Raw genomic sequence first — 141,066 nt, 5'->3', positions numbered from 1 at the left:
CAGGGTCTATCCATTAGAAGAGCTAACAATTATAAATGTCTATGTGCTGAATATGGGAGCCCCCATATATAAAACAATTAATCACAAATGTAAACAACCTTATTGACAAGAATGTGGTAATTGCAGGGGACTTTAATACTCCACTTACAACAATGGATAGATCATCTATCTAGACACACGGTCAATAAAGAAACAAGGGCCCTGAATGATACATTGGATCAGATGGACTTGACAAGATATATTTAGAACTCTGCATCCCAAAGCAACAGAATATACTTTCTTCTCGAGTGCATATGGAACGTTCTCCAAGATAGATCACATACTGGGTCACGAAACAGCCCTTCATACATATAAAAGAATTGAGATCATACCATGCACACTTTCAGATCACAATGCTATGAAGCTTGAAATCAACCACGGGAAAAAGTCTGGAAAACCTCCAAAAGCATGGAGGTTAAAGAACACCCAACTAAAGAATGAATGGGTCAACCAGGCAATTAGAGAAGAAATTAAGAAATATATGGAAACAAATGAAAATGAAAATACAACAATCCAACACTTTGGGATGCAGCAAAGGCAGTCCTGAGAGGAAAATACATTGCAATCCAGGCCTATCTCAAGAAACAAGAAAAATCCCAAATGCAAAATCTAACAACACACCTAAAGGAAATAGAAGCAGAACAGCAAAGACACACTAAACCCAGCAGAAGAAGAGAAATAATAAAGATCAGAGCAGAAATAATATAGAATCTAAAAAAACTATAGAGCAGATCAATGAAACCAAGAGTTGGTTTTTTGAAAAAATAAACAAAATTGATAAACCTCTAGCCAGGCTTCTCAAAAAGAAAATGGAGATGACCCAAACAGATAAAATAATGAATAAAAATAGAATTATTACAACCAATCCCTCAGAAATACAAGCAATTACCAGGGAATACTATGAAAAATTGTATGCCAACAAACTGGACAGCCTGGAAGAAATGGACAAATTCCTAAACACCCACACATTTCCAAAACTCAAACAGGAAGAAAGACAAAACTTGAACAGACCCATAACCAGTGAAGAAATTGAATCAGTTATCAAAAATCTTCCAACAAATAAGAGTCCAGGACCAGATGGCTTCCCAGGGGAATTCTACCAGACGTTTAAAGCAGAGATAATACCCATCCTTCTCAAGCTGTTCCAAAAAATAGAAAGGGAAGGAAAACTTCCAGACTCATTCTATGAAGCCAGTATTACTTTGATTCCTAAACCAGACAGAAACCCAGTAAAAAAAGAGAACTACAGGCCAATATCCCTGATGAATATGGATGCAAAAATTCTCAATAAGATACTAGCAAATCGAATTCAACAGCTTATAAAAAGAATTCTTCACCATGATCAAGTGGGATTCATCCCTGGGATGCAGGGCTCGTTCAACATTCACAAATCAATCAACGTGATACATCACATTAATAAAAGAAAAGATAAGAACCATATGATCCTGTCAATCGATGCACAAAAAACATTTGACAAAATTCAGCATCCTTTCTTAATAAAACCCTCAAGAAAGTTGGGATAGAAGGAACATACTTAAACATCATAAAAGCCATATATCATCCTCAATGGGGAAAAACTGAGAGCTTTCCCCCTGAGATCAGGAACGTGACAGCGATGTCCACTCTCACCGCTATTGCTTAACATAGTGTCAGAAGTGCTAGCATCAGCAATCAGACAACAAAAGGAAGTCAAAGGCATCAAAATTGGCAAAGATGAAGTCAAGCTTTCACTTTTTGCAGACGACATGATATTATACATGGGAAACCTGACAGACTTCACCAAAAGTCTGCTAGAACTGATACACGAATTCAGCAAAGTTGCAGGATACAAAATCAATGTACAGAAATCAGTTGCATTCTTATACACTAATAAGGAAGCAACAGAAAGACAAATCAAGAAACTGATCCCATTCACAATTGCACCAAGAAACATAAAATACCGAGGAATAAACCTAACCAAAGATGTAAAAGATCTGTATGCTGAAAACTATAGAACACTTACGAAGGAAATTGAAGAAGATATAAAGAAATGGAAGGACATTCCCTGCTCATGGATTGGAAGAATAAATATTGTCAAAATTTCAATACTACCCAAAGCTATCTACACATTCAATGCAATCCCAATCAAAATTGCACCAGCATTCTTCTCAAAGCTAGAACAAGCAATCCTAAAATTCATATGGAACCACAAAAGGCCCCGAATAGCCAAAGTAATTTTGAAGAAGAAGACCAAAGCAGGAGGCATCACAATCCCAGACTTTAGCCTCTACTACAAAGCTGTCATCATCAAGACAGCATGGTATTGGCACAAAAACACATAGACCAATGAAATAGAATAGCGACTCCAGAATTGGACACACAAAAGTATGGCCAACCAATCTTTGACAAAGCAGGAAAGAATATCCAATGGAAAAAAGACAGTCTCTTTAACAAATGGTGCTGGGAGAACTGGACAGCAACATGCAGAAGACTGAAACTAGACCACTTTCTCACACCAGTCACAAAAATAAACTCAAAATGGGTAAAGGACCTGAATGTGAGACAGGAAACCAACAAAACCCTAGAGGATAAAACAGGAAAAGACCTCTCTGATCTCAGCCACAGCAATTTCTTACTTGACACATCCCCAAAGGCAAGGGAATTAAAAGCAAAAATGAACTATTAGGACCTCATGAAGATAAAAAGCTTCTGCACTCAAAGGAAACAATCAACAAAACTAAAAGGCAACCGATGGAATGGGAAAAGATATTTGCAAATGACATATCGGACAAAGGGCTAGTATCCAAAATCTATAAAGAGCTCACCAAACTCCACACCCGAAAAACAAAGAATCCAGTGAAGAAATGGACAGAAAACATGATTACACACTTCTCTAAAGAAGACATCCAGATGGCCAACAGGCACATGAAAAGATGCTCAACGTCACTCCTCATCAGGGAAATACAAATCAAAACCCCACTCAGATACCACCTCATGCCAGTCAGAGTGGCTAAAATGAACAAATCAAGAGACTATAAATGCTGGCGAGGATGTGGAGAAACAGGAACCCTCTTGCACTGTTGGTGGGAATGCAAATTGGTGCAGCTGCTCTGGAAAACAGTGTGGAGGTTCTTCAAAAAATTAAAAATAGATCTACCCTATGACCCACTAATAGCACTGCTAGGAATTTACCCAAGGGATACAAGGGTGCTGATGCATAGGGGCACTTGTACCCCAATGTTTACAGCAGCACTCTCAACAATAGCCAAATTATGGGAAGAGCCTAAATGTCCATCAACTGATGAACGGATAAAGAAATTGTGTTTTATATACACAATGGAATTGTGGCACACTACGTGGCAATGAGAAAGAATGAAATATGGCCTTTTGTAGTAATGCAGATCTTAATGGAAACTATGACGGCATTAAGGTTATGGTTACTCACTGCGAAGTGAATTCATTTATATCACGTTTGACCACTGGCAAAATTGGGTTATTAAAGGGAGAAATAATAGAAATGATGAGTAGGTCAAGCACACCAATCCTCAGGGGTCTCACTCCATGGCTCTCAGCTTCACAAACCTCATGTCTGTGGCAGATTCTCTCATGGAACCCTTATCGTGGTCTCTCTGGACCTTCTCTCCTCAGCCATATGTTTACAACTTGTTCTTAAAACTGTCAACAATTGCGGTTCATTTGAAGCTTTTGAACTGAAGTCCATAGGGCATATTTAACTTCTTCAGGGAATTGATCCCCATGTGCCTGTTCTGAAAAGAGCAGATAAAACCTGCATCATTCTGCCTAACACAGAAACTGCAAAGAAGCCCACATCCTGCCTTATAAGAACTTCAAAATCATCTCTCTTAGAAAAGAAATATTAAGGAATTTTCCATCTATCAAAGTTCACTCTTCTATTTCTATCATTGCTTTGGTGGGGTTATTTATTTTTCTTTTTTATTTTACATGTAAAGGACTGTGTCTCTCAGGAACTATGATTTGATTATTGTTTGGATTCATAGAATGGAAGGTAATATGCTTCCTAAGTTAAGCCCCACAGACTTGGGTACTTTCATTAGGAGAAGAGTAGAATGTTTATATGTGGAATCTAAGAAACAAAACCAACAAAACAAAACAGAAACAGAATCACAGATACAGAGAACAACCTGTAGGTTACCAGAGTGGGGAGTGGTTGAGAGAGAGAGGTACAATAGGTGAAGGGGATTAAGAGGTACAAACTTCCAGTTATAAAACAAATAAGTCACAGAGATATAATATACAGCACAGGTGATAATCAATAATGTAATAACATTCATGGTGGCAGATAGTAACTAGACCTATGATAGTGATCATTTCAAAATGCATAAAAATATCAAATCACTATGTTCTACCTGACACTAATGTAAGATTGCATGTCAATTATAATTCAATTTCTTCATGTAAATAAATAAATATCCACCTATGGCCAGTGACTCTTGCAACAAAAAGAGCGAGAGAAGGGGAGAATGTTGACGGGAAGCCAACAGACAGCATGTTAAAATTTATACTACTCAAGACTCACATGTCACATCTCACCCTTAACTTACATCTTAGAAACAGCAAGGTAAACATCCCACTACAGTCACTCAGATTGTCAAGGGTGTGAGCACTGTATGTTTTTAAAGTCACTGACTTTATTATTCTATAAATGTATATCATAAAGTCAATCAGTCATGAAAATTGCGATGAAAATGCAGAGGTTGCCAGAGGCCAGAGGTTAGTACAAACAGGGAAGGGGGGGGGTGCTGTCGGGGAATCCAGGTCAATGTTTAGTATCACCTAGTGCCTCCAACAGCATATAGAATAATGAGGAGATTGACAAAAATGATTGTGAGGATATGATTTTTTCTAACCCATATGAATGTGAAATAGAGGGGCATTTTATACTTCTTTGCCTCTGAATCAGAAAAATCTAAAAATGAGGGGTGCCTGGGTAGCTCAGTCAGTTAAGTGTCCAACTATTGATCTCAGCTCAGGCCTTGATCTCAGGGTGGTGAGTTCAAGCTCCATTGAGCTTGAAGCCCACGCTGGGCGTGGAGCCTACTTTTAAAAAAAATAGAAAAAGAAAAATCTAAAAGTGCACGGAAGGTACCACCGCCTAAGTTTCCCTCCTTGGGGATTACCAATTTATCAATAAAGGACTCTTCTTGTCAGAAACATGAATGTCCTTCTTCCTGGTTTCTATGCCAAGAACAAAGAACAGGAGGGGCACCTGGGTGGCTCAGTCAGTTGAGCATCCAACTTCAGCTCAGGTCATGATCTTGCAGTCCGAGAGTTCAAGCCCTGCGTCTCTGTGCTGACAGCTCAGAGCCTGGAGCCTGTTTCAGATTCTGTGTCTCCCTCTCTCTTTGACCCTCCCCCATTCATGCTCTGTCTCTCTCTGTCTCAAAAATAAAAAAACGTTTAAAAAAAATTTTTTAAAGAATAGAGAACAGGAAAGTTTGAGGCATGATAAATTGTCATTCTTAGTTTGCCCCTGAGGAATCGTTAAGACTTTGGGCAAAATGTGCCACACTGAGATGCTGCCTGTGGTATCTCGAGATGTCTATTCTCAGAGATATATCCCAAATCTACCTACAAGACTTTGAGCATGGCAGAGAAACAAATAAGAAAATGCTAATTAATATGACTTATTGACACCAGAGCCTCTTCATGTACCAAAAGTACTCACAGTAAAATACAAGATAGTACTGAACCAAAGGTCTTAAGTCTTAAAGGTCTATTACAAAATTATGTTTCAAAAGAAATAGGGGTGCAGAATAAATCACATATTCATCAAAACCTTCCACCATATCCATGTGGAGAATTTCCTATTGGTTGCTGAAACAAGGAAGTCAGAGATTTTGACAGTAATGGAGATGAGGATCAAATTGTACAAGGAGGGGAAAGGGAAGCACAGAAAACAGAATGATAGAAATAGTTTTACCAAGAGCATATAGAGAAAAGTAACTTAAATGTGGAGATTTCATAAACATTTTGAGATTAAAAGACGGGTTGAAAATGTTATTCTTTTGGGGGGAAAAAGGTAATTATTCTGTAATAGATTCTGTTAAGTATCCAGGAATATATCAACTTGGGGAATTTAAAAGACTTTAGGATTGAGGGCATTCACATAGAAGATATGAGGCTTCCATGGAGCCAAGGCCACTGCAATGTGATACCGGTTTGGGGTCAATTGAACAGTCAGTAATATATGACTTGAATCATTACAATCAGCTTTGTCTCTCCTACCATGAGAAACCTCACTTTTCATCACTCACCTTTTTCCTTCAGATCTCCAAAGGGTCAACAATGAAAAATAGGACATTTAGTGAGTTCATCCTGTTGGGCTTCACAAGTCAACCTGAGGTCCAAGTTGTGATATTCATCTTTCTGCTCCTCACTTATGTGATAAGTGTCCTAGGAAATCTGACCATCATCATTCTCACTCAGGTACACCCTCACCTCCAGACCCCCATGTATTTCTTCCTCCGGAATTTCTCCTTCTTAGAAATTTCCTTCACATCCATTTTTATTCCCAGATTTCTGACCAGCGTGACAACAGGAAATAAAGTCATCAGTTTTGCTGGATGCTTCATTCAATATTTTTTTGCTATATTCCTTGGGGCAACAGAGTTTTACCTCTTGGCTTCTATGTCCTATGACCGCTATGTTGCCATCTGCAAACCCCTGCATTACCTGACCATCATGAGCAACAGAGTCTGCATACAACTTGTGTTCTGCTCCTGGCTGGGGGGATTGCTAGCTATCTTACCCCCAATCACCTTGATGAGCCAGGTGGATTTCTGTGCCTCCAATGTTCTGAATCACTATTACTGTGACTATGGGCCCCTTCTGGAGCTTGCCTGCTCAGACACAAGCCTCCTAGAACAGATGGTCATCTTTGTGGCGGTTGTGACTCTGGTGGTTACTCTGGTGCTGGTGACATTTTCTTATACATACATTATCAAGACCATTTTGAGGATCCCTTCTGCCCAGCAAAGGACAAAGGCTTTTTCCACTTGTTCTTCCCACATGATTGTCATCTCCCTCTCTTATGGCAGCTGCATGTTTATGTACATCAATCCATCAGCAAAAGAAGAAGGCGCTTTCAACAAAGGAATAGCTGTGCTCATTACCTCAGTTACTCCCTTATTAAACCCCTTCATTTACACTCTAAGAAATCAGCAAGTGAAGCAAGCATTCAAGGACACCATCAAGAAGATTATGAAGCTTTAAAATTCAGAATACATTTCAATGAAAAATATATTTCACTTAGTAAATATGTATTGAGTGTCTACTATGTTTCAATTGCTGCACTGGCCCTTGAGGATAAAAATATGAAAGGCATATGTCCTAACTTCAAGGAATCCACAGTATGATAGAAAGGTGTATAAACTTTAAATTTACATAATAAGTTTACAAGAAACTAAAATAACATAGTAAGTGCTACTAGAGAAAGATAAAAGAGAATCCATAAAAAGAACAAAGAACAATTGGAGAGAATTAACTATTTTCCAGAAATGACTTGAAAGTCAAAAGGCAAAACATATTGTCTATTTAGAAGAGTGGAAAGATAAGAATTCAGAGTAAGAAAGAGAGGCCATGATGAAGGTATTATTTAATTACAAACTAGGGAGTTAGTTGACATTGGTGGGTCAAGAGAAGTTTTAAGAAAGGAAATTATATTATCAGCATTATTTTGAAGGGAATCTAGCATTGGTATTGTTCTTCATCATGGAGCCCTGGGGACTGTGCTTCTGTCAAAGTGTCAATAATTTTGATTCTCTTCCCTTATGCATTCATCTTTCAACTGTAGCCATACTTTCATCCTTCCATAAAGGAAAATAAAACGAATATTTTGTTCATTTGGTCCACTTTTCCCCAAATGAGGTGAAAAATCTCAAGATTTTGTCAACTTACACATCCACTTTCTAGAACTTATGGTTAGAAGAGGCTTCTAAAGCCAAGGTTAAAAGCCTCCCACTTCTATGCACGATCTATTGTTGCTTTTCATAGCGCTGACATCTTTTCAAGTTAATGGCTGACATCTCCCACCCTCTCTCTTTGGTAGTTTCTGGTCATTTTTTTTTTCTATTATAATTTTATTTTCATCTTTTTGTTTACTTTTGTTAGATATTAGAAAAGAGACTGGGGAGCCTGGGTGACTCAGTCGGTTAAGCATCCAACTTTGGCTCAGGTCATGATCTCACAGTTTGTGGGTTTAAGCCCCCACGTTGGGCTCTGTGACAGCTCAGAGCCTGGAACCTGCTTCAGATTCTATGTGTGTGTGTCTCTCTCTGCCCCTCCCCAGCTCACACTCTGTCTGTCTGTCTGTCTCTCTCTCTCAAATAAACAAACATTTTAAAAAACAATTAAAAAAAAGAAGGGGCGCCTGGGTGGTTCAGTTGGTTAAGCGTCCGACTTCAGCTCAGGTCTCATGGTCCGTGAGTTCGAGCCCCACGTCAGGTTCTGTGCTGACAGCTCAGAGCCTGGAGCCTGTTTCAGATTCTGTGACTCCCTCTTTCTCTCTCCTCCCCCACTCATGCTCTGTCTCTCTCTTCTCAAAAATAAATAAACGCTAAAAAAAATTTTTTTTTAAAGAAAAAGAAAAGACACCTTCTGTGATATGACTCCATTCTTTTAACTTTTCCCCAAGTTTTTGCTTTTGTTCATATCATAAGCCAGGGATGTCTGTCATGAACTGAAAATGAGTATAAAGTAGCAATATGGTTTTATATTTAGAATGTTCCAAATTATGAGTGTTAGCAACAAAATGGGATTAGACTACCCTACCAAGGACTCTACACATGGATTTAAGGTAACAACAACTTGAATATGAATTGTTTATGGTAGGGCCTCAATTTCCAAGGAACTAAAAACATTTTTGAAAATCTGAGTACTTGTAAATATTTTAGTAATATCCTAATGCACTGTAGAATGCTGGTTACTGTTTGAAGCACAAGCAAAACAGCATCTTATGTGTTCACATGCTTTATATGTGATAATATGTGATAATATTCTTGAGTGGAATGATGCTTCTTGGGAATTTAAGAAACAAGCTGTATTGGACCCATTATGAGAGAAAATTTCCAGAACCACAGAAAATATTGAAGAGTGCATCATATTTTGAATAAAAGGTCTTTTATGTAAAGCCATTGCTATTTTGAATATCTGGATTTCTTTGGTGGCTAAGCCAGAGATTAGTGATGCCTTTTAATTTATTACAAATTGTTGGGAAGCATCATCAAAAAGACATGACCACTGATTGACTCGTGAGCTGGACCCATACTTGGAGTCTCCTCCCTCCCTCCCTTATCTTTGGAATGTGGGCTCCACTTGCCTTTCCCAAGAGGCTGCTCCAACAACACAACCTTGAGATAATGACATGGTGTGGAGAACACCTGCATGTTATATGTGACAGAACCCAATTAAAGCTTCTTTCTAAACTTTTAAGATGTAATGGGCAGCTGTAAGGATCCAACAGTCTTGCTGCTGCCCAAGACAAGTCTCATACGCAAGTTCCCTTTGCTCATTAAAACTGCCACCTGCCAACCTGGAATGGCCTGCTTCTTTCTTCAGTCTCTCCCTGCCTTCTGAGTACAGGGGCCAGCTTCAGATTTCACCCAGGAATCTCCCAAGAGGGTTACAAACCAACACAAATTCACTGAGCTATCAACTCATATAGAAATGTTATCAAATAGCCACATTTTAATTGTTAAGTTCCTGAAAATCCACATTTCTACCAAAATCCGTGGTAAATTGGAAGACAATGCCATATAGTGGTCAAAAATATAGGCTTTGGTTCAAATCCCAAATTCTCAATGTTGTACAAGAGTTTCCTTGGGATGGTTACTTGACCTAAGGCTTACTTTTCTTAAACTCTAAAATGTGGATAATAATCATATCCAATGTATATGACAGTTTTGAGCATTAAATGAGATAATAGGCATAAAACATTTAAAAGCCAATACTTAAGGTTTTAATAAGTGATACCCATTATAACAATACGATAATGGTGAATGATACTTTCTCAAGAAAGTGGGGCTTAACTAGTAAAAATAGACATTAAATTGGTAGGTTTAATATAACTGGGACTTTATAAATGTTGGCCATTCTAGCTGTAATCCCTCTGCAGCAAGGCCAGTTTATTTACATTTCTCTTATGTCCAGTTGCATCCTAGGATAGCCGCCAGATCAATGAGGGTCTTATCCACACTTCAGATAAAGCCAAGCAGAACATCTGGCAACAGATTATTAGGACCTGGCTGCATCAACTCGATGTGCCCTGGATATCTCTAACCATACAAAATAAGGAAAGAGGGTACTTGGTCTAAGTCAAAGTCTAAGAATACTAAGCAGGGTTTCACTTGGCTTTCATAATATCAGCATTTAGAAATTAATTTGGGAAGAAACATATTACCTTCTAAATGAGCTTGTCAAAAAAAAAAAAAAAAGACGAGTCATGCTCTTCTAAAACTGTTCATTAAGCTGGCTTTATGCTAGCACATACTTGGAATGTAATCCAAGCTATAGATAAACAGAGGAATGCATTTATCGATTCTGCAGCTGAAACTTTGGAATGTTCAATTTCTAAATGTATAAGTTAGTGGGCATTATCCCTCCTGTCACCACTGGACACAAGAATCGAAAGAAACGGTTTTAGCTACTGGTATTCTCAGGATAACATTAGAGCAGAGTTAGAGCAAGGAAATAATAAAAACACATGAGAGCTGACCTGCCACATTTCAGCATTGGTTCCTCTATCCTCTATTCCTTTGTCCCTAGAGGTTATGGACTACAGATTATAGATCTCAATAGGTAGTATTCTCCCAAAGCTGCCCCTTGCAAAGAATTTAAAATAAAATTCAAAAGAAAAAAAAAGAGTATTTTTTAAGATGGCAAGTTAGGTAAGAACAGTTCTATAATACTTGGGCCATCTGGCCTAAGGATCTTCTTTGTCATTTCTCTAAATTTATCCAGAAGGTCACAAATCAGGGCTTAAGCTTCTATTCCTATACATTACTAGACAGTAGAGCTAAGTCTATACTTATGTAATGAAGCCAAAATCACCACCCATGTTAGAAATATATCCACTAGGGGAGAGGGGCAAGATTACACACCATACAACATACAATGCAAAGAAGAATTACTGGAATAGAAACAGTGGAGAATTTGAAATAAGTATAATTTCCTCAAAAATATAAGAATGATGCTGGCACAATGAAGGACAAAATATTATTTTTTAAAAAAACAGGTGAAAATACTGCTGAAAAACATAACAAATGAAAAAACAAATAAACCAAAAACCATAAAATACCTAGGGATAAATCTAACCAAAGAGATGAAAAATCTATACACTGATTTTGGGATGAGCACTGGGTGTTGTATGGACACCAATTTGACAATAAATTTCATATATTGAAAAAAAAAAGAAAAGAAAAATCTATACACTGAAAACTATAGAAAGCTTATGAAAGAAATTAAAAAAGACACAAAAAATGGAAAAATATTCCATGCTCCTGAAAAGGAAGAACAAATATTGTTAATATGTCGATACTACCCAAAGCAATCTACATATTCAATGCAATCCCTATCAAAATAACACCAGCATTCTTCACAGAGCTAAAACAAAAAATCCTAAAATTTGTATGGAACCAGAAAAGATCCTGAATACTCAAAGAAATCTTGAAAAGAAAACCAAAGCAGGAGGCATCACAATCCCAGATTTCAAGCTGTATTACAAAGCTGTAATCATCAAGACAGTATAGTACTGGCACAAAAACAGACACTCAGATCAATGGGAAAGAATAGAGAACACATAAATGGACCCACAAACATATGGCCAACTAATCTTTGAAAAAGCAGTAAAGAATATCCAATGGAATAAAGACAGTCTCTTCAGCAAGTGGTGCTGGGAAAACTGGACAGAGACATGCAGAAGAATGAACCTGGACCACTTTCTTACACCATACACAAAAATAAGCTCAAAATGGATAAAAGACCTAAACATAAGACAGGAAGCCATCAAAATCTTAGAGGAGAAAGCAGGCAAAAACTTCTTTGACCTCAGCCACAGCAACTTCTTACTCAACATGTCTCCGGAGGCAAGGGAAACAAAAGAAAAATGAACTATTGGGACCTCATCAAAATAAAAACTTCTGCAAAGCCAAGGAAACAATCAGCAAAACTAAAAGGCAACCAACAGAATGGGAGAAGATATTTGCAAACAACATATCAGATAAAGGGTTAGTATCCAAAATCTATAAAGAACTTATCAAACTCAATGCCCAAAAAACAAATTAATCCAGTGAAGAAATAGGCAAAAGACATGAATAGACACTTCACCAAAGAAGACATCCAGATGACCAACCGACACATGAAAAAATGCTCAACATCATTCATCATCAGGGAAAAATACAAATCAAAACCACAATGAGATACCACCTCACACCTGTCAGAATGGCTAACATTAACAACTCAGGCAACAACAAATGTTGGCGAGGATGTGGAGAAAGAGGATCTCTTTTGCACTGCTGGTGGGAATGCAAACTGGTGCAGCCAGTCTGGAAAACAGTATGGAGGTTCCTCAAAAAAGTAAAAATAGAACTACCCTACAACCCTGCAACTGCACTACTAGGTATTTATCCAAGGGATACAAGTATGTTGTTTTGAAGCGGCACATGTACCCCAATGTTTATAGCAGTGCTATTGACAATAGCCAAAGTATGGAAAGGGCCCAAATGTCCATCGATGAATGAATGGATAAATGTGTGGTATATATATACAATGGAGTATTACTCGGCAATCAAAATGAATGACATCTTGCCATTTGCAACTACGTGGATATAACTAGAGGGTACTATGCTAAGCGAAATTAGTCAGAGAAAAACAAATATCATATGACTTCACTCAATTGAGGACTTTAAGACACAGAACAGATAAACACAAGGGAAGGAAGCAAAAATAATATAAAAACGGGGAGGGAGACAAAACATAAGAGACTCTTAAATATGGAGAACAGAGGGTTACTGGAGGTGCTGTGGGATGGCGGATGGGCTAAATGGGTAAGGGGCATTAAGGAATCTACTCCTGAAATCATTGTTGCACTATATACTAACTAATTTGGATGTAAATTTTAAAAATAAAATTTAAATTAAAAAAAAAAGAAATAACAAATAAAACAATGAGGCTGGGGCACCAGGGTGGCTCAGTCAGTTAAGCATCCAACGTTTGATTTTGGCTCAAGTCATGATCTCATGTGGGATTGAACCCTGCACTGCTGTCAGCACACAGCCTGCTTGAAGTTCTCTCTCCCAATCTCTGCCTCTACCCCAATCAGACTCTCTCTCAAAATAAATAAACATTTTTTAATGAAGCTTATATTTGGAGAGATAAAATCAAAATAAAAATAGTGACCTAGATCAGATCTAATAAGGTCTCCCATTAGGCAACAAAAAACAATAAAGACATTAGATAGATAACAGAAAACAGTGAAGATATTAGAAAGATAGGTGGTTAGATATACAGGCACCAAAAGACAAGTGCAGCTGCCCAGATAAATCTATATAATAAGAGTTACCGGTAAAGAGAAGGGGTGGGAAGAAAAGGAAATAATAATGTATTTCCTATAATACAAAAGGATGGATATTTCTAAGTATGATGAAATGGGATCAATAAGGAAAATCTATACCTTAAGAAATCAGACATTTAAATGTGATGGTAAAATAAAAGAATACCTCAAACTGTTTGCCACACTAAGAACAAATTTGAAAACACTTTTAAAAGAAATACTCAGAAACAACAAAAAAGAAACAAAAAAGAAAGAAAGAAAGAGAGAAAGGCTGACTCAGGATTTTCAAGATGATGGAAGAGTAAGAGGACCCTAGGCTCCTAGACAACTACATAACTATCAAATCATCCTAAATCCCCCAGAAATCCACTTGAAGACTGACAGAACAAACTCCACAACTGAAGGGAAAGAAGAGGCCACGTCAAAGAAGATAGGAGGTCCAGAGACATGGTTTAGGGGAGAAATGGATTGTGGGTGCTATGGAGGAGAGGGAGCCATGGTCGCGGAGAAGGGTGAGACAGAGAGAGAGGAGCACACAGAGGAAAACAAGAACTTTTCCCCAAAGTCACTGGCTTAGAAAACGAGGGGTTGAATTGCGAGTTCTTGCAACCACAGGACTCAAACACTGGAGTTTTAAAGGTCTGTGGGCTTGCCTGGGATAGAGCCAGGAAGGCACTACCCTACTCCTGGAGAGAAGGCAGGCAAAAAACCTGGGAGCAGACAGCATAGAAATAGTGATCTGACAAATGCCTGGGGCATACAGCCGGGGTGGGGGGGGGTGGGTAGGGAGCATTATTCACTCTTCTTGGAGCATGTCCCTGAGAGGTAGGTTTATGGAGATGCCTCTCTAAGGACAAAGGATTGGCTGGCACCATTTCCCTCCCCCACCCTTTAGCATAAACACAGAGTCACCTGAGGGAAGCAGCTCAGCCTGGACACTGGCTACCTAACTTGCTTACACCAAGCTCCACCGCCTGTACTCTGGTGGGACTGCCCTTCTCACTCAATCTTGCCTCAGCCCTAGTACAGAGAGTTCTCTCCCAAAAGACCAGCACATATCCCTGCACATGCCATGTTTCACAACCAGAGAGTTCTGCAGGGCCTCAGTTCTGGTACAGTTGGTGTCAGTTCTCATTACACAAGAAGAGCAGAATACACCTAGTTAGAACTCACCACCTTCAGGCCAGGGACCAAACACTGCCCATAGCAGGCATGGAGAGCCTCTGTAGATAACCAGCCTGAAGGATAGAGCAGCCAAACACAACAGCAGAGTGATGCACCACACACTGGAGATACTCCCTAAAGCACCAGACCCTGAGCACTACATTAACTCTTCTTCATAAAGCCATTACTTTCAGGAGCAGGAGACCTAACTGGCTTTTCTCACATACAAAAGAAGGCAGAGTCTTAGACAAAATTCCAAGATGGAGGAAATTATCCCAGGTCAAAGAACAAGATAAGGCCATGGCCAGAAGGTTGATGGAGAACTTAAAGCAATTATCATAAGGATACTCACCAAGCTTGAGAAAAGAATAGAAGACATCAGTGACATAAAAGAGGTAAAAAAAGAATCAGAGAAGAAGAATGCAATCTATGAGATTGGAAATAGGCTTGATGCAATGAACAACAGACTGGAAGAAGGAGAGGAATGAACTAGTGACCTAGAAGACAAAATAATGGAATACAAGGAAGCTGAATCAAAGACAGAAAGAAGAATTATGCAACACAAGAATAGAATTAGGGAACTCACTGACTCCATCAAACGTAATAACATTAGTATTATAGTCCCAGAAGAAAGGAGAGAAAAGGGGACAGAAAATTTATTTGAAGAAATAACAGCAGAAAACTTCCCTAAACTGGGGGAGGAAGCAGACATCCAGATCCAGGAGGCACAGAGAACTTCCATCAAAATCAACAAAGTAGGCCAACATCAAGAAATACTGTAATTACATTTGCAAAATATAGTGATAAAGAAAAAAATCTTAAAAGCAGCAAGACAAAAGAAGTCATTAACTTATCAGGGAAAATCCGTAAGGCTAGCTGGAGATTTCTCAACAGAAACTTGGCAAGCCAGAAGGGAGTGGCATGATATATTCAAAGTGCTGAATGAGAAAAATCTGCAGCCAAGAATATGCAATCAAGCAAGGCTATCATTCAGAATAGAAGGAGAGATAAAGAGTTTCCCAGACAAACAAAAACTAAAGGACTTCATGACCACTAAACCAGCCCTGCAATAGTAAAGGGTACTTTTTGAGTGCAAAGGAGAGACCAAAAGCAACAAAGACAAGAAAGGATCAGAGAAAATCTCCAGAAACAATGGAAAAAGAAGTAATAAAATAGCAATAAATACATACTTTGTATTTATTACTTTGAATGCAATGGACTGAATGCTCCAATCAAAAGAGAGTGGGTGTCAGGGCACCTAGGTGGGTAAGTCAGTTGAGCATCCAATTCTTTATTTCAGCTCAGGTCATGATCTCATGGTCTGTAAGACTGAGTCCTGCATCAGGCTCTGGGATGACAGCATAGAGCCTGCTTGGGACTCTCTCTCTCTGCCTCTCTCTCTGCCCTTCCCCCACCTCTCTCAAAATAAATAAATAAATAAATTTTAAATGAATAAAACATGCTACTAAACTATAAATGGATCAACCAGGAAATCAAAGAGGAAATAAAAAGAATACATGGAAACATATGAAAATGAAAACACAATAGTCCAAACCTTTGGGATCCAGCAAAAGTGATCCTAAGAGGGAAGTATATAACAATACAGTCCTACCTCAAGAAGCAAGAAAAATCTCAAATACACAACCTAACCTTACACCTAAAGGAGGCAGAAAATGAACAAATTAAGCCTTAAGCCAGCAGAAAGATGGAAATATTCAAAATTAGAGCAGAAATAAATTATATAGAAACTAAAGAACAATAGAACAGATCAATGAAACCAGGACCTGGTTCTTTGAAAAAAATAATAAAACTGACAAAACTCTAGCCAGACTCATCTAAAAGAATAGAGAAAGGACCCAAATAAATAAAATCACAAATGAGACAGGAGAAATCACAACCAACAACACAGAAATACAAACAATTATAAGACAATATTATGAAAAACTGTATGTTAACAAATTGAACAACCTGGAAAAAATGGACAAATTCCTAGAACCATATAAAAAAAGCTGAAAAGGGAAGAAACAGAAAATTTGAACAGACCAATAACCAGGAAAGAAATTGAATCAGTAATCAAAAAAAACCTGACAAACAAAAGTCCAAGGCCAGATGGTTTCACTGGTGAATTCTACCAAACATTTAAAGAAAAGTTAATACCTATTCTTCTCAAACTATTCCAAAAAATGCAAGAGGAAGGAAAAGTTTCAAAATCATTCTATGAGGCCAGCATTACCCTGATTCCAAAACCTGATAAAGACACCACAAGAAAGGAAAACTACAGGACAATATCTCTGATAAACACAGATGCAAAAAATCCTCAACAAAATACTAGCAAACCGAATGCAACAATACATTAAAAATATCATTCAGGGCGCCTGAGGGGCTCGATCAGTTGAATGTCTGACTCTTGTTTTCAGTTCAGGTCATGATCTCATGATTTGTGAGATCAAGCCCCACATCTGGCTCTGTGCTGACACAGCAGAGCCTACTTGGGATTCTCTCTCCCCCTCTCTCTATTCCTCTCCCATGCTCACACATGTGTGCACTATTTCTCTTTCTTTCCCTCTCTCTCTCTCTCCCTCTCTCAAAATAAATAAATAAACATGAAAATATTTTTAAATAATTTTTTTTAAAAAAATCATTCACTACAATCAAGTGGGATTTATTCCTGGGTTGCACATGTGGTTCAATACTTGTCAATCAGGGATTCCTGGGTGGCTCAGTCAGTTAAGCGTCTGACTTCAGCTCAGGTCATGATCTTACAGCTCATGAGTTCAAGTCCTGCATCAGGCTCTGTGCTGACAGCTCAAAAGCCTGGAGCCTGCTTCGGATTCTGTCTCTCCCTCTCTCTCTGCCCTTCCCCTACTCGCTCTCTGTCTCTCTCTCCTTCAAAAATAAATAAACATTAAAAAAAAATTTTAGGGGTGCCTGGGTGGCTCAGTCGGTTAAGCGTCCGACTCCGGCCTAGGTCATGATCTCACAGTCCGTGAGTTCAAGCCCCACGTCGGGGTCTGTGCTGACAGCTCGGAGCCTGGAGCCTGTTTCGGATTCTGTGTCTCCCTCTCTCTCTGCCCCTCCCCCTTCATGCTCTGTCTCTCTCTGTCTCAAAAATAAATAAACATTAAAAAATTTTTTTAATTTTTTTTAAAAACATTTGTGTGGCACAAAAACAGACACATAGACCAATGGAATAGGATAGAAACCCCAGAACTAGACCCACAAACGTATGGCCAACTAATCTTTGACAAAGCAGGAAAGAACATCCAATGGAAAAAAGTCTCTTTAACAAATGGTGCTGGGAGAACTGGACAGCAACATGCAGAAGATTGAAACTAGACCACTTTCTTACACCAGTCACAAAAATAAACTCAAAATGGATAAAGGACCCGAATGTGAGACAGGAAACCATAAAAACCCTAGAGGAGAAAGCAAGAAAAGACCTCTCTGACCTCAGCCGTAGCAATTTCTTACTTGACACATCCCCAAAGGCAAGGGAATTAAAAGCAAAAATGAACTACTGGGTCTTTATGAAGATAAAAAGCTTCTGCACAGCAAAGGAAACAATCAACAAAACTAAAAGGCAACCAATGGAATGGGAAAAGATATTTGCAAATGACATATCGGACAAAGGGCTAGTATCCAAAATCTATAAAGAGCTCACCAAACTCCACACCCGAAAAACAAATAACCCAGTGAAGAAATGGGCAGAAAACATGAATACACACTTCTCTAAAGAAGACATCCGGATGGCCAACAGGCACATGAAAAGATGCTCAACGTCGCTCCTCATTAGGGAAATACAAATCAAAACCACACTCAGATATCACCTCACGCCAGTCAGAGTGGCCAAAATGAACAAATCAGGAGACTAAAGATGCTGGCGAGGATGTGGAGAAACGGGAACCCTCTTGCACTGTTGGTGGGAATGCAAATTGGTGCAGCCACTCTGGAAAACAGTGTGGAGGTTCCTCGAAAAATTAAAAATAGACCTACCCTATGACCCAGCAATAGCACTGCTAGGAATTTACCCAACAGATACAGTACTGATGCATAAGGGGCACTTGTACCCCAATGTTTATAGCAGCACTCTCAACAATAGCCAAATTATGGAAAGAGCCTAAATGCTCATCAACTGATGAATGGATAAAGAAATTGTGGTTTATATACACAATGGAGTATTACGTGGCAATGAGAAAGAATGAAATATGGCCCTTTGTAGCAACGTGGATGGAACTGAAGAATGTGATGCTAAGTGAAATAAGCCATACAGAGAAAGACAGATACCATATGTTTTCACTCTTATGTGGATGCTGAGAAACTTAACAGAAACCCATGGGAGAGGGGAAGGAAAAAAAAAAAAAAAAAAGAGGTTAGAGTGGGAGAGAGCCAAAGCATAAGAGACTCTTAAAAACTGAGAACAAACTGAGTGTTGATGGCGGGTGGGAGGGAGGGGAGGGTGGGTGATGGGTATTGAGGAGGGCACCTTTTGGGATGAGCACTGGGTGTTGAATGGAAACCAATTTGACAATAAACTTCACATATTGAAAAAAAATAAAAAGATAAACAAAATACTTTTCACATGCTAAAAAAATAAAAATAAATTAAAAAAATAAAAAATAAAAACATTTGTAAATCTATCAATGTGATACATCACATTAGTATAAGAAAGGTTGAGAACCATATGATCCTCTCAATAGATGCAGAAAAAGCATTTGACAAAGTACAACATCCATGCATGATTAAAAAAACCCTCAACAAAGTAGGATTTAGAGGAAACATACCTCAACATAATAAAGACCTTATAGGAAAAACACACAGTCAACATCATCCTAAATGTGGAAAAACTGAGAGCTTTTCTCCTAAGATCAGGAACAAGACAAGAATGTCCACTCTCAACGCTTGTATCCAACATAGTACTGGAAGCCACAGCCATAGCAATAAGACAACAAAAACTAATAAAGGCATCCAAATCAGCAAAGAAGAAGTATTGACAGATAACATGATACTATCTATAGAAAACCCTAAAGAATCCACCAAAAAACTGCTGGAACTCATAAATGAATTGGGTAAAGTCATAAGATACAAAATCAACATACAGAAATCTGTTGCACTTTTATACACCAATAATAAAGTGGCAGAACAAGAAATCAAGGTATCAATCCCACTTACAATTGCAACAAAAATAAGATACCTAGGAATAAACCTAATGAAAGGGTTAAAGACCTGTACTCTGAAAACTATAAAACGTGGATGAAAGATTGAAGATGACACAAAGAAATGGAAAGACATTCCATGCTCATGGATTGGAAGAACAAATATTGTTAAAATGTCTATACTACCCAAAGCAATCTATACATTTAATGCAATCCCTATAAAAATACCAAAAGTATTTTTCTCAGAGGTATAACAAACAATCCTAAAATTTGTATGGAACCACAAAAGACCCCAAAGAGCCAAACCACACTTAGAAAAACAGAGATGGAGGCATAACAATTCTGGACTTCAAGTTATATTACAAACCTATCATAATTGGGGTACCTGGATGGTTCAGTCAGTTAAGTGTCTGACTCTTGATTTCAGCTCAGGTCATGATCTCACAGTTCATGGGTTTGGGACCCACGTTGGGCTCTGTGCTGACAGTGTGGAGCCTGCTTGGGATTCTCTGTCTCCTGATCTCTCTCTCTGACCCTCCCACACCCACATGCACAATCTTTCTCAAAAATAAATAAACTTTAAAAATAAAAAGAATGAAACAAAGCTGTCATAATCAAAACAGTATGGCACTGGCACAAAATAGGAACAATAGATCAATACAACAGAATAGAAAACCCAGAAATAAACCCACAACTCTATGGTCAATTAATCTTTGACAAAGCAGGAAAGAATATCCAATGGGGGAAAATGTCTCTTCAACAAATGGTATTGGGAAAACTGGACAGCAACAGGCAAAAAAATTAAAATGGACCACTTTCTTACACCATACACAAAAATAATTTCAAAATGGATTAAAGACCTAAATGTGAAGCCTGAAACCATAAAAATTCTAGAAGAAAACACAGCAGTAATTTCTTTGACATAGGCCATAACAACTTCTTTCTAGAAATGTGTGTAATTTTTTTAGGAACTGTACTTCAATAAGGCTTTTTTAAACTTCAAATTAAATGAAAAGTTTAAATTTCATGGAAGGATTAAATAATTTTAAAATGAAATAAACATAATCCATCAATACAATTTACTATATCAACAAAAAAATGTTTAAAATATATGATTATCTCAGTATATGCAGAAAATGCATAATTAAAATTCAACATACATTCATGATTTTTTTAACTCCTAGAAAATTAGAAAGAGAAGTAAATTTTTCAACTTAATATAAGGCCTCCATGAAAAACAACAGCTAACATTAATCTTAATGGGAAAAACTGAATGTCTTTCACCTAAGATTGGGAACAAGGCAATGTCCACTGTCACCACTCATATTCAACACTGTTATAGAAGTCCACTTATAAAAGTGGAATAAGACATGAAAAAATATTGGAAAGAAAGAAATAAAACTGTCTTATTTGTAGACTGCATGATCAACACAAAATTCCAAAGATTCTACAAAGGTTACTGGAACTAATAAGTGAATTTAGCAAGATCACAAAGTGCAAGTAAACATATAAAAATCAACTATATTCCTATATATTAACAATGAGCAATTACTGGAGTTTACAAGAAATAGTACCAGAAACAAGACAGCTGTGTAAGTTCTCTGGAGATCTGCATACGGTTCCCTTGAGTCATCACTGAGTACTAATCAGCAAATGTGTATAATAAAACTACCCAAGGTTTGATCTAGGCTTCTCTGGCTTCTTTCTGTATGAACCAAGAAGACATCTAGCTAACCCCCAAAACAAAGATCCCTGAAGCCATCTCCCTAAGGCAAAGACAACAGGTCTTTTTTTGTAGCTACAGAGACTTATTAATGAATTCCCATGCCTTCCTTGAGGGCACTTCCATTAGTTCCCTAGAAGCTAGACACAGCTTCAGGGTGAGCAGGCAAAAAGGAAACTGGACTTTCAGATGGAATCATGAAGGGTATAGAAAAGGTGAACAGAAACCTGTTCACAATATTCTAAAATATGAGAAATATAGGGAAGCTTCTCAAAGCTTGAAAACAACGAAATTAAGACAAATCAAAAGACATCTAATATATAGACACATATTCATGATCTTAACAGCTAGAAATTGTTGGTAAAAACTGAAAAACTAAACCCAAAATCTATAAAGAACTTACCAAACTCAACACCCAAAACACAAGAAATGGGCAGAGGACATGAATAGACACTTTTCCAAAGAAGACATCCAGATGGCCAACAGACAAATGAAAAGCTACTCAACATGACTCATCATCAGGGAAATACAAATCAAAACCACACTGAGACACCACTTTACACCAGTCAGAGTGGCTAAAATTAACAATTCAGGAAACAACAGATGCTGGTGAGGATGTGGAGAAACAGGAACCCTCCTGCACTGTTGGTGAAAATGCAAATTGGTGCAGCCACTCTGGAAAACAGTATGAAGCTTTCTCAAAAAATTAAAAATAAAATTATCCTACAACTGAGCAACTGCACTTCTAGGAATTTATTCAAAGGACACAAGAGTGCTGATTCATAGGAGCACTTGTACCCCAATGTTTATAGCAGCACTTTCAACGACAGCCAAATTATGGAAAGAGACCAAATGTCCATCAACTGATGAATGGATAAAGAAGATGCGGTTTTACATACAATGGAATACTACTTGGCAATGAGAAAGAATGAAATCCTGCCATTTGCAACAACGTGGATGGCACTGGAGTATATTATGCTAAGTGAAATAAGTCAGTCAGAGAAAGACAGATATCATATGTTTTCACTCATAGGTGGAACTTGAGAAACTTAACAGAAGACCATGGGAGAAGGGAAGGGAAAAAAATAGTTTCAAATAGAGAGGGAGGCAAACCATAAAAGACTCTTAAATACAGAGAACAAACTGAGGGTTGATGGGGGGTGGGAGGCAAGGGAAGGGGGAAATGGGTGATGGGCATGGAGGAGGGCACTTGTTGGGATGAGCACTGGGTATTGTATGTAAGCAATGAATCATGGGAATCTACCCTCAAAACCACATATATACATTGTATGTTATGTATGTATATATACATTGTATGTTAGCTAACTTGACAATAACTTATATTTAAAAATAATAATAAAATAAATCCTCACAAATAAAAATTCAGTAAAAAAAAAAACTGAAAAACTAAGATTTCAGGAGAGGGAAAAGAATTGTCCAAGGTCTCAGTGTTAATAACAGAACTAGACTAGAATCAAAGTCTTCTGATGTCTGATACAGAGGCATACCATGTCCACATCATGAAAAAGTACCCTTATTTAATGCCATGTCTGAGCATAATATTTGAGCAATACAATTTAAAATAAAATGAATATTGTGATCAGGCTGGACATATATGGCTATGCTTCAGGGCTAGCCAAAATTATAAGGATGACAAAGTTGTCTGATACCTTTTGACCTACTTATCAGTTCTCAAAAGTATTTATGAACAGAGAAAACAGACTCTTAACTATAGAGAACAGAGGGTTATGGGGGTGGGGGTGGAGGGAGATGGTGAAATAGCCGATGGGAATTAAAAGTATACTTATAGGGGCGCCTGGGTGGCTCAGTCGGTTAAGCGTCCGACTTCAGCTCAGGTCACGATCTCGCAGTCTGTGAGTTTGAGCCCCGCGTCAGGCTCTGGGCTGATGGCTCAGAGCCTGGAGCCTGCTTCCAATTCTGTGTCTCCCTCTCTCTCTGCCCCTCCCCCGTTCGTGCTCTGTCTCTCTCTGTCCCAAAAATAAATAAACGTTAAAAAAAAAAAATTAAAAAAAAAAAAGTACACTTATAATGATAAGCATGGAAAACTGTACAGGACTGTTGAATCACTATATTGAACACCTGAAATGAATATAACACTGTATGTTAACTATACTGGAATTAAAATTTTAAGCTAAATTAAAAAAAACTACTAACAGTTATTACCAACTACATTACCAACAACTGATAGGGACACATATTCATTAGGAAGCAAGCTCTTAGGTAAGTATTTTGTCATCTTCTCGGGGGATTTTTGACAAATTGTCCTGCTTACAATTTGTGGCCAGAACAACTATATCCTGAGTAAATTAGTGAATTCTGATTACAAATTCCCCTGACTACCACTTGGTTTTTTCCCAGCACTGATCCCCTGAGTCTGCAATAGAAGAGTCTATAAAGCAAATGTCTCTTTTCATTGAATGGAACCTGTTCAGAGCCTCTCACATGACCTAAAACTTCAGAACCTTAGATTCCAGAAGGAACCATGGACCATAGCACAAGGGGGAAGCTTCCAACCCCACCTCAGACTTTCCCTGACCCTTCTGCTGCATGATTTGGATGTTGACTAAGTAACAGAATTTTGTCTTTGGATAGCTATTTTTTAGGATTGTTGCTGCCGTAAGGGAAGAAAAGGCTAGATAAAAAAGAAGAATGGGTCAAGAAAAGATTTCTATGGAAATGTAATCCTGTGACTATTTGTACAGAGTTGCCTCCACATTTCGCTGCAAGTCTGAGCTCTTTTCATGAAACCACAGAGGACTTGCCAGACTGTACACTCCCTGCTCCCTCGTTGGGGCATCCTCAGAGGCCTGACAAGCTTGTGTTGTCCCTGGGCTGGTGAGTTCCTGAGGCCACTTCTCAGATAACCAGTCACTGTGCAGAAAAGGAGGGAGCCACAGAGCATAGTTTCCCTTGTCAGAGCCCCGAAATGACCCAAGACCAAGTTTTCTGAATTACTAGGCAAATTGGCTACTGCTCCTGTGAGCTTTCTTGTGCTCATTCTCAGAAAACAACAGGTTAAGAAACTTAAAAATTAAAAAAATTAAAAAAATAAAGCTAGAGGATAGTCCTCTCCAAAGAGATCCCTGTACTCCCATGTTCATTACAACATTATTCACAGTATTCAAGGTATGGAAACAACCTAGTTGGCCATCAATGGATGAATGGATAAAGAAAATGTAATATATATAATGGACTATTATTCGGCCTCAAAAAAGAAGGCAGTCCTGCCACTTGCAATGACATAGATGAACGTGGAGGCCATTATACTATGTGAAATGAGCCAGACAAAGACAAATACTGTATGGTATCTTTTATATGTAGGATCTAAATAAAAAGTCAAACTGAAGGAAACAGAGTAGAATAGTGGTTACCATGGGCTGGGTGGGGGTAAATAGGGAGAGGTTGGTAGAAGTGTACAAGCTTTCAGTTATAAGATGAATAAGGTCTGAAGACCTAATGTATAACATAATGACTGTCCGTGTCCCTTCTGCTAGCAGCTCTTGGTCTTTTGGCCATCCTGGTGGTTCCTCGAGGGGCCGGCTGCCTCGCTCCTGGCCTTGCGAATCCGGCCCAGGCCCCGGGGGGGGCGGGGGGGGGGGGGGCATCCTCTGGTACAGGAGGCTCCCAGAACCGGGCTGCACTTGCCAAAGCGCCGGCTCTGGCCCAGCTCCCTGCGTGGGAACTGGAAGGGGCCTCTGGGAGCAGACGAGCCCAGGCGCCGTAGGCTTAGCAGACGTGGCCGTGTACTTCTCGCTGTAGGAGTGGGGGTGTCTGCGGCCTGCTCAGAGGGCCTGTAGCTGGACGTGGTGCCGGAGACCTACAGTCATCTGGGCGCGCTCGGTGAAGTCCCGCCTACTCGCCTGGGCCACCTCCCAGCCCACCCCGCCCACACTCGGGCTGGCACCCGCAGTGAGAGGCCCCAGGTCAGGAAGTCGGGACAGCAGGGGGCGGCCTCCGCGTGGCGTTTGCGTTCTCCCAGGGTTCCGAGGCACTAAGCCAGCCCTCATCTGGGTGGAGGAAGGGGCCGACCTGTGGGGCCCTGATGCCCGGGGTCCGGAGGTGGAAGAGTGTCTGCCAGAAACAGACTCAGATTCCAGAAAAGGACGGGAAAGGACAAAGAGAAAGGACTGAGGCACCGGAGAAGATCCTTTCTGTGGAAGCTCAGCCTCCTGGGCTGAAGGCTCTGAAACAACCTTCTGCTGGGATCCCTTAGAGCTTGGAGCGACCATCCAAGGCAACCCGCCGAGCTCACCCCCCACTCTGTGCCCACCCCGTCCCCAGAGCTGGCCAGCGTCACGGTTGCTACATGAGCGGAAGGAGTTTTGCCTGGCGCTCGGCCCTGGTGGCGCACCTGTGCACCCACACGGGCGAGAAGCCTTTCTGTAGCCCTGACTGTGGCAAGGGTTTTGGCCCGGCCTCCTCTCCGAGCAAGCACCGGGCCAGCTATGGCGAGAGCCGTCCTACCGCTGCCTGGACCATGGCCGGGCTTCCCCTGGCGCTCAGCCCTCACCACTCACCTCCGGGTCCATGCAGACCAGAAGCCCTGCCGCCATGATGACTGTGGCCGCTGCTTTAGCCGGAGCTCTGCCAGCTCCAAGCACCAGCGGGTCCACGGCAGCGAGACTCCCTTCCAGTGCGAGGACTGTGGCCGCGCCACTGCCCATGCGTCAGACCTTCGGCGTCACGTGCGCACGCACACCGGAGAGGAGCCCTACCCATGCCCAGACTGCGGGCGCTGCTTCTTCAGAGCTCAGAAATGGCAGCGCATCGGTGGACCCACAGCGGACCACCCCTACCTCTGTCCTCAACGTGGCAGGCGCTTTGGCCAGAAGTCAGCCGTGGCCAAGCACCAGTGGGTACATAGGCCTGGTGCCGGGAGACACAGAGGCCAGGGTGCCAGTGGGTTGCCTGTGCCCCTGGCCCCTGGCCACGGGGACCTGGACCCACCTGTGGGCTTCCAACAACACCCAGAAATATACCAGGAGTGTGGGTGATGGTCTCAAAGGTTGCAAGCCCAAGGGTGGAGATCTAGACGTTGCCTGAGGCCCAGGCTGGGCTCAGGGGCCTGAACCTCTGTGGCGGCTCCAGGGAAGTCACAGAACTCTGGGCAAGAGGTGGACCTGGGGGATGAGGACCATCTTACCTTGGGCCTTCACACGCTGGATCTGCTGACACCTTGCTCCCAACTGTCCCAGACTCTAGAATCCCCCTTTGCCGAGTTAAGACGTGAGGTAAGCACCTTCACAAGACAACCCCTGTTTGGACGGAAAAGCTGTTTCTCAGCTTAGACAAGAGGACTGAAGTAGAAAAGAACTTTGTTTTATCCATTGTCCTTTTAGTGCAGGAATTGAAAACTGGTGGCCATGTACTGAATCTGGCTTGCAGCAACCTTTTAAACATTATTTTGGGCCCAACCAGCATTTTAAAATGTTACAAATTACTGGTTAAGATTTAAAAAGATATTTCTTTCACACGTAGGTTTCTGGCCTCTTCAAAGGTTTGGCAACTTGACCTGAGCTGAGGGACAGCTGTTCGGCATGCCCACCACTCCATATCCGCTCCTGTCCAATGTCAGCTGGCACTTGTCATTGTCTGTCCATGTCTCTGGTAAAGCAGGCCCTCTCTATCTGGCATTTTCCCCTCATTTACGTGACCTTCTGGCTCCTATATTCATTTGGGTTTGCACACTGGTGTACACCATTCATGTTTTCCTGAATCAGGGATTCAGGTAGACAGCATATATGTGAAAGGGTGGCAGGAGAGAAGTAAAAGCAGACTTTATTTTAAAAAAAAAAAAAAAAGACCATAGACTATAGTGGATAATACTGTATTGTGTAATTGAAATTTCTTAAGAGAATAGAACTTAAATGTTCTCACCAAAAACAAAACAAAACAAAAAAATGCTTAATATGTGAGGTGATGGATGTGCTAATTAACTGTGGGGTCCTTTCACGATGTATACATATATCAAATCATCATAATGTATACTTTAAATATCTTACAATTTTATTTATAAATTATACCTCGGTATATCTGGGGGTGGGGGGAGGGAAGGGAGTCTGAGTAAAAATAAGACACCCCCTCTCTTCCAGTAATTTACAATCCAGATGCAAATGTCAGACAACTTTTAATAAGGGTTCAATGTAAGCAAACAGCAAGGTAAGTGAAAAATGCTTCTTATTCCAAAATACATGCTACATATGCAAACAATGCTTTAAGAAGTAGAAAATTTTGTTGTGAAACCGAGAGTTGATGGAAGGTAGTGGGTGGGAGATGGGCTAAATGGGTGATAGGTATTAAGGAGAGCACTTGTCAGGGCACCTGGGTGGCTAAGTCAGTTAAGCATCTAACTTCAGCTCAAGTCATGATCTCACAATTTGTAGGTTCAAGCCCTGCATCAGGCTCTGTGCTGACAGCTCAGAGCCTGGAGCCTGCTTAGGATTCTGTGTCTCCCTCTGTCTCTGCCCCTCCCCGACTTGTTCTCTGTCTCACTCTGTCTCTCAAAAATAAATAAACATTTAAAAATTAAAAAAAAAAAAGGAGGGCACTTGTGTTGAGCACTGGGTGTTATATGCAAGTGATGATTCACTAAACTCTACCCCTGAAAACAATAATACACTGTATATTAACTAACTAGAACTTAAATAAAAAATTTGAAGGAAAAAAATTTTTTGTTGTGAATACAGATCTGAGAAGACCAGTGCATCTACTGATAAGGGAAAGGTAAGTGCTGAGCAGATGAACAAAAAGCAGTCCCTAGGCTCAAGATGTTTGTGGCCTGGCAGGGAAGAGAGGTTCTATCCTACATCACTGACTCTACAGAAATATAACAGAGGCACAAATTATGTGTTACCAGAGCTGGGAGAAAGCAGAAGAATCAGCAGGCCTACGGGAAAGGCCTCATGTAAGAGGTCACACTTAGACTGGATCTTGAAGGATGAATAGGTGTTTGCCAGTTCTAAAGAGAACTGGGGGAAGAGCAGAGAATTCTTTGTAGCCTTTTTCAGAGGAAATAAAAGAAATAAAAGAGGAAAGAAATAAGGAAAGGAGAGGGAAAAGTCACTGACATTCAATAATACCTCAAAGATTCTGAAAGATCTAGGCTGATTTCTGACTAGGGAAGAGTCTCCGGAAGCTTCTGCTCTGCTTCCCTGAATCTATAGGGAGACAGTGGACAGGTAAAAGAATGATGCACTTTAGGAGATATTTTCATCTTCTTCATCCTAATTTCTGATGCTCCTATCTGCCCAGGTTGCACATTTCTGGAAAGGGCTGAGGCCCACAATGGCCAATCAGACCATAGTGACTGAGTTCTTCCTCCAAGGCCTGACAGACACCAAAGAGCTTCAGGTGGCAGTTTTCCTTCTCCTGCTGCTTGCCTACCTTGTGACTGTCTCTGGAAACCTGGTTGTCATCAGCCTGACCTTGCTGGACACACGCCTGCAAACCCCTATGTACTTCTTCCTCCGGAATCTGTCCTGCCTAGAAATTTGGTTCCAAACCGTCATCGTGCCCAAGATGTTGCTCAACATTGCCACAGGGACCAAGACCATCAGTTTTGCTGGCTGCATTACTCAGGACTTTTTCCACATCTTCCTGGGGGCTACAGAGTTCCTCCTCCTCACAGCCATGGCCTATGACCGGTATATTGCCATCTGCCAGCCCCTCCACTACCCCATCCTCATGAGCAACAGAGTCTGCACACAGCTTATCCTCACCTGCTGGCTGGCAGGATTCTTCTTCATCATAGTGCCTGTCATCCTGACCAGTCAGCTTCCATTCTGTGACACCCACATCAACCACTTCTTCTGCGACTATACGCCTCTAATGGAGGTGGTGTGCAGTGGGCCACAGGTGTTAGAGATGGTGGATTTTACCCTGGCCGTGGTGGCGCTGGTCAGCACTCTAGTGCTGATCACCATATCCTATGTCCAGATCATCCGGACAATTGTCAGGATCCCCTCGGTCCAAGAGAGAAAGAAAGCTTTCTCCACCTGTTCCTCCCATATCATTGTGGTCACCCTGTGCTATGGCAGCTGCTTCTTCATGTATGTGAAGCCCTCTCCAGGCAAGGGGGTTGATTTCAACAAAGGAGTGTCCCTAATCAATACAATTATTGCCCCCCTCTTGAATCCCTTTATCTACACTCTCAGGAACCAACAAGTTAAGCAAGTAGTGAAAGACCTGATCAGGAAAATGGCATGGCTCCAAAATAAATGACAGCCCTACAAGTCACCTTCCAGGGAAATAGGACTCTCCTCCCCAGAGTCCAAGAATTCTACAAAAAAAGTATTTTCAAGGTTAAGCTTTCATGAATACTTTCTTCAAAATCCTCAAAGCTTTTCCAGCTTCCATCCATTCCCTGGTCCCAAAGCCACACCCGTATTTTAGGTATTTGTTATGTCAGCACCCCACTTCCAGGTACCAAAATATGTATTAATTACCTATTGCCCCTTAATGACTTACACACAAAACCTAGTGGCGTAAAACAACAAACATTTGTCATCTCATAGCTTCAGTGGGCCAGAACCTGGGTGATTAGATCAGTAACTCCTGCTTAAGGTGACTCACGAGATTGTAGTCAGGCTGTCAACCAGGGCTGTGGCCTCACCCAAAGTCATGATTGAGGGCGCATGTGCTTCCAAGTTCACTCACTTGGTTGTCAGTAGAAATATCCCTGTGGGACCAAAACCAATGCTCCCTATAGACCAGGGAGGGAGGTGAAGAAAAAAGAAAGAAGAGTAAGACTGGGTCAAGAGTCTGAACAGGGACCACTCAAAAACATAGTAGTTTCAGGGCTATGCAGTCCTGGGTGACTCAGTCAGTTAAGCATCCAATTTCAGCTCAGGTCATGATCTCACGGTTCATGGGTTTCAGCCTCACATCGGGCTCTGTGCTTATAGCTCAGAGCCTGGAGCCTGTTTCAGATTCTGTGTCTCCCTCTGTCTCTCTGCCTCCCCTGCTTGTCTTCTGTCTCTCTCTCTCTCTCTCTCTCAAAAATAAATAAACATTAAAAAAATTATCTAAGTAAAAACACAGTAGTGTCCCCCAATGACAAATCTAAATGTCCCTCTGTATGAAGAGGCAGCTCTGAAACTCCAGGAAGGCAGGGTATTAACCAGACATCAAGGGAAAATTTGAGTTGCACACACAGTCACAGACTTCGGACTCCAACTACACCATCATATGCACCACTGCTAGACTTCCAGAGCTTAGGCCTCACTCACCCTCCTGACCTTTCCCCACATCCCTTATGCCAAGTCCACCACATTCACCCCACTGTCAGCCTCCTCTTTCTCTGCTCCCAAGATAGCTTTATCCTAAAGGAACAGGAAGCCCCCAGACCTGGCCTGTTCTGGCTTCATGCCTCCCCCTTCAATCCTGGCCTTCACGGGTGCTCAGGAATCCCTTTCCTCGCCTCTGAAATCCCTGACAAAAGTCCTTGGGGGACAATATTTCTCTCTTCAATCATGATCCTTCCCTTTCCCACTCTTTCTCTCCTTGGTCAGCTCATTACATAACTTTCAGAAAAGCATGAAGCTGTGCAGCCTAAGCCCAGGAAAATTCACTCCCTTCACCGCAGTGTATCTCTGGCCCTGCATTTGCTTTCTCATCCTTGCCTCCTCTTTCAAAGGAGAGGGATCTCTGGATCTCTGTTACCTCAAAAGATGCAACATGGTGCCGGGGGTATTAAAAACAACATAGGACATAGGAGCGCCTGGGTGGCTCAGCTGGTTAAGCATCCAACTCTTTATTTGGGCTCAGGTAATGATCTCATGGTTCATGAGATCAAGCCCCACATCGGGCTCTGTGCTGACAGCATGGAGCTGTTTGGGATTCTCTCTCTCCCTCTCTCTCTGCCCTTCCCCTGTTCACCCTCTCTCTACCTCTCTCTCAAAACAAATAAACATTCTTTTCAAAAAAGAACACAAATTCTAGGGGCGCCTGGGTGGCGCAGTCGGTTAAGCGTCTGACTTCAGCCAGGTCACGATCTCACGGTCTGTGAGTTCGAGCCCCGCGTCAGGCTCTGGGCTGATGGCTCGGAGCCTGGAGCCTGTTTCCAATTCTGTGTGTCTCCCTCTCTCTCTGCCCCTTCCCCGTTCATGCTCTGTCTCTCTCTGTCCCAAAAATAAATAAAAAAAAAAAAAAAAAAAAAGAACACAAATTCTCAAGCTAAGCAGGCCTTTATTTAGACCCTACTTCTCCTGATTTCTAGTTTATGTGGCCTTGAGCCTGGGTTTCCTCTTCTAAAAAATAGTCTGCAATAGAAAATATTTGATGCTTCTAGCCCTTTTTTTTCCCTCCCCAGCCCCTCACAGCTGGACCTTCACCAGCTTTTGGTCACTTGCCTCCACCATGCTCCTTCTTTTGAGGTAATAGGTATGCAGAAATACCCACTCCTCTGAGAGGGGTTGGTTCCCCAAACTAGCTCCAAATCATTCCCATTTGTATTCATAGTACCACCATCCTTTCACTTTTGAGGCTAGACATCTCTTTTTTTTTAATATTTATTTATTTTAGGGAGAGCACAAGAGAGGGAGGGCAGAGAGAGGAAGACATATGATCCAAAGTGGGCTCTGCACTGACAGGCTTACAGCAGAGAGCCCGATGTGGGGCTCAGACTCAAAAACAGTGAGATCACGACCTGAGCCGAAGTCGGATGCTCAGCTGACTGAGTCACCCAGGTGCCCTGGGCTAGACATCTTGAAGCCATCACTAACCCTTCCCTGAAATCTGTCGCCCACCCCTGCTGTCTCCTCCCTCAAAATGGTTCTCAGATTCACTCTACTCCTGTATTTCAACACTGCACATAAGCCACATGTCAAATACGACCATCAGAGACTGCTAGAGATAGTCTCACAGTCTTTGCTTTCTTATAGCCACTTTCTTTGGTAAGACCCTCCCACATTGACTCTGGGTTTGGCCATGTGGCTTGCTTCAGACATTGTGACACTAGCAATCATAATGCAAGCAGAACTTCCAAAAGCCTTTGAAACCCTCTGACTCCCATGTGAGCAAGCCTGGGCTGTCCTACTAGATGATAAAAGACCCAAGACCTCTTTGCCACCATCACTTTTGCTGATACTAATCACATACACACACACACACACACACACACACACACACACACTGCACAGGTGGCCAGGTGGCCAGCAGCCATCTGGGGATGCATGAATGAGCCCGTCAAAGATCAACAGAAGAACCACCCAAATGAGCCCAGCCCAAGAAGCCAACCCACAGAATCATGAACTAAATAAATGTGGTTGTTTTAAGTCACTAAGAGTTCAAATGGTTTATTACTCAACAAAAATTAACCAGTACACAAACCAAAAGTAAACATACATGGTAAACGTATGTTGCGTGCTGGTTAAGGATCCAAGATTAAGAAGTGAGTTGAAGTTGGCTTGGTCAGGTCAGGAAAGAGAACTTCATCTCTTCTCATCCATGGCTATAGGCCAGAGAAAGTTACCCAGAAATAGGCCCTAAACAGAAGACATACTGAGGCAAAATTATTTACTTTTCTTCTGGGACATTCCATGTCCTCATCACAGGTAATCTGGCCCCTAAAGTAAGACTTGGATGGGAATGTTGGCCCAGTAGACTTTGAAAATCTTATCCCAAGGAATCTGATTTGAACATTATCTGTGTGAAATGAGATTTTAAAGTTTCCCAGAAAGGGGGCCTGTGTGGCTCAGTCAGTTAAGCTTCTGACTTCGGCTCAGGTCATGATCTCACAGTTTGTGAGTTCCAGCCCCACATCAAGCTCTGTGCTGACAGCTCCTAGCCTGGAGCCTGCTTCAGATTCTATATCTCCCTTTCTCTCTGTCCCTCTCCCACTGGTACTCTGTGTGTATCTCTTTCAAAAATAAATAAACATTTTTTAAAAAAATTTTAATGAAGTTTCCCAGAGAGCTCAGAAACCACGTGGAGCCTCAAGTCCCCACACTCTTGTCAGGAGCATTTCTGGGACACCCTTTTCCAGGGACTCTGTCCCCAGAGAATAAAAATTCTCACATGAAGGCCATGGTCTGCAAGAGAGACCTGGAGCTACCCAGGCTGAGTGTGTGGGTAGCTGTGGAAAACAGACAGGAGAAAGATGTGCTGATTCACTCATTTCTCAGCCTGTATCAGTCTTAACTGAATGTAGCCCTTCCCCTTGTCCACACCTAGTAAAGACACAATTTATGAGCCAAGTCCAAAGCAGACAAATGCTTTGTGTGCTCACAATGTGCTCTCATCTTAAGCACCAGCATACTGTACTAGGACTTCATAAATTCATCCCACCTTCTGCTTCAAAGTTATTAGGATAATTCCTTTGTGAGGCCCCCCACCAGAACTGTGGAATGAGGAGAGAGATTGAAGACCCAGGTAGCCACTTAGAATGTGTACAAGCCCATGAAACCAGATTCTCAAGGCGTGGAACCAATATTCCAGAGACAATCAGGGAAATGGCTCCCTCTAGTGGGATTTTCTATTTTTACAATGTCACATACACACCACAGTTTAAAAAGCTCAAAAGATTTAAATTCTCAAACAATGGAATCACTGTCCCAGGAATTATCTAAACAAACACCTCTCTCTAGTTAGGATTTTTGTTGTTTTGTGTTTTGTTTTGTTTTGTTTTGTTTGTTTTAGAAAATGTCAACTACAGTGGCTGGCACAAAATTGACCAACCCTAATGAATGTAACTTAGTCAAACTCTCATTTATGGCTTAATTTTTCTCCCTGCTATGTTCCATATGGGTGTAATCAGGTTAAGTAAGGCATTATGGACTACTCTTTATTGTTCTTAATGTCTGCTCCTTCTAATCACTGTTGATTTGGAAGGCAGTCTCACTAGGATGCAGATACTTTCATGTGTAATTTTATTAAAAATTAATAAAAATTAATTCAAACCTGCATTTATGGAGTTAATAAACTCATCTAGGCATTTTCAGTGCCTTGCTTTAATTATTAAACCATTAATAAGATAAATCTGCTAGATCTGCCTGTAGAGAATTTATAAATTTAAGCGATGTATTGGTATTAGATGATTTTTTTTAATCGTTGAGTCGTTTTTTTAGTCTGTTAAGGTTAAGAGTTATGGGGATCATCTTCATGTTTTATTTATTTTGAGAGAGACAGAGAGAGCACACACATACGAGCACAAGCAGAGGAGGGGCAGAGAGAGAGAGGGAGAGGAAGAATCCCAAGCAGGCTCCGAGCTGTCAGTGCAGAGCCCAACACAGGGCTTGATCCCACAAAACATGAGATCATGACTTGATCCAAAATCGAGTCAGACGCTTAACTGATTGACCCATCCAGGCTCAAGAATGATGAGATTTTTATTTTAGGGCTTAGTTAAATGTATTTGTATTTTAATTTTAATCAAACAAAATACCAGATCTAGGGAGATGCCTGTCTATGAAAATTTTATGAATTTAAGTAGCATGCTGGTATTAGTGAGAAAGATTTTTCTAAGGGGTTGAGTAGTCTTTCTAACCTACTAGGGCTGAGAATATAAATATTTTTGTTTAGAACACTGAAGGGGCATACTCACAGATTCAGGAACTCTGCTTAGATATAATTCCCAATAGCTATGTAAGGACTCTCAATAAAAATTAAAAGATCAAAGTAAAATCCTTAAAGAAAATAGCCAGAATTGACTATACATCCACTCTTACCTCATGGCTCAAATAGGGAAAAACAGTGACTTGAAGTGTTCTCTTCCTCCCCCCTTTTTTTAATGTTTATTTATTTTTGACAGAGAGAGAGTGAGAGGGAGAATGCACGTGTGGGGGAAGGGCAAAGAGAGAGGGAGGGAGAGTGAGAATCTCAAGCAGGCTCCATGCTTAACATGGAACCACATGTGGGGTTCCCTCTCCCAACCCTAAGATCATGACCTGAGTTGAAATCAAGAGTCAGATGCTTAACCGACTGAACCCTCCCAGGCGGCCTTCTTCTTCCCTTCCTAATAACAAAGTGCTAAGTCTTTCTATGAGGGGAAGGAGAGGGTGGAGATCTGAACTGTTCTAATTTTTCATTCTGTTTAAATATGTGCGTGGTCACTTCTGTGTTTATCCTAGACAAGACAACACCTTCGGGGGGGGGGGGGGGGTTGGAGGAAGGGAGGGAGGAAGAAAAGGAGGAAATAAGAGAGAAGAAAGGAAGAAAATGGGGGGAAATAGGAAGAAAGAAAGGAGACAAAGAAACTCTGATCTTGAAACTGCTATTTACAAATACATTTGCAGGTGTTCAAAACATGGATTCTCCAAAATTACTTTCTACTTGGAAATTTCCTTCCAAGTATAAACTTTTAAAATACTTATAGAGGCATAAAATCTTATTTGTCAAGATGTGAAAAAACTTTTTTGAAACTTTTATTTAGAAGATTAATGTATGAGTGTGCTCTGGACAGACCGATTGGGTGGAAAGAGAGAGAGGGAGGAGAGAGAGATTTTCAGCAGCTTCTAAGCTGAAAGGGACAAGAAACTCCTGTTTGTCTCTTTTAAAAAGTAATTTTAGGGGCTCCTGGATGGCTCAATTGGTTGAGCACCTGACTCTTGATTTCAGCTCGGGTCATGATCCCAGAGTCATGGGATTCAGTCTCAAATCAGGCTCCACGCTAAGCATAGAGTCTGTTCAAGATTCTCTTTCCCTCTGTCCTCTCCCCCACTCTCTCTAAAATAAAATAAAATAAAATAAAATAAAATAAAATAAATTCTCTCTCTGTCCCTCTTTCATGTTCGCTCTCTCTCTAAAATTAAAAACTATGTTTTTTGGGGGGCCCCTGGGTGGCTCAGTTGGTTGAGCATCTGACTCATGATTTTGGTTCAAGTCATAATCTCATGGTTCGTGGGACTGAGCCCTGCATCAGGCTCTGCACTGACAGCTTGGGGCTTGCTTAGAATTCTCTCTTTCCCTCTCTCTTTCTGCCCCTCTCCTGCTTGTGTTCTCTCTCCCCAAGTAAATAAACTTTAAAATATATGTTTTTAAGTAACTTTAAAGAATTTACAATAATGCACTGGAAATATTTTAACAATTGCACCATTCGCAGCTAGTGTGTACGTAAGAAAACTTTATATTTACATTGCTAAATCTCCAAGCACTTTAGCAAAACACTGTAGTAAAAGTCTTGAGTTACACACCATGATTTGAAATGAGCATCATGAAAAGGAACAAGGAAAGTGCCTACTGGATGTTGCTGGCTAGAAGAGACTTTCTGTTACTTACAGTGCAACTGTTTGTTAACAACCATACTAATTAATGGTCAGGGGTGATTTTTCTTAAAGCATTTTACAACCTAAAATCATACCCTGTTGTTGTTTGTTATAGGTTGATAACATTTTACTGTGTTTATTTATTTCTTAGGAAATTGGAGGCTTAGGGTTGACACTATCACATAACATTTTTTCCCATTCAAAATGATGGGAGATGGGTTCCCAGCTAGCATTTTCGCCCAGAACATCTGTTTTTTATGAATGGATTATTGATTGTAAAGAGGAGATGCCTGGGTAAAGATTGAGATATCTCAACAATAGCATTGATATCTTGAAGATAATGGAATAATACCTTCAATATTCTAAAAACAAAAAAATTAATCACACCTAGACTACTATACTCAGCCAATTCTCAATCAAGCACAAAGTTAGAATAAAGAATTTTCATATTTGCAAAGTCCCAAAAACTATATTTCCTATGCACCACCCAGTAGCACCTGGAGCTACTGGAGAGTGTACTCCACCAAAACAAGAGTAAGCTAAGAAGGAAAGAGACGTTGGAACCATAACACAGGAGCTCTGGTTCAAAAGAAAGTGAAAGGCACTCCCAGCCATCCCCCAGTGGAAGACATTCATCAGACTCAAGAAAACACAGTCCAGAGGGGAATCTGTAGACAGTCTCTTCCACATATCACACCCCAGGTACATCATAAACAGCCACAGGTCCATCACGCTGACTGACATGGCGCATCTATACCCACTACATGACCACACCCCCCTCCCTGCATAGACACTCCACACACTACAGGCTCAGTTTCCAGAGCCAGTGACAAATGGTAACCTTAGACATTCTTTCTCAGGTCCCAATTTTAAGGAAAAAAATGCCTTTTCTTGTTCCAAATTCCAAACATGTTCCTGTTGACATCAAGCTAGAGGTTCTCTGCCTCAGTGGAACCATCTACCTTCAGGAGCCTCTTTCTACTTCATACCGCCTCCAAGAGTGTATCTGGCTGCCTTCACAGGTCACCTGGCCATCCAGTAATCCAGCCAGCCAGCCACACCTCCACCTATCCCTCTTCTGTCCATGTGGCCAGTTATCCATCCATTTATGTGCCTATCTATCCATCAACCAATTTGTCCATCCATCTGTCTCTCCTGGACTTGTCAGTATAGTCTAAAGATCCAAAAGAGCCTTACTACAAACCCCTCTCTAGGGAGCTGCTCTGTGAATGAGTCAGGAATGCCACCCCTGGAGCTGGAACAGGCCCAGTTTCTCAGGCCCAGTGCACACCAGCGTGCGTCAGACAAAATCCTCCCAAGGTCACCACATCCTAGAACCAGGGAGCTTGTCTCTAGGCCCAGCCAAGGGCCCTCTGAGCTGTTGGTTCATAAACAAGACCTGTACATGAGGCAAGGAGAAACTGCAAAAAGAGGCAACCCCTCCAGATTGGCAGGTGGCAGGTTTAACAAGCGAGCAAACTTACAAGGCTTGTCTTGAGCAGCTGCAACAGACAATAATGTACACCATCCAGAAAGTTTCAACAACACCTTATTCTCTCAATGTTGCATCCTTGAAATGGTTCCCACTGTGAGAGGGACACATACTCAAAGGACAGCAGAGGGGATAAGGAGCCTCCAATTGCCCAGCTGCAGCTCTGGAGTCAACCAGCAGTCACACCCTCTCAATGACCTCCTCCTGCACTCCATCACTTGTGACCAGCTCTTACAATCTTACATGCCCCCCTCTTCCTCCTCTATAGTACTTCCTGAGCAGTCAGCAAAGAGTTTTACTGGCATAGAGGTATCTCTTTTGGTGGCTACCTGGCTGCATTAGAGACAAGCGAGAAAAAACACAAGATTAACATCATGATTCCCAAATAAGGAAAAATCATTTTCACCAAGAGTCCCATGATATGAACCATTGATTTATTAAGTCCCCTAGGCTGGAGGTTGGATCACTCAGGGCATTTACTTGTCTCCTCATGTAATTTAATAAAGATAATACATCAGCAGACTCATGAACACATTCTGTCAGGATAATGGCACAGGTGCCTCTTTTCAAGGCAGTAATAATATCCAAGGCCATTCTACTTTGGAGTACAGCTTTGCTCTTTCTACTTTGGAGGACATTTCAGTGTTCAGTAAAGACATGTTTTGGGGGCTATCATTTCAGCCTTGATGAGTGAATTTAGTAAGGGTTTCTGTGTCTGCTATGCTGTCCTCCAGACCAATGAAGGGAGGACAAAGACAGTGGCCAAATAATAGTACCAGTGGAAAATGGAATGTTCCTACCTGACCTTGAGGAGAGGGAGGGTGGCAGCTTTAGGAACTTGCCCTGGTTGTGCATACCATACATGATGTCCAGAGGTGGCAGCACTGGGGGGCATGGGCAAAATAGGTGAAGGGGAGTGGGAGGTACAGGCTTCCAGCCATGGAATGAATAAGTCGCAGGGATGAAAGGTACAGCATAGGGAATACATTCAATAGTATTGTAATCATGTTGTATGGTGACAGATGGTGGCTACACTGGTTATAACATATAGAGATGTTGAATCACTATGTTGTACGCTTGAAATTAACGTAACACTGTGTGTCAACTATACTCAAATTTTTAAAAAATGAAATTGAAACTAAGAAATTTTCAGATAAACAAGAGCTGAGAGGGAGTTAGGGGACTGTAATCTTTAGCTCTCTAAACTCCAGGAGACAGAAAGTCATGCTAATAAAGAGTTGAAATGGAATTGAATGTGTCATCTGTAATACCTATCAATGTATCTCTGCTAAGCTACTAACCAACTCTTCTTCCAAGCTCTGAGGCAAAAACTATGAATAAAACAAAGTCCCTGTCTGCATGGATCATACTTTCTAGTGGGAGAGACACTAAACACCCAAACAAATAAAACAACAAATATTATAGTTCTGATTGAGATACATGCAATAAAGAATATGAAATAGGATGATCAGGGTATGGTGTTACAGTCTCTAGGATTTGTAATTGTAATTTGTTGTCTCTAGGAATTAGCTGAGCCTGAGAGGAGCAGTCTACCCAGGGTCAGTAAGGCTCTAGATGTCAAAACATCAGAATAAAAAGACCTGCTTAATAAACAGGGACAAAATCATTAGGGTCTTATAAATCAAGGGAAGGAGTTTGCAGTTTATTCTACCTGAACTGAGAAGCTATGGAATTACTGGAGGGTTGAAGGGAGAGGAGTGATATCATCTGACTTACACTTGGAGAAAATCACATGGGCTGGGTGAAGACAAGATGGAGAACAAGATAGTCCTGGTGAGGGACAATTTGCTAGCCTAAGATCCTAGCCATAGAGATGATGAGATGGTTGGGGTTACATTTTTGAGACAGAACTGACAGGAGTTGCCAAGAAGTTGAATGTGTAGTGTTAAATGAATCAAAATGAACAGCTAGATTTTTTTATCTGAGCAACTGGATGGGAACAAGTCCCTTGCTGGGATGAGGAAACTTGGGAAAGGATCAAGAGTTCTATTTGAGACACAGTAGGTTTGAGATGATCAAACTCTAAAATGAGATACTCAGTTGTATATACAAGAAGAGGCCAGGGCCAAAGATGTGTGTTTGGGAGTCACAGAAGTTAAAAAAGGAAGGGTTTTAAGAAGGAGAAGGTACCAAATACTGATGAAAGATTAAGATGAAGACTGAAAATCGGGGCACCTGGGTGGTTCAGTCAGTTAAGTGTCCAACTTTGGCTCAGGTCATGATGTCATAGTTCGTGAGTTCGAGCCCCGTGTTGGCCTCTGTAATGACAGCGCAGAGCCTGGAGCCTGCTTCCTGCTTCGAGTTCTGTGTCTCCCTCTCTGTCTGCCCCTCCCCTACTCATACTCTGTCTCTCACAAAAACGAATAAATATTTTTTTAAAAGACTGAAATTACCCATTGGATTTGGCAACATGGGGTTGTTGGTGACCTTGGTAAGAGAGTTTCAGTGGAGCTGTAGGGACAAATGGAGAAAATGGGAAATAAGAACTGGAGAAGAAGCAAGTGTCAACCAGAAGGCATCAGGAGTTAAGGAAAAGGCCCAGGCTATCCCAGGTAGTACTTCTATTATCCCCCAAACTTCACCACCCTTCCCAGACTAAAAACATTCGGAAGGCTTCCTCTCTATTTAATGACCCTACTAAGAACATCTGCAGTAACAAGAGAGACCTGGAGATTTATGGATACCCTGTCCTCGCTGCCATGAACCCCTGGGTAACCAGACAAGCACTGTCTTCACTGGAACACTTTCCATCACAAAAGCAAACTAAGAGTGGAGATCAATGGGACTAAATTTTATGTCACTGTAGTTAACTTCTAAAATTTTCCAGAAGCATCTATACTTAACTGGGAGCCAAGATTTACACAGATGAATGATTTACCCATTATAAGGTTCTAGACATATTGGAGGGAAACCCTCAAATCTCATGCTATTTGTGATCAAGGAGACCCTACAATAAGTGAGGAGGTAAAAGTTAGGCAGGAGAGGGAACATGGTGTGAGGAAAGGGAGAAGAACACAGTTTGGCCAAGAAAAATGAGGCCAAGGAGAGATGAGAGAATACAGTAGGCACTGGGGACCCAGGCAGAATCACCTGACCCATGACACTACTTCAGTTCAGAGTCACCTAGGGAAATGCCAAGAGTCAGGGCCTCAGAGTCCCAAGGGTATGAAGACACAAGAGCAGCTGGATAATAACTGTGGACACAACAAAGGTTGAGATTTCCAAGAGGGGAGGGAACAGCAGAGCCAAAGCCTATGCCCAGCAACTCCTGCACTGGCTGGGTGGCCATTTCCGTCTCCTCCAGGTAAGTGCCCCATATAGTACTGGGCAGCCTTGGTCCTTCCCTGGCAAGGCTAGACCTGCCAAGGGTAGAAAGAGAAAAGGAACAGAAGGTCTTAGAACCTCTCTCTGTGGGCTGGGAGCCAATACCTATCCCTGGTCACAAGAGAAAAGAGTCCAGGTAAAGGTTCCCAAATTTTTACTATTGTATTTGCAAAGGTGTGACTCAGATGCCACCAGGCTGGCTGGACAGGGAGAAAAAATGAGGAGATGGGGGCCCTGGACAATTTCTCCCAGAAAAAAATTGCATATAATACAGCAAGGCAAGTGTGTGTATACTCAGACTATGCAAACCTTCCAATGTGTGATGAGGTGTGTGTGGCAAAATAGTGAAAGTAAGGCAGTGGGCTGAGTGTGCAGGTCTGGTGGGTTACAGTAATATGTAAATCGGGTGGGCATTCATAGTCTCCATACTGCCTATGGTCAATGTCTGATGAAAACTTGGGACGTTCTTCCTCAGGTTCCTGTCAATGGTCCCCATCTCAGAGCCCACAGATGGAGCTGCTCGCATCCTCCTTTGCTGTCCCATACCCTCCCCAATACAAACGCACACACACACACACACACACACACACACACACTTATGTGCAGCTCCCATTATTAATATTTTAAGGGTGGGAGGGAGTAGAGAGTGGGTGATGGGTATTGAAGAGGGCACCTTTTGGGATGAGCACTGGGTGTTGTATGGAAACCAGTTTGACAATAAATTTCATGTGTTAATTAATATTTTAGGCAAAAAAAATCTGAAAGAACAAAGACAAGCTGTCTGGCTGTGCTCCCCAAGACCTCCCTGACTTAATAAGAGCGGTCATCCCCCCATTTCCCACATCCCCCAGTGGGCTCCAGAATCCCAGCTCCCTTGCCCCAAAGATGACAAATCTACCCCTAAAGGATAATATTAATTCCTATACCCTTTTGAGGGTCTCACCTCCTGCATTCAGGACTCTCTAGGCTGATCAGTCAGTCAGCCAGCCGTGCCTTTGTCCATTTGTCTTAGGTCCATCTAGCCAGTTATCCACAAGTTATCTGTTGCTCCATCAACATACCAATTATCTGATTGAATTATCTGCCTTCCTATGTCATTAAGACTTACTGAAGGGGTAGGGGTGAGAAGTTCTGCATTCAGAAGAGTCACAGGGAAGGTAAAACAGGAAATTGATGAGCATAGAGTTTTAGTTTTGCAAGATGAAAAAGTTCTGGGGATTTGTTGCACAACAATGTGAATATACTTAACACTACTGAACTGTACATGAAAAAGTAGTTAAGATGGTAAATTTTATGTTATATGTTTAAAAACAAAATGTCTCGGCCCCTGTCTATAACCCAGAAGGACTGTCTGCCCTCTCTGTTCCTCTGTGGGAGATTTTGAAAGAGATAAGAGTGGTCTCAGGGCCAGTGTCTCTCAGAAGACTGTCCCAACTATGTCAGGATGTATGGGAGATAAGAGAAGTTAAGAGGGAGATTTACAGAGGCAGAGTGCAAACCAAGGAGGATGGAACTGGGAACAGAGAAGGGAAGAGAGAGTATAAGTTGAGGAAAGAAAAACATCTTTCTCCCTTCACAGATATCTTAGGGCAAAATGTAATTAGAGGATTGACGTCAATCCTCAAGGTGTGGCAAAGATGAGGTGGGAATGGTGAGAGAGGCTTATTGAGGACATACAGGATGAAGAAGAATCCCAGATTTATTCAGGGAAGGAAGGCTGGCATTGCCAGTTGTGTTCAGTTAAAGGAAATCCAAAAATACGTATTATATGACAAGACCCATAAAAATGTCCATATCCTTAGCCAATTACTCGAATCCTGGAAATTTTTCCTGAGGGAATAAGTTAACAGAAACAAAATGATACATACACAGATATTGTCTGCACCATTATTTAAAATAACAAATATGGTAAATGGAAGAATTTAAGTTGCAAGAGTATGAGAAGTGTTGGTTAAATGGTAGTCGAGAAATTCAACAGACTACTACAAGAACTTTGAATAAGATCACTCAGAATACTATGTGATCTGATGGCAAAATGCTTCAAGCATACATTAAAAAGGAAAGGAAAGGGGCACCTGTGTGGCTCAGTTGATTAAGCATCTAATTTGGCTCAGGTCATGATCTCACAGTCGTGAGACTGAGCCTCACAACAAGCCCTATGTCAGTTTCACGCTCAGCATGGATTCTGTCTCCCTCTTCCTCTGCCCCTGCCCCACTCCCTCTCACAAATTTTAATTAATTAATTAAAAAATAAAAAGGAAAGGAAAAAGAAGCGCTTGACTAGCTCAGTCAGAAGAGAATGCAACTCTTGGGGTGTTGGGGTCATGAGTTGGAGCCCTACATTGGGTGTGGAGATTACTTAAATAAATAAAACCTTTGGGGGGAAAAGATAAGACAAAACTATATATACACTATGATTACAAACATGTAAATAGGTTGGTGGTGGGACAAAGACTTGAGGGTAATATACAAGAAAGAAAATAACTAAAATGAGGAAATCATAGATGATTTTACTCCAAATATCTCCTAAATATTTTAATTGCATAAATAATATGTTTTAAATTTCAAAATAACAAGACCTATCCCATAGGTTATTAGTGGTGTGAGCACCTGAAGGGTTATAAATAAGAGTGAAGAGGACCAATGAATGGACTCAGATACCTCTTCTATCCAAACTCACTGGATGGAGTTTATCTCCCAGAAGTGTAGGGTAAGCCTGTTCGCCTTGTGAGAGACACGATAGACATGATGGTTGAAACCTCAGGCTCCAAGTTACTATTCTGGTTCTGCCACTCCCTAATCATGTGATGTTGGGTCAGTAATTTAAGCTCTCAGACCTCTTGTTCTTCATCTGCAGTGAAGAAATAACAGCTAGCACTAGAGCTGTTATGAAGTCACCCAAGATAGTGCACAATGCCCAGCACACGGCAATTTCTAAATGTGAGCTATAGAGTAAATGACATAAGGCCAAAAAATATAGTAAAGAGATAAAGTGGGGGTGGGAGAAAGATTAGGTCTGTGAGCAATAGGCAGAAAGTTTGAGACTCTCCTACCTACAGATGAAGATGTCTGGGGTAATATCACGTGTGAGACGAATGCAGGTGATAAAAGCTCTGCAGATGTTAGAAACCAAGACGTCTACAAAACTTGGGCCCAGTGTCCTGTCTTTGTCTCACTAGCTACCTAATGCTAGGCAGATCACTTTATCTTTCTATTCATCAGTTCCCCTATCTTCATGAGCAGGATTCATTCATTAATCTAATACATATTCAGCTGAACACTTGACATGTGCAAGATCCCATACTAGTTGTCCCAGTGATGAAAACTCACCTCTAGGGGTGCCTGGGTGGCTCAGTCAGTTGAGCGACTGACTTCAGCTCAGGTCATGATCTCGCGGTTTGTGAGTTTGAGCCCCACATCGGGCTCTGTGCTGACAGCTAGGAGCCTGGAGCGGGCTTCAGATTCAGTGTCTCCCTCTCTCTCTGCCCCTTCCCCACTCCTGCTCTGTCTCTCTCTCTGTCTCAGAAATAAAGATTAAAAAAAAAAAAAAAAAAAGAAAGAAAACTCACCTCTAAGACAGTTGAGAACTGATTAAGAGCACAGGTTCTGGTGTTAGGTCTGGATGTAAGCCCAAACACCCTCAGCTACTAGATGTATGGCTTTAAGAAAGTTATCAGTACTATCTGGGCTTTCATTTGCTCATCTGTAAAATGGAGAAAGTAAAGATTTCTATGTCATATTGTGGCTGTGAAGATCCAATGATTTGGAGAATGTCAAGCCCTTTGGCATGGTGCCTGGCAGGAACTAAGCACTTGGGAAGCACCAGCAGCAGTTAAAACAGACAGCCCCCCACTACCACCCCAACTGTCCTGCAGGGTCTTACAGTGGAGACTACACTAAAAAGTTCTAGGACCTGGGGCACGTGGGTAGTTCAATTGGTTAAGCATCTGACTCTTGGTTGGGTCATGATCTCACAGTTCATGAGTTTGAGTCCTGCATCAGGCTGTGTGCTGACAGTGTGGTACCTGCTTGGGATTCTCTCTCTCCCTCTCTTTCTGCCTCTCTCTCTCTCTCTCTCTCTCTCTCTGTCTCTCAAAAATAAATATTTATTTATTTGTTTATTTATTTATAAATATTATTTATATTTATTTATAAATATTTTTTAAAATTTTAAGTCCTGGGACCCAGGCACAACTAATGACTCATGATAACCCAGATAAAGGTGCTTTCTTCAAATACTTGAAGGGCTGTCTGGTACAAGAGTGGTGAGACATTCTGTAAAACACTAAGAATCTAGCCAAGACAAATATAATGAAAGACCTGTCCTACAAGCAGAGGAGACCAAAGCTAAATGGGGCTATCTCACTAGGTGGTGAGTTCCCCACTGCTGCAGATGTGCAGACAGACACTGCACAGCACCCCTCTAAAATGTTGTTGATAAGACCCAAGTCATGCTGAAATATATGACCTCAGTGGTCACATTTAATCCTGAAATGCCACGGGTAATCATTTCTGACCATGAGGAACAGAAAAACTGCCTTGGGGGAGGTGGAATTTGAATTGAGCTTGAAGGGTGAGTGGGATTTTAATAGAATGCATGGAAACATTCTCTTCAGGGAGCACTCTGTGGAAATGCAAGAAGGCCTGGGAAAGCAGAGTGTGCTAAAACAGAGTAGCTGGTGTAGCTCATCACAGGGACCTGGATGAGAGGAGAGCAAAGTACAGTATGGCCAGCCCCTGTCCCACTCCCTTCATGGAACAGACTGGAACCCAGTAATCTGTGAAAAAAGGATTTCATAGAATCCCAAAGCATGATACAATTGTGCTGTATTATCACAATCCCACCATTGGATGGCATTCTAAATCCATAGCCCACCATGATGATCACCAGATACCAGCTTGGGACAGTCCCTGGCTGAGTCGCCAATGCGGGTGCTACATAGTCTCTTTCAAGCTGGGGTTTCAGTCCAGGGGAAACAAAGGGGCCTAGGACATAGCACTGTGCCATCACCACTCTGAAGACATATCCAAAGTACAGGACTGGGGTCTGTACCCATGGGAATATGGGAATCAAGCCCTGAACCAGGACTCCAAGCACAGGGAACCATAGAAAATACAGGGAATTTGGAGTCAAGAAACCTAGATTCAAGTCCCAGGCCTACAACTCCCTTGGTATTATTTCAGGCAAATTATTTAACCCCTCCAAGACCCATGGCCTCATCCATAAAGTGGAGACCCTAACTCTCTCAGTTGATTCCAGAGGGGACTGTATGAAAGTGCTTTATTAAATTACAGAAATGCTGATTATTTCTATATAAACATCTCTTCCCTGGTTGTGCCATAGGTCCTGGCCTCAAGTGATGACTGAGGAAAATCAGACTCTGCCTGAATTTCTCCTTCTAGGATTCTCTGATCTCAGGGCCCTGCAAGGCCCCCTGTTCTGGGTGGTACTTCTGGTCTACCTGCTCACCTTGCTGGGTAACTCTGTGATCATCCTCCTAACACAGGGTAGCCCTGCCCTGCACTCCCCCATGTACTTCTTCTTGCACCACCTCTCAGTGGTGGAGGTCCTGTACACCACAGACATCGTGCCCAGGACCCTGGCTGACCTGGCCTCCCCACACCCCCGGGCCATCTCATTCCAGAGCTGTGCAACCCAGATGTATGTCTTCATTGTCCTGGGCATCACAGAGTGCTGCCTGCTCACAGCCATGGCCTATGACCGCTATGCTGCCATCTGCCGGCCCCTGCACTATTCCACCCTCATGAGCTGGCAGGCCTGCACAGCCATGGTGGGTATCTCCTGGCTCATGGGCATCATCACAGCCACCACCCATTCCTCCCTCATCTTCACTCTGCCTTTCCCCAGCCACCCGATCATCCCACACTTCCTCTGTGACATCCTGCCAGTACTGAGGCTGGCAAGTGCTGGGAAGCACAGGAGTGAAATCTCTGTGGTGACAGCCACTGTGGTCTTCATTATGGTCCCCTTCTCTCTGATTGTTGCCTCTTATGCCCGCATCCTGGGTGCCATCCTGGCAATGGCCTCCAACCAGAGCCGCCGCAAGGTCTTCTCTACCTGCTCCTCCCACCTACTTGTGGTCTTCCTCTTCTTTGGAACAGCCAGCATCACCTACATCCGGCCCCAGGCAGGCTCCTCTGTCACCATGAACCGCATCCTCAGCCTCTTCTACACAGTCGTCACACCCATGCTCAACCCCATCATCTATACCCTTCGAAACAAGGAGGTGGCAGGAGCCCTGTGGCACATGGTGAAGAGACAGGTCTCCTCACCTTGAAAGAACTCAGGGGATATCTGTTCACTCACTGACTACTCTTCCTTCTAGCCTTCAGGTGTTAGATATAAACCCAGCTGTCAGAAACCATGCAGCACCTCAAAGAAATAAGGCTTCCTGGCAGAAAGTGTTGGAGTTAAAACAGAGATAAATCTATATCTTACCTCCTATTCCATACCCCAGACTCACTATCAGAGCATGGGTAATTAGGACAAGATAGAATAGAAGGCAATGCTGTTCATGAGAAAGAACATTTATAGGAAAGAGCATCTTCTAGATGGTTCTGAATCCCTGAGCAAGGTGATTGCTGTGTCTATACAAATAGTCAGAATTCTGTGTCAGTAAGGAAGGCAAATTTCTATAAAACTGACACCAACTGACTGACCCAGAGCCCATGAAGGAGTTTGCCTGGCCCTTCGATCTAGTTTTCTCCCAGAAACGCGCTGCAGTCTTATGCTCTGAGGCCTTTAAGAAGAGAGAGAGAGTTATTCCCGCTTGAAATATTCTGCATAAATATTTTTCCTTGCCTTTCCCCTCCCTTGATTTCTGACATCATCCACAATGGGCCATACAGTGTCCATCTGGACAAGAGGATCTCCCTGGATTCCCTGTTCCCCTCCCAACGTGCACCATCAGCTTGATCCCATACCTCCTTCACCAGCTCCTCAGACTGGGTGAAGCCCTGGGGCCATCCTGGAGAAGACCAAAGAGTAAACATTTAACACTCATTGTGGTCACCTAACATTTGACCCTTTCTCAATGTTTGGAGAATTCTCCTCTTTAGAAGTCTGGTGGGCAGAGGAACCACTTCCTTCTGTGCAGCTGAGAATGCTTCCCAGCCCTCCAGGACATGACCTAGTTTCACCAATCATTGCACTTGTGCCTAACTAGCTAGTGCTCACAAGAGACAAGAAACAGCACTCTCTCCCAGGGGACAACAAAAAAGGCTGCAGCAGCAAGTTTCTGGCATAGAAGTGGCATCTGGTTCCTGGTGGCCGCACCAGTGCTTTCCTCAGCTGATCAGATGATGTTTGGAAGTTACTCCTAGAAGCTTAGTCCCTGGCATGGTCCCCATCTCTCTGTATTTTATTAATCAATTATTCTTCTGCTTCCTTATCTAGGTAGCTTCCGTCATTGTCAAGAATGTTGACTGATGCAATCCCTTTGGAGGCTGGAAGCATCAGAGGGAAAACCTTAACCCTGGTATACTTGGAATAAAATGGTCTAGACTCTGTTTAGAAAGACCAGCTAAGGGGTGCCTGGGTGACTCAGTCAGTTGAGCGTCCAACTTCAGCTCAGGTCATGATCTCACAGTCCATGAGTTCAAGCCCCACATCAGGCTCTGTGCTGACAGCTCAGAACCTGGAGCCTGCTTTGGATTCTGTGTCTCCCTCTCTCTCACCCCTCCCTCCACTCACTCTCTGTCTCTCAAAAGTGAATAAATGTTAAAAAAAAAAAAAAAAAAAAAAAAAAGAAGGGCACCTGGGTGGCTCAGTCAGTTAATCATCCAACTTTGGCTCAGGTCATGATCTCACAGTTCATGTGTTCAAGCCCTGCATCAGGCTCTATGCTGACAGCTCAGCCTGCTTCAGATTCTGTGTCTTCATCTCTCTGCTTCTCTCCAACTTGGACTCTGTCTGTCTGTCTGTCTCTCAAAAATAAATAAAAACATAAAAAAAAAAAAAAAAAGGAAACAAAGACCAGCTAAAAGGAACTTGGGGTCAGAGAACATCCGCAAACAGTTACAGAATCAAGGAGCCCACAGCTATATGGCACTCCTGATACTCAGAAAAGACCTGATGAGGTCCTTGCTCTCATGGGGCTCCTAATATAATGGGGGTGGTCATGAGGAGAATGGAGTGGAGAGAAAACAATCCAGCAGAGGCATATAATGAGAGTCATTATAAAAATGTATAATCATGCATTGGAAGGTTAATGATTGATAACAGTTTGAGGGTATTTCTGGAAGTCTTCCTGGAAGAAGTGGCCCACTGCCATACTTCCAACCTTCCTCACATAATGGCATACACAGAAAGTGCTAATATTTGAATGGCATGCTGGAATAAACTGAAGGGGTTTCCAATCAGGGCTTGATGGAAAAAAATTCATTGCACTGTCTTTTTACTATATAATTATAAGGCAAATAAAATATACAGTAATACAGAAGTTTTTAAATATTGGTTTTACATAAAACTTCCAAATAAAATATTTATATTTTTATAAGAAATTGAGCTTGTTTCTGTAAACATAATTTTTATATTAGATTTTGTGCTTGAAAATGACTGAATGGGGACGCCTGGTGGCTCAGTGAATTAAGCAGCCAACTCTTGATTTCAGCTCAGGTCAGGATCTCACGGTCAGTGGGTCATAGAGATCGAGCCCTGGTCCAGCTCCATTCTGGTCATGGAGCCTGCTTAAGATTCTCTCTCCCTCTCTTCTGTTCCTCCCCCCACTTGCACAAACTGTCTCTTTTTCTCTTTCTCTTGAAAAAATAAAAAATAAAAATAAGGAAAATGACTAGATGCCTCCTGATAAGATCTTTAAGTACTGATTTCTTAAAAATAACTGATGGTCACCATCAAAGAAAACTATTCACATAAGTGCATGATAAAAAATGGAAAGTCTTTTCAAAGTCATTCAAAATTTTGCAGTAATTAGAATTATATGCAAGTACATATTTATATTTACTAGCTCTTCCTTTTCTTTCATTGACAAATGGTAATTTTGAAAAATTTTGTCTCAGTCAGTTAAGCATCCTGCTCTTGATTTTGGCTCAGGTCATGCTCTCACAATTTCATGAGTTCGAGCCACGTCAGACTCTGCGCTGACAGCACAGAGCCTGCTTAGGATATTCCCTCTCACTCTGCCCTTCCCCTGCTCGCGCTTTCTCTTTCTCAAAAATAAATAGTAAATTAAAAAAAGAAGAGGAAATTTTGTAATAATGAAAAAGGATTTTGTATCCAATCATACTTTTCCATGTTAAGTATTTCAATACAGTACCATTGAAGCCCTAATGTACAGAATGCACATGCATTGTTACAGCAGCCACCATGAGAACAACTTAGCTACCACAGTGGGGCCAGCAGGTAACAGACAAAAGTATTGTATATACATGAAGACAAGTATTCAGGACCACTATGAACAGCTGACCTCTCAGGAGGCCCCCTAGGCTCCCCATCTTCCAACCCATGAGGGCCACATCTTGGGCTGCACTCTGTGCTCCTTGAGCACATGAAAGTCTAGCTCCTTAACAGCTCCATGGGCCTCTTGTCCAAAATGAACAGCAGACACTCAGGAGCTGGCTGCTGGAGTAGACATGAAGATAGCAGACACCTCCTGGGCTTCCCTGAACAGCTATGGCTATGGCTCATTTTTCTTTGTCAGGGTTACCAAACCCCACTCCCTTTGGGCTTCCCCCTGAGGAGTCCCAGGCAAGGCTGTTTATGGTCAGATGCAATAGGCCTGGGAGCTGTGTCTATTCTGAGACCCCACAAATGCAGAAACCAAGGGCTTAGGGGATCATTCTCTTACAGAACACTTCCAATATGAGTGGCCCTCCAGTGTGCGATAATGCACCCTTTAGGAAGTTCAAGGTTTTCATTCAGAAAATACTATGTCAAGCTGTGTGCCAGGAATACAGGGCAGAGGAGAATAAAACACAAACTAATGGGGGAGGCAGGCCAATTAATTGGCAGCTACAAACTTATAATTTTCAAAAGATACGTACCAAAGATAGCAGCAAGACAAGATGATAAGGAGCAAAGAAGAGGTCCTGAATCCAGTCTGAGAAAGATGGAGAAGGCTTCAGGGAGGAGAGGATATTTTAACTTAAGTCTGAATAACAAGAAGTTACCTGGAGTAAGAAGTAAGAAAGGGAAGAAAATGTCCAAAAGGCCCACACATTATAAGCCATAAGGCATCCTTTACAATCTAGTATAGCAACCAATGGGGAAGTGACAAGAGCAAGAGATAAGGGATGACCAAAATTGTGGGGATGTGAAGAGGTTCAGTTAACCACGCATCTGTCTCCATTTTGGGTCCTCTCCCAACTAAGAAAATATATTGGTAATAGATAGGGAGCAAAAGATCAACTTTATTACTGAATTGGAGGATATGGCTTGAACCCAAGGTCAAAATGAGTTTCCTATTCCCCACGTTTACCATCACCCCCCAGGTACAAGTGGAGAATCTGTACAAATTACAAGTCAACCCAAACAGGCCTACCCCTGAGCTCACCATCTGAAGGGGGAAAAAGTGTATGCAGCCTCAAGCAGGGCAGCCTGAGAAAGAAAGCCAAAGAGGGCTTAGGCCATGCATGGTCAATATGCTTTCTACAGTGTCAGCAGTAAGGTCTCCTCCTCCCCAGAAGAAGCGGTGAAGTCTTGACAGAAAGGTGGGAGGTGTCCCCACCCTTGTTCCCTTCTTTGAAAGTAATTAAAAAATCCCCTCATTTTGTGGAAAATCTAAGGAACTGGATAATAGATGTGCTCCCACCTCCACACAGTATAGATCATGAAGGGTATTGGGGGTCACTTACAAATTTGGGGACTCATCCTGAGTGACGAGATGGGATTTGAGGGGTTTTTAATTTTTTTAATGTTAAATTTATTTTTGAGAGAGAGAGAGCACATGAGAGTGGAGGGTGGGGGGCAGAGACAGAGGGGGACAGAGGATCCAAGTGGGTTCCATGCTGACAGCAGGGATCCTGACACAGGGCTCAAACTCACAAACCATGAGATCATGCCCTGAGCTGAAGTCAGACACCTAACCAACTGAACCACCCAGGCGCCCCGGGATTTGAGTTTTTAAAAGATCGTTCTAGTCGCGATGTGAAGAATAGATAACAATGGCAGAAAAAGAGCCAGAGACCACTAGTCAGTTTCTTAGGGCATCCCACTGCAAACCACAGATTCTGCTCTGATCATCCGAAGCAGAGAGGAATTGATCAAAGAAGACTTAGCAGTGCAGTCTCCAAGGAAGCAGAGAGTCAAGGTCCTCGGCCACACATCAGGGATGAAACTCAACACTCCACAAGGGCATTCCAGCATCCATACCACTGACACCAGACTCAGTTCACCCAACACTGTCCAGTGCATACTGATGACCCTCAGGCCCAGACATCAGAGTTCTGCCACAGCTGTCCCCATGAGCCAGATGCCTTCTCCACATGCTCTCCAGACCATAAATTCTACATCCCTCTGCCACATTGCTCAACTCCAAACCAATGTATGACTTACAGTAGAACCACAGTCACATGCCAGTGCCCTAGCTACAAAGGTAGCTGGGAATAGAAGTTTTCTGGCTACTACTTTGGAGAAAGGGGACTTACAAGGCAGGAAACTTCCCAAACATTTAGAGGGGTGTTTGAAAGATAAAGACCAAAATAAATAAATAAAATAAAAGACAATGTCTACCACTTACAAATCCCACTGCTGTAACTGGAATCCAGATGATTCCAGCACACTCTCCATTGAAAAGAAGAGGTATACAGTGCAGTGACCTGGTAGAAATTTGAAGCATAAAGGAAGTGATTAGGGCCTAACCAGAAGCACAGAAAGGCATTTAAGCCAGAATAAACAGTAATAATAATAGCTAATATCATTTGAGTACATATTGCACTCATATAATAACATGATAATAACCTCTTGACTAGTGATTGTCTTATTTAACTCCCATAAAAACCCTATGTGGTAGGCAAAGGGAGAGATCCTGATTTTGTGGGACCTAAAGCTTATATAATTTGAGATGGCCCTATTTAATAAAATAAACAAAAAACTACTAATATAAAATTAGGCACAAATGTTTATTTAAGATGAGAAAAGAGGGGCGCCTGGGTGGCTTTGTCGGTTAAGCATCCGACTTCGGCTCAGGTCATGATCTCACGGTCCGTGAGTTCGAGCCCCGCGTCGGGCTCTGTGCTGACAGCTCAGAGCCTGGAGCCTGCTTCGGATTCTGTGTCTTCCTCTCTCTCTGCCCCTCCCCTGTTCATGCTCTGTCTCTCTCTGCCTCAAAAATAAATAAACGTTTAAAAAAATTTTTTTAAATAAATAAATAAGATGAGAAAAGAAACTGGAGTGCCTGAGTGGTTCAGTTGGTTAAGGGTCCAACTCTTGGTTTCAGCTCAGGTCATGATCTCATGGTTCATGGGATCCAGCATGGCTCTGTCCTAACAGGGTGGAGCCTGCTTGGAATTCTCTCTCCCTCCCTCTCTGCCCCTCCTCAGCTCTCTCTCTCTCTCTCTCTCTCTCTCTCTCAATAAATAAATAAATAAACAAACAAACATTAAAAAAACTTCTTTAAAAAATATGAAAAAAGGGGGCGCCTGGATGGCTCAGTCGTTCAGCATCTGACTTCAGCTTAAGTCATGATCTCATGGTTCATGAGTTTGAATCCCACATTGGGTGAGCTCAAGCCCCACTTCAGGTGAGCTCAAGCCCCACTTTGGGCAAAAAAAACACAAGCCCCGCTTCGGATGAGCCCTGCTTCTCTTTCTCTCTCTACTTCTCTCCCTTTCTCCCTCTCTCTCTCTCTCTCTCTCTGCCCCTCTCTCACTTGTGCCCGTTGAATTGTATCACCCTCTGTACATTGGGTATAACATGATCCACCCAGCCTAAAGCTAGGCATTCTCAATAGCACTTCATCAATAAGTGATAGTGTTACTGAATGTTAACTAACTGGAATTTAAATTAAAACTTTTAAAAAATAAGTGGTAATGTTAAATTCAGATGGAGCCCAAGCACATCCTGGAGACACAAAAAAAGTTTCATCTACCCCTCCTTCCCCAGCAAATCATGCCCAGTTCATTCATAATGAACCTGTGAATAAAATGGCTGTCATGGCAAGAAAGGAGGCCATGCATGAACTTGACAAAAGGGGCTTCCCTTTACCAAGCTAACCCAGTTACGACCACTGCTGAGAACAACTCGCCATTTACTTTGAGTTGGTGGTTAAGAGCTTTGTGAGAGACAAATATCCACCCTGGTATACAAAAGACAGTAAGGCCAAAATATTGGCTTTCCCTAAAGTCTGGCAGCCAAGACACAAGCCTATGACCTTGGCTAGCCCTAGTGCTAGACTTTAAATTGAGTGCGAGTGATACAAACAGTGGAGGAAAGTTTACAACTCATTTTGGTGATGGCAGCAGTGCAATTCAGGGCCCATAATCAGCAGAGCCACACAGTGCCAGAAGAGTCACCAATAACCAATGGTGGCAGTGCCAACAGCCTCCTAATCAAACCACTCTTGTGGTGTGACCTTAGCTGTAACTCTGGTCTCTAAACTTCTCTTGGTTCCTAATCATTTTCTAAGCCTGGTTCTCCAGGATTCCTATAGCTCTGTATGCCACCAGAGTTCTTTTTTCTCCACCCCAGAGTTGCTCACTTGCTACCCTTTTCCTTCTCCTCCATGGCCCATCTCTACTCACAGTGTGCATCAAGATTTCCTAATTTCCAAATCCCCTCTCTTCAAAAGCCCACACCCCACTTCTCCTTACCTTTTTCAACATAACACATTTTTTTAGAGAAGGAAAGAGGGGCAAAGGAAGAGGGAGAAAGAATCTTAAGCAGGCTCCACACTCAGTGCACAGCTGGACTCAGAGCTCTGCCCTAAGCATGCACTCTGCATTCAGGCCCTCAACGTAACACATTTTAGACTTTCCAGCAACTTTGGAAGAATTTTTTTTAATGTTTATTTATTTTTGAGAAAGAGAGAGAGAGAGACAGAGTGCAAGCAAGGGAGGAGCAGAGAGAGAGGGAGACACAGAATCTGAAACAGGCTCCAGGCTCCCAGCTGCCTCTAACTCACAAACCACGAGATCGCGACCCAAGCCAAAGTCGGCTGCTTAACCCACTGAGCCACCTAGGTGCCCCTAGAGGAATTCTTTTCAACGGAGAAAGTCCCCAATTTTTAAGATCTAAAAACCTCTATGTGGGGTGCCTGGGTGTCGCAGTCTGTTAAATGGCCTGCCAACTCTTGGTTTCAGTTCAGGTCATGATCTCACACTTTGTGCATTGGAGCCCCACATCATGTGCTGACAGCACAGAGCCTGCTTGGGATTCTGTCTCTCCCTCTCTCTCTGCCCTTCTCCTGCTCATGTGCTCATGTGCGCTCTCTCTCTCTCTCTCTCTCTCTCTCTGGATAAATAACTAAACTTTTAAAAAATCTCTATGAAAGTCATCATAGGGGCACCTGGGTGGCTCAGTTGGTTGAGTGTCCAACTCTTGATTTCAGATCAGTCATGATCCCAGGGTCGTGGGATCAAGCCCTGAGTTGGGCTCTACACTGAATATGGAGCCTACGTGGGATTCCCTCTCTCCCTCTGCCCCTCTCCCCTGCTCTCTCTCTCTCTAAAATAAAATTTTAAATTTTTTAAGAAATAACAAATTATAATAGTAGCAATCATAGTAGTAATCAAAATAGATTAGTTTACACTTCACTATTTGCCATGCACTGTGCGAAGCAATTCTCTTATATTTATTGACCCAGTCAACAAATGTTTTCTGAACATCCACTATGTGCCAGACACTAGGAATACACTGATGAACAAGACAGGCAACATTACTGCCTTTATGGGACATATATTTTAGTGAATGGAGAGAAACCACAAATAAATAAACAAGTTGATTTCAGATCATGCTAAGTGGTCATATAGTAAAGAATGACTGGAGGAGGCTACATTTAATCCTTACAACAATCCTGTGAAGCATAGAAACTTTTGTAATCATTATTCTACAGTTGAGGAAATTAAGGCATAAACATGTTAAGAAATCTTCCAAAGTTTCAAAGATGGTAAATGACAGTCAGGATTTGATCTTGGACCTGCTCCACACCAAAGTCAAACTCTAAAGCATTATGCCATAGTGCCATTTATAACCTAGCCTTCTGGTCAACCTTCCTTAGCTAGCTCTATATTCTCCTTGACTTTCCAGTGACATAAGGGACCCCATTCTACTCTTTAATGCCCTCGATTCACAAGGATTGACTTGGGCTACTCCATCTTCAGAATCCTATATCCTCCTTTGCACTTACAGGAGGGCCAACATTCACACAAGTACTCAGAGTGGGTCTCTGGTCAAAGGACTCATATCATAGGAAACTACTCTATTTCCCAAGGGGCTTCCTTCTTCCTTAATGGAGGTGATCAGAGTTTTCTACTTAACTCCTCATCTCCAACTGCAGTTCCAGTCCTGCTCAAACAACACGTGGGACTAGAGTTGCCAGATTTAACAAATAAAAATACAAGATGTCCAGTTAAATTTGACTTTCTGATGCACAGTGAATAATTTTTTATGTAAGTATGTCCCTAATAGTTCCTTTTAAAAAAGATTTTTGGGGGGCGCCTGGGTGGCTCAGTCGGTTGAGCGTCCGACTTCGGCTCGGGTCATGACCTCGCGGTTTGTGAGTTTGAGCCCCGCATCAGGCTCTGTGCTGACAGCTCAGAGCCTGGAGCCTGCTTCAGATTCTGTGTCTCGCTCTCTCTCTGCCCCTCCCCTACTTATGCTCTGTCTCTCTCTGTCTCAAAAATAAATAAAACAGGGGCGCCTGGGTGGCGCAGTCGGTTAAGCGTCCGACTTCAACCAGGTCACGATCTCGCGGTCCGTGAGTTCGAGCCCCGCGTCAGGCTCTGGGCTGATGGCTCGGAGCCTGGAGCCTGTTTCCGATTCTGTGTCTCCCTCTCTCTCTGCCCCTCCCCCGTTCATGCTCTGTCTCTCTCTGTCCCAAAAAAAAAATAAATAAATAAATAAATAAATAAAACATTAAAAAAAAATTTTTAATATTTTTGTTGTTGTTATTTATTTGGGGGGAAGAGGGGCAGAGAGAGAGGGAGAGAAAAAATCCCAAACATGGCCCATACCCAGCATGGAGCCAGACTCAGGACTTAATCTCATGACCCCAAGATCATTACTCAAGCCAAAATTAAGAGGCAAACGCTCCACTGAGCCAGCCAGGCATCCCCCAAGTATTTCTTTCCCCAGAAAGATAAAACAATGCTAAATCCCTGCAGCCAAATATTTTATGGGACATACTTATACTATAATATTGTTCGTTGTTTATCTGAAATTCAAATTTAACAGAGCACTCTGTATTTTCCTGACAGTTCTAACCAGGAACCCTGAAAATAGGGGACCTCAGCTTCCTGAGATTATGGTCACCATCTCAAGTGAGAAAAGCATGAAACCAACTTGGGCTGAGCCAGTCTGATTTCATCACATCATCCTCTTGTCACAATCCCAGCTCAGAACAATGAAGAAAGAATCGTCTCCCCTTGTCTTGTTCAGACACCAACTCTATCAGGAAGTCATCCTTGGGTCTGACGGTGATGCCCCATGTTGCCCTCTCAGTCCACCTCTGTCTCAGCCAGACCTTGTCTGACTGAGGGAAAGTGGGTTCTTGTCTTCCTCATCACATCTTTTCTGCACTATAAGAATATTAAATATCCACACCTCTCCATCTTTCTTTTCCCTAGGCCATCTAACACCAACACACTCCTCATCCTTAATCCATCAACTTCCTTGCCCTGAACATTGGACAGCCCTCAACTGGGCTGCAAAAAAATAAGAATTCTCTTGGAAGGCAATTTGGCAATATGTTTCAAAAGCTCTAAAACTGTATGAGTTTTTACCCAGCAATTCTACTTCTAGAAATTTGTGCTCATAAAAAACATAAGATAACAATACAAAGACATATAAATGCAATGATATCTATCTCGGCAAAATTTATAACAAAGATTATTAATTCCAGGGGCGCCTGGGTGGCTCATTTGGTTAAGCTTCTGACTCTTGATTTCAGCTCAAATCATGATCTCACAGTTCATGGGATCAAGTCCTGCATGGGATACTGTCTCTCCCTTTCTTTTTTTTTTTTAACGTTTATTCATTTTTGAGAGACAGAGAGAGACAGAGTGTGAGTGGGGGAGGGAAGAGAGAGAGGGAGACACAGAATCCAAAGCATGCTCCAAGCTCTGAGCTGTTAGAACAGAGCCCAACACGGGGCTTGAACTTACAAACTGTGAGACCATGACCTGAGCTGAAGTCGGATGCTTAATCAACTGAGCCACCCAGACACCCCTCCCTCTCCCTCTCTTTCTGCCCCTTCCCCACTCATGGTCTTTCTCTCTCTCTCTCAAGATAATAAATAAACTTAAAAAAAAAAAAAAAAAGACACATCTCTGGTCTGCAGTTTGTCACCAAGAAACTGGAGCTGTCCTTTTTAAAAATAAATAAATAAATAAATAAATACACTTTTAAAATATTATTAATTCCAATAGTAGGAGTTGTTTAATATTATAGTATGTATCCATATATCAATACTATAAGGATATTAAAATCATGCTTTGGAAGTCTACTTGTATGGTAAAATGCTATCATATAGTTTAGTAAAGTGGAAAATAAAGGTTATAGAACAACCTAGACAATAAAATCCCATTTTTAGTTTTTAAAAATATGTTTATATACATATATAGAGGGAAACCAGAGTACAATAATTTCCCAAGAACATTAACGTCAAAATGGTAATAGTTATTTTCTTTTCTTCAGAATGTAAAATTTTCTGCGATTAATAGTGTTAATTTTGTAAACTGAAAATCAATGCTATTTTAAAGGCCCCATTTATTGTGTCTTGAGAATGATTTCCCTGTTTATACTGGCCCCTCCTGTGGCTTATTGCTGAAAGTAAGTTAACGAACAAGCAAGAACTGGCTTCCCAAGAAAAGTAAAATGGTGCCAGGTCTCTCTATCCAGCATATTAAGGTGGACTCCAAGTAGAAATAGTGGACAGTTTACAAGAAACAAAGGCATCATCTTGGGAGTCAAGGGGCCAGACTGGACCTTTTGATCGGTCAGGGGAGAGAAATCATATGTGCATTTTTACCTTAGAACCAGAGGAGAAAATAGAGAGCAAGTCAGGCAGCAGGTGAGAAGGAAGCTAAGTAGAAAATATTAACATCTCAGGGATCCCAGGATGACAGTTGTAAATGAGCAAAGTACTAGGCAGATGCTTCCAGACCTAAAGCAACACCAAGCAAGACTTGGCACCTGAGCTTCTGAGCCAGACAAGCTACGCCCTGCCTCTGTTCCTTCCCTGCCAACCCAGTCACACAGATCAGACCTTGCACCTGGACTGAAAGAGCTCCTGCTGTACGAAAGGCAACTGATATGAGTGAGAAAGGCTTGCAATGAGGAGTCTGGGAGAAGAGAGTTATCACCAGGAAGCATGGTCCCACACAGTGCCTTGAACCGCAGAAAAGAGCAGAAATTGCTCAATTATCGCACAAGATGCACAACTTGAGGCACAACTGCCCTCTTTCCTCACCCATCCCTCCAGTGTATGTTTTTGCAGCTCTGCACCTACAAACAAGACAGGTCAAGGCCATAAGAGGAGACCCCAGAAGCAGAGCTCTGAGAAGCATGTCAGTGGCTTGGGCCCTCGAACTGGGCAGGCCAGGGAACCTCACACTCACAATGCAGAGCAGACCAGATCCCTGGGGACCAAGGGTCCTAGCTTCTCCCTCCTCTGAAAACATCCAAGGATCAGGCCCTTATCTTCAATAACTCAAGGGAATCAAGGGCTCCAAAGGTATCTCTTCACAAGCCGCCTCATTGCCCCTGTAACCTCCTTGTTCCTCAGAGTGTAGACAAAAGGGTTGAACACAGGAGTGACAACTGTGTAGAAGAGAGCAAGGATCTGGTCCGTGTCCTGAAAGGAGCCTGCCCAAGGCCTCATATATGCAACAGTCCCAGTCCCAAAAAAGAGTATGACCACAAACAGGTGGGAGGAACAGGTAGAGAAGACTTTTCGACGTCCCTGGGATGTTGTGACCCCAAGGAGGGTGGCAAGGATGCAGGCATAGGAGGCTACGATCAGTAAGAAGGGGGTCAGGATAAAGGCTACTGTGACGGCAAGATTGCCCACTTCGCCCCAGAAGGTGCTGGCACTAGCCAGCCTCAGCACAGGCAGGATGTCACAGAGGAAGTGGTGGATTGTGTTGGCACCACGGAAGGGCAAAGTGAAGATGAAGAGGGAGTGAGTGGTGCCTGTAATGATGCCCATGAGGTAGGAGGCCCCTGCCATGCTCACACAAGCTTCCTGGTTCATCAGAGTGGTATAATGCAGCGGCCGGCAGATGGCAGCGTAGCGGTCATAGGCCATGGCAGTGAGCAAGCAGCATTCAGCAATGCCAAAGAGGGCAAAGAAATACAGCTGGGTGAAGCAGCTGGCAGGTGAGATGGTGGGGCAGGAGGCGAGGAGATCAGCCAGCATCCTAGGCACGACGGTTGTGGTGTAGAGGATTTCCACTGTGGAGAAGTGGCGAAGGAAGAAATACATGGGCAAGTGCAGGGCAGGGTCTGCCAGCGTGAGGAGGATGATGAGGGAGTTGCCCAGCAAGGTGACCAGGTAGATGCAAAGCACCCCCCAAAACAGAGGACCCCGAAGGGGACCAAAACCCGAGAACCCCAGCAAAACAAACTCAGTTACTGCTGTGCCATTGCCACTACCCGTATCCTCAAGTCCAGACTGGAAGAAGGAGCCGGGCAGGGGCTCATGCAGCACCAGAAGGCAGCCAGGCAAAGGCAAAGGCTCCTGCTGCAGCAGGAAAGGCATGAAATAGTCTACAAGAACATTCCAGTTACCAGGAATGAGATGCGTGAGCACCTGAGCCGGTAGCAATTCCCTCCCAGAAACTCCCTCAGAACAGAAAGAAGACAAACCAGAGGAATAGAGGGAGAATGGCAGGCCTTCCTTAAGCCTGGGAACTGGAAAGACATCAGGGTGGTCCTTCTATTCACTGAGTTCTGGGTTCGAGGAGCAAAGAGCTGGTACAGGTAAAAGAGCTCCCTTTGAGAAAGTCGTGGTGAAAGTGGGCAGAAAGATGGGTGAGCAGACAGAATAAACAAAGCTAGCAGCAAACTGGAAGAAAAATAGATCAACCATGAGGCAGAGGAAGAGCTGGAGTGGGAACAAGAGAAAGAAAGAGAAGGCACAGGATCACAGGCTAAAGAGAGAAGGCACAGGGTGCTTTTACCTACAGATGAGTCCCCACAGCCCTCAGGATGCCCTCCTTGGCAGCACATCAACAGGTGCTCTGTCCCCCCCAAGAGCCAGATTCCCAGAGGATAGGGAGGGAAAATAGGCAACGGAAGCTAAGGAGAGTGTTAGAGTCTTTTCTAGACTGCAAAAAGTTTATTAAGAATTTCAAATAATTTATGCAAACAGTCCACCTTCAAGGAGGGGAAGGATAACTCCCCACTCCTTCAGTGTGGGCTACATATAGTGACTTTCTGGAAAGAAGGTGACAAAAGAGTAACTTTACAGTGGAGCAACCTGACAAACACCACCTCAACCAAGTGAGAATCAGCTGTGTCAAATCACGTTGATAGTATGTACCTTTGATCTCGTGTGATGACAATGGCATGTCCCTCCTGTGGCCTTTCTCCTGAAACCCATAACTCCAGGCTAATCATAAGAAAAATGTCAGACAATTCTAATAGAGACACATGCTACAAAATATCTGACCAATACTCCTCAAAACTGTCAAGGAAGGTCATCCAAAACAAGGAACATCTGAGAAACTACAGAGCATAACAACTAAATGAAATGTAGTATCCTTGAAAGGAGAAAAAACAAAAAAAGAATATTGGGCCAAAACTAAGGAAATCTGAACAAAGCGTGAATCTTAGTTAATAATAACATATCAGTATTGGTTCACTAATTGTGACTAATGTATCATACTAATATAAGATGTTACTAATAAAGGAAACTGGACACGGAGTATTTTTTTTAATGTTTTATTTATTTTTGAGAGAGAGACAGAGTGTGAACAGGGGAGGGGCAGAGAGAAAGGGAGACAGAACCCAGAGCAGGGTCCAGGCTCTGAGCTGTCAGCACAGAGCCTGATGTGGGGCTCGAACTCAGAAACTGCGAGATCATGACCAGAGCCCAAGTCAGGCGTTAAACCAACTGAGCCACCCGGATGCCCCAGACACAGAATACTTGGGAACTAGGTGTACTATCTTTGTAATTCTTCTGTAAATCTAAAACTATTCTTAAAAATGTTTATATTTATTTCATTATTTAATGTTTATTTTTGAAAAAGAGAGAGAGACAGAACATGAGTGGGGGAGGGGCAGAGAGAGAGGGAGCAGACTCTTCACAGACTCTGAAGCAGGCTCCAGGCTCCCAGATGTCAGCACAGAGCATGATTCAGGGCTCAAATTCACAATCCATGAGATTATGACTTGAGCTGAAGTTGGATGCTTAACCAACTGAGCCACCCAGGCACCCCAAAAGTGTTTATTTTTAAAAGTTTGTTTTTAAAGGTTAATTTATTTAAAAAAAATTTTTTTAAATAGAAGTGAATTTATTGATAGAGAAAGGTGTTTACAACATATTATTACATGATGAAAGCAGGGTTAAAAGACCAATAAATTCTTAATATAAAATATATATCAGATAGATAGACAGATGGACACCAAAGTAGTAAATGATAGGCTCTGAATGAAAAAGACGTGGAGTTTGTGTGTGTGTGTGTGTGTGTGTGTGGTGTGTGTATGTTGTTTACTTTTTTAATATGTTTTTTATCCAATGATCATACAGCAGGAAAAAATAATTTTTAAAACATTAAAAGAAAAAGATGAAATTTGTTTTAACATATTTTGATATTTAAAAAAATGTTTAACGTTTATTTATTTTTGAGAGACAAAGAGGGACAGAGCATGAGCAGGGGAGGGATAGAGAGAGAGAGGGAGACACAGAATCCAAAGCAGGCTCCAGGCTCTGGGCTGTCAGCACAGAGCCCCATGCGGGGCTCGAACCCACGAACCGTGAGATCATGACCTGAGCAGAAGTCCGACACTCAACCGACTGAGCTATCCAGGCACCTCTAACATATTTTGATGTTTTTAAATGTCTAATTTATTTTCAACCAATGATGCCTACTTACACCTTTGGAAATGTTTTTATTAATAGTTTAATTATGCAATTTGAATTAGTAGTGAGTGTTTCTGAATATTTCAAAAGCTGTGAGTGGAACACTGCGATGGACACTTAGGTTGTTTTCAGATTTATGATGTTCCTACAATTTCCAATTTAAAAGAGTTACAAATAAAAACAGCAGGGGGCGTGGGAAGTCTGGAAAATGACCCCAAAAGGTAGATTTTTTTTTTTTTCCCTGAAGAGTGTACAATTCCCGAGTTTGTTCAAAATGGGATCGCATCGCTCCCCATGTGGTGAATCTCAGAATAGCCACGTTCTGTCTGCACAGGACGGAAGTAAGAGCTTCTCAGTTGGTAACCTCCTAGGGAGCTTCTCAGTTGAAATCTGAAATCTGTCCCTGTACTCAAGAGAGCAGGAAGAGTTGAGAGAAAGAGACAGCCACTCTAAGCTGGTAGGTGGCATTTTTAATAAGCAAAGGGAACTTACAGATGAGGCTTGTCTTGGGCGACAGCAAAGCGAATGGATCCCTGCACCTGCCCGCTGCGCCTTAAGAGTTTATAAAGATGCCCTAACTGGGTTTAGTCACGTATTCCATGCAGGTGTTCTCAACACCACATCACTATCTCAAGGCTATGTCCTTGGAGCAGTCTCTGGGAGCGGGAAAGGCAAGTGGAACCCACATTCCAAGAATAGGAGCGGGGGTGAGAAGCCTGTGATCACCCAGGTGCAGCTGACTGGTCAACGGGTGGTCATGTCTTTTCAATGACCTTCTCCAACGGATCTAGAAAAGCTCATTTGGTTTACCCAAGATCACTCAGTGAATTAAGGGCAGAGCTGAAACCAGTAATAACATGTGTCATTTATAGGGCATGGCATCGTTGCATAAACCACCTCTCTTAATCCTGACACAGTGAGGTTCCATTAACCCCACCCTACAGTTGAGGAATAGGTGGGGAGAGAGATGAAGTGTCTTGTCCAAGGTCACACAGCCTGATAGCAGCAGAGCCAGAATTCAAACATAGTCTATCTGCCCCCAAAGCCAGTGTAACTGAACACTGTAAACCCAGTCTCTGTCTAACCCAAAGCCTATCCCACTTGTCTTTGCAAAGTGTCTGCATCTACATCACAAAAGAAGATGCCTTGGAGACAACTGCTCTAATCTCTTCTTGTTACAAACGAGGAAACAAAGACAGAGAAACAAAGATAGGATTTTTCCACAGTCACCCAGGGACAGAGCTAGGCCTGAGGCCAGGTTTCTCATTAAATGTTCTCTCTCAGCCTTTGTTTTACCTCCCAATCCACTGCAACTCTGTGTACATGCGTGCGTGTGTGTGTGTGTGTGTGTGTGTATGGGTCTGTGTGGGTGCACATATGTTCCATGTTTGCGTGCAGGGACTAACCTACTCATAGGAAGAGTAACCATGAAAACCCCAGAGTAATCCCCACCAGTAACAGGAACTTCTCAAATCAGCACCTTCCCATTTGCAGAGCCTTGAAGTCAATGTCAAGACTTAAGAGTTTAAAGGAAGAAAGGATTCATCAGTGGCATAAGACAGCACAAATGGAGCCCTGAGGGGGACTAAGGGTGCTTCAGTGGTGCAATAACTCAGGTATATATAGTTGATCTTTGAACAGTTTGGGGGTTAGGAGTGCCAACCCCCACCCCACAGGCAAAAATTCACTTATAACTTTTAACTCCCAAAAACCTTAACTACTGATAGCCCACTGTTGACTAGAAGCCTTACCAGTAACATAGTTGACTAACACCTATTCTGTATGTTACATGTATTATATACTGTATTTTCACGATAAAATAAGCTACAGAAGAGAAAATGTTATTAAGAAAATCATAAGGGAGGGGTGTCTAGGTGGCTCAGTCGATTGAGCATCAGACTTCAGCTCAGGTCATGATCTCATAGTCAGTTGTGGGATTGAGCCCTGTACAAGGGTCCATGCTGGGCATGGAGCCTGCTTGAGATTCTCTCTCCCTCTCCCTCTACCCCTCCCCAACTCGCACACACACATGCACATTTGTGCTCTCTGTCTCAAAAAAAATTAAAGATTAAAATTAAAGAAAATCATAAGGAAAACACATTTGTAGTATCATACTTAAAAAAATCTACATATAAGTGGACCCATGAGGTTCAAACCCATCTTGTTCGAGGGTCAACTGTATTTCCCTGAAGTACAGTGTACAAGGCTCAAAAGGACACATGAGGCCACTAGGGGGTCAGACATCCTATAAATAGGCAGAGCTCAAACCATAAGCCCCTTCTTCCCCCAGGAGAAGAAGCCCAGGGAACCAAAATAGGACCTACTTCAACCAAGAAGCTTAGCATCCTCCATGCTCCTGCTTCAGCACAGAACTCAGGGTCTGAGCCTCCACACAGACCCTGTGGAGGGGGAGCAGGTAAACTGAGACAGGAGCAGAGATGGTAGAAAAAGTAGCACTGGACAGAGAGGAGAAAGCATGGCCACAGCCAAGGGAGGAACATCCCTGATGTCCCTGAGGAGGAGGTGCCCCAGCACCAGTGAGCCCGTGCCAGAGCACTCGAGGACAAGCTGCGAAGCAGCATAGGACAAAGACCACAGGCCCTATGAAGACATGTACCACTGACACAGAAGAGCCACTCCTGCCTCAGGTAGGATGTTTTCCTCCAGGTACATATGTAGGTGAGGTGATTTCCACCAAACCAGATTTCACGTTCCTGGAAAACTCTCGTTAGTTGTTCCTCTGCTTGAGAATCTTTCTCTACCTACTTCTCAAGTTCATATCCTGTCTACCCCTCCTGGCCCAGTACAGACACACCTCCTCTGAGAAGTCTCTCCTGATTCTCCCTCAGAAACCACATCACTCCACAGCTTTCCGTGTAGTATTATCTCAAAACTTAGTAACTTGAAACAACAAATATTTATTATCTCCTGGTTTCTGAGTCAGGAGTGCAGGTGTGAATTAGCTGGGTGTCTGTGGCTCTCATAAGACTGCAATTAAGACTTCAACTGGGCTGCCTCATCTCAGGGCTCCAGTGAGAGAGGGTGTGGTTCCAAACTCACCCACAGGGCTGTTGGCAAGCCTTAGGTGCTTACAGCCTGAGGACCTCAATTCTTTGCCTTGCGGGCATCTTCACAGGGCAGCTCACTCTGTGGCAGCTGCCTACCCTCTAGGTGAGGGAGCAAAGGAGAGAGGGAGAAAGGGAGGAAGACCAAAGTCACAGTCTTTTGTTGCCTAATCTCGAAAGTGACATCCTATCACTTCTGCTGTGCACTGTGAGTTAGGAGTGAGTCACTAACACTAGCCTGAAAAGATCCAGGGTACAAAAAGACTGTGACTTCAGTTTTTCTCATTCTCTCTCTCTCTTGCTCTCTCAGTCTGAGGGAGGAAATCTGCATGTTGTGAGCTGCCCGGTGGAGAGGTCCACATGGCAAGGGATGACTATCTCCACTTACTCAAGGGAAGGGGGTTACATGAAGGCTCAAGCACCAGGAGGTGAGGGTTGCTGGGGGACAGCTGAGGGGTGGCTACCCCACGTGCAGCCGGTACAGTGGCATTACCTGAGCAGCTCCTGAGCCAAGCACTAGGCTGAGTAATCACTTCAGTTAAATCCCATCATCCACCTAGTGAGCCAGGCATTATTATTACCTGTTTACAGATAACATGCTGAGGCTAAGAGAGGTGATGTGTGTGACCTGCCTGAGGTCCCATTAGTCAGTGACCCAGGCAGGATTCAAACCCAAGCTCTGACCCAATCCAATGCTTTTTCTACCTCAACTGCTTGCCACTGCTCACTTTTCAGGTTAGATTCTTGGCTTCACCACCTATGAGCTGTGTGACCTTGGGCACATTGTTTAACCTCTCAGAGACTTGTTTTTCTCATCTGTAAAACAAAGATAATTCGTACCTCTTAGGGTTATTGCAAGAATTTAGTAACATGTTTGAGAAGCGTGTAGCACAATGTCTGGTGTATAATAAAAACCAGCTTCATATCACATGAATTGGGGAGATAGAGAAGGGGAGTTTACTGTATCTATTTCCACCCTGGTCTGGGAAGACAATAAAATTTCAAAGCCATTTTTAAAAAGGTACCCAAGACTGGAAAAAGTATGGGATCAAAGGAAAAATGTCTTGAAAGTTATTACTTTAAGTGGAGAGAAGGCCCTCCCTTAACAGCCTTGAGGGCAAGGAGAGGGTTTTCTTGATCACACCCTATGACTTTTCTCAGAACATTTTTAGAAATTGATTGGCTGTGGTATCTGGGGTGTGTGTTGACAGGGGGACATGAGGGGAGCCAAAGAGAAGGAAAATGAAAAATATTATGAAAATGGAAGGCGGCTGGAGGCTGTTGGCTGACCCCACCAAAGTCAGAAGACGAAACTGGCCTCAAGAGGCAGCTGAAGGCATCACGATTAGACCCAAGAAACTAGGCCTTCCCCCTAGAGATCATGAAAGAACACACAAGTCTAGGAAATCCATTTACCCTGAACCCCGGACCTCCTTGACTCTCCTGAGGGCAAGCTTTCCCTTTGTAGAAAAAACTGTTAAGTGAAAATCTCATAGGTGCTTGTTAGCTCCTGTGAGATAGAAAGAGAGAGACAGAGAGAGGGGTGGGGGGGAGGGGGAGGGACTGGCCTTTCAAACCCCCTCAGACACTTTTTACTCTAAAAGTCTAAGCAGTAGCTTGCACCCATCTGGGTATATGTATGGAATGATTAACAAATACTTTCTCCCCATGGATACTATGTAAGTTTTAATTAATTCCCACACGTCAGCCATGTCTCTCTGTTTCCCTCAACACTGCTTCCCAGCTTCACAGTCCCCAGGGCCTCTGCCACAGCAATTACCTGCTCCAGATGAGCATGTCTCCACAGCACATCAGCAATCATAATCACACCACAATAACTCCACAATGACTTTTGTCCCTCAACATTTAAAAAAAAAGAAAGAAAAAGTTTACACCCTGACAATTAATAGAGCACTTCAGCAATTTCCCTTCAGTATCTCATTTGGTTCTCACATTGACCCTAGAGATAAGCTTAACAGGTATCACTAACCTGTTTTAGCAATGGGAAAACTGAGGAGCCACGTGACTGCAAAGTCACTTGTCCAACAAGAGTGCAACCAGGACTAGAAACCTAGAAGCCAAATCCCTGACTCTCGGTCCAGGACACGCTAATGCACCACCTAGTGCTGCCCCACGATCTCTGTCCCACATTGGTTACTTGACCTCTGAAAGCCTAGCTCCTTCCAACACCAAGAGGCCACAGTGTCCCACAGAGCAACCAGAAACAGCTGCCCTCCCCTGAGACTCCCCTACTTCCTCACACCGTCACCACTTAGCCAGGCTTCTGGAGCACAGACAAGTGCACTCTGGGGAGGTCATTGCTCCCTGCTCCCAGTCCTCACTATGCCCCTGTAACACTACCACATACACCAGATAATCCACCTGATTATCTGTCTCCTGCCTCCCACTTCCATCCCAGAGTTACAAAGAAGCTCACAATTACATTTGTTAACTTGCTGTCTTGGTTCTTGTTGCATAGCATCAATAGCTTACCAAGACCTATCAAACACCACAAGATGGCAAAAATCAAATGTGGAAACAAAGGAAAGAAAGAGAAAGAAAAGAAATGTTTTAAAAAGAAAGAGAAAGGTAGGGACATATGATGGAACGAGGAATGAAACTAAAAATCCAAATGTAAGACCCGTACCCTTCCCAAGGGTGGGCCACAAGTTTGGCCTAACCTACCTAGCAGCCAATCCAAAAAGGAAAGTCTGATCGGTTCTAGAGTTCACTGTGTCTGTGAGATAAAACAGAGACAGGCTACTCAGGGCAGTACAATTATTCTAGGAGCCAGGACCAGACAGAAATTTCTCCCAAGGACACTCCTAGAGAGATGACTGTGGCTCACATCCTTGCCATTGCCTTCAGAGTGAATTACCTAGGATGGGTCTTAATAACTGCCCTCAACATAGGGGAGGCCATCACACCACAGGACCTCTGTGACTGTGGAAGAGGTAGCTCTGTCTTGATGGAGCTTGATGTAGGGCAGGTTTCTCAACCTTGGCTGTACTGACAATTGGACCACGATAATTCTTTGTTGCTGGCGAATGTACTATGCATGCACTGGAGGGTGCTTAGCAGCATCCCTGGCATCTACCCACTACATGCCAGAAGCTTCCTCCCCCAAAACTGTGACAAACAAAATGTCTTCAGATAAAGGCAAACATCCCCTGAGGGACAAAATCATTGAGAACCACAGATCCAACAGTAGAAATCATTGCTTCTAGTTTCTTTTTAATGTGGAGAGGCAAAAAAGGGACCGGTTTTACTATTGTTATTTTTGTAGCTTTATTGAAGTATAATTTATATACCATACAAATTCACTCAATTAAAGTATGTAATTCAGTGTTGCTTTTGTTTGTTTGTTAGTATATATTCACAGGGCTGTATAACCATCACCACCACCTAATTTTAGAACCTTTTCATCATTTCAAAAAGTAACTCCATGCTGTGCCTGGGTGGTTCAGTTGGTTGAGTGGCCAACCTCAGCTCAGGTCATGATCTCACAGTTCGTGAGTTTGAGCCCCGCGATAGGCTCTGTGCTGACAGCCCAGAGCCTGGAACCTGCTTCTGATTCTTGTCTCCCTCTCTCTGCCCCTCTCCTGCTCATGCTCTGTCTCTTTCTCTGAAAAATAAATAAATGTAAACCAAAAAAAAAAAATTTTTTTAAGTAACTCCATACCTTATAGCAGCCTCTCCTTATTCTTCTTTTCCCCCAGCCTCTGAAAGCAAGTAATTTGGTATCTCTCTTATGGATTTGCCTATTACAGACATTTTATATAATAGAATCATACAAAGTGTGGGTTTTTTTGCACCTGGTTTCTTTCATTCAGCATAATTTTTTCAAGTTTTATCCATTACCAGTACTTCTATCCCTTTTATTGCCAGATAATATTCCACTGTGTGGATATATCATATTCTGTCTATCCATTCATCTGTTTATAGACATTGGGTTGTTCATACTTCGGGGCTATTATTAATAATTCTGCTATGAACTTTCATGTACAAACTTTTAGGTGGACATTTGGTTTTAATTCTCTTGGGCATATACCTAAGAATGGAATTGTTGGGTTATACAGTAGCTCTAAGGTTAATATTTTGACGAGTTGCCAGTTTTCCAAAAATAACTGCACCCTTTTACATTCCACCAGCAATAAATGATGGTTTTAATTTTTCCATCTCCAGCACTTGTTAGTTGGTGTATAGTGTGTAGTTCAAGCCTTCTATTTCCTAGTTGATCTTCCTCCTAGTTGTTCTCTCCATTATTGGAAGTGGAGTGTGGAAGTCTCCAGATAGTACTTGTCCAATTGTCTATTTCTGTTCTGCCAGATTTGGATTCCTGTATTTGTTGTTAGGTGGCTCTACTAATACCATGCAAAAAGGGGTTTAAAACAGAAGTTATTAGTAGAGATAAAGAAGAACATTTTATGGTGATAGGAGATTCACTCTATAGTGCAGGAAATAATAAAAATTAAGCTGAAATAAGTGATGTAGGAATTTTAAAAAATAGAGAAAATCAACAAAACAAAAGTTGAGTCTTTGAAAGGATCAACAAAATTGACAAACTTTTAGCTAGACTACCAACAAAGAGAATAAAGGTATTAAAATCAGGAATGAAAGAGGGAGACATCACTACTAACCTTACAAAAACAAAAAAGATTATAAGGGAAGGGGCACCTGGGTGTCTCAGTTGGTTGAGCATTGGACTTGTGATTTTGGCTCAAGTCATGATCCCAGGGTCATGGAATAGAGCCCGGAGTCAGGCTCTGTGCTGAGCATGGAGCCTGCTTGGAATTCTCTCTCTCTCTCTCTCTCTCTCTCTCTCTCTCTCTCCCTCTCCCTCTCTCCCTCTGCCCCTCCCTCATTCACACACTCTCTCTCTAAAATAAATAAAATGAAAACAAAATTTTTAAGTTATAAGGGAATACTATGTGTCTAGTAAGTCCAATATCTGGTTTTCCTTAGCAATACTATTTACTGCTCTTTTTTTCCCCTATGGATGGGCCATAATCTCCTGTTTCTTTGCATGTCTCATAATTTTTTTGTTGAAAACAGGACATTTTATGTATTTATGTATTTTTTTAATGTTTATTTTTTTTTGAGAATGAGAGACAAAGCACAAATGAGGGAGGGTCAGAGAAAGAGGGAGACACAGAATCTGTAGAAGGCTCCAGGTTCTGAGCTATCAGCACAGAGCCCAATGTGAAACTTGAACTCACGAACCAAACTGTGAGATCATGACCTGAGCCAAAATCAGACACTTAACCAACTGAGCCACCCAGGCGCCCTGATTTGTGCATTTTTTTTAAGTAGTCTTCTCACCCAGCAAGGAGCCTAATGCAGGGCTTGAACTCATGACCCTGAGATCAAGACCTGAGCTGAGATCAAGAGTCAGATGCTTAACCATGTGAGCCACCAGGAGCCCTGAAAACTGGACATTTTAAATAATATTATGTGGTAGCTCTAAAAATCAGATTCCCACTTCTCAGGGATTTTTGTTATTGCTATTTGTTATCATCATTTATTTAGTGACTTTCTTAATTCTATAAAGTCCATTCTTTGTTATGTGTGGCCACCTAAATCCCTGCTTGGCCAGCTTAGCAGTGAGCTAATAATCGAACAGATTTCCTTAAATGCCTTGACCACTAAATCTCCCCACTTTGCTGAGGCATTCATTGTGTGAGGATTGCGACATGCCTTCAATTCTCCAGCAGTTTACGACTCCCACTTAGTCTTCATTTCCTGCTTGTACAGAGTCCCAAGGTCAACCAGAGCTGAGAGATGTGCAGCCGTGTACATTCTAAACCCCTAGGATTAAGAGATTTCAAAGCCTCCTATTGATATCCCCAAATTTTCCTTTCAAGATTTTAGTAGCCTCTTGTTTGCACCAAGAGATGCCATATCAGGCCACTGATTATTTGACCAATGCCCTAAGGGTAGGGATTTCCTCACCGACCAAATAAAGACAAATGTCATGAATGGGGCTTTTCCAGGGATCTTTCAGACAGGTCAAATAGTGACAATTCTCTGGAAAACAGCTCTTTCAGGAGCTCAAGCCCATTCTACCCCTTCCAGTAGCTGCTAGGATTCTGGATTTTGCAGTTACTGTGGTTCCAAGGCCACTGGTTTCAAGGCTACATGGAGCTGGGGAAAGAGGATAAAAATAGGGCAAGTTAAAACACCACAAAACTCACTGTTCTTAACAAAATTCTGCCATTACTCTTGGGAAGAATGCTCCTCAGGTTGCAAGACTTTGATTAATTTCTAGAGTTCTGGAAAACTTGATTTTGATGATTTTTGTCAGTGTTCTTATTGCTGTTATTGAAAAACATGTTTTCAGAGGTCTTTACTCCACCATTCCAGAAGTGCTTCCTCCAGCTCTTAAGGTTTTAATCACACTGCCTTAATAGTTCCCTGGGGTCTCAGCAGGGAGTGGGTCCTGAAGAAACAACCCAACCAAAAAAGATTTCAAGGACTTCAAGTCTGCCTTTTGCCAGATCCCAGAGCTGTAAACCCCCAGGATGAGCCCTCTGTTTCCCCAGGACCACAGTTTTAGGGTTGCAGGGGTATGATAGCCATGCTGGGAAACCAAGGCCAACCCTGACAGAGACTGCCTCAGGAGCCGGGCAGGACTGGAGCCACAGTGACTGAAGTGAGTCACAAGCTTTTGTGATATCAGTAAGTTGGTCCATTTCATGGTTTTCCATTGTTCTTAGTGACTGTCTTGAAAGGAGGAAATACAATTTTCACAGTGTTTCAGAACATACAAAACCACAAGTAGCTTTCTACAACTGTCATAACTGACTTCACATTCTATCACCAGCCTGTGGCAGGCAAGGCCACTCAGAGACAGAGAGAAGACTAGTCCTCTTCATTTTCCAGGCAGTGGGTATATTGAAAAACAAAGAAATGCCAGAACAGAGCTACTAAAATATTGATATATTTTAGATATTTATTTTTAACCAACCAAAAGTTCTAATACAACAAATCAATACATAGACAATAGGACCTTATTTAGCAATAAGGCAAAATCTATACTTGAGGCCCTGCATGGCTACAAGGCCTAGACCCTATAGCTTTCCTAGTAATAAGACCCCTCCTTTCTGTGCTACTGGGGAGTTCTTTGCTTCCCGATGGGACGAAGGGAGTGAGAATTCCGATAAATCAACTTCAGGTTCTCTCTTGAAAGGAGAGCCACCTACAGGATCAGTAGATCAAAGTGGTAGCCCCTCCTCACAAACCCAAGGAGGTGAAAAGAAGTTTATCCTCCCCAACTCATGGCTACATTTCAGCCCCTGCTCATGTCCTCCTTCCTGCCTCTTCCCTAGGGGAAAAAAAAATCATTCCCTATGTTTTCATGGAGAGCTACACTACTCTGTAATAGGGAACTACTACAGAGCAGTCCAGAAGAAGACTAGAAGAGTTGTTTTATCTAAAGAAACCATTCCCTTGTATCACACAAGCAAGAGTCCTTATAGACCTAGATCTTCAGAAGAAAAGGATTTCCTGTGGACCCTTCCTCTCTCTCTACCCATATTCCAACTTCAGATGTTAGCCAACTGCTAATAGAAACTTTCTGCTGTCCAATACCATATGTTTTCACTCTTATGTGGATCCTGAGAAACTTAACAGAAGACCATGGGGGAGGGGAAGGAGAAAAAAAGGTTAGAGAGGGAGGGAGCCAAACCATAAGAGACTCTTAAAAACTAAGAATAAACTGAGGGTTGATGGGGGGGTGGGAGGGAGGGGAAAGTGGGTGGTGGGTATTGAGGAGGGCACCTGTTGGGATGAGCACTGGGTGTTGTATGGAAACCAATCTGACAATAAATTTCATATCAAAAAAAAAAAGAAACTTTCCACTGTCGGCATTTTACCAGATCCAAAGTGGGGAGAAATTGTCTCTGATTTCATGAATAAAGTAGACATTGTGTGCTGTAGCCAATTTCCTCACAGGTTACCTAAAAAGCAAGCATATATCATCCCAGTGAGGATTAATTTTTCTCCCAAATCAATAAAATCGAGTTTTATATCAAGAAAACATATATTACTGTGATGTTAAGATCTTGACTCTATCCCTTGCAAAATAATAACCCCAACAGGACTGTGCTAAGGCATACTTGCCTTCTTCCCGAGCCTGCAGTATCTCTAATAGGTCACAAAGCCCTCCCAGGCCAGATGCAAGCTCCAAATTCTGATCCAAAATTCTCTTCCCTGACAGAAGAAAAGGGCAGGTATCGATACTTCTTAACACATATCACAGTTTGCATTCTAACACATGTCTGATGGCTTCCACTATTTTTGCTGTGAAATACTGGAATAGCACATTTGAACACAAGACAGTGCATGCAGAAGCCACACAACAAATACATATGACAAGAAGAGCACACTGGGGTGCTGGGAAGTCACCAGCTCTTCTGCCACTCCAGCTTGTGCTCCCTGTGAGTTGTCCTTATGACCACAGGAGACCTAAGGTGTAAGTCTGCCAACTGCAACATAAAGCAGGACATTTTAGCACAGCCACCACTTCAAAAGGTAAATTATTGCTATGGATTACACAGAATGTTGTTTACATTCAACATTCTGACCCTTACTCCAACCCTGCACCTTGCCCCATTCCTGAAGCTGAGCACCCAGCCCCAGTCCCTGCCCCACACCCAGGAATTGACTCATCTGATCCTCTGGCCCTGACCTATGCTCACTGCCCAGGCCCCTGATTGTCTCCCCTCTCAGTTCCATCCAGGTCCACCTCCTGCCACCCTTCCCTGCCTAATCCTAGCTGGACTCCATTTGAGCCTATTTAGCCAAGCCCAGTCTCAGGACCCAAACAGTTCCTGTTTAACCTGACCTGAAAGGTGCTCAGTCTCTAAACCTGACTTGGAACAGCTGCTAGATTGAGTCCTTTGCCACCACTCCTTCCTGAGGTCAAGCTCTGGAATGTCCAGCCAGCCAAGCCTTAAACAGCACTGCTTCCTGGAAGAGTGAGAGGGACTAAGGACCTGAGCTCACAAGCTTCATCCCCCTCTTCAACTAATAGTTTGTTTTGGGGGGTTTTTTTAATGTTTATTTTTGAGAGAGAGAGAGAGAGCGCGTGTGCACTCAAAGGTGGGGGAGGGGCAGAGAGAGAGAGAGGGAGACACAGAATCCGAAGCAGGCTCCAGGCTATGAGCTGTCAGCACAGAGCCCCACATGTACCTCAAACCCGCGAATCATGAGATCATGACCTAAGCCAAAGTCGGACACTTAACCAACTGAGCCACCCAGGAGCCCTTAAAGTAGTTTCTTAAGACAGTGTTTCTCAAACTTGAATGCACATAGGAGTGACCTTGGGATCTTGTTAAAATGCAGATTTCAGGGGCACCAGCGTGGCTCAGTCGGTTGGGCATCCAATTTCAACTCAGGTCATGGTCTCACAGTTTGTGAGTTTGAACCCTCTGTCAGGCTCTGTGCTGACAGCACAGAGCCTGGAGCCTGCTTCGAATTCTGTGTCTCCTTATCTCTCTATCCCTCCCCTGCTCACACTCTGTCTCTCTCTCAAAAATAAACATTAAAAAAAATTTTTTAATTAAATAAATAAATAAATGAAATGCAGATTTCAATTCTGCATGTCTGGTGTGAGGCCTGAGACAGCAGTTCTGACAAATGCTCAGGTGAAACCAATATTGTTAGTCCAGGGAATATACTTTGAGTAGCAAGTTTCTAGAATACTAATTACTAATTGCAAAATTTAAAAAAACATATATATTTCACATTAACAACAGCCCTAATGTCACCAAGGGAAGAGGAAAAATTTTTCACAGTTTGCTCTACCCCACAGAATTTGGAGTCTGTCCCATGCATATTTTGCACCAATCACATGCAATATTGCTTTGAATTTCTCTTAAAAGTTTCCTATGTGTTGTGATAAGCACCAGGTGATGTATGGAAGTGTTGAATCACTATATTGTACACCTGAAACTAATATACTTTATGTTAACTAACTGGAATTTAAATAAAAACTTCTTAAAATTTTTTTTTAACTTTTTAATGTTTACTTTTTTTGAGAGCGAGAGAGAGAAAGCAAGCAGAGGAAAGGCAGAGAGATAGGGAGACGCAGAATCCGAAGCAGGCTCCAGGCTCTGAGCTGTCAGCACAGAGCCCAACACAGAGCTTAAACCCACGAACTGTGAGATTATGACCTGAGCTGAAGTCGGACGCTTAACTGACTGAGCCACCCAAACACCCCTAAATAAAAACTTTTTAAAATTTTTCCTATGTGTGTGTTTTGTTTACTACTCATGTATCAGATTCCTTTATAGCATTCATTCATTCTGCAAACAATATTGAGGGGCTATAGGAATATATAAGATATAATCTCTGTGCTAGGTAAGCCAACAGGCCATTGAAGGAGACAGATACAGGGGCACCTGGACGGCTCAGTCAGTTAAGCATCCAGCTTCAGCTCAGGTCATGATCTCACAGTTCGTGAGTTCAAACTCCACTTTAGGCTCTGTGCTGACACAAAGGCTGGAGACTGCTTTGGATTCTGTCTCCCTTTCTCTCTGCCCCTCCCCTGCTCATTCTCTCTCTCTCTCTCTCTCTTTCTCCCCCACCTCTCAAAAATAAATAAACATTAAAAATTTCTTAATAAAAAGATAAAGGAGACAGAAACATAAGCAGGTATTTTGGGCACAATATGATAAGAACAACAATAGTATCTGTATATAGTGTGAGGGAAAAGAGGTCTATGACATTATCAGAATTGGGGAGTCATCAGGAAAGCATTCTGGGCAAAGAAGAGCCTGAGTTGAATCTAACCAAGAGAGGGAGTAAACCAAGTGAGGTATAGGGGACCCATCTGGCAGAGACTCCAATATGAAACACCTGGAAAGCAGAGGCGCTGCACACACTTGAGGTTATCGAAACACATTACCAAAGGAGAAGGCTTCAGAGAAGAGGCTGAGGTGTTGATCAGGGGTAGATCACAGAGAGCCTCTCTACCATATTAAGGAGTGTAGACTTTATCCTATGAGTGACAATGAGGAAATAATTCTCATTTTTAAAGAAGGGCATGGCATGGTCATGTTTGCCTTTTAGGTAAATCATGTTCCGTGACTGTCTGGAGAATGGATTTGAAGGTGACAAAACTAGAAACAGGGGGACCCATTAAGAAGCTGATTTCAGAGCCCCGTCTTGAATCCTCACCTTTCAACTACCCGCCCCGCCTCTTTGTCATCTCAGGCTCGTTTTGCCCCGGAGTCTTTTCGAAAGGGGATATTACGTAAGCACGTCTCGGCGTTGAGACGGCGATATTCCGGCGTGTTTTAGAGCTTCCGGTGGTGGATGTTGATGTCCTGCGTTTGACGCGGTGTTGGGGTCTTGCAGAGCAGCTCCGGGGGTGTCCGGAGGAATTCCAGTGTCTGCTGCGGTAACCTTATCAGCCCGCCAAGATGGCGATGCAAGCGGCCAAGAGGGCGAACATTCGACTTCCACCTGAAGTAAATCGGATTTTATACATAAGAAATTTGCCGTACAAAATCACAGCTGAAGAAATGTATGATATATTTGGAAAATATGGACCTATTCGTCAAATTCGAGTGGGGAACACACCTGAAACCAGAGGAACAGCTTATGTGGTCTATGAAGACATCTTTGATGCCAAAAATGCATGTGATCACCTTTCAGGATTCAATGTTTGTAACAGATACCTGGTGGTTTTGTACTATAATGCCAACAGGGCATTTCAGAAGATGGACACAAAAAAGAAGGAAGAACAGTTGAAGCTTCTCAAGGAGAAATACGGCATCAACACAGATCCACCAAAATAAGCGTTTTCTGCATTTTCATTTTGGACTAAAACCCATGAATAACCACCATCACCCTTTTTTTGTTTTTAAATTAATACTGAATGTTGTGATTTCTTAATTGAGATTCAAAACAACCTGCTTGAAACTTTGATACCTGTTAGAATATGTTATGTGAATAAACTTGTAGCTTTTTGTAAAAAAAAAAAAAAAAAAGAAGTTGATTTCATGGTCTAGAAACCAGATGATATGGGCCTGAACTTAAAGTACTGGTGGTTGAGATAAGAGGAGACAGATTCAAGATATGTTTAGAAGGCATTTGGAAATACATGGCAAGATTTAGTGATGAATTCAGGTGCATGGGTGGCTCTGTTGGTTGAGCGTCTGACATTGGCTTAGGTCATGATCTCTCGGTTCATGGGCTGGAGCACTACATCCAGCTTGCTGCTGTCAGCACAGAGCCTGCTTTGGATTCTCTGTCCCCCTCTCTCTGCCCCTCCCTGCCTCGTGTTGTCTCTGAAAATTTTTTTAAAAATGGAAAAAAAAGTTAGTGATGAATTGAATGGGGATGGGGTGAGAGAACAGGAGGATGAAGAATGGTTCCCAGGTGCTTCCTTGGAGAAATTTCAACCAAATCAGAAAGGACAGGAAGAGTTGGTGGATTGGAATTCTGGACCAAACCAAATCTCTATGCTAATGGGTCTCAAATATTTATCTCTAGCCCAAAATGCTCTTCAAAATTCCACATCCATATAGTTAATGGCTCACTGGACATATCACTTCCAAGTCACACACCAAATTCACCATCTTTAAAAAAAAAAAAAAAATCTTATGCTGGTAAATTGCATCCAGCGACCAGAGTCAGAAGTCTCAGAGTAATCTGTAAAAAATTATAAACATCGATCCCATTTACAATTGCACAAAAAACCATAAGAAACCTAGGAATAAACCTAACGACAGAGGTGAAAGATCTGTATGCTGAAAACTATAGAACACTTATGAAAGAAATCAAAGAGGACACAAAGAAATGAAAAAACATTCCAAGCTCATTGATTGGAAGAACAAATATTGTCAAAATATCCATACTACCCAAAGCAGTCTACACATTTAATGCAATCCCTATCAAAATACCACCAGCATTCTTCACAGAGCTAGAATAAACACTCCTAAAATGTGTATGGAATCATAAAAGACCCCAAATAGCCAAAGCAATCCTGAAAAAGAAAAGCAAAGCTGGAGGTATCATGATTCCGGACTTCAAGCTATATTACAAAGCTGTAATCATCAAGCTGTAATCATGGTACTGGCACAAAAACAGACACATAAACCAATGGAGCAGAATAGAAAATCCAAAAAAGGACCCACAACTATATGGTCAATTCATCTTCAACAAAGCAGGAAAAAATATCCAATGGAAAAAAAAATAGTCTCTTCAACAAATGGTGCTGGGAAAACTGGATAGCAACATGTAGAAAAAATGAAACTGGACCACTTTCTTACACCACACACAAAAATAAATTCAAAATGGATGAAAGACCTAAATGTGAGACAGGAAATGATCAAAATCCTAGAGGATAACATAGGCAGCAACCTCTTTGACCTCAGCCAGAGCAACTTCTTTCCAAACATGTCTCAAAGGCAAGGGAAGCAAAAGCAAAAATTAATTATTGGGACTTCATCAAGATAAAAATTTTCTGCACAGTGAAGGAAACAATCCATAAAACTGAAAGGCAGCCTAGAAAATGGGAGAAGATATTGCCAAATGATGTATCTGATAAAGGGTTAATATCCAAATCTATAAAGAATTTATCAAACTCAACACCCAAAAAACAAATATCCAGTTAAGAAATGGGCAGAAGACATTAACAGACATTTCTCCAAAGAAGCCATACAAATGGCTAACACACATGAAAAGAGGCTCAACATCACTCATCATCAGAGAAATACAAATCAAAAACCATGATGAGATACTACCTCCCACCTGTCTGAATAGCTAAAATTAACAACACAAGAAACAACAGGTGTTGGCAAGGATGCAGAGAAAAGGAAACCCTCTAGCACTGTTGGTGGGAATCCAAACTGATGAAGCCACTCTGGAAAACAGTATGGAGGTTCCTCAAAAAGTTAAAAATAGAATTACCCTATGACACAGCAATTGCACTACTACTACCCAAAGGACACAAAAATACAGATTCGAAAGGCTACATGCACCCCGATGTTTATAGCACCATTATTGACAATAACCAAACTACAGAAAGAGCCCAAATGCCCATGGACTGAAGAATGGATAAAGAAGATGTGGTATATATATACAATGGGATATTACTCAACCATCACAAAGAATGAAATCTGGGGCACCTGGGTAGCTCAGTCAGTTAAGCATTCAACTTTGGCTCAGATCATGATCTCATGGCTCATGAGTTTGAGCCCTGCGTCAGGCTCTGTGCTGACAGCTCAGAGCCTGGAGTCTATTTCGGATTCTGTGTCTCACTCTCTCTCTGCCTCTCCCCCACTCCTGCTCTGTGTCTCTCTCAAAAGTGAATGAATAAATAAATAAACAAATAAACATTTTTTTTAAAAAAAGACTGAAATCTTGGGATGCCTGAGTGGCTCAGTCTGTTGAGCATCCAACTCTTGATTTTGGCTCAGGTCATGATCTCATGGTTTGTGGAACCCAGCCCTGTGTCAGGCTCTTCACTGACAGTGCAGAGCCTGCTTGGGATTCTCTCTCTCTCCCTCTCTCTCTCTCTTCCCCCACCCCGCGCCTCCCCTGTTCATGTGCTCACTCTCTCTCTCTCTCTCTCTCTCAAAAATAAATAAATATTTTTAAAAAGAATGAAATCTTGCCATTTGCAATGACATGGATGGAGCTAGAGAGCATTATGCCAAGCTAAATAAGTCAGAGAAAGACAAATACCATATGATTTCATTCATGTGGAATTTAAGAAACAAAATAGAAGAACATATGGGAGAGGGGAAAAAAAAAGAGGGAAACAAACCATAAAAGGCTCTTAATTATAGAGAACAAACTGAGGGCTGATGGAGGGAGGTAGGTGGAAGATGGGCTAGATGGGTGATAGGTATTAAGGAGGGCATTTGTTATGATGAGCACTGGGTGTTGTATGTAAGTGATGAATCACTGAATTTTCTACTCTTGAAACCAATATTACACTGTATGTTAACCAACCAGATTTTAAATAAAAATTTGAAAAGAAGCACCTGGGTGGCTCAGTCGGTTAAGCGTCCAACTTTGGCTCAGGTCCTGATCTCACAGTTCATGACTTCAAGCCCTGCGTCTGGCTCTGTGCTGACAGCTTGGAGCCTGGAGCCTGCTTCAGATTCTGTGTCTCCCTCTTTCTCTGCCCCTCCCCTGCTCGTGCTCTCTCTCTCTCTCTCAAACATAAACATTAAAAAAAATTTTAATTTTGAAAAGAAAAAAACCAGAATTGTAAGTGTTTGGTGATTGCCAAGGGCTCATGTGAAGTTATTAATAGGTATGGAGTTTCAGTTGTAAAGGTCAAAAAGTTCTGGAGATGGATGGTGGCAATGGCTGCACAATAATGGGAATGAAATTAATGCCACTGAACTATACACTTAAAATTGACTTAAATGGTAACTTTTATATTATGATATTTTACCAAAATTTCATAAAAAAAAAAATAAAATGCTACCTTAATAACACCTCTTACACAAATCTTCTCTCTGTTCCCCACTTTTGCTCCATTTTCATTGTCCTTTTACTGGACAATTGTAAATCATATCTCCTTTTCTTTTTCATTTTTATTTTTTTCTTTTATTTCCAGTATGATTAACATACAATGTTATATTAGTTTCAGGTGTACAATATAGTGATTCAACAAGGCTATACGCTACTCAGTGTTCATCATGGAAAGAGTACTCTTAATCCCCTTTATCTATTTCACCCATTGCCCCCCACCTATCTACCCCCTGGCAACCATCAGTCCTTTGTCTACATTTAAGAGTCTGCTTTTTTGTTTGCCTCTTTTTTCTTTTGTTCATTTGTTTCTTTTTTTATTATTTTTTAAGATTTTTTTAAGTTTATTTATTTATTTTGAGAGAGAGAGAGAGAGAGAGAGAATCCCAAGCAGGCTCTGTGCTGTCAGCACAGAGCCCAACTTGGAGCTCAATCCCACCAACTATGAGATCATGACCTGAGCCAAAATCAAAAGTTGACACCTAACTGATTGAGCTACCCAGGAGCCCCTATATATTTTTTTAAGTAGGCTTTACGCCCAGCATGGAGCCCAACATGTAGCTTGAAATCACGACCCTGAGATCAAGACCCAAGCTGAGATCAAGAGCAGAATGCTTAACCAACTGAGCCACCTGGGCGCCTCAAGATTATATTTTTAAGTGATCTCTACACCCAACGAGAGGCTCAAATTCACAACCCTGAGATCAAGAGTCACATGCTCTACTAATTGAGCCAGACAGGCACTCCTGTTTTGTTTCTTAAATTCCACATATGAGTGAAATCATATGGTATTTGTCTTTCTCTGACTGACTTATTTCATTTAGCATTTATACCCTATGTCCATCCATGTTGTTGCAAACGGCAAGGTCCCATTTTTTATGGCTGAGTAATATTCCATTGTAAGTATATTCCACATCTTCTTTATCTATTCATCTATGGATGGACACTTGAGTTGCTTCTACATCCTGGCTATTGTAAATAATGCTAGAATAAACATAGGGGTACATATATCTTTTTTAACTACAGTTTTTGTTTTCTTTGGATAAATACCCAGTAGTAGATTATTGGATCTTATGGTAATTCTATTTTTAATTTTTTGAGGAAATTCCCTACTGTTTTCCAGAGTGGCTACACAAGTTTGCATTCCCACCAATAGTGCCTTTTTCTCCACATCCTCACCAACACTTGTTGTTTCTTATGTTTTTTATTTTAGCCATTCTGACAGGTGTGAGGTGCTAGCTCATTGTGATTTTGATTTGTATTTCCCTGATGATGAGTGATATTGAGCATCTTTTCATGTGTCTATTGGCCATCTGGATATCTTCTTTGGAAAAATGTCTGTTCATAGCTTCTGCCTTTTTTAATTGTATTATTTGGGAGGGTTTTATGTTGAGTTGTATAAGTTATTTTTATATTTTGGATATTAATCCATTATAGGATATATCATTTGCAAATATATTCTCCCATTGGGTTGTCTTTTTATTTTGCCAATGGTTTCCTTCACTCTGCAAAAGCTTTTTATTTTGGTGTAGTCCCAATAGTTTAAGTTTGCTTTTGTTTAGATCTAGAAAAATGTGTTTCTCCATCAAAACCCTAGAAGGGAAAACAGGAAAAAAACCTCTCTGACCTCAGCCATAGCAATTTCTTACTTGACACATCTCCAAAGGCAAGGGAATTAAAAGCAAAAATGAACTATTGGGACCTCATGAAGATAAAAAAAAGCTTCTGCACTGCAAAGGAAACAATCAACAAAACTAAAAGGCAACCAACGGAATGGGAAAAGATATTTGCAAATGACATATCAGACAAAGGGCTAGTATCCAAACTCTATAAAGAACTCACCAAACTCCACACCCAAAAAACAAAGAATCCAGTGAAGAAATGGGCAGAAAACATGAATAGACACTTCTCTAAAGAAGACATCCGGATAGCCAACAGGCACATGAAAAGATGCTCAACGTCACTCTTCATCAGGGAAATACAAATCAAAACCACACTGAGATATCACCTCACGCCAGTCAGAGTGGCTAAAATGAACAAATCAGGAGTCTATAGATGATGGAAAAGATGTGTGGACAAACAGGAACCCTCTTGCACTGTTGGTGGGAATGCAAACTGGTGCAGCTGCTCTGGAAAACAGTGTGGAGGTTCCTCAGAAAATTAAAAATAGACCTACCCTATGACCCAGCAATAGCACTGCTAGGAATTTATCCAAGGGATACAGGAGTGTTGATGCATAGGGGCACTTGTACCCCAATGTTTATAGCAGCACTCTCAACAATAGCCAAATTATGGAAAGAGCCTAAATGTCCATCAACTGATGAATGGATAAAGAAATTGTGGTTTATATACACAATGGAATACTACGTGGCAATGAGAAAGAATGAAATATGGCCTTTTGTAGCAACGTGGATGGAACTGGAGAGTGTGATGCTAAGTGAAATAAGCCATACAGAGAAAGACAGATACCATATGGTTTCACTCTTATGTGGATCCTGAGAAACTTAACAGAAACCAATGGGGGAAGGGAAGGAAAAAAAAAAAAAAAAAGGTTAGAGTGGGAGAGAGCCAAAACATAAGAGACTGTTAAAAACTGAGAACAAACTGAGGGTTGATGGGGGGTGGGAGGGAGGGGAGGGTGGGTGATGGGTATTGAGGAGGGCACCTTTTGGGATGAGCACTGGGTGTTGTATGGAAACCAATTTGACAATAAATTTCATATATTAAAAAAAAAAGAAATGGTGGTTTATATACACAATGGAACACTACCTGGCAGTGACAAAGAATGAAATATGGCCTTTTGTAGCAATGTGGATGGAATTGGAGAGTGTTATGCTAAGTGAAATAAGTCATACAGAAAGATACCATATGTTTTCACTCTTATGTGGATCCTGAGAAACTTAACAGAAGACAATGGAGGAGGGGAAGGAAAAAAAAAAAAAAAAAAAGAAAGAGAGGGAGGGAGCCAAACCATAAGAGACTCTTAAAAACTGAGAATAAACTGAGGGTTGATGGGAGGTGGGAAGGAGGGGAGGGTGGGTGATGGGCATTGAGGAGGACACCTGTTGGGATGAGCACTGGGTGTTGTATGGAAACCAATTTGACAATAAATTTCATATTTAAAAAAATAGAAAAATATGTTTCTATGGCTGATGTCAATGTACATCTCTTGACTGATCTCCCAGTTCCCTGTAAGTCAGTCATCAAAGAGATGCTTCCAACAAGCCAATCATACTATATGACTCCTTCCTTTTTTGTAGGATAAGATCCAAACTCTTTAGGTTGGCATATAAGATCCTCAATGATACAGACATTACTCAATGAAATGAACCCTTTCTCAATGACATGGACCTTTTATTCATTCATTCAATAAATATGTGTTGAGTGGTCTCTGAGACAGACACTAGAAATGGACCTGAGTATATACGGCAATGAAGAGGAAAATATGTTTTCTGACAATGTAGAGCTAATTCACTAGGAGTCAGCAGGCTTTAAAATACTGGCAAAAAAATTTTAATTATAAATCATGACAAAATTATTTGTTGTTTATTGATCACACATGTTTTTGATGCAGGCTGGCTGGATCCAAAGACCAGAGGAGGTCCCTCAGGACCAGCCAAGAGGGTCCTTGGCTTCTTGCAGGATGCAAATCAAATGCAAGCTGAGAGGAAGTGAGAATAGAGCTTATTGAAGACATAAAGAGTCTCTCTTCTGGGAGACTCAGAAAGGAAAGGAGAGTGAGTCTCATCCTTGCTTGGGATTTGGGTTTTTACTGAGGATTGCAGGCTGGTCTGGTGATGTGTCTTCTCAGGCATCCAGGAACAAAGACAAGTGTTTAGGTGTCCTCCATGAGTCACTTATACCCTGGATCCAGGGGTCTTTGTGAGTCAATGGTTTTGGGAAAAGTTCATGACAACCTTAGATGTCATGACTCCTTAGATGTTATCTACTGTGCTGGAACAGCCCAAAGAAATCATTAACTTCTTGACTTTTACAAGGAGGACATATATATAATCTGTTCTATAAGGCATGGGTAAGGCAGGGGTGTAGATCCTAGCAAGAATAGAAGCAGGAAAAGGAGAAAAAAGCAGCTTTTTTCATGGGGTACCTTTAGTTTCCCTGTTTCATTTTCAGTATCTACTACTTGCCAGGCACTTGCCATAGCACTTACTATGTGCTAGATATGTGATGATAAGGAAAAAATACATAATCTTTGCTCTTATGGAGCTCATCGACAGAAATTAATCAGATAATACCAGCAACAAACATTCATTACAAACTGAACTAAGAGTTCTTGACCTAGATGGGAGAAGGGAAAATATGCTTTTGCTCTAAACTCTGAAATGTAAGTAAAAGTTAAGTCAGCACGAGGGAGGAGGGGACTGCTGCAGAGAAAGAGAGCATGGTAGGCAAAGGAAATGACAAGCTCAAAAGCCCTGAAGCAAAAAGCAGCCAGAATGTGAGGAACCGAAAGATTGTATGGCTGCAGCTTGGTACATATTGGAGAACGGGTGAGGTGAGTAGAGTCTAGATCTGCAGGGCCTTTAGCCACCATAAAGATTTTGGATTTTATGCTAATGATGATGGGAATTCACTAAAGGGTTTTAAGCCAGAGGTGGCAGTGGGGAGGCCAGTTATGAGGCCATTGCAATGGGCCAGGCAGAGGAGGGTTGTGGCCTGTCTGTGCCAGTGGAGATACTAGAAGCGCATGAAATTAAGATAAATCAGGGGCTCCTGGGTGGCTCAGTCTGTTAAGCCTCTGACTTCGGCTTAGGTCATGATCTCATGGTTCATGAGTTAGAGCCCCACATCAGGCTCTGTGCTAACAGCTCAGAGCCGGGAGCCTGCTTCAGATTCTATGTCTCCCTCTCTCTCTGCCTCTCCCTCATGCACACTCCATCCCTCTCTCAAAAAAAAACAAAACTTTTTAAAAAATATATAAAAATCAGGAAGTAGAACTAGCAGGACTTGGAGATAGCTTAGATGTAGGAATGGGGGAAAAAAATTTAAAAATGAGACCTAGGGGGGCACCTGGATGGCTCAGTCAGTAGTGCATGCAACTCTTGATCTTGGAGTGGTGAATTCAAGCCTCATGTTGGGTGTGGAGCCTACTTTAAAAAATAAATAAAATATTTTTTTAAATGGGTCCTAGGAATTATGTCAGACTTGTTTAGGTGTGATAATATGGTGGTTTTGTTTTTTGTTACATATTTTTTCAAGATATATGTTAAAATATTTACAGATGAAATGACATGATGTCTAGGGTTTACTTCAAAACGATATTCAGGGTAGAAGGGGCAAGTGGGTGAGAATATGGATGGGGCAGGACTGACCATAGCTTAAGAGTTGTGTTGGGGCTGGATGATGTATACATGAGAGTGCATTATACAATTCTGTCAACTTTTATGTGTATTCAAAGTCTTCCATTATAGAAGGTTAAAAAGTTAGAAGAAGGAAGAATAAGAAGTGGTGGGGGTGTGAGAAAGAGGGAGAAGGAGAAATAAAATAAGTCCTAGGGTTTTGCTTGAGCGATTGAGAAGCTGATGGCGCCATTTATTGAGATGGTGAGGAGAATGGGCAAAAGAGACTTGGGGAGTATCACAAGTCCCATTTTGGACATGATAAGTGACACATCCAGGACACAGGCTGAGGAATTTGTCAAGTAGGCAATTGGATATGCAAATCTGAATGAAACTCGAAGGAAAAGTCTGCATTAAAGTCCACATTAAAGATATGTGAATAATTAGTATATGCATGGTATTTAAACCCATGAAAATGGATGAAATTACTTAATGAGATAATGTACAGACAGAGGGACATCTAAGGCCAAACCTAAAGAAACAAAATCTAGAGGTTGAGTAGGTAAGAAAGACCTAAAAAGGGAGTCTGAGAAGAACAGCCAGGGGTATAAAAACAAGAAGGCTGTGATGTTGGTACAGCTTAGATGAGATAATATTCCAAGGAGGAAGTAGTAGCCAACCATTCCTGAAACTGGTAGGAGGTCAAATAAGATAAGAACAGTTTTTATGACAATTTTAGATTGGAGGGGGTGGGAGAGTGAATGGAAAGTGAGGAAACATGAGCAGATGGTTCAAGAAGTATGGCTGTGAAGTAGATCTATAGAATGGATATATAAAAGGAGATGTGAAGTCAAAAGAGGGTTGCTTTGTTATTAACCTGACATATATTAGAAATAATAGTACGTTGAAAGATCCATGGAGATAAATGACCTAAGAGAAAGAAGAAATAAAGCTAAAATTAAAATTTATGGAGGGGCACCTGGCTAGCTCAGTCAGTAGAGCATGCGACTCTTAATCATGGGTTCAAGCCCCATGGTGGATGTAGAGCCTACTTTAAAAAAAAATCATGGTAGCTTGTTTATAATACCCAGGAAGTGGTAACAACCCAAACAAACATCAACTGATGAATGCATAAACAAAATATAGTATATCTATACAATGGAATGCTATTTGGACATTTAAAAAAAGATGAAAAAGTATTAATACATGCTCCAATATGGGTGAACCTTGGAAACATTCTGTAAATGTAAGAAGCCAGTCACAAAAGGCCACATATAGTATGATTCCATTTATATCAAATCCATAATACCTAAAGCCATAGAAATAAAGCAGATTGGTAGTGATGGGGAGTTGAGGAAATAGGGAGTGACTGTTAATAGGCATAGAGTTTCTTTCTGGAGCCGTCAATTATTCTAAAATTGATTGCATGGGGCGCCTGGGTGGCGCAGTCGGTTAAGCGTCCGACTTCAGCCAGGTCACGATCTCACGGTCCGTGAGTTCGAGCCCCGCGTCGGGCTCTGGGCTGATGGCTCAGAGCCTGGAGCCTGTTTCCGATTCTGTGTCTCCTTCTCTCTCTGTCCCTCCCCCGTTCATGCTCTGTCTCTCTGTCCCAAAAAAAATAAATAAACGTTGAAAAAAAATAAATAAATAAAATAAAATTGATTGCAACGATGGTTGCACAACTCTGAATTTCATAACTTAAACTGGAGAAATTTTTTTTTTGGTTGGATACAGTATACTTTATTGATGGTACATGATAAGGTAGGGCTCCCCAAGCCCCTCCCCTTCTTCAGGGGGTCTGGGATGGAAACTGGAGGTCAGGAGATTCTCAGGTGTGTTGGGTGATGAACGGGGGCAAGAACTCCCCAGCAGCTGAGAGCCTCTCTCTTCTTCTTCCTCTTGCTGGGGCTGGTGGTCCAGGGGGCTCTTACTCCTTGGAGGCCATGTGGACCATAAGGTCCACCACCCGGTTGCTGTAGCCAAATTCATTGTCATACCAGGAAATGAGCTTGACAAAGTAGTCATTGAGCACAATGCCAGCCCCAGCGTCAAAGGTGGAAGAGTGGGTGTCACTGTTAAAGTCGCAGGAGACAACCTGGTCCTCAGTGTAGCCCAGGATGCCCTTGAGGGGGCCCTCTGATGCCTGCTTCACCACCTTCTTGATGTCATTGTATTTGGCAGCTTTCTCCAGGCGGCAGGTCGGATCCAAGACGGACACATTGGGGGTGGGGACACGGAAGGCCATGCCAGTGAGCTTCCCATTCAGCTCAGGGATGACCTTGCCCACAGCCTTGGCAGCGCCAGTAGAAGCAGGGATGATGTTCTGGGCAGCCCCTCGGCCATCACGCCACAGCTTCCCAGAGGGGCCGTCCACGGTCTTCTGGGTGGCGGTGATGGCATGGACTGTGGTCATGAGTCCCTCCACGATGCCGAAGTGGTCATGGATGACCTTGGCCAGAGGGGCCAGGCAGTTGGTGGTGCAGGAGGCATTGCTGACAATCTTGACAGAGTTGTCATACTTCTCGTGGTTCACGCCCATCACAAACATGGAGGCATCAGCAGAAGGGGCAGAGATGATGACCCTCTTGGCCCCACCCTTCAAGTGAGCCCCAGCATTCTCCATGGTGGTGAAGACCCCACTAGACTCCACAACATACTCAGCACCAGCATCATCCCATTTGATGTTGGCGGGATCTCGCTCCTGGAAGATGGTGATGGGCTTTCCATTGATGACAAGTTTCCCGTTCTCAGCCTTGACTGTGCCGTGGAATTTGCCGTGGGTGGAATCGTACTGGAACATGTAGACCATGTAGTTGAGGTCAATGAAGGGGTCATTGATGGCAACAATGTCCACTTTGCCAGAGTTAAATGCAGCCCTGGTGACCAGGCGCCCAATATGGCCAAATCCGTTGACTCTGACCTTCACCATCGTGTCTCAGGGACGTGGCTGGCACTGCACCAGAAGATGCGGCTGTCTGTCGAACGAGGAGGAGCAGAGAGCCTAAACTGGAGAAATTTAAGGTATGTGAATTGTGAACTATATCTCAGTAAAGCTGAAATGTTATGTGAGAAATTAAGAAAGTGAGAGGAGGTATAATATAGGAATAAATAGACAGATTGACCCTCAACAGGGGTAGCATCATACCCTCCATTATAAGAGAGGAAAATGGGAGAAGATGCAGATAATGTGTAGGCCTTGTGATAGAAAATAAAGAAGTTCACATCTGATGACTTTTGTCATAAACCACAATGTAAATTCATCAATGGAAAGCAAAGGTAAGAGAGGTTTTAAGAGGACAGAGGATTTGGTATGAGCCATTCATCTCAATACTTATTTAACACAATTAATCATTTTTATTTCAACCCCAAAGTCCACATCTCTCTCTCTTTTTTTTTTTTTTTTTTTTTTTTTTTTAGAGACAGGGCACAAGTGAGAGAGAAGCAGAGAGAGAGGGAGGGAGAAAGAGAGTCCCACAGGGACAGAGAGAAAGAGGGAGAGAGAGAATCCCACACAGTCTCTGCACTGTGGAGCCCAAAGCAGGGCTCAAGCTCACGAACCATGAGAACATGACCTAAGCCAATATCAGATGCTGAGCCAAACAGATGCTTTGTCTCATGTTGAGCGTCCAACTTCAGCGCAGGTCATGATCTCACAGTTTGTGAGTTCAAGCCCCACATCAGGCTCTGTGCTGATAGGTCAGAGCCTGGATATACTGATATATTCTGTGTCTCCCTCTCTCTCTTCCTCTCTCTCTCTCTCTCTCTCTCCTTCTCTCTCGAAAATAAATAAACATTAAAATTTTTTTTAATATGTTAAACCAAAAACTTAATTTAAAAATGTTAAACTAAAGGGAGAAGTTAGGAAGTTTGAAGGGGAAAAAGGAAGAAAAAATGATACCCAAAGATCATAAGCTGCTAAGAGCCCTGGGCTGGAGCCCACAAACACTGCTGATGTTCTGTCAACATTGTCATGTGTTCTAGATCTGCCAAAGAGGGCAGTGCTGGAATTGCTGAAAAAGTGCAGGCTGATAGAACCTGGGATCACCCCATCTCCATTGCTGCTATGGAACACCACTGCCAGCAATTGCCACACTGTGTAGCTGGAAGCAGGACTATACCCTCTTCCTCCCACAGTCTGATCTCCCTCCTATGTTTACTATTCGGCAGAACCCACAAAGAAGCCAGCAAGCAAATGAGCCAGGTAAATGCTGACTCAACCTTAGCAATACAGCAAAGTATAAAAAGGCAGTGAAGAGCTGAGAGAAAATAGCTATAGCCTGTGGAAAAGCATTAGAAGTATTCCCATTCATTTCAAGAACAAGAAAAGGATTTAGTACCCATACTACTATTTAACGTTGCTACGGAATTAGACAAAGCAATTAAGCAAGAAAAAGAAACAAAAGATATAAAAATTGGAAAGTAAGATTTAAATTATTATTATTGGCAAGGATCATTTTATGCTTAGAAAACCTAAAGAATCAAATAAAAAAGACGAATTCTAAACAATAAGACCATTTGATAAGATGACTAGGTATAAGGATGCCTGGGTAGCTCAGTGGGTTGAGCATCTGACTTGATTTGGGCTCAGGTCGTGATTCCAGGGTTGTGGGATTGAGCCCCACATTGGGCTCCAGGCTGAGCATGGGGTCTGTTTGAAATTCTCTCTCTCTCTCTCTCTCTCTCTCTCTGTCTCTCTCTCCCTCTGCCCCTCTCTCCTGCTCTCTCTCTGTCAAAAAAAAAAGATGACTACATACAAAACTAATTTACAATAAACAAATGTACAATAAACTAATGTACAATAAACAAAATACACACACACACACACAAATGGAAACCAATCAGAAGATATAAATGAACAAGAGACTTCCTTTTATAAAAGGCAGAAAACGTAATATAACTAGAAATAAGTTTAACAAATGTTCAATATCTACATGAAGATATCTTTGAAATACTCCTGAGGTAACAAAAGAAGATGTGAACAATTGGGAAAACATAACATACTTTTGAGCAAAAAGATATGTCATTCTCCCTAAAAGATATTTCATATAATCCTAATAAATAGAGCAAACATTATACTCAATGGTGATAGACAAAAACTTTTTCCTCTGAGATAAAGAATAATAAAAGGATTCCTGTTTTCTCCACACCTATTCAACACAGTACTGAAAATTCTAGCCAAAGCAAGGCAAGAAAAAGAAATAAAAGTCATCCAAATTGGAAAGGAAGAAGTAAAATTATCTTGAATGTAACTACATTACTTATTTAACACAAGGACCTCTGTCTCAACCCCAGAGCCCACATCATTCTTCATGGGTTCTGTGGAAAACAGTATGGTGGTTCCTCAAAAAATCAAAAATAGAATTACTGTATAATCCATCAATTTCACTTCTGGGAATATACCCAAAAGAATTGAAAACAGGGTCTCAAAGAGATATTTGTACACACACTTTTATAGCAGCATTTTTCACAGTAGCTAAAACATGGAAACAACCCAGTGTCCAACCATAGATGAATGGATAAGCAAAATGTAGTATATACATATAATGAAACATTATTCAACCTTAAAAAGGAAGAAACTCTTCAAAATGCTACAACATGGATAACCTTGAGGACATTAGGCTAAGTGAAATAAGCCAGTCACAAAAAGACAAATGCTATGTGATTCCATTTATAAGACATACCTGGAGCAGTCAAAATCATAAAGACAGAAAGTATAATGGTGGTTTCCAGGGACTAAGGAGAGGGGATAATAGGGAGTCATTGTTTATTGGATATAGAGTTTCAGTTTTACATGATAAAAGGAGTTATGGGGATGGATGGTGATGATGGTTGCCCAACAGTGTGAATGTTTTTAACACCACTGAATAGTACACTTAAAATGTCTAAGATGGTAAATTTTGTTATGTGTATCTTACCACAATAAAAAAGAAAAATAAATGGCATTTCCTCTTTAAGGGAAGAGACTCAGCTTCCTATCACCTTAAACCTGTCAGAATGACTAAAATCAAAAACCCAAGAAATAATAAGTGTTGGCAAGGTTGTGGAGAAAAAGAACCCTCATGTACTATTGTTGAGGATGCAAACTGGTGCAGCCACTATGGAAAAGAGTATGAAGGTTCCTCAAAAAATTAAAAATAGAATCCCTATATGATCCAGTACCTCCACTACTGGGTATTTACCCAAATAAAACAAAAATTCAAAAGGTATGTGTGCCCTATGTTTATTGCAGCATTATTTACAATTGCCAAGATAAAGAAGCAATGCAAGTTTCCAAAAATAGATGAATGGATAAAGAGGCTGTGAGATAGAAATAGATAGATGATTGATAGATACATACATACATACATACATACACAGATAGATACATAGATACATAGATGATAGATGATGATGATGATGATGATGATAGATAGATAGATAAATAGATAATGGAATATTACTCAGCCATAAAAATAATGAGATCTTGCCATTTGCAACAACGTGGATGGACCTAGAGAGTATAATGCTAAGTGAAATAAGTCAGACAAGGACAAATACCATACAATTTCACTCATATGTGGAATTTAAGAAACAAAACAAAGAGAAAAAAGGAGACAAACAAAAAACAGACCCTTAAATACAGAGAACAAACTGGTGTTTGCCAGAGGTGAGGTGGGTAGGGGAATGGGGGAAATAGATAAAGGGGATTAAGAGTACTACTCATCGTGATGAGCACTGAGTACTGTATAGAATTGTTGAGTCATTATCTTGTACACTTGAATTAATTAATTATATATAACACTATATGTTAATTATACTTCAATAAAAAATTAAACAAATGACACTTCCAAAATAAAAGAATAATTTCACATTATAAATAAATAAATAGCCATTCCACACCCAGGCAATTACCCAAAGGAAATGAAAATGAAAACATATGTCCACACAAAGACTTGCACATAAATGTTCATAGCAGCTTTATTTGTGATAAGCAAAAACCAGAAATAATCCAAATGTCCATTAACAGCTGGATGGATAAATAATTTGTGGTATATCCATAAAATGGAATACCACTTAGCAATAAAATGAATTACTGATACATGCAACGACAGAGATGAATCTCCAAATAATCATGCTGAGTGAAATAAGCCAGACAAGAAGAATACATACTATAGGCTTCCATTTATCTAAAATTCTAGAAAATGCACTAATCTATAGTGACAGAGCAGACCAGTGGTTCCCTGAGGATGGGGATGGAAAAGGGAAAGATGGATTACAGAGAGACATGAGGAAACTTCAATGGTTGGTAGACATGTTCATTATGTTGACTGTGATGATGGTTTCACAAGTGTAATCATACGTCAAAACTTATCTAGTCATACACTATAAATATGTATGCTTTCTTATGCAACTCATACCTTAATAAAACTGTAAATAAATATGGTATTAGGTTACAACCCATTGAATAAAATAGGAAATCTGTGAGTCAATAATAATATGAATGAGTGAATAAACAGATAGATGATAAATAGATGATAGATTAGATGATTGATAGATAGATGAAAGATGCATAACACCAAATGTTACTATGTTACTGGTGGAAGTGTAAATTGAAATAGCCACTTTGGAAGACTCTTGGGCAGTATCTGCCAAACCCAATAAAGCAAGGTATTCAGGAGTGTGTACAACACACTATCATTTGTAAAGAAAGGGGAGTATGTATATGCATATGTGTCTATACATCTAAATGCGTGGTGGGTGTGTTATCTGCTAATTTGCAGATCCTCTCCAGCTCCAGAAAGATTCCAGGAAATGGCTGGTGTGATGCTTAGTGCATCCAGAGGGGGCATCCGAGTGGTCGAGAGATGGGAGTAGAAGACAGAACTTTCTCCGTAGTCCCTTTGTACCTTTTAAATTTTGTGCCTTGTGACTGTATTACCTTTTCCCAAAAAAAAAAGAGTTTAATGATTCTTTTAAAAACAAAAAGAACCCTTCTCTAAGGAACAACTATCCTCTGACCTCACCTCCCACCACTTCTCCAGCTCACCCCAGTCTCCACTGAACTGAGCCATTCACCCTTTCCAGGAAGGGGCAGGCAGTGTCTGTCCCGTACACCTGCTTCGTTCCATACACCTATCCCCCTCTGAGGCGCCTCTTTTGTCCCCAGTAGGGTTGTCTACCCCTGACTCTCTTTACTACTGCAGAAAGCGACTCTGTGCCTACACCGTTTCATGAACAGGCTTCAAACATTGCCACTTCCTTCATGAGCTCGCGCCCCTACTGTGGGGGGAACTTCTGCCTCCTTTACAGTGACAACAGAAGCAAAGCCCAAAGAAGAATGTGTCTCACTGTGGGGTCACAGAACCTCTCTCCTGAGCAGCAGCACAGGGGCTGCTCCTGGCTCTGGCAGCTGTGTGGGAAAAGACAGTTTCCCGAAATAGTTCATCCCTGCCTGACTCAGGAGTTGTCCCCAGACCTTTTTTCTAAGGCCCCCACTGGCCAGGGCAGATCCGTTGGTGGGTCGACTGGAGGGCAGAGGCAGCGGACTTTGACAGAGTGACCCTCTCAACCAGGGACTTTTTTAAAACTCAATCCTCCTCCAGAGGCCATCAATGGCCCTGGGAAATGTTCCTCATGAGATTTTAGACTATTGTCATTCCCTCTTGTATAATTCTGAGCTATACAAAATTTCCTTTGGCCTCTGTGCAATTGGTGTGCAGTCCTTAGGACTGTCTGGGGGAGCTTCCCCCAAGACTCTGAGGGAGGCTTGGGCCAAAAGAAAAGCCACTATCTAATAATTTGGGGACTTCCTGCTAAGATGACTATGACCCCAAAATCTGGGCTCTGAGACTCCCTTGCCTTAGTGGCAGCCTAGTACCGAAGCCTCAGGGGGTACCGTCCTAGGCTGTAAGGACAGCTAGCATCACCTGCTTCCCGTCTCCCCCCACTCTCCTTAGATCACACGAATGTGGAAATAGGAGGAGATCTTGGAAACTGTGTAAGGCCCACCCAATCTCTCTCCATCTCCCCATTTTACAGATGAGAAGTTGGAGCCCAGAAAGCAAAAAGGCTTGCCCAAAGAAACAGCAAGTTGTAATGGCAGAACTAATTCTGGGACCTACACTTCCCGACTCTTCTTCTCCACTCTTTTTCTCCCTTCTTTTCTTCTATTGCTTAGGCACTGCAGCTTTGAATGTGATAACAAACACCAGTCAGTTGAGAAAATGCCTTCCTTTTGGCCTGCAACCTCCCTCCTTCTTCTGACCAATCAGGCCTTACCCTGAATACTCTGTGTTTGACTTCTATCTGGGGCAAAGGCATGTTACAGTTTACAGAGCCCTGGGGGTGTGCCAGGAGAATCCAACCAGAGTTTCCAGCTTGCATAACCTGTGCACGTCCCGGGGACAGAATGAGGCCAACACATGCCCATGAGTCAGCTCTGTCCCAGCACTTGGCCCCCATGAAGCTGTGACCTGAGACATATCTGTCTCCGCCCTTCCCACTCCTCTCTGAAATGATCAGCACTTCCTGCCTTCAACTGACAGAGCACCCCGGAACTCAGGACACTAGCACCACCTGTGCCTCCACCCCCCCATAAAACTTGTTGAAGAGCCTGTAGGGCTAAAAGAGCTGAGCCCTCCGGAGGTATTCCATACACCCTCCCCCATCCTGGCAAAGAAAACATTGACAATGAGGACACAGGGAACAAAGTCCTGTCACAGGAGGAAGAGAGACTTCTGTCTGCAGTGACTGCAAAGAGAGAAAAGGCCAACGCCCCAGCGGAAGCACCACTCAGAGTCGGTCTGTCATGGATGTCCTGGTCCGACTCCTGCAGCTGCTGGTGCTGCTCCTGACCCTGCCCCTGCACCTGATGGCCCTGCTGGGCTGCTGGCAGCCCCTGTGCAAAAGCTACTTCCCCTACCTAATGGCGGCACTGACTGCCAAGAGCAACCAAAAGATGGAGAGTAAGAAACGGGAGCTCTTTGGCCAGATAAAGAGGCTTACGGGAGGCTCCGGGAAGGTGGCCTTGCTGGAGCTGGGCTGCGGCACTGGTGCCAACTTCCAGTTCTACCCAGCTGGCTGCCGGATCACCTGCCTGGACCCAAACCCCCACATGGAGAAGTTGCTGACAAAGAGCATGGCTGAGAACAGGCATCTCCAGTATGAACAGTTTGTGGTGGCTTCCGGAGAGGACATGAAACAACTGGCCGACGGGTCCATGGACGTGGTGGTCAGCACCCTGGTGCTGTGCTCTGTGCAGAGTCCGAGGAGGGTCCTGCAGGAGGTCCAGAGAGTGCTGAGGCCGGTAAGCAGAAGGGAGAGGGAATGGGCAGGGGGCAGGCAAAGGCAGCAGTGGCCGCTCCAGAAAGGAGAATGTGCTGTACTAGCGCGTTAGACACCCATCCACCCCCATCTGCTGGTGAAGAGCAAATAGGACCAGGGCTTCGATGGGGCAGAATAGGATGCTGTGGAAGCACACAGGAGAGCCACCTTACGCTGCAGTTGTTTGGGAGGGAGGGGAAGATGGGAGGAGGGGAGAAGGACACCTAAGGAAGTGAGGTTTTACATTGAGATCTGAGAGATTAAGCAGGTTGTGGAGGAGTGGGGAAAATAAAAGAGTGTTCTAGATAGAGATATTAGGGGAAATAGAATCTATAAGATTTTGAACTGAGCGTGGAAAGGAGTTTAGGATGGTTTCCAGGTTTCTGGCATGAGTGGTGGAGGGAGGGAGGTGAGAGGGAAGTGTCATTTGCTGAAATGGGAGAAACCTATTTGGGGCTTGTTAGGCCTGAGATGCCACTGAGACAGCCAGGAGGAAAAGTCACAGAGGCGGTTAGAAGTCCAGATCTGGAAGTCAGAAAAAGGTGTAGCCTGAAGATAGTGATCTGGAAGTCACCAGCTTGTAGCTGGTAAATTCAGAGCACAGGGGTACATGAGATCACTCAGAGAGGGTTCAGCAAGGAGACAAGAGCTGAAGGAACCCCAGTGTTAGAAGTCAGGCGCAAGGTTTCCCTGGGATGTTGGCCAAAGGAAGAGGTTGGGCGTACGCATCTGAGTTTCGGAAGTGAGCATCTCTGTACACAGTGAGATCTCTGCTCTAGTCTCTCCATCTCACCATCTATCTGCCCTTGGCTAGGTTGTTCCTCTGGCCATCTTTTAAAGATCTCTCACCAGTCATCCCCACTGGGAGGTTCCTTACATGCACTTTTGAGTGGGAGGGTGGGAGCCAAAGTCTGCAGAAAAAGTCAGGAGCAGAACGATTCCCTTCATAAACTTGCAGACCAGCAACCCCTGCTTCACCAAGAGGCTTGACCAGGTTTGGTCAGCGGGGTGGGGGTGAAGTGAGAGGAAGGGTGCAGAATGGAGCAAGTAAATGACACTAACTCTTCTCTCCCAGGGAGGAGTGTTCTTCTTCTGGGAGCATGTGGCTGAGCCCCGTGGCAGCTGGGCCTTCCTGTGGCAGCAAGTTTTAGAGCCTACTTGGAAACACATTGGGGATGGCTGCTGCCTCACCAGAGAGACCTGGAAGGATCTGGAGAGTGCCCAGTTCTCTGAACTCCAAATGGAACAACAACCCCCTCCCTTCAAGTGGTTACCTGTTGGGCCCCACATCATGGGAAAGGCTATAAAATAACCCTTCCCCAAGCCCCGCCTCCAGCCAGAGCAATCCCACCTACCTGCTAAGTCTGTCTTCCCCTGAGAGAAATCTAGGCAAAGAAGTCATTCCCCCCACCACCCCCTCTTCCTCCTTCGCTCCACCTCTGCCAGGAGTCTAACTTCAATTCTTCCTTCCAAAGTGAAAAAGCTCTGGGGTGCCAGCCTGGCTCAGTCAATAGAGCACGTGACTTTTAATCTTAGGGTCATGAGTTCAAGCCCCACACTGGGTGTGGAATCTACTTTCAAAAAAAATGAACAAAGTGAAAGAACTCCATTCCCACCCTGACCACAGGGAGGAAAGTGATATTCTCTCCTTTCTTAGACTGGGTCTCCCAATTTTTGCCCACCCACTCCTAGGGCAGTTCCCTGTCCCTTTCCTTTGTTCCCACAGTAGAGCTCCCCCTCCTCTCTGTCTGAAGCACGTACTTCCAGGGACTGGTCACGAAAGTCATGATACATGCACCCCCCCGGCCCCCCCAACCCTCCCTCCCACTACCAGCTTTGGAGCTGGAGCGGGGGGTGCAGAGAGAAGCAATCTTACCCTGGAGATCCTGGACAAGGGGGAGCAGGACTCAGCAAAGAAGTCAGAGGTTTTGTCCTCAAATATTGTTTAATAAATAGATAAAATCCACTAGATTGATGCAGCACACTAAGGTCAGAGGAGAGGGGAAACTAGGGAGAGAAGAACCCCTGAGTCGGCAACACAACCTCCTCCCCAACCCTCTGGGTTTAAGGCACTTTCAGGGGGACAGGTCCTTGGGGTCCTATTAAGGTGAATGGGAGGAGGGATTAGGGTCCCCTGTCCCACTTTTGCATCAGGACCTCACTGCCCTTCTCCCCCAACCCCCACGACCCCATTCTTGATCTGCCCTCATCTCACAGTGTTCTAAGGGGAAGTGTGTTCTAAGGGGAAGTTTTGGGAGGTGCTCCTTGTAGGGGGTGGGGGGAGACATCTACGCCCCTGAGGAAACAGATCCTGTCACATCCTGATGGGACTCCAGCAACCCACTCTACCCTCTTCATCCCAAGGAGCCATATCTGGGGAAAGGGTGGAGGGGACCCACAGGCCAGGCTGGGACGGAAGCAGCTAGGCGGTGCCTGACACGGGATGCCCCTCTGAGCCTGGCTCAGGGTGCCCATCCGCAGCCAGGATGGGGTGTGCATCGGGGCCCTCCCGCCGGGGGCTGCCCCAGTTGTTCCTCAGGATGGTGCCCGTCTTCTCCTCTTTGAACTGCTGTCGGTCTTCCCGCGGGATCTTCACCGCGTGGTACTGGGGCACGGTGGCCTCGGGGTACCGTGCCCGCTTGAAGAATCCCATCTGTAAGGACACCAGGCCCAATGTGAGGAGTGTGCAGGGCTGAGGTCCCTGGAGCAGATATCAGCACAGCACAGAGCCTTGCCTCCACCATCACTGGGACAGAAAGTACCAACTACGGCTGAAAGGGGCTGCGTTGGACAGCATCCAGTGCAGTGCGCGGCCCCTGCAGGTGCCATAATCAATGTGGGGTCCCCAGGTCCTCACTCACAGAAAGAGAAAGACCAGGAGGGGCCAAGGGTGCAGGACCAAGGACATATCCCTTGGCTCCTGGAAGAGGGAGTTGAAGATGGAACGTCAGGACCGCTGACCCCACCCAAACTTTTTAAGAGACCCAATAGCATGCCCCAGGACATAAACGAGATCTGAGGCAAAACATCGCTCCCTAGACCCCTGCATACTTGGAATGACTCCTCTCGAGCCTCAGATGCACACAGCCCGAGTACTCAAATGGCATCTTCCTCAGGGCAGGGCCCTCTCATCCATGAATATGGTGGCCTAGCCCCTACATCGTGAACATGCTGGCCCTTACACACGAAAGTGGAAATGTGTCCCTTGCACACTCACACTCAGGACTGCCTGAGACTCCTACATGCTCCAACTGCACGGCATGTCCTTGCACGTTTGTCTCTGCACGCCCATGCCCACAGAAAAGCCATGCACGAACCTTCCTGCACTCCCACATGCTCATACGCTGGGAGCCCACGGGAGCCCACCCACCCCTCTGCGCATGCCTCAGGCTATGTATACTCACCTTATAATCTCACCCTTATGATAACCGCCCACCCCAGTTCCTAGAACTCACACCACCCTCATGCAATCTCAGTTCTTCACCCTGCACATTCTTGGTCCCCTGAATGCCGGGGGCTCTACTCACAGTTACACACACATACACACACACACACACACACACACACGTGCACACACACACACACGCGCGCACGCACACACGCACACACATGCGCACACACAATTACCCCGCAGTCCCTGGGCCCCCAGCTTCCACGGCCGAGGGCTGCACAGCCAGACGGGCCCGGTGATAGTTGGTGGGAAAAGACGAGCTCTGGCTGCTCCGATGGAAGAAGCCACACTGGGATGTCAAGGGGGGGGAAGGGAGCAAAAGAGGTGGAGGATGGGAAGACTCAAGAAGGATGGAGGCCCTTATCTCTGCTCTGTCCCCCTCCCATGAAAGCAGGGAGCAGGGAGTCCGGTGCCAGTTTCATGAAGGTATCCATCTCCCCTAAGACTGGCCAGGCTCCCAACAGTGTAGATGCTAATCCAGAGGCTTGGTCCACTGATGACTCACATTTGCCCAACAGTGTGCTTGGTCAGCAACTGGTCCAGGGAAGACTAGGGCCAGTCCCCCATGGGGCCCCAAGAACATGCATGGTTCCCCAGAGCCCCATTGTGGCATGTGGTTCAGGGTATGACCACTGATGGTGGATGTGATTCCGTGTACTGACATGTGCATGTGCATGCTTTTACATGGAACCCCAGACACAGATGTGATTCCATCTATACTATGTACGAAGACAGTTCCAGGTAGAGCCTGGTACGTGGAGGCTCCGAGCTCAGTCCTGGAGGTAGTCCCTGGAGTTAAGTGTCACCGCTGTGCCTTCTGTGTCACAGTTCCCTTCTCGGCCTTACCTGCCAGGCTCCAGTGAGATCAGACCACACTTCCCTGCCTCTATGACTTTGCCTCCCTTGATCCCACCCACCTCATCCCCCACATCCACATCCTACAACCGCACCTTCTTCTAAGCCAACTGCTCTCGAGCTCTCTCACCCCTGAACTCCCACTGCACTGTCTTGCCTTAGCGCCTTCTGCCTTGTCCTTAACTACAAGGCTCACCTCCCCCACTAGACTGACTCTCAAATCCTTGAGGCCGAGATCTGCATCTGACTTCTCTCTGAGATGTCCAAAGCCTGAGAGAGTCCCTGGGACATACAAGTGTTGAGCGCAGGCTGACTGAACAAATGAGAGTGTGGCTGGGAAGGAGAACCACAGCATGAAAGGCCACCTGCCTGGCAGGGAAGACCCCTGGCCCCACCCCCCACCCCCCCCCCCCCGAGCCTCACCTTCCACATGAGCAGCACCAGCAGCGCCAGCACCAGAAGCCCGGCCAGTACAGCCAGGAGGATGACCCACCAGGGGACTCCTTCTGCCACCACAGCCACAGGGTCCAGGTAAACCATCACTGGGATCTGGGGAATGAGGGGTTAAGAGAATAAGGGCTGGCACAAAGGGAAAGAAGAGCTTCCTCACCCCAACATCCCCAGGCCTGCAGCTCACCACTGTGGAGGCGTCTCTGAGCAGCAAGTTCTTGATAGAGGACTTCACAGTGATGTTCGCTCGCACAATCACTTCCAGGGACTTCACAGCTGAGTACTCCTAAGGGAGCAGGGAAGGACAGCCTCCTCCTGAATGCCCCATGCCCCCCATCTCCCCTCCCCCCCAGCTCCTGAATTTGTAAATGGAAGGGTCCCCAACCCAGAGGGTATTTCTGTCTGTCTTGGGTTAAGAGTGTGCTGTATTTCGGGAGAAGGCAGAAGCAGCGGTGAGTCCCAGACAGACTGCTGGGGAAGAAGACACCAGTCCGGCACCCCCACAGGGCTCTTACCTCCAAGAAGGTGCTGTTCCAGAGGCGGCCCCAGACGTGCAGCACAGCAGCTCGGTCAAAGCTATATAGAGGGCAGCTGAACACCACACAGTTGGCAGTGCGCCGGACACAGTCCTAGGGACAAGGACAGGCAGGGCTCTGAGCCACTTGGCCCCAGCCCTCTGAGCATACGGAGGGCCCAACACCCTCACATATGTGTTCACACAGACACAGAGTCTGCCCAGAGCCTTCACTCCACCCCTCCATGAGCTCCCACACCTTGGACCCCCTTTTCCCCTTGTTCCTCACTCATGTCTCTCCCATTTTCCTTACCCGACCTCAAACTCACCTTCTCCAGGAAGTCTTCCCAAACTAACCCCATGGTCCAAAAGAGCAGCCTACCCCAAATCTGCTCTATCTGGCCTTGAAATACGTGGATAGCAGGGAGGGGGTCTCTTACTTGACATCAGCAGCAGAGTAACTTCCCCAATGAATGCTTATGTTATATAACAATGGCTCCCTTTACTGAGCACCACTTACCTGCAAGGTACTTATTAAAGCTTCACAACTGTCCTGCAAGGTGCATATTATTATCATCCCCATTTTCCAAACTAGGGAATTAAAGTTCAAAGAGGCCAGGTGCAGGACTCCTGGCTGGCTCAGTCAGTGGAGCATGCAACTCTTGATCTCGGGGTCATGAGTTCAAGCCCCATTTTGGGTATAGAAATTACTTTAAAAAAAAAAAGAGGGGGGTACCTGCGTGGCTCAGTCCGTGGAGCATGCAACTCTTGATCTCAGTGTTGTGGGTTTGACCCTCACACTGAGCTTGGATATTACTTAAAAATAAAATCTTGGGGCGCCTGGGTGGCTCAGTCGGTTGAGCGACCAACTTCAGCTCAGGTCATGATCTCACGGTTTGTGAGTTTTTAAGCCCCACATCGGGCTCTGTGCTGACAGCTCAGAGCCTGGAGCCTGCTTCTGATTCTGTGTCTCCCTCTCTCTCTGCCCTTTCCCCACTCATGCTCTGTCTCTCTCTGTCTCAGAAAGAAATAAACATTAAAATAATAATAACAAAAATAAAATCTTAAAAAAAAAAAAAGGCCTGGTGACCTGCCTCAAGTTGCACAGCTAGCAAAGCTGGTAAGTGGTGGAACAGATATTTGAACCCAGGTCCATGGTGGGCAAAGCCACATGCCTACACTAAGCCCAAACCCACAGAAGGAGGAGGAGGCTGTCCCAGGAGCTGCTGTGGGACAGGGGACTTAAGCCCTGCTCCTTCCAGGTCAGACCTAAGTTCACTTGGCCCAATCCCACCTGATGATCCAATTGCCTAAAATTTGTGTTATAGTCACCACACTTCATGTACAGAAGAATGGCTTTGAAAGCATTCGAATTCTTTGCATGGTCTTTTATTTTGCCACTTTTGAGCAATTCAAGAATCCTTGATCGGTTTGTCTAAAAGCAATTTTAAAGTCTTTAAGTTTATTTCTTTACTTTGAGAAAGGGTGCGGGGAGAGAGAGACAGAGAGAGAGAATAGGGGAGAGGCAGAGAAAGAGAAAGAGAGAATCCCAAGCAGGCCTGATGTGGGGCTCAAACCCGTGAACCGTAAGATCATGACCTGAGGTAAAATCAATGACACTTAATCAACTGAGCCTCCCAGGCGCCCCCCTCTAAAAGCAATCTTAAGCAAAAGAATAGATTTCAAGTTCTTATTAAAAAGGGAGGCCTTTCAAGGGAAATTAGTCATGTAGAAAAAGCAGGACAACACACATAACAGGGAGTCTGCTGTTTTTCAAGTTCGAACTACCCGCACGTGCCTTCATCTTGCCTCCTGCCATGTTCCTGCTATGCTCTAGTGGAGCAGGGAGGCTGAGGGCCCCCACAAGAAACAGGTGCTCTGGTGGAGCTCCCTCCCAGACAGATGACACCAGAGCTGGCCCAACTGTTTAAGATCCCCTTGCAAACTGTCTCTTTGACTCCTTCTACTGCCCACTCCTCCATAGCTGGGATTCACCTCCTTGCAACCAGGCCATAGTCTGCCCCCACCACCACCCCCCCAGTCTGCCCCTCCACACTCTCACTGCCAGCACCATCCTACAAGGGTCGAGCACAGAGCGCGTGCTCATCGGCTCAATATATCTACTTAAAGAACCAAACTATGTAAAACAAGGAATTGATTGTGCGGCTAACTGGCTGTAGGTCAAGTGCCCTGCTCTGGACTGAGTACTTGGTGGCCATAGGGGACCTGTAATGTCAGCAGCTGTGACATAACCTGTCTTGTCAACTCTGTCCAAGTGTCTGGCCATCACACCTTTCAACAGGCCAGCCTCTCAGACAGCCACCCCCTAAAGCTCCATGTCCCCCAGCATCCCGTCACAGCACCAACACCCCTGCCCTTCATTCCCACTGTACCATGTCTGCCCTGCCCTCACCAGGGTGATGTTTTTCTTCTTCTCGGCAGAGGACACTGGCCACCAGGATGTGCTGGGCTCTGGCTGCTCAGGATGTTCCTGCTGCTCCGGCTGCTCCAGCTCCCTCCGCCTCCTATCCCTGCTGTCCACGTCCTGGATGCAGGGAGTGGAGGCAGTGAGCATCCCTCCAAGCAGCAATCCTGAGGTGGCCTCTCCTCCCCCACTGCCTTCCTCCTGGCCCTCCCTCCGGCTTCCCAACCCCACGACATCCCCAAAGTCTAACCACCCCCACCCTGTTTCAGTGGCCCCGACCACCCTGCCTAAGCCTCACCAGTTGGAGGATGTTGGGCCTCGGGGAACAGAGCCCCTTCTGCCCAGGCCCTTGCCCGCCCTCCAGCTCCACCCGCATGGGGTACAGCAGCCACTTTCCGTTGGCAATCTCATGGGGCCACATGATGTTGAGGAAGGCAGAGCCCAGGGTGTTAAGCGACTGGCCTTGGTTGGAGACCTGTGGGCACAAATAAATATGAAGGGAGGGAGCTTGGTTTTTGAACAGGCCCTAAATCTGCAGAGATAGAGGAGACAAGGGCTGAGGGGAAGGCCTCAGGAGGCAGAATTTCAACAAAGACTTGGGATCCTAGACCCCACCAAGCATCATTCTCTGCCCACTCCAAACCAGGAAGACCTGGAGATGTCACTGCAAGGGTGGGAGGCCCCAGTCAAGCAAGGGCAGAGTTCTAAGGAGAAACATCATCCCTCCCCCTCTGTCCCCATCCCCCAGCTGATGGCCCTGGCAGAAAAGCTTCCCTGGACCCTCATGTCCTACCCAGACCAGTAGGTGAGATGTCCATACAGACATGACCAGAAAATGGTCAACTGAGGCCCCAACACAAACACCTGCCCACAACCAAGGTCCAGGAGCAAGGGGAGGCCCTGAACTTGCCGAACCATCATGCCGCCATAGGGTAGAAGAACCACAGCTCTTGGGACATGTCTCAGCCTCTCTACGTGCCAAAAAAGGAGGGGCCTTACCAGGACACTCACCGTGACCTCATACTTGACCTTGCTGCCTATATCCCGCTCAGACCGCATGGCGCTCTCGCCCCGCACCACACCAGAGAAGAAGAGCTGCTGGGGAATGGCCACCCTGGCGCAGAAGGGTCAAAACGGGGGCTGAGGAAGCCTGGGGCCTGGCTGATTGGAGGGTCAGTAGGCAGAGCCCGGGCCAGGGCTCGGGAGTAGCAATGCGTCCCCCCCTTCCAGCAGATATGCCCATTTGGTCGGAGCTTACCCCGTGATGGACAGCGGCAGCTCAATGAAGACACGTGCTCGGGCAGAGACCGGATGAAGCTCCTGCTCACTGATCCTGGCATATGAGCAGGAGCAGGCATGGGCAGGGGGCACAGGCACCACCCCAAGGGCTCAGATGAAGACAGCAGAGCCCCACCCAAGTGGACATCAACCAAGCTGCCCCCACCCTCACCACACCCTGGCCCCACCAGGCTTACGTGGCCAACAGCAGCTCCACTTCCAGCTCTGTGGTCTCAATAGTGATCCCTGAGGTGCTAAGGATGAGGTAGAAGGTGACCTAGACCAAGAGTGGAGAAAGATTAGGGTCAGGGAAGGCTAAGGGCGGGAGAAGGGGTCTGGTCTTAGACGGGCACTCCAACAGAGATAAGGGCTGACATGCTCACCTGGGCACCTCTCTTCATGGGGTTCCCCAGCTCACACTCGACATGGGAGGCATTCTCGTTGGACAGGCAGAGCGGCTTCTCCTGCAGTGGGGAGGGAAGGAGAGGTTAGTTTGGGTTACTGGAGCCCCCAAGACCCCACCCCCACCCCGCTGCAGGTCCTCACCGCAGGGTCCAGGGCTCGGACTCCTGAGTAGTGCAGGGAGGCAGGGAGGGTGACCAGAAGCTGGGCTTCATGAGCATCATCCCCATCAGCCTGGGGCTGGGCCGGATCCGAGGGCAGGTTGGTGACCGTCAGCTCCAGGCCAATGACTGGCTGCCCACTCAGGGCAAACAGGGCTGTTGTCCCATCTGCATCCCTGGAGGTCAGATCCCATTCACTCTAAATCTGAACACCTCCCTCTGCCTCTCCCACTGCTGCCTCCTCCTCGCCCAGTGCACACTGCCTGCTTCTACCCCCTGAGTCTCTCCTCCCACCAGCTCCCTCACATTGGCCTCCACACCAGTCCAAACCTCAGGTCTTCCCACACTCCAGAGAATCAGACTAGGAGTCGGGAGACCTCCCTTCCGGTCTGAGCTCCCTTGCTTACCCACCTGGGGGAAGTGACTTAACCTCTCAAGGCCCCCGTTCTCTATCTATAAAGGGACTAATAATAATTCCTACCTCACCGGGTTGGGAAGACTTAACAGTGAGCTGTATGTACTTTATATTATCATATACATTCACATACATATACTATCATATATCGTGAAGGCTTGTTATTCTTCGCCAGGAGAGCCCCTATGGCCCCATCACTGATCCTCATCTTGAATTATCACAGATCCTCCCCAGCCTCGGCCTGGCCCTCCTGAGGGGGCTTCCTTCTCTTCCTTGAATTCTCGCCTTCCCACCCCACCTGACCCCTCACTCCTCCTCACACGGGCAGAGGTTGGAACTCCGTGTCGCTGACCCGGGCACAGAAGCGAGCATGAACCAGCTGCAGGTTGCTCTGACAGATCTTGTCTTCACCACAACCTTGTTTCAGGAAGTGGATCTAAGGAGAGATTTGAGGAGAGGGTGATTCGTAGGTGTGAGGCAGGGGATGAATGTGTCACTAAGGCATACAGTGGGGTAGAGTATCACAAGATTAAGCAACCTGGGTTCAACTCTCGGATCTGCTGCTTACTAGCTGTGTGATATTGAGCTGGTCACTGACCACCCCGTGCTGTGTCCTTTTCAGTAAAAAAGCATGTGATGATGACAAGCTAGAGGCCAGCAGGTAAGTCCACAGCGAGGCCACATTTCCCTAGCCTCCCTTGCATGTAACTGAGTTCCAGATTTAGAACATGAAGAGAAGTGAAGAGCATCCCTTCCAGACTGGCCAGGAGGGCCATACAAGGAGCTTCATGTTCTTCCTTCCAGGTGATAAGGAGGGAGGCTACCTAAGGACCTTGGAGGCCACATCTGAAGATGGCAGATCCCTATGAGCCCAGGCCCCTGAATGAATGCATGGGATGGAGGATTAGTGTCCCCTCTGACTAGGAACACATGATCACTTGGGCCATTTTCCATTTGGGGGTCTACTTGTCACAGCACCTAGAGATATGAGGAACTGCTGAGGTAGCACATAAAAGAGTTTTGAGGGGCGCCTGGGTGGCGCAGTCGGTTAAGCGGCCGACTTCAGCCAGGTCACGATCTCGCGGTCCGTGAGTTCGAGCCCCGCGTCAGGCTCTGTGCTGATGGCTCGGAGCCTGGAGCCTGTTTCCGATTCTGTGTCTCCCTCTCTCTCTGCCCCTCCCCCGTTCATGCTCTGTCTCTCTCTGTCCCAAAAATAAAAAACGTTGAAAAAAAAAAAAAAAAAAAAAGAGTTTTGAAAGCTACAAGTGCACGTCACTGGGAGGGACAATGATCACTGCTTCTCCTAGCCCCTTCTCCTGAGCTAAACCAGAACCCATGGCTCACCTCTGCCCTCTGGGTGCTGGGCTGGTGGGCATTGAGGATGGGGGCCACTGGGGGCAGACCCTGGCCAGGAGCCTGTCGCCGGAGCCGTGGGGTCTGGAGACTGTAGGACAGGGTCACCACAATGGCCCGAAGCTTGTCTTTGACATTCTCCTGGGAAGAGGAAAGATGGACAAGGATACAATCTTCAGGCCCCAACCAGATCTAGGACAGATCTTGAAACCTGGCAAGAAGATTAGGGAGGTGAAGGAGAGAGGTGGAGACCAGAGCTAAGGGGAGGGAAAGCGACTGGGATGGAAAAGGGAGGAGCCCAGGATCTAGGGCTTTGAGGACCATGTGTGACAGGGGAACCTGCCATCTCCATCTCCAGGGAGGACAGAACTTGTACTCTGGACATAGAAGGCGGAAGACACAAGAAGGCAGCTGGCGAGGAGAGGGTCAGCCTATAAGGGAGGCTTCCCAAAAGTGGAGATCAGAAAACGAGGTGTAAGCATGTTTGGGAAGAAGCTAAGAGGAATCAACAAAAAGAGACCATGCAATGACAATGACTCTCAGAGGCCAAGGGGTCAGTGTCCACCTGTAGCTGGAACATGGTGTCTCCACAGACTCGGTCATGCTGGTGCTTCAGCCACACGGTGCCTGAGGCCTGGTGCTTGGGGTCATCTGGGCCACGGCTCAGGAAGGTCACACGGGGGACCTGGCCCCGGAGCCTTCGGTCTGTGTCCCCATCTAACACATAATCCAGGGCTATGGCGTGTGGGGAGAGGAGGGGAGCCAGTGAGCTGGAGAACTGCTCTAATCTGACCCTATCTCTGAGATGCCTTTCTCTCCACCTCAGAGTGACCCACCCTGAAACCCAAAGGGTGGAAAATGGGAGGGGAACCTCACTCACCCACAATAGGGCTGTAGCTGCTGGGGGTTGCAATGTAGCTGAAACAGACCCGCAAGTCCACACTGTGGGGGCAAGGGTAGCTCCTGAGCCAGGCAAGACCGATGGGCCAACACCTCACTCCTGTCGCAGCCCCAGTCCCCAGCCCCACACTGGGCAGAGGAAGAAAAGGGGAAAATGGACCCTGAATTTTCCCTGCCTCCCCTTGGATCCCACCTCACCAGACTGAGTGGCCAGCAGCACAGTTAGGCTGTTCTAGATCAATGGCTCGGGGAGCAATGAAGACCTCATGCGACACATGAAGGACGGGTCTGGCCCTGTGGAATGAGGAGTTGAGAGCACAAGAAACATGAGACTATGAGGCAGGGAAAGAGAAGAGCTGGCCTTAAGGAGGGAGAGGCAAAGGCAGAGGAGGGGGCTGATCACCTGAAGAGCACAGCAGTGTCAGCCAAGGAGCCAACCAGTAGGTCTGGGTAATGATTCCCATCCACATCCAGGCCACCGGACAGGGAGTAGCCAAAGCTCTTTATGCCCACGGCCTCACCCTCCAGCACCTGCAGGACCAGACCATCAGCTCCCCACCAGCATCACCCCCAGCCTGCCCCCTGCCCTCTGCTGTTGTGCCTCCTTTATTTCCCCCACACCCATTACCCCCACACCTCATCCCAACGACCCCCTCTTACCTGGGAAGGTTTGATGACAACCCCCAGGCTGCTCCCATGGTAGATAAAGACTTTCCCATCCCCATCAAAGGGAGCCCCCACAGCAATATCTGTGGGTGTGGGAGAAAGGTAATCAGACTGGGGCGGGGCGGGAAGATGGGGTCCAGGCCCCAACTTTCCCTCAGTCACTCAGTTCCATATAATATGCTTTCTATTTTATTGAGAGGCTACTAAGTCCCAGGCACCTTACACACATCATCTTTAAGCCTCTTAGCTACTCTCTGCAGATATGACTATCAGAAAGGTTACTGGCCCAATGTCCCAAAGCTGGTAAAATGATAAAGCTCAGATGTGAGCCCAGGTTGCTTCTCTCTCAGAGCCCTCAGAAGGCCTCCCCCTTGACCTCTGAGGCACTTCCCCATCCCTGCTCCTGCCCCCTCCCACCCCTGAGGCTTTCCAGTTCCCAATCACACCTGCAAAGCCATCTTGGTTGAGGTCCCCCAAGACAGCCAGGCTGATCCCGAACATGGAGTCAGGAGAGCCACAGAGCCGGAGAGGGGAGACCCCAGCCCAGTGACCCCCCTGGTTCATGTACACATACACGGCACCCCCCAGCTCTTCTTGGCGCTCAAAGAAGTAGGGGGCACCCACTACCAGGTCTGCCCAGCTATGGAGAGAGGGAAATAGTCAGTGTGGCTCCCTCCCCAGCCAGGGGAGTCAGACAGATGCCAGAGGCCCCTGAGACCTCCTAGACCCAGCCTCCCCCAGGCTGCACTCCCCTGTGCCCACTCTTACCCATCATTATTGAGATCGGCCACAGCCAGTGAGTAGCCAAAGCCGGAGGTCAGGCGCTCCCCAGACAGCATAACTTCGGGCACCAGGCGACTGGCACTGTCTTTGCGCAGAATGACCACAGCACCCTTGTGGTTGGCACGGGGGGCCCCTGCCACAAAGCTCAGCTCTTCTGCACGCACCAGACCCTTCCCCGAGTCGATGGAGAAACCTGGGTGGGGCGGCTTACCAGTGAGCACTCCCCAAAAGATTTAGGAGCCAGGGTGTGTCCAAGCTCCTCCCACTTTGCCCCCTCCTCACAGGTCCGGAGCCCAAAGGTAGAGGTGCCCTCCAAGTTATCAGCACCACAGCCAGACTGCTCTACCTCCCCCTCCAGAGCCCTGGAAGCCCTCCCACACCCCGAGGCTGGAGTTTGGCACAAGAAGTGCGATGAGATCAGCCTTGGGGACTGGGGAGGAAAGACAAAGGCAATGACTAGGAAGGCCAGCCAGCTGGGCAGGAGCTGAGCAGGGCACCACGCGTAAAGTTCCCAGGGAACGTCTCCCCTCTGCACACCCAGGTGGCCCCAGTCCCATCCAATGCACCTTCTTTGCCCCCACTCCCAACGCACTCACAGGGAGAGGAAGTCTTCATGTGGACAGAGGGGAGCCAAAGGGGAGTGGGAAAGAACTTGGTTCACCCAAACATCTCCCAGGCCTCGTTTCCTCCCCCTCTGCAGAGGGATGCAGTTGAGACAAGGAGAGGGACTTACCAACAAGGCTAGGGCTTTCTCGGGCATGTGCCCACCGTCCACCCTTCAGAGAAAGTCCCACTAAAGCTCCACCCTCCTTCTTTCCCAGTACGGTCTCAGCCCACCTGGTTCTTCCTCCATGGAGACCCCAGGTCACATCCCCCTAGGCCATCCCCCTGGGGGCATCTTCTCAGGCCTGGTCACTGCGCCCAGCTCTTCTCTGAAATTTGGGCCCAACATGGATTTCCCTGGGTGTATGTTGGTGAGGACAGGGCAGGAGAAGAGGGGAGGCCAGGCCAAGCCCCCAGGGCCCAGGGAAGCTTACAAACCTAAGTAGCTATTCAGGGCCAAGTCTCCGGCTGGTCCTGGGAGCCGGTCAGCGGGATCCAAAGTTTTATACACCAGCTGGTCAGGGTCTGAGCTATCAATGTTGGTCACAAAGAGCAACCCTGCGGGGGGCAGGTAGGGGGAGACACCAGGGAAGGGACATCCAGAGGAGGGGCCACAGAGTGGGGAGACAGAGTCAGACATAAAGGCAAGAAGAAGGAGGTACAAGAGGAAGAGGTGGAGAAAGAATATGAGAGAGACAAAGAGGCCAGAGAGATAAGAATCAGAGACAGAAAGAGAGAGAGAGACAGGGTGAAAGCCAGAGACAAAGACACAGAAGGATGGGAGCATGGAGAGGGATGACAAGAGAGAGGAGCAGAGGGTTAGAGCAGCTCTGGGCCAGGGAGGGGTCCCTACCAAAGTAGCTGTTGGCAGGGACCGGGATGAGGCGGGGGTCCTGCTCCTTCTCACCCCCCGCCTCGTAGGGCCCGTCGTCCAGGTGCGCCAGGTCCACCGAGCCCTGCACACAGAGCTCCACCCTGGCGGTGCCTGCAAGGACAGACCCATTAGTGCTCCGGGGCAGGGAGCTAGGAGCACCTCTCAGGCCAGATGCCAATTAGACAGGCACACGGGGACGCCCCTGGTCTCCCGTGCAGCCCTGTCTCTACCCCATCCCCAGCCCAAGCTTCCTGGCCCCACAGACTTGCTGTCCCACTCACCAAGTGTCAGCTCGGCCAGCGGCAGCGTGCGGACACGGGGATGGGGGTGATGAGGTTGGGGAGTGAGCAGGCCCAGCCGTGCACGTGGGGGCTCATGCCAGCGTGGTGAGGAACACTCGGCCATTCGAAGGACAGGAGACGCCCCCATTTGTGTGTGTGCTGGCACGGTGGGGGTGGGAGATGTGCCAGTGCCCCAGGGCTACGTGGTGGTGAATGTGTGGGCATGCTCGGCCACGTGCTGCTCCCAATCCCATTTCTGAGGTAAGAGGCCATTTTGGTTCCCTTCTCCCCTCCCCAAGGAGTGACTCACCCTTCCAGTTATAGGTTCCCGGGGCCCCAAAGAGGAGGTAGTGGCTGTCAGGGGAGAAGGCGGCAGCTGTGCCCTGCTGGCAGAACCCAAATTGTTCATGGCCTTGGGGGCGACCCTCACAGAACTTCCATTCACCGCCATCCAATTCATCACGGACGGCCAGGTCTTGGCTTAGCACAAAGCAACGACCGATCACATCCCTGGTCTCCAGGATCTGGTCTACTCGCTGCCGTGCCTCATACCGATGTGCACAGGTCTGTGGGAGGAAGGGATGTGGGGTCATCCACTGTGTGGGCCAATGACCCACGAGAGCCACGCAGCCCGCATGCAGACATGTGGCAGGCACGGTTTCGTGAGCACACACACATGCACACAGACACACACATCATGTGAGCACCGCCACTCACCTCAGTGGTAGGCAATATATACGTAACTATCCCACTTGTGCCCACTCGCTTGTCCCAGAAGGGAAGAAGCCTTGTTCCACATTCTGCCCAGGCACCCGCAGGTACGACTAAGCCAGCACACAGCACTCTGCCTCTTTGACCATGCCATATGTGCCTGTCCCCAGCACACCAAGCTGGTCCTGTCTCTACACTTTTGTAAGTGCCACCACTTTGCAAAGAACTTCCTCCCCTCTCTGCTCCTGACACGTTGCTCATTCTGGAAAGGTTGCCTAAGATCTCTGCCACCTGCAGGAGTCTTTTCTGTCCACTCTCCTTTGGACTTTCACACAGTGACCGTACCCCTCACTTAACATTAACCATATTCTGCCCCATAGTGGCTTAATTGTGCATCTGTGTGTCAGTGATGATACAGAGAGAAACACGCAAAGAAAAAGAGAGAAGGAGCGTCTCCAGAACTATGTGGTAGGCTCTTTGTGCCGTGGACCAGGCTTTTCCTTGTCTTTACGTTTCCTCTCTTAGTAGCTAGCACAACACCTGATGCTTAAAACGTTCTCAGTAAGAGTTTGACAAATGGATAGATAGATAGATAGATAGATAGATAGATAGATAGCTGGCTTTAAATTATAAGGACAGGGACCAGGGGTACCTGGGTGGCTCAGTCAGTTGAGCATCCAACTCTTGATCTGGGCTCAAATCATGATCTCAGGGTCATGGGTTTGAGCCCTGAGTGGGCCTACTTAAGATTCTCTCTCTTTCTATCCCTGTGCCCCTCTCCCCGGCTCACACTCACTCTCTCTCTCTCTAAAAATAAAAATAAAATAAAATAAAAATAAGGACAGAGACCATGTCTTATACCTTTTTTCTATCTCCCTGAGGTCCTGGGAATTAGGCCATCATACTACATGCCAGCCTGTGTTCCATAAACACACCTGTGCACATGCACACCATATACACACTCACACACCCCACCCTTGCATACGGTCACAAGGAGTGATACTCACGACAATCTTGCCTCCAGGCCCCTGGCTCCGAACACTGACTCCCAACCACTGGTTCTCCTTGCTTTCTTTCTGCACATCAGCTGGAGGCAGGACACTGGGAATAAGGAGAGGGAAGAGGAGGCCAAGTCCTCTCCTCCCCTTCATGCGCTGCACCCCCTCCCCACCCCTACAGGGACCACACCTCCACGGTCGATGTCCACTCTGTAGCAGTCGGTCTCTTCCAGGCTCAGGGGACAAGCGAAGAGGCCTCCAGTGCGATTCGCCTGCTGCCCAGGCAGAGCCAGGGCCTGCGGAGCACCCACCAGCAGCCTGCACAACAGGACAGGAGCAGGAGTTAGCAGACAGAACGCTGTGCCTCCCCAGGGCTGCCCAGGCCCGACCCCTCAGAACCAAGCCGAGTGTGGAGAACTAAGGAGTAGGGCCAGAAGTCAGTTTCCCCAAGTCTGGCGAGGACAAATTAATATACTTGGCCATGAATCATCACATTACACACGCACATTCTATCTGGATGAGGGGCCACATGCACTGTAGATACACACACGTGCACATGTGCCAAACAAAGCAGCCTGGCCAGCGCTGCTAGTTTGAAAGAACCGCCTGTTCCCAGCACCTGTTCCTGGCCAGGCCTTCCCTACCCACTTCCTGGCCCCATCCCCAAGCTCTACCCTCCTCCCCAAACCCAGTCCCGTTAGAACCCTCCCAGAAATGCCAAGAATGCTGAGAGCAGAAGCAACAGGAGCCCACACTGGTACCACAGGGTGGCCCAGGGAGCAGCCTCAGAGGCCGAGCAAGAGGCTAGATATGGGCCTGTTCCCCCACGCTTCATCCGGGGCCCACCAAAGACCCCACCCCACCCCCAGCAACCCTGCCAACCCCAGATTCCATCAGTCAGCTGGCCTGGAGGTAGGGGCCAGTTTCTCCTCTGTCTCCAATCCTACCCCCATTTTCTGCCCCTGTCCTGAATCCCCTTCCCCATTGTTCCTCCTCCTCCCCACACCCATGATTTTCCCCATTCCTCTCACCTCCCCTGCCCCCACCCTGTCCTCTCTCCTACCTCCCCCTCAGACGCTTTCCCAGCTACAACTTTCTTGGCAGGACAATTTTCCATGATCACAGCCAAGGTTTTTTCCCCAGGGGAGGACTGTGCTGGGAATGAAGGCTGCCTGGGTCCCCTGGGGCTGAACCCCAGGCCAGGAGTGAAGGAAGGGGTAAGGTGAGGTGACTGGCACCCAGCTGACTACAAGGATCTCTCTTCACAGAAGGAGAGACTCAAAAGTGGAAGCAGGGAAACCTCGAGGCCTCTCTCCCACATTCTTCCTCCATTTCCCTTGCTGGGGATGAGGCCCAAAGTGGTGTCGGGCAATATTGCAGACAGGCATCTATGGGGCACTGTGCCAGTCCTGAGGGGGAAGGGAGGGCACAGAGCCACACTCCCTTCCCACAGCTTTAGTCTCTTAGCAGCTGTCATCCCGCGTCAGAGCCAGTGTCCAGAGTGAGGAGGGGGCAGGGAGTGGCAAGGAAGACAGCGTGCATTCGGCATTCATCAACAGCTACGTATTGAGAACTTAGCATCTGCCAAGCCTTGTGTCAGGCACTGGTGAGACAAGGAAGTAGTATTTCTTCAGCACCTACTATGGGCAAGGCCTTAGGCTAGATGCCAAGGATATGAGGAAGGAACGTTTGTCACCCTCTACCTAGGTTGTAGACATCAGGCTGGGCAAGTTACATGCATTCTCTCTTTTAAGCGTCACAGCAATCCTATATGAGGGTTCTTTTCTCGTCTTTCAGAGGAGGAAACTCACTCACATACATTAAGTAGGATGCTGGAATTCAAATCCACATCTGCCTAACTCCAAAACCCATGCCTTTTCCACCATAGCCAATGATGGGCCATCTCCAGAACACTGAGACCACTCCAGAGAAAGAACAGGAGGAAGGGGAGGGGACGGTACCCTGCACAAAAAAGGAAGGCCAACCTTCCAACAAGCCGCAGTACCCCCCGCCCCATCACCAAACTCAGAGATGGCCATGTCTTGGAGGACTGGGGCTATCTTACTCATCTCTGCGCTTGCCCCATAGGAGGCATGTGGATGCATTTGTTGAACGCACACGTTGTGTGGACTCACAGAGACACCCAGTGCCTCAGCTGGTCAACACATAGCTAAGAACCAGAAGAAGCTAATATCAGTGTTTAGTGTTCACATCTCCCTAGAGGTCTAAGTGGGGAGGAGGATGGAGGGAAGAGGTCCATATGGAAGAAAGAGGCTTGTGCACATACATACGGCCAGCCTCACTCTCAGTGGAGAACAGACCAGCCCACCCAACCTGGGAACAAGAGTTCCCACACACAGCCTCTCTAGTCCCTCCACCTCTGCCCTAGCCACACCCTTTTCTGGCTTCATCCCACAGTCCCTGGCCACCCCAGGTCTCTGGACACTGACTCCCAACCACTGGTTCTCAGCCACAGCTGTACCCATTGCAGACAAAAGCAAGAACACCTTGGCAGCTGGGGGCAGAGGGATTCCCCAGGAGCCTGGTCAAGTAGAAGCAAAGGAGTAGCCCACTACCACCACACCTCTCAATTCTGCACACACTCCAGGGCTCTGACCCAAGGCCTGCCCTCTCTGACTCTCTCAAACTGGGTGGCCCTCTGGGGGGGAGGGGGGGTGCTTGGCCCAAAAGTTGACTCAACCGGGGTGATCTGGCCAAGCCTTTGGATCCAGGTTTGCAGTAAGGCACTAAAGCTATTCTCTAGCTCTGTGGATCATGATACAGGAATAACAGTAACAGGAATAACACTTTCACAGCATTCCCTGTGGACTTTGCGCTATTCTAAGGGTTTTATACATACTGAGAACTCTTAATCCCCACAAAAACTCTATCTGGTAGTCCTACTGTTGAACTCCACTTTACAGCTGAAAGATATAAATGAGGCTGAAACCACAGAGCCAAGAAGGTTAGACTTCAAAGTCTCATCCAGGGGCAAGACTGAAAGACATCACAATGGGTGAAGCCTTTCAATCAGTGGATGCTGGTGAAGGCAAACTGAAACTCAAAAGCTAGGGACTGAGCAAGGTGCCTGGTCTCTCACATGCCACCAGGCAGCAGAGCACCCCTTGCTGGAACCAAAGGGTTAGACAGTCAGGCTCCTCTGGGAGTGCCCCCAGTTTGGCTCTGGGAGACAGAGTCAAGGGGCCACCTTCAGAGAGGAGGGGGAAATGACAAGAGACCAAGCTATTAAAAATAACTTAGAATTTGCCTGGAAATAGCTCAGAGAGTTCAGCATGTCCTAAAAAGGCCTCCAGTCCTGGAACTCTGGCAGATGGGGGAAGAAGGGAGGGAGAGACAAGATGAGGTAGGAAGCAGATAGAAGGCTGAAGAGATGAAGTCAGTTGCTTTCTATCTCTCCCAAAGGGTGGGGGACCACTGACCATGCTCCCTGATGACAGGGATAATGGAAGAAGATTAGAGCTAGCCCCTCCTTCCCAAGCTGGGGAAGAGAAATGAGCTCCTGTCCCTACCCTCTGCCCCCAAGCAAACACTATCCAGGAGAAGACAATCCCAATGGACAGCATTGATCCCAGTAATGGACACTTAGTGTGGCTTAGGCTCTGGCCTAGGAAAGAAAAGCCCCCTGGCAGGAGGGGGTGGGAAGCTTTCTTCTTGTCTCTCTTCTTAAAATCATACATGCAGCTGGAGCCAATAGGATATGAAACATGACAGACATAGGCCCCACACATATGTGTCCATCTCCCAATGAGTCCTGAACTGAATAGGAAATAACTAGAATTGTACTCTGCCCCTCACTCCTCCCTGCCTTCCCCCACTACTGGGATTCCTAGACCTGGAAATTTCCTGAGGAGGAGGAAGGGGAGCACGAGCCTGGCCAGCATCCTTCTTGAGTCTCTGTCGCTGTTGCTGCTGCTCCTGCTGCTGCTGCTGCTGCTGCTGCTGCTACAACTTTTGGGCGTTCTGTTTTCTGCTCCATAATCAAACCACCTAGTACAGGCTGCCCTGTACCCTCCCAGGTCCTCTCCCAGCCTCATATTCTTGAGCCACAGAAATAAATGGCAGGTCTCCCCTCGTCTCCAGTGTCCTGCTGTCTTAATTCCATCCCATGGCAATGTTCTCACAGGAACTTATGTCTGGAGTCTAACCCTCCATCCTTCCCAGGGTGTCTTCAACCTCTCTGCCCTTTCCCTCTCCTCCTGCCCTAAGCAAAGACAAGACGTTCAGTCCCTCTTCCTGAGGAAATTGAGCCCTCTGACGGAGGGGAGTCACAGACCCTGGGACTGCAGCAAGGATGCAAGTTGGGGGGAAAACAAAAGGAGATCGTTCCCTGCCAAGACAAGAACCTCTCTCTCCCAACTCATCCCCAAAGCAAGACCCTCGGGGTCTCAGAGCCTGAGGGTACGCCTCCAGACCCAAGACAGATGAGGCAAGGTTGGAGTGTGGGGTATCTGTGGACAGCCTGAGTCGTCGTGGGGTTGGAAGACAGAGATGGGATGGGGGTTGGGGGAAATCTGTGGCTCGGGCACGGGGATTCTGGGCGGGTGCGGTGACTCACCAGCTCTGGGGTCGGGGCTGCAACTGCCGGTGCAGAGCCACAGAGAAGCCGAAGAGGCTACCCGGCTCGCCCTCCTTGCGCAGGGCGCCCATCACGTCCAGATTGAAGGCGACAGCCCCCGGGCAGAGCAGGCCGGCCAGCAGGGAGCCAAGAAGGTAACAAATCCCGGGGGAGCCCCGAGGACCACGGCCCGGAGTCCCGGCCATGCGGCGAACCTTGCGCGCGCTTCCCACGAGCGCAGGAAAACTCGCTCCCGCCCCAAGCTCCAGGTCTCCCACGGCGAGCCTCTGGTCTCGCGTCTCGCAGATCTTTCAGGGGTCTCGCAATCTCTCGCCTCGCCCCCCTCTCCCGCCGCCCCGCCGCCCCGCCGCCCCAGCACCCCTCCAGGGCAACTGCAGCGGCCGCAGCCCAAGGGTAAGCCAGAGCTCCCGCCTCCGCTCCCAGGGGCGCCGCCCCGCACCCCGGCTCCGCCCTCGGCCCCGCCCCTCGCCCGCGCGGCAGGTGGAGGCTTCGCTGCGCCGCAAAGGGATGCCCGGGCTGGCGACTCCGGGTAGGAAAGGGCCTGGCTCGGCGGGATCCCCACCCCAGCTTCGGCCCCGCCCCAGCCTGCGCGCTCCTGCCCTTCCCCCACTCCAGCCCAAACCCGCGAGTGGTGCGGGCGGCGCCTGGGAATGGGGGGGAAGAGAAGTACAGATAGAAAGGGACCGAAAAAGAGAAAGGAACGTATGAGATGAGAAGTGCGTGACGCAGTCTGGGAAGAGAGATGCAGACGGAGAGATGAAAGGGGAGGGTCCTGTGTGGTCCTTTGGTGCTCCTTTCTCTCCAAGGTCAAGTAGAGCGCCTCATTGCTTTTTGAATCACGCCGCTTCCCGCCCTATGCCATCCCACACCCCACCCCCACCCCACCCCCCCAGAAACGCCCAGCAATGACAACGACTACGCTAGCCACGACGTCAGCATTCAGGGAGACTGAGGAAAAGATAGAGGAAAGAGGAGAGAGAGAAACTCAGCAGGTCTGGAGAGGAGAGCAAAAGAAGCAGGTAGAAAGAAAACAGAAAGAGAAAAGAGATGGAGAAAGAAGGGCAAGAGTTTGATTAATAAAGGCGGGGGGGGGGGGGCGCTTGGCCGGCTCTGTCCATAGAGCATGAGACTCTTGATCTCCCAGTCTGAGTTGGAGCCCCACCTTGGGCAGAAAGATTACAAGAGAGAAAGAAAGAGAGAGAGAGAAGAAAGGAAAGGAGAGAGAGAGAAGGAGGAAGGAAGGAAGGAAGGAAGGAAGGAAGGAAGGAAGGAAGGAAGGAAGGAAGGAAGGAAGGAAGGAAGGAAAGAAGGAAGGAAGGAAGGAAGGAAGGAAGGAAGGAAGGAAGGAAGGAAGGAAGGAAGGAAGAAAATAAAAACACCCACAAGGAATGGAATGGAGAAAAGAAAATTACTGAGTCTGATACAAGAAGAGGAAATTAAGCAGCAAAAAGGGAGTGGGGGGTCAAAGAAGGGCAAAGATGAAAAAGATTGGACCCAAGAGGGAGAGGGATGGAAAGGATGTCTTCATTGGAGAGGGCAGAGTTCCAGACTGGTCCAGGCAGGATCAGGGTGGGGCTTTGCAAGGATCTCCACAGGGAACTGCAAGCCTGTCCCTTTTCCTCTCCCTTTCCCCCAGGCTGAGACAGAAGCAAAGGGAGGGGGACATTTTCCAACCCTCTGCTATTTATAACTCCAATCCAGAAACGGAGCCAGGAGGAGAGATAGGAAATAATTTGGGACAACTGGAACCTAGCTTGTTCCCACCTCCCTTCTCATTGGGTGTTGGTCTTTTGTATATCCACCTGTCCATCTTTCCCTTGTCTCTCTATCTTGTTTTGTCTCATCTCAAACTCTTTTTGTCCCTCTTCTTGTCTCTGTCACTTGGAACCCTTCTTCGACAATTTTTCAATATCTATATGTTGTCTCTGCCCCTCAAACTTTATTACACTCTTGAGATTTTCTCTTCTTAGGGGCGCCTGGGTGGCTCAGTGGGTTAAGTGTTCAACTTAGGCTCAGGTCATGACCTCACAGTTTGTGGGTTCCAGCCCCTTCAACTCCCCTTCGGCCTCTGTACTGACAGCTCAGAGCCTGGAGCCTGCTTTGGATTCTGTGTCTCCCTCTCTCTCTGCCCCTCCCCTGTTCCCTCTCTGTCTCTCAAAAGTGAATAAACTTTTTAAAATATGTATTAAAAAAAAAGATTTTCTCTTTTCATGGAGCACCTGGCTGGCCCAGTCTGTAGAGCATTTGACTCTTGATCTCAGGGTTGTAAGTTCGAGCCCCACGTTGGGTGGAGAAATTACTTAAAAGTGAAATCTTTGGGGGGGAAAAGATTTTCTCTTCTACCCTTTCTTAAAAGCCCCAATGTGTCCTACCTAATTTTTCCCCATGCTCCCTTTGTCTCTCTTACTTCTTTGTCCAAGATTATACTTTTAAAAAACAAACAAAAAGGTAGGCTTTCACTCTGCTGGCCCTGAGACAGTCCTTGCCCTGGGTAAGTTACCATACATTTGAAGGTTTGGTCCTCTGTTTTTGCAACACTACACTTGTGGACATCCCTTCCAGGGGACTAGCACTATAAATAAGTACTATCAAGGAAATACACGTGCTGCCAGCAAGTTGGCACCAGGATCCTACTTTTATTATCCCCAAGATCTGCCCTCTCCATCCCTTTTCTATCTCAGAGCCCCAGACAGTAGAGCTGATATGTGACTGCAGAGTAGTAAAATCAGGATCGAACCCAGGACTCCTGACTCTGAGCCCAGATCTCCAACAGGAGTCAGAATGCCTTTAGAGCCCCAGGTGCCTTCCTCTCTGCACCTGCAGCTTCTGCCTCCCTTCATCTCCACCCCACTGGCTCCTGCTAAATCCAAGGTTGAAATCAAATGCCAAGAATCTGCTTCTGACCTCCTCTGCCCAAATATTTGAGAAGTCATCTCACCCGCCACAGGAGGAAGGAGCAGGAAAAAGAGAGAGAGAGGCTGCCCAAAATTAGCCTGGCTATAAATAGTGGGGCAAGGGAGGGCAGTTGAAAATGTAAGAGCCCTAAACCAGCCTAGTAAATTTAGACATGTAGATTTTCCCTAAACCTCCTTTAGGAGGACCAGGGGCGCCTGGGTGGCTCAGTCGGGGTTAAGCATCTGGCTTCAGCTCAGGTCATGATCTCCCTATCCGTGAGTTTGAACCCCGCAAGGGGCTCTGTGCTGACAGCTCAGATCCTGGAACCTTCTTCGGATTCTGTGCCTCCCTCTCTCTCTGCCCCTCCCCCACTCACACTTTGTCACCCTCTTGTCTGAAAAATGAAGAAACCTTAAAAAAAAAATGGTTTTAAAAAGAAAAGGAGTGAGACCAGATTGTTGGAGTGAGGCACAATATCATAGGTAAAGGGGGGGAATGAAGAAGCAAAAGGGATCTGAAAAATAAAGGAAGCTCAACGTGGAAATAAATAATCTGCCAGAGAACTTCTTGTATTTGAGTGAAGAGTTTGGAAATTCATTAAATTAAAACTATAAAGATGAAGAACAGGTTAGTGATTGCCAGGGGACAGGGATGGGAGGAGATAAATATAAAAAGATAGCACCTTATACCTGAAACTAATATAACACGTATGTTAATTATACTTTAAAAATAAATAAATAGGGGTGCCTGGGTGGCTCAGTCGGTTTAAGCGTCCATCTTCAGCTCAGGTCATGATTTCACAGTTTGTGAGTTCGAGACCCATATTGGGCTCTCTACTATCAGTGTAGAGCCCACTTCAGATCCTCTATCCCCTCTCACTCTCTGCCCCTACCCCACTCTCATGCACTCTCTCTCTCTCAAAAATAAATAAACATTTATAAATAAGTAAATAAATACCAAATACCAAAAAAAAAATATATATATATAGCATGGGAGGTTCCATTGTGATGATGAAGAAATCTGTATCTTGATTAGTTACTCAGATCAATACACGGGATAAAATTGCACGGAACTACACACACATGTACACACTTACACACACATGAATACATGTAGAGCACTGATAAAAACTGAATAAAGCCTGTAAGCTAGTTAACGGTATACCTATGTCAGCTTCTTGGTTTTGATATTGCTACAGTTATATGAGATGTCACCACCGAGGAAAGCTGGGTGAAGGGTACACAGGACTTCATGTACTATTTTTGCAACTTCCTCTGCGTCTATAACTATTTCAAAATAATTTTAAAAATTGATAAATGTCCAAGCCCAGCAAAGCTTTCAGCCTTTATCTGAGTGGAAGCTGAGACTTTCTCCAGCCCCACCTCCATGGAGGATCCCTGTTTTTCAGCTTCCCCAGACTAGACATTTTCTAACCACTGCCTCTAGCCTACAAGAAAACACTTCTAGAACACGCTGCAGGGTTAACTTCCCTCCACCTCATCTGGCAGCAGAGGCTTGGAGCATACATCCCAGGGTCAGCCTCTTCCTCCCCAACACACACAACATGAGGACTTTCTCACCCCACCCACATCTCTAGCACTGGATTCCTTCTGCCTGCCTCTGAATGCTGGCTGTAGCCAAAGCTCAAACTATGGGAGTAGCTGGGAGAGAAAGAATATAAGTTTGATTGAAAGGAGTCACGGGGGAAATGACTTGACTGCTTTAGGGATCCTAGGGAAACCCATGCATCTTCTGGAGAAGGGCTGGGAGGTCACTTCCCACAGGGAGCCATTTAGGCTGTCTTGAGGGCCCTTTTCTTGGAGCACTGGCCTCGGGCCAACATTTGGAACTTGGCCACACCACCAACGGCACCCCCCTTCTTGAAGCCCAGCCAGACTTCCCAGCATGAGAAGCCTTCTCCACTCACTCCATGTTCTCCTTCAGTCCTCACCCAACCCTTAACAATTCAGCAGCTTCCGGCCCTAATGTTTGGCCCCATCTTCAGTTTGAAGCTTGCTAATTAAAGCTAACTCAGAAAGAGATTTCAAAAGAACAAGGAAATGAGTGGGGGAAAGGAGCGTGGAGTTGCATCCATTCATTCATTAAGAGAAAATAATCTAGGTGGGAAAGTGTACAGAGAGGTGGGCAAAAAGAGATTTCACATGTCAAGTCATTCTCCAGGGAGGCACGAATCTTGTGCCCATCTCTACCAAAGGCAACTGGGGAGCTGAGCTTCAACTCAGCAGAAACTCAAGTTACACAGTGAGCAGCAAAAGCCTAGAAAAAGAGCATCTGGACGATGACCCAGAGAGATCAGCTGGGGTCCCCAAATACAGGTACCTGTGTCCTCTGCCCAGCTCTAGGGCAAAGGAACAGCCAGTGTGGGGAGGAGGGCAGGGCTGATGTCTGCAGAATCCTGGCAGTCTCCATGCCGATTGTGAAAATGTCAGGCGGTTGTGCCAAGGGGGGTGAGGGTAATGCAGGATGGGCTGGCACTCTCCCTGAGTCAACTTAATCTTAACATTCACAAACTCACCACTGAAACCCCCGACACCAACCCCCCCTCATTAGCCCCTGCCCTCTGTTTCACATCCCCAAGTAGCCATTTTCTGGAACCCCTTCCAACCCCTGCTCGTCTCTCCCAGGCCCCACAGCTCTGGGAGTGAGGCACCCAGCATCTTCCAATGTGCTTCTATTTTGCTTGCTCATTGCAGTTGGAAGCTGGAGCCAAGTGGGGGGTTGGGGGTAGGATTGGAATAGGCTGCCCGGTGATGCTCTCACTCTTCCCACTTCTATTGATCAGCCCCTTGCTAGAGCAGAACCTCTTTCCAAACACTCCTCCCCTTGCCAGGATTCTCTTCAACTGTGCCCACAAGCTAGAAGGTCATAGTGATGAGAGACAGAATCTCCCCTCCTGGGGTCTTTCCCATGGTTTGTGCAGCATAGTACGGTGGTTACACTCGGCCTCTGGAGCCAGATAGCCCGGATTTGTATCCTAGCTCTACCACTTAGCTCTATTACTTATCTGCTCCGTATCTCAGATTCTTCATCTGAAAATTGAGGACAATACTTCACACGATAGTTCTAGGGATTAAATGAAGTAATACATGCAAGGCGTTTGACCCATGAGAAGTACTCAGGAAATGTTGGAAAAGTAAATGATAGGACACATACAAGCATAGACACAGACATACACACTCCAACATTTTTAAAAAAATTTTTAATGTTTATTTACCTTTGAGAGAGAGAGAGTGACAGAGCGTGAGTGGGGGAGAGGCCGAGAGAGAGAGAGACAGAGAGAAACAGAGACAGAGACAGACAGAGAGAGACAGAGAGAGAACAGACAGAATCTGAGGCAGGCTCCAGGCTCTGAGCTGTCCAGCACAGAGCCCGACACAGGGCTCAAACTCACAAACCATGAGATCATGACCTGAGCCGAAGTCGAACACCTAACCGACTGAGTCACCCAGGCGCCCCCACAGTCTAACATTTTTATTCAGAGTTTTTATGTTGGGGGCATTTAATGTCCTGCTTTATGCTACCACTTAACTATTTCATTCACTAACACTTTCAAGGTCGCACACCTCCCAGGACTTAATATGCTACTCTCCAAATAGCTGAATGACTCAATCAATCAGTGATCCTCAACTCTTTCTCAGAAAACCCAAGAATGTTTTATTCTAAATCAGCACCTATCGGGGTGCCTGGGTGGCTCAGCTGGTTGAGCTCAAGTCATGAACTCACACCTCGTGAGTTCGAGCCCCGCGTCAGGCTCTGTGCTGACAGCTCAGAGCCTGGAGCCTGCTTCGGATTCTGTGTCTCCCTCTCTTTCTGCCCCTAACCCACTTGCATTGTCTCTGTCTCTCTCAAAAATAAATAAACATTAAAAAAAATTTTTTTTAAGTTTTTTTAATGTCTATTTTTGAGGCAGAGAGGGAGACAGAGCATGAGCGGGGGAGGGGCAGAGAGAGAGGGAGACACAGAATCTGAAGCAGACTCCAGGCTCTGAGCTGTCAGCGCAGAGCCCCACGCAGGGCTTAAACTCACAGACCGTGGGACCATGACCTGAGCTGAAGTCGGATGCTTAACCGACTGAGCCACCCAGAAGCCCCTAAAAAATCTTTTTAATAAAAAAGTAAAAAATATTTGTACTTGGGGTCCACTCCTTACAGATCTAAGTTGATTTACCTAGGGCAAAGGCATTTTTGCAAACTTCCCCAGGTGGACCTAATGTTTAGCCAGGGTTGAGAGCTGCTGATTTAATCCAATCCCCTTATTTTACTAGGGGGAAAATCAAAATCCAGAGTGCATAAGCAACTTGCCCAGAATCACCCAGCATGTTAGTGCGTGGTGCACCAAGAGAGATTATGGCAATTGCAAGAACATGTTGATAATGTTTACAGTTTTTTCTTGTTGGAGTTAATCCCGGAAGCATTTCTCTTTAATTCAGAGAGGTGTTATATGATTTACCTTTTACTGTGACAGCAGCACTTTTTCTTCTGGTCAGACTGAAAGGGTTCGCATTCCCTGACCACAAAAGGACAGAGATGGGATTATACTTTCACCACACATGGTCAACCAAATTAGCAAAGCTCCCTAGGAGGCCGCTTGAAATGCCGAAAATGCTTCTTCTCTACAATGATCACCCAGAGCTGAAGAACCTTGGCAGAGTACTAAGAGAAAGGGCTGGAAACGAGAGGAATGCTTTCCCTCCCAGAGGGAGAGTGCTCAGAATCAACTGAAAACCGGCCAGAGCTGCCAGAAGGGAAAGGCGAGGAAAGGAAAAGAATTTCAATGAGTCCAGGGAGTCTCTCTGCTCCCCCAATACGGAACAAGGATGGATATCCTGGCAGTACCAACCCTCCCGGGAGCCTTGAGATCCAAAGATGTCCAAAACGAGCTCTATAATATGGGTACTGGAGAAAATTTCTTCCAACACTGACCAAAAAGGGAGCCCCCAATAAAGACAAAAGCTCGCTTACCCCCAACCCTCTACAAGTCCCTCCGTTCCCAGCCAAGATCTTCTGTGTCCTCTACCCTAGGTCTCAAAAGGGGGCGGTCCAGGCCTCACGTGACACTGCGGTCACGTGACCCGGGCCCCTCGGGAGCCGAAGCACCAGTTCCAGTTCCCGCAGTCGGAGAGGGCCGGGCGCGCCCAGCCCCCAGCGCGCCGCGATCATGCTGTCTCGCCTGCTGAAAGAACACCAAGCCAAGCAGAACGAACGCAAGGAGCTGCAGGGTGAGCAGAACGTCCCTGTCCGCCGTTTTCTCTCCCGCCGCGGCCTAGCCTCAGCCGGAGCCTGGACCTCAAGTAACGGCCCAGATCCAGGGAAGGGCGCGGGCTAGTGGGCATGGGCGTCGGGGAGGGGGTGGGGGCGCTTTTTTGGAAATTCGGTTCCCTTGCCAACGGGCTCTGGCCCCTCGGCAACACTACGGCCTCCTCTGGGCCACGCCCCCCACGCTCTGTCTTCCCGCATCCTGGTCCCGCCCCTGCGCGTGGAACGCGGTGCCGATTGGCCCAGGGAGCCTCGCGTCCTGAAAGTGGCAAGGGACGCTCCTGAAGGCAGGGGGGTGCTAGGACCCGACTGAGCCGGGACTCTTAGAGGCCTAAAACCACCGAAATAGGGGTGGGGCCCTTGTTTCCTGAATCTGGCCAGGGAATCCGGGAGTTACCAATCCTCAAGCCAAGACTGTGGGAAAATAGTGCCCGAGGGTCTGGAGTCCTGGGCGCTGCCACTGACTCGTTAGCGTTCCCGGGTGAGTCGCTTCCCCTCCCAGGGTACCAGTTAACTCACCTCTAAAATGAAAAGGCCTAGAAAAAAAGTTTTCTAATAAAAAAATTTTTTTTAATAATGAAATAAAATGAAAAGGCTTCCTTTATGTTTTGCAAGGTCCTTTTCAGCTCTGGCACTGTGAGATTAGCTGAGATGTTCCCGCAACTAGCGGAATAGTAATTAATGGGTGGTGAACCTTCAGCACCACGCTTCAAAAAACCAAGTCTCCACTCCAATCCCTTTTCCCCCCACCCCCAGAGAAGAGGAGGCGAGAGGCTATCACTGCAGCGACCTGCCTGACAGAAGCTTTGGTGGATCACCTCAATGTGGGGTATGAACGTCTTCCCATCAACCACCACCACCCCCCGCCCCCCAAATTTAGGCACTGACAACGTCTAGCCCTCAGATTGCTGTTGAGGGGATGAGATGTTTCATTTCATTCCCTCCATTCCTGTCACCCAGCTTAATTTTATAGAGAAAGGCTTGAGTCAGCTCTGACCCCTAACGTTGCACAAGGAGGAGCAGCAGCAGTGGTTGAAGAGGCAGCCAGATTTCCCCCTCCCCCTAATAACTTCCCTGGTGCTCACAACTTGATGCCATCTGCCCACTTCCCTTCACTCCTCCAAGCCCAGCTGTCACTTCAGCAGGAGGGAGAGCACCCTCCTTTACCACAACTTGCCACCCTCTCCTTCTCTACCTCCCACCCTCTGGCAGGCCTGGGGAGCAGCTGGCAGGAAAGAGGTGGCACAGCCAGTGAGGGTGAGGGCAGAACCTATGCCAGGAGCTGTAGCAGAGCCAGGCTGTCTCTTCCCTTCCTTCCCGGTCTCCAGAGACCACCCCCTGTGCCAGCCCTATATGAGAATGCCAGTAACAACCAAAAACTTGGGAAGGAGCAAAGAATATTGTCTCTTGACCCTGAGTGACCCAGAAGAGTGCTGCGACGATGATGTGATAGGCTATCTGTCGGAAGAAAAGGGGCAGTATGATGTCTTCCATGGCAGGGCAAGTAGGATAACTTGGCTGTGAATCCAGAGACTGAGTCACCCAAGTGAGCCATGCAGGGACTGTCATCTTCATTACTCATCTCTGGGGAAGATTAAGGGACAAGAAGGCAGTGGTTGGGGCCTCTGATCTCTCCCCTCCAGACCTCTCCCTTCTCAGTGTGAAAATGGGAGGTCAATAGGAAAAACTGGCATTTTAGGAACTCCCAGGGGAATCTCTTGAAGCATTGGGAGCCCGCTATTACTGTTTCAGCTCGTACACTACCCCCTACTATGGCCAAGCTGTCTCCCAAAGAAAAAGGACAGGGTCTGCCCCCTTTCCTTCCTCCCACATTGGCGCCTCTCGGGCTCTGCTGTGAGACTGGCCAGGCTTCTCCCTTTGCTCTTCCTTTGCTAGGGGCCACCCCTCTTTCAGCTTAAGGGACAGCTAAGCCAAAGCCAGATTAGAAAGGGTTTTGTGTTCTGCCCACGGGTCGTCTCATTCCCTGGAAAGGAAAACAAAGGCTCAGTCTATCTCAGCCCCTGTCAGGTGTCCTTCCCACTCTTTCCACCCACCCCAACCCGTTGCCCCCTCCAGCCCCCACAGATTCCAGTGGGGGGTGGATACCGGATGTGGAGTCTCCCAGCTGACCTAGAGCTTTGGGATGGTGAGTGAAAAGACTCCCTAGCCAGTAAGAGAGAACAGTTATTGTGAGATTAGGGGAAGGGGGAACAGGGCAGAGAGTTGGAGGTACCAACCTCATGGTATTAATGGTAAGTACAGCCAACCTTGGTTGAGGAGAAAAGAAAAACTACTGCCTAGAGCAGAAAGAAGGAAGGGAGAGAGAGAGATTATGTGTGTGTGTTCGTTCATCTGTGTGGGCGAAAAGAGAAGGGTTGGGAGAGAGACTTGAGAGCCAAGAGGCAGCCCCTGGGATATCTTCTCTTGACCCTGAGTTCCTGGGGAGGGGAGCCGCTCTCCCATTGCATCCCAGAGTCAGGGAGGGGCCCAATTTCCCTTCCCAACTTCTTGCACAGACCCTTGGGCTTCCAATCACTGCCAGATGTGTCCCTGCTGCTGGATTTTCCCAGCTTCTCTGCACCCCCTTTACCCTCTCAGCTTCTTCCTCAGAGAATCCTCCCTTCTCTCACCCAGCTTCAGGAATTCCTTTGGGGGGGTAGGAGATGGTAAGTTTCTAGTCAGCTCCCAGCTAGGCTTTCCTGGGAATCCTGGGAGTGGGAGGAAGAAGCTGGTTCATTTGCATGTACAGTAGTCATTTGCATTACATCCAAGAATGGCCAAAATCATGAGGTTTTCCCCAGCCTGACTCCTGGCTGACCTCCGGCTCTTGCAGTGGAATATTAGTCCTAGAGACCACTCCCCACCAGCCGGGTGAGTTGATCTCGTCTCTCTTCCAACCTCTAGTGTGGCCCAGGCCTACATGAACCAGAGAAAGCTGGATCATGAGGTGAAGACCCTACAGGTCCAGGCTGCCCAGTTTGCCAAGCAAACAGGCCAGTGGATTGGGATGGTGGAGAACTTCAATCAGGCACTCAAGGTGGGCCACACTCCCTACATCACTGGCCCCATCCTGGGCCCCCGTTAAATGCCTCCAGTCGGGTCACCTTAGGCCTCAGGTTAAAAAAGAAGTGGGGGGGCACCTGGGTGGCGCAGTCGGTTAAGCGTCCGACTTCAGCCAGGTCACGATCTCGCGGTCCGCAAGTTCGAGCCCCGCGTCAGGCTCTGGGCTGATGGCTCAGAGCCTGGAGCCTGTTTCCGATTCTGTGTCTCCCTCTCTCTCTGCCCCTCCCCCGTTCATGCTCTGCCTCTCTCTGTCCCTAAAATAAAATAAATGAGGTTTCCTTTATAAAAAAAAAAAAAAAAAAAAAAAAGAAGTGGGGCTGGTCCCAGAAATGCCATGTATGGCCCCAGTGTCAGAAAAGCTAGAGAGATGAAAATAGCTGGTGGGTCCAAGCAAAGACCTTTCTAGGGGATGGACGGAAAGTGCCCCTGTCTGTCTCCTTAGAGCTACATTCTACCCACCCTGATTCCCCACCTCCCACCTCCTCCCCTTCCCAGGAAATCGGGGATGTGGAGAACTGGGCTCGGAGCATCGAGCTGGACATGCGAACTATTGCCACCGCACTGGAATACGTGTACAAAGGGCAGCTGCAGTCTGCCCCCTCCTAGCCCCTCTTCCCTTTCCTCTGCCCCGCCCCTCCTATCTCCCCCGGGGCGGGGGGGGGGGGGGGCAGGAGACAAGAATAAAACACAAGCCTCCATTTCTCTGTGGTATGTTTCAAAGAGCTACCAGCCCAGCATGGTGGGTAGGAGTGGAAGATTCAAAGACTGTCTCCCTAAGCTACAGGTACCCTTTGGCTAGAGGGTGGAACTAGCTTCCTCTTACTATCTCACCCCTCTTTTCCTCTTCGGGCCTGGTGCAGGTGTATGTTGGGTACCTAGAGGGTAGAAGTTTCCCACACCTCCCCAGAGAAGGTCTGGGTGCCCTGCCCCAAGCTTCCTAACACAGGACTTCAGTTTCTTGCAGAGGAGAATTAGGACAGGGAGCAGGCCTGGTGCTGGCTCTGGCTCTCTGCCTCTCCACGTGCTCGTGGCCTCTCCCAGCCTGGTGCTAAGCGGTGTCATGAGTCTGGACCAGGTTGGAGATTAATTCTTGGTCATGGGGGCACTTCAGGGCTTGGAAGAAGGAGGAGTGTCAGGTCCAAGGTCACCAACAGAGGGGTAGGTGCCATCCTTGACATAGCCCTCTTCCTGGGAGCCCATGACACAGGTGGTCAGGTACCCCCAGCTGGTAAAGCCAGCCAAGAAGGGGGCTGGGACACACCTGGCCTGTGCCAAGCCTTGGCTTCAGTTGCCAGGCTCCAGCTTCCCTGGCTCCTCCTCCCAGCCCCTCCCCTCACCCACATCCACTTAATACCCTGACACCCAGTCCGCCCACTGCAGACATTGGCATTAGCTGTAGCTAGTGTGGAAACCTGGGAAGACTGGGAGCAAAGCCTCTCGAACAAAGGAAAAGAAGGATTTGGGGGACCTACCTGCTAGCTTTCCCCAGAGGAGGTAAGCAGGGCACTGGGAGCTGGGTGCTATGAGAGGAGTATCCAGGTGTTGCATGTATTGATAAGTCAAAGCTTTTCATGTGTTTCCTCACACATTATCCCCTCTGACCCTCCACAATTCCCAGGTGGACCATGGTGGGTGTTGGCCCCACTGGTAAAATAGAAAACAGGTGAGATACTCAGCATCCCACAGTAAGTTTAGGGCCGCCAGGACTAAAATGTGGGGCTCTTTGCCCCATGTGTTTCAAAAAATAAGGCCCAGTTTACATTTAGAGAATTTAGATGTCCCTGGCTTGGCGGGAGAGGTGACTGCGAACCAGATCCCTCTGCTCCCGTGCAGCAGGCCTGCACACAGGACCCTGCTAATCTGATTTTAGTTAAGTTAGCAACAAATATAGGGTCTGCCTCAATCTTTGCTTTGCTTAGATGAGCCCTAGTTTGCTAATTACCCGCCCAGCAGATAATTTCTCAATATGCTCAGACCAGACTTCCAGTGAGGGAGGGGAGGATATTAGGGGCAAGGGTTTAAGAGCCAGAGTAAACTAGACAAGTTTTCCTGCCCAGTCTCGGCTGCCACCTGCAGGTCACTTGGGCTCTGGCCATGTGGCTGCCTCTGCTGCTGGGAGTCTTGATCTGGGCAGCGCTGTGGTTGTTCAGGGACCGACAGAGCCTGCCCGCCAGCGATGCTTTCATCTTCATCACCGGCTGTGACTCAGGCTTCGGGCGGCTTCTGGCACTGAGACTGGACCAGAGAGGCTTCCGAGTCCTGGCCAGCTGCCTGACCCCCTCAGGGGCAGAGGACCTACAGCGCGTGGCCTCCTCTCGCCTCCACACCACCCTGCTTGATGTCACTGAGCCCCAGAGTGTCCAGCGGGCGGCCAAGTGGGTGGAAACACATGTTGGTGAAGCAGGTGAGTAGCAGTGGGGCCACAGGGCTCATGGTGCAGGGTGCTCAGTCACAGGGGCGGCGGGAAGCAAGAAAAACTGCATGGGGAAGGAGGAGTGATCAGGAGAGAGTGTTGGAACGCCTTACCTACCCGACAGGATCTGTTTCATCTCTCTACAGGGCTTTTTGGTCTGGTGAATAATGCTGGTGTGGCTGGTATCATTGGGCCCACGCCGTGGCTCACACGAGATGATTTCCATCGGGTGCTGAGTGTGAATACGCTGGGTCCCATCGGGGTCACCCTTGCCCTGCTCCCCCTGCTCCAGCAGGCCAGGGGCCGGGTGGTCAACATCACCAGTGTTCTGGGTCGCCTGGCAGCCAATGGTGGGGGCTACTGTGTCTCCAAGTTTGGCCTGGAGGCCTTCTCTGACAGCCTGAGGTAAGGGGTGCAGAGCCCTGGGCTGCCCGGCAGAGATGACTAAAACACTGCAGAGTGCGATACTGAAGAGGAGACAGCTGAGGGCTTAGCTTTGTGGCTTCAGACGCCAGCCGTCTCTCATGGGTGCTTTGTGACCTTGATAGGTTACTTCTCTTTTCCCCCAGTTTATTCCCTACCTGTTAAATCAGAATGAGAAGACCTGCCTCATGGGTGTTGTGAGTGGAATGAGGTACATGTAAGGCCCCAACAGAGACTGGCATGTAGAAAATGCCCCAAGAAGCCTGCTGTCATTATTAGTATTATTATTAATAACTGTTACTTGTGATGAGCTAGTACCTTTGGGGAACATTTTCTCATTTCTTCCAGCAACCTTATAAGGGATTAGGTATTAATATCCTCAGGGTAATATAACTTACCCAAGTTATTACCCAAGACCACACAACTAGTTAGTAGAAATGCGGGGACTTGCCCCCAAGTCTGCTTGCCTGGTCATTACATTCTCCCATCCCTCATCTTTAAGCAATAATGTCCAAAGTCCCTTGAGAGCATAAAGGAGACTTGACAAGTACCACATGAGACCAGAGCCTGAATTCTGAGCAGTACAAGTACCTCCCAGCCAGCCTATCTTCTGTAGGAAGCCTGCCTTCATCACCTTCACTCAGCAATGAATTTAAATTATATACCTTTGGGGGGGGGGGTTGTTTTTTGGTTTTTTTGAAAGAGAGCGCGCATGTGCGTGCACAAGTGGAAAAGGGGCAAAGAGAGAGGGAGAATCTTAAGCAGACTCCATGCCCAGCACAGAGCTTTCGATGCAGGCAGGGCTCAATCTCCTGACTGAGATCATGACCTGAGCCGAAATGAAGAATCTACCACATAAGCGACTGAGCCACGCAGGCGTTCCCTATCCTTGGGTCTTTTCATTTTCCACTCAGCATCATGGAACACAGACTTTATACTTGGATTTCTGCATCCATGTCAAGGGAGTTGGATGTATCCCTGCAGTCTCCGCAGCAAACACCAATCTACTCCCTTCATGTCCAGCACTCAGGATTCCATGCTGTGTTCTGGGACCTAGGGAAAGGGGTTCTTCTAGCTCAGGAGTTGGTAAACTGGTTCTTAAGCCAGATCTGGGCAGTAGCCTACAAGCTAATAATGGTATTTACATTTTTAAATGGTTACACTGTAAGTGATTATAGAAGTACCTATCTGAGGGCACCTGGGTGGCTGTCAGTTAAGCTTCCGACTTCAGCTCAGGTCATGATCTCCAGGTTCGTGAGTTTGAGCCCTGTATCAGGCTCTGTGCTATCGAAGTAGAGCCTGCTTCGTATCCTGTTTCCCTCTTCTCTGCCCCTCCCCCACTCACACTCTATCTCTCTCACTCAAAAATAAACACCTTTTAAAGTACCAGGGCACCTGGATGGCTCGGTTAAGGATCCAACTTCAGCTCAGGTCATGATCTCACAGCTTGTGGGTTTGCACCCCACGTCAGACTCTGTGCTGACAGCTCAGAATCAGGAGCCTGCTTCAGATTCTGTCTCCATCTCTCTCTGCCCCTCCCTCCCCCCTCAAATACAGACATTGAAAAAAATGTAAAAATAAAAAAAGTACCTACATGATATCATTAATTTTTATGTCTGCGATGCCAAAAGTATTTACTGCCTGGCTCTTTAAGAAGTTTACTGACCCCCCCACTCTAGATCATAGAATATAAAGGAAACCTCAAAAATACCTGTTCCACTTGTCCCCATCCCAGGACAGCAGGGATCTCCTTTACCATCAGGACCCCTGTCCCTGGCCTGTGATAACTTCCCCATTTTAGCCCCCATACCCATGTCTCAGAAGATCCCTTTCCTATAGAGCAAGAACCCAAAAACCTCCGGTCTACTCCCATCCAGGCGGGATGTGGCTCCTTTTGGTGTCCGAGTCTCCATTGTGGAGCCTGGCTTCTTCCAAACCCCTGTGACAAACCTGGAGAGTTTGGAGAACACGCTGCAGGAGTGCTGGGCACGGCTATCTCCTGACACACAGGCCCACTACGGGGAGGCCTTCCTCACCAAGTGTGAGTATCTGGGCCCACACAGGGTCGTACGAAGGGAAATGAAAGTGCCAGAAGGGCCCATCCTACACCAGCCTGCTGGGAGGAGGTGGGCAGAGAGGAGGTGAGGGAGAATGAGATCCCAAAGAACATCCAGGCCATGTGGAACCTGCCCACTCACCAAACTGGGGAGGGGACTAAGGATCCATCTCACCTCTGCTGGGGACCAGTTCCAGGACCCAGAAGACAGGGCCTGCGATAGGCTGGGGTGGGACAGGGACACTGATTACAACCACCTCCTGGACTGCAGACTTTAAAATGCAGCGGCGCATCATGAGCCTGATCTGTGACCCAGACCTGACCAAGGTGAGCAGGTGCCTGGAGCATGCCCTGACTGCTCGTCACCCCAGAATCCGCTACAGCCCAGGCTGGGATGCCAAGCTGCTCTGGCTGCCGGCCTCCTACTTGCCAGCCAGCCTGGTGGATGCTGTGCTCACCTGGGTCTTTCCCAAGCCTGCCCAGGCAGTCTGCTGAATCCAGCCTTCCAGCAAAAGACTGTTTCAGTCCCCACCCGGGTACTGCCTGGTACTGGTACAAAATAAGTACTGAATAAATGTGTATTGTTAAAAAAAAAGCACTGGAAGTGGGCAGAAATGGAGTTGCCCAGTAGGGGACTGACCCCATTTAAGTGCTAGCCCCTAGGCTGATTTAATGCCCAGGGTCTCTGGCCTGTTTAATGACTGCAAAACAACTAGCAACTAGCGGGAAGGGGGACAGAGGCTAAGGGAACTGGCTTGTGACTAGGTGCTCTTTGAAGCACATGGAAGAATGGCCACCAGATGGCACTATTGGGCATGTATTTTCTACAAGGAGTCAAGTTGCAGCTCAGTGTTGGGAGTGCAAATGGCCTTCACCTGCTTTTCTTGGGAGGGACAGAAGGTGGTGAAGAGGGGTCAGGGCCAGGATGGGTGGTTTCCATTGGGGAAAAAAGGCAATACCCACTTCAGTTGTCTTCTATTATCTAAGTCCAGAAAGATGGATACTGGCCACAAAGGTGTCATAGCAACTTATCACCAGCCTGAAAGGAGCCAGGTCCCCTTTGTTGGGGAGGGAGTTGCTGGGCCCTCAGAGGTGGGCAGAAGGCCAGGGAAAAGATGTCCATGGTAAATCTGGGCTGGCCTCTCCCAGACAGAACCTTTGTGGGGAACCCCCTGACTTTTGGAGGAGATGGCTTCATGAACATTGCAGCACATGGCTAGGAGACAGGGAGGACAATGGGCCACAACCTCCAGATCCCCCTTCCACTGCTAGCCCCACTAACACCTTCAGCAAAACCTGCCTTTCCAAAACATCCCTCCCCACCTCCCCCAAAATTAGCCTTTCTTGCCCAAGGTGCAAATACAAGGTCTCACAGGACAGGAACACGGTGGAGGAGAGGGAAAGGATAAAGTATCATTCTTCAAGACAAACTGAGACTTTTTTTCAGTCTGAAAAAATAATCAGTTTAATTGAAAAACCTGGAGTGTGCTACCCCACTCCCTTAGATGAGGGGGCTGAAGCGACCAGACCCCTACATCACCTCATAGCCACTTCGGATGCTCTTCACGAGGCAGCAGGCAAAGATAATTCCCAGTACCTAAAAGCAAAGATAGAGGGGTGGAGAAGAGTCAGAAAGGCAAAGTACCCCAGACCCACCCAAGAGACCCCAAACACAACCAGGGCCCTCATCTCCAGGCCAGTACCTCCTCAGCACCTCTTCCCACTGCCCCTACTGCTCAGATGCCCCAGAATGAGTCCAAAAGATGCCTCTCACCTCCACAAAGGCAATGCCCAAGGCTGCTGCAGCCACCACCAGCACATTGCTCCTCAGCCAGCCCCCAATCTTCTGCACACAGCCCTGAAGGGTAGTAGCCACACAAGGCAAGAACACAATCAGAAATTTCCCACCCACCTCCTGGGTCCTTTGATCTCTCCCGCACGCTCTGTATCTTTCACCCTGCCACTAGCATTCCCAGATACCGACCCCCCCATCCCAAAACCCCAACCCTCTCCACCTCCATCCCTGGTCCCTCTCAACTCTTGAAACATTTCCCAGGTTTCCCAAGTCCCCTGTTCTCTCAACTTCTCCCTTACCTCTTCGTGGATCTCCTTCACCTTGAAAGAAATCCCACAGCCCTGGGTGACATTGACGCAGCAGGAGTCCGGGACTCGGTCCTTGGGCATGAGAGGGATGCTCTCCCAGTCTGTGTAGTTAGCTGCCCCACAGCATTTAAACTGCATGAGAGGAGAAATACCAGGCAGAAGGTTATTGCGTGAACATCCACCTTCAATATGAAGATGAGAATCTTCTTCCCCCACTACCCCTGCTCCCAGAAACCTCACTCACATCTTCCTGCATCCTGTCCACAATCGAAACCGTGTGGTTGTTTTTTGGATAATTCTGCATCTGCTGCCGGAAGTCCTTATTAAATTCTGACATCACCTGGGAATTGGAAGGAGCATTGTCGAGGTCAAACTAAGGCAAACGGGTCCCAGAGCAGCCAGACCTCTGAGGCAGGGCCCTCCCCTTTTCCCTGCTTACCTTGTCTCTAAACACATAGCCAGCAATGGCTACAGCCACCTCCACCAGCATGATAAGAGACAGGAAAATGGCAAACTGCAGGCACAATGGGCAAGGGTCAGGTTTGGAGTCTTGGTGAGAGTGGCCTGCTGTGGCCCAGCCAGCCTCTAGCTCCTTCATAAAGGTTTTCCTCACCCACCTCCTAAGCCCCCACAGTAGAAGTGCCCTCCCAGCAGTCCCAGACACCCATGCTGGCCCCACACTGTGCTCACCGTGACCATAAGACAGTAGTTCTCCTTGCAGGCCCCACAGCAGCCTACGAAGGCCACCAGGAAGAGGAAGGCACCCACTGCGATGATGACCACGGGCAACAGGGAGCCAGGCGTGGCCCCCTGGACAATGGTCTGCCTCAGGACCAGCTGGGCCCCTACACCCACGGCGATCAATCCCACTGCACAGGCCTGCGAGGAGGGCAGGTCAGGGTTAGGCCAGACCCACGACCTAGCAGACCTCCGTGACAGAGGGCAGCAGCTGCACCCAGGACACAGACTTAGCCCCATCCAGAGAGACAGATTCTCACACCTGGGAGAATATGGTGTGGGATGACCCATATTTGCCCCACAGTTTGATCAAAGGCCGAAAGAGGAGTTCCCAGAAAGCCTTGACCCCAGGGCACATATTTCTAACCTAGAGTGGTGCTTCCTGTGGGCCTCTAGGGCTCCCAGAATTGCCATCTCACTATCTTCCAATGGCCACCCCCTCCTCCTCAGCTGTGACTCAGGTTCCTCAGGCCCACAAGGCCAAGGAGGAGAAGGGAGAAGGAAAAGAGGTAAGAGTGGTGAGTTCCTCCCTGGACATAGAGCAGTCTCTCAAGCCAGGACCCCAGGGCAGGAGCAAATTGTGGCCGGCTGAGCCCTTCCCCACCCCGAAGCGGTGAGAGGGATGAGGGAATGGAAAGGAATGAGGGGGTAGGGGAGAAGGGTGGGGAGGAGGGGGAAGCCCCAAGGCGATAGCATCAGGCCGGCCGTTGGCTGGTTGCCCCATTACCCGGTATCACAAGTGGTTGGTTGGGTCACCAGACAGGAAGGGCCAGAAGGGGCGAGGGGGAGGGTGCTGCGCACCCACGCAGTCCATTCTTGGTCCAAACTAGCCTCAGAGGTCCCTGAAAGCTGGAGGGGGTGGGGTGGCCCTGCTGTCTTCGGCCCGTTTCCCGGGCTGTCCCACATCTGGTCTCCAGCTGCCTTCATTCGTGGCCCCCCAGCCCTCACCACTCCGGATCCCGGTCTCCCCACACCCTGCCAGCGCGCCCCGATCATCCTCCATCCCACTCACGCAGAAGGCCAGCAGAAGAACGTAGAGCAAGAACTTGACACATTTCATTCCTCCTTCTACCGCCATGGCTGCCGGGCCTGGGGCAGAGGGGAGGGCAGGGGGATCAGAATAGGCCGAGGAGGGGGACCTCGGTTGCAAAGCTCCCCGCCGGCCCTCGAGGCCTTCCCTGCTCGGCCCCCTTTCCCGGCCCCTCCCACCCGGAAACCCGCGGTCGGATCCACGTCTCCCAGCCCCCTCTTCTTCCAGGCTGGAGAGGGGTGGGGGCGACCGCCGCGAAGCCCGGACCTGCCCCGCAGCCTCCCGGGCCCCGGGGCAAGATCCCAGGGCGCCGACAGAGGCCGGAGCCCGACGCCCACCCTCGGCCCGCCAGCCCCCCGGCGCCCAACACCCCCTCCCCACCCCGCCAGTCCCTAAAACAATGGTCCTCGGCCAAGCGCGACCCCCAGCCGCCTTCCCCTGCGCCCTGACCACCCCCAAAACAGAAGCGCGACCAGCTCGCCACCGCACCCCGCCCGGGCCTCTGGAACTTTTCAAAGTTGCAAAGTTTGTAGGGCCTCGGGCGCGCCCGGGAGCACGGCGTATCTCCGGGGACCCGGGCCGAGCCCCGGAGGAGGGAGCTGCCAGCGACCACCCACCCGGAGCCGAGGCCGGCTGTGGGCCCCGAGGCCTCACCTGGGCTCCCCGAGGCTGTGCGCTCCTCTCCCGCCGCGGCTCAGGGGCTCTCTAGCGGCGCCCCCGGCTGCGGCCCCGCCCGCCGCGCGGCCCCGCCCCGGCCTCCAGCCACAGCCCCCTCCCCCGCCCAGTGGCCGCCTGCCTCCCTCATGTGACGCGGTAACAGCTGCGGCCTGAGTCACCCGGCCGGCGAGGGGAGGGCCGAGCCCCCCGCCCGGCCAAGGCCACGTGGCCCCTACCCAGAAGACGGCGCCCACCCCCGAGAGGGGAGGCCACCGAGGGCAGGACCTCAGGGTGCCTGGGGCCCTTCTGGCGTCCCCGTCCCCATACCACCTCGACTGGGAGAGCGGGACCGAGCGGCGCCAGATTCTCTCTGGTTCAGGGGAGCGGAGGAAGCGTGTGCGAGCCAAGCAGGCGTGAGCGGCCCGGAGTTACACTCTGAGCGCCCGGACCGAGTGACCGAGCTGAGGCAAGGTGACGGAATGGTCTTCAAGAGGCCGCTTCATCCCGGAGAGGTGCACCCGGAGCCCACCTTCCTCTGGCTCCATCTCTATTGAAGCCCCCATCCCCATCCCCGAGTCGGCAGAGGGCGCTGTTAGATCCCTGGGATCG

The 141,066-nt window shown here is 45.8% G+C and overlaps 11 protein-coding genes and 1 pseudogene across 18 annotated transcripts; 8 read left to right on the top strand and 4 right to left on the bottom strand.

Annotated features, from left to right (window-relative positions):
- Window positions 1-6,345: 6,345 nt before the first annotated feature.
- On the top strand, window positions 6,346-7,272 carry LOC131483985 (olfactory receptor 6C4-like). Its single transcript, XM_058682285.1, has one exon. It carries the CDS (start codon window positions 6,346-6,348, stop codon window positions 7,270-7,272), a length of 927 nt encoding a protein of 308 aa, XP_058538268.1.
- Window positions 7,273-25,135: 17,863 nt separating this feature from the next.
- On the top strand, window positions 25,136-26,661 carry LOC131483823 (zinc finger protein 764-like; annotated as a pseudogene).
- Window positions 26,662-28,951: 2,290 nt separating this feature from the next.
- LOC131483822 (olfactory receptor 2AP1-like) lies at window positions 28,952-29,887 on the top strand. The gene has a single exon (XM_058682213.1). It carries the CDS (start codon window positions 28,952-28,954, stop codon window positions 29,885-29,887), a length of 936 nt encoding a protein of 311 aa, XP_058538196.1.
- A 17,177-nt stretch (window positions 29,888-47,064) lies between these two features.
- Window positions 47,065-48,003, top strand: LOC131483984 (olfactory receptor 10P1-like). The gene has a single exon (XM_058682284.1). The coding sequence runs from the start codon at window positions 47,065-47,067 to the stop codon at window positions 48,001-48,003; it is 939 nt and encodes a 312-aa protein (XP_058538267.1).
- A 12,555-nt stretch (window positions 48,004-60,558) lies between these two features.
- On the bottom strand, window positions 60,559-61,599 carry LOC131483821 (olfactory receptor 10P22-like). Its single transcript, XM_058682212.1, has one exon. The coding sequence runs from the start codon at window positions 61,597-61,599 to the stop codon at window positions 60,559-60,561; it is 1,041 nt and encodes a 346-aa protein (XP_058538195.1).
- Window positions 61,600-78,186: 16,587 nt separating this feature from the next.
- On the top strand, window positions 78,187-78,809 carry LOC131483983 (splicing factor 3B subunit 6). The gene has a single exon (XM_058682283.1). It carries the CDS (start codon window positions 78,416-78,418, stop codon window positions 78,791-78,793), a length of 378 nt encoding a protein of 125 aa, XP_058538266.1. The 5' UTR covers window positions 78,187-78,415; the 3' UTR covers window positions 78,794-78,809.
- Window positions 78,810-89,496: 10,687 nt separating this feature from the next.
- On the bottom strand, window positions 89,497-90,728 carry LOC131519427 (glyceraldehyde-3-phosphate dehydrogenase-like). The gene has a single exon (XM_058742464.1). The coding sequence runs from the start codon at window positions 90,711-90,713 to the stop codon at window positions 89,712-89,714; it is 1,002 nt and encodes a 333-aa protein (XP_058598447.1). The 5' UTR covers window positions 90,714-90,728; the 3' UTR covers window positions 89,497-89,711.
- A 6,497-nt stretch (window positions 90,729-97,225) lies between these two features.
- On the top strand, window positions 97,226-100,052 carry TMT1B (thiol methyltransferase 1B). Its single transcript, XM_058742463.1, has 2 exons — window positions 97,226-98,069; window positions 99,162-100,052. The coding sequence occupies exons 1-2, from the start codon at window positions 97,572-97,574 to the stop codon at window positions 99,396-99,398; spliced, it is 735 nt and encodes a 244-aa protein (XP_058598446.1). The 5' UTR covers window positions 97,226-97,571; the 3' UTR covers window positions 99,399-100,052.
- On the bottom strand, window positions 100,013-120,154 carry ITGA7 (integrin subunit alpha 7). 7 transcript variants are annotated; one of them, XM_058742458.1, is made up of 27 exons: window positions 119,783-120,154; window positions 115,397-115,524; window positions 115,216-115,295; window positions 113,808-114,063; window positions 113,196-113,327; window positions 112,781-112,900; window positions 111,725-111,932; window positions 111,403-111,596; window positions 110,951-111,039; window positions 110,694-110,821; window positions 110,489-110,584; window positions 110,271-110,332; window positions 109,956-110,125; window positions 109,382-109,531; window positions 108,358-108,473; window positions 107,606-107,798; window positions 107,443-107,523; window positions 107,257-107,336; window positions 107,040-107,114; window positions 106,793-106,895; window positions 106,080-106,256; window positions 105,770-105,901; window positions 103,358-103,471; window positions 103,030-103,128; window positions 102,816-102,941; window positions 101,714-101,826; window positions 100,555-100,739 (listed from the first exon to the last, which is right to left on the bottom strand). In XM_058742458.1, exons 1-27 carry the CDS (start codon window positions 119,986-119,988, stop codon window positions 100,679-100,681), a joined length of 3,489 nt encoding a protein of 1,162 aa, XP_058598441.1. In that variant the 5' UTR covers window positions 119,989-120,154; the 3' UTR covers window positions 100,555-100,678. The 7 variants fall into 7 exon arrangements, with proteins under 7 accessions (XP_058598439.1, XP_058598440.1, XP_058598442.1 ...); XM_058742456.1 differs by lacking the exon at window positions 101,714-101,826 and having other exon boundaries at window positions 100,013-100,739; window positions 119,783-120,150; XM_058742457.1 differs by lacking the exon at window positions 101,714-101,826 and having other exon boundaries at window positions 100,013-100,739; window positions 113,250-113,327; window positions 119,783-120,150.
- Window positions 120,155-127,767: 7,613 nt separating this feature from the next.
- On the top strand, window positions 127,768-131,735 carry BLOC1S1 (biogenesis of lysosomal organelles complex 1 subunit 1). The gene is made up of 4 exons (XM_058742455.1): window positions 127,768-127,937; window positions 128,731-128,803; window positions 130,879-131,011; window positions 131,533-131,735. Exons 1-4 carry the CDS (start codon window positions 127,877-127,879, stop codon window positions 131,641-131,643), a joined length of 378 nt encoding a protein of 125 aa, XP_058598438.1. The 5' UTR covers window positions 127,768-127,876; the 3' UTR covers window positions 131,644-131,735.
- Window positions 131,736-131,876: 141 nt separating this feature from the next.
- Window positions 131,877-136,524, top strand: RDH5 (retinol dehydrogenase 5). 2 transcript variants are annotated; one of them, XM_058742452.1, is made up of 5 exons: window positions 131,877-132,531; window positions 133,114-133,441; window positions 133,597-133,855; window positions 135,751-135,914; window positions 136,201-136,524. In XM_058742452.1, the coding sequence occupies exons 2-5, from the start codon at window positions 133,132-133,134 to the stop codon at window positions 136,422-136,424; spliced, it is 957 nt and encodes a 318-aa protein (XP_058598435.1). In that variant the 5' UTR covers window positions 131,877-132,531; window positions 133,114-133,131; the 3' UTR covers window positions 136,425-136,524. The 2 variants fall into 2 exon arrangements, with proteins under 2 accessions (XP_058598435.1, XP_058598436.1); XM_058742453.1 differs by having other exon boundaries at window positions 133,095-133,441.
- Window positions 136,525-137,366: 842 nt separating this feature from the next.
- On the bottom strand, window positions 137,367-140,567 carry CD63 (CD63 molecule). Its single transcript, XM_058742454.1, has 8 exons — window positions 140,455-140,567; window positions 139,783-139,859; window positions 138,723-138,911; window positions 138,472-138,546; window positions 138,277-138,372; window positions 138,024-138,164; window positions 137,704-137,787; window positions 137,367-137,526 (listed from the first exon to the last, which is right to left on the bottom strand). The coding sequence occupies exons 2-8, from the start codon at window positions 139,846-139,848 to the stop codon at window positions 137,461-137,463; spliced, it is 717 nt and encodes a 238-aa protein (XP_058598437.1). The 5' UTR covers window positions 139,849-139,859; window positions 140,455-140,567; the 3' UTR covers window positions 137,367-137,460.
- Between the last annotated feature and the right edge of the window lie 499 nt (window positions 140,568-141,066).

Source organism: Neofelis nebulosa, chromosome 8 (assembly GCF_028018385.1).
Source record: "Neofelis nebulosa isolate mNeoNeb1 chromosome 8, mNeoNeb1.pri, whole genome shotgun sequence".
NCBI lineage: Eukaryota > Metazoa > Chordata > Mammalia > Carnivora > Felidae > Neofelis > Neofelis nebulosa.
Note: the sequence above shows the minus strand (reverse complement) of the source record. Positions and strands in the feature narration are given on the sequence as shown.

Bases quoted from the DNA above. Each gene is read 5' to 3' on its own strand.
- LOC131483985 (XM_058682285.1), top strand. From the start codon at position 6,346: ATGAAAAATAGGACATTTAGTGAGTTCATCCTGTTGGGCTTCACAAGT.
- LOC131483822 (XM_058682213.1), top strand. From the start codon at position 28,952: ATGGCCAATCAGACCATAGTGACTGAGTTCTTCCTCCAAGGCCTGACA.
- LOC131483984 (XM_058682284.1), top strand. From the start codon at position 47,065: ATGACTGAGGAAAATCAGACTCTGCCTGAATTTCTCCTTCTAGGATTC.
- LOC131483821 (XM_058682212.1), bottom strand. From the start codon at position 61,599: ATGCCTTTCCTGCTGCAGCAGGAGCCTTTGCCTTTGCCTGGCTGCCTT.
- LOC131483983 (XM_058682283.1), top strand. From the start codon at position 78,416: ATGGCGATGCAAGCGGCCAAGAGGGCGAACATTCGACTTCCACCTGAA.
- LOC131519427 (XM_058742464.1), bottom strand. From the start codon at position 90,713: ATGGTGAAGGTCAGAGTCAACGGATTTGGCCATATTGGGCGCCTGGTC.
- TMT1B (XM_058742463.1), top strand. From the start codon at position 97,572: ATGGATGTCCTGGTCCGACTCCTGCAGCTGCTGGTGCTGCTCCTGACC. The intron at 98,070-99,161 runs GTAAGCAGAAGG...CTTCTCTCCCAG, and splicing joins TCCAGAGAGTGCTGAGGCCG to GGAGGAGTGTTCTTCTTCTG.
- ITGA7 (XM_058742456.1), bottom strand. From the start codon at position 119,988: ATGGCCGGGACTCCGGGCCGTGGTCCTCGGGGCTCCCCCGGGATTTGT. The intron at 115,296-115,396 runs GTGTGGTCCCTG...TCCTGCCTCCAG, and splicing joins AGTGGACATCGACCGTGGAG to CTGATGTGCAGAAAGAAAGC. The intron at 112,901-113,195 runs GTAGGGACCCCT...TGCCCCCCGCAG, and splicing joins CCCTGCCAACAGCTACTTTG to GGTTGCTCTTTGTGACCAAC.
- BLOC1S1 (XM_058742455.1), top strand. From the start codon at position 127,877: ATGCTGTCTCGCCTGCTGAAAGAACACCAAGCCAAGCAGAACGAACGC. The intron at 128,804-130,878 runs GTATGAACGTCT...TCCAACCTCTAG, and splicing joins GTGGATCACCTCAATGTGGG to TGTGGCCCAGGCCTACATGA. The intron at 131,012-131,532 runs GTGGGCCACACT...TCCCCTTCCCAG, and splicing joins ACTTCAATCAGGCACTCAAG to GAAATCGGGGATGTGGAGAA.
- RDH5 (XM_058742452.1), top strand. From the start codon at position 133,132: ATGTGGCTGCCTCTGCTGCTGGGAGTCTTGATCTGGGCAGCGCTGTGG. The intron at 133,442-133,596 runs GTGAGTAGCAGT...ATCTCTCTACAG, and splicing joins AACACATGTTGGTGAAGCAG to GGCTTTTTGGTCTGGTGAAT. The intron at 133,856-135,750 runs GTAAGGGGTGCA...ACTCCCATCCAG, and splicing joins GCCTTCTCTGACAGCCTGAG to GCGGGATGTGGCTCCTTTTG.
- CD63 (XM_058742454.1), bottom strand. From the start codon at position 139,848: ATGGCGGTAGAAGGAGGAATGAAATGTGTCAAGTTCTTGCTCTACGTT. The intron at 138,547-138,722 runs GTGAGCACAGTG...TTGTGCCTGCAG, and splicing joins ACTACTGTCTTATGGTCACG to TTTGCCATTTTCCTGTCTCT. The intron at 138,373-138,471 runs GTAAGCAGGGAA...TCCAATTCCCAG, and splicing joins GCTATGTGTTTAGAGACAAG to GTGATGTCAGAATTTAATAA.